We start from the raw sequence: 144,179 nt of genomic DNA, 5'->3' as shown, positions 1-144,179 counted from the left end.
ACATACAGAAGTATAATGATGTACACCTGAAATTTATACAATGTTATAAACCAATGTTACTACAATAAACAAACAAAAGAAGAATGAAAAAGTATATTTTTCTTTCAATATATGTGTATTATCTTTTCAAGTAGCCACTAAATTGTTAGGACATAAATATGTATTAAGTTATGTGGACCTAACTACTTAATAAATGGAAGGTTCAGCTCACATATTTCCATAATGAGATGTACCTGAGGTACACCTGTTCGCCTCACTGTGCCATTGGGTATTTCTTTTGGCTTGGGAGCACCATGAAAAATTACCAAGACCCTGAGGGCCCCGTGAACTGGAAAGTTTGGGAACAACTGGTATAATCCCTTTACATGTATTATCTCTTATAATCCTCACAGCAACCTAAGGAGTCAAGTGCTGTTAATGTTCCCAATTTACAGATAGGGGAACGGAGGACTTGAGCAGTAACAGGACTAGGTTGAGATCACAAAATGTCTAAGTGGTGGCTTCAGGGTTCAAACCCAGCCTGCTGACTTGAAGCCACCACACTTAATCACTATACCACATAGGCCAAATACACAGATAATTTCGTCCTGACAGACCTTTGGGCAAAGATGGCTCCTTCCTCACAGAGCTAACAAAGAACAACCAGCATATGTTTTCCTCCCATCTTGTCACAGGACATATTAGCTCAGGCTCTCAAAACTATTTGCTGAAATACCGTTTTGCTGAAATCGCAGGCTTTAAGGTCCCAAAAACTGTGTGCATGCTCTAGATGACAGTCACCTTGTATCCAAGCAAACAAAGAAAATCAAAGACTGTCTAAAGCGGCAGCTTGAGTTCATCAACTATCAACTTGCTCAACAAATATTACCAAGTACACAAGCCCCTGTCTGAAGGAGTCTCTATGGAAATCCCAGATAAAATAGCAGAATTTCGTAAACTGTTCCAAAAGCAACATGACCCATCCATTTTTGACATGTTTTTACAATCTGAGATACAGTCAAGCCACTGCAAGCTAATGCAGAATGTGATCTATAGCCATAAAAACCCTCTAGGATGCTAACAGCTGAAGCAGGGGTCAGCAAGCTATGGGCATATGATTTGGAATTGGGCTTCTCCCAGTCTCGGGGAGGGCTAAATAGACAGATCCAGATTCAAGGTCTTCTAGTGGTCTTGACATAAAAGGGATCTTTGTTATTCTCCCCGTCTGAGTCCCTGCAGTTACAGGTTATAACTCCCTCGCTTTAGAGGGAACAAGGGTAGTCATAACTCTGAGGAACTGAGCCTCGATCAACCAGTGCCAGCACACTTCTTTCTACCTTCATCACCCACTAACACAGCTTCTATCTCAACTCATCATGCCAAAGTCCTTCTTGGACAGACTCTACCTGCTAATGTGTGCAATGGCCAAGAGTACAACGCAAATATGGCAAATTGTTCTCCAAGTGAAACTGCAAAGCTTCCCAAAGACTTATGATTGGATGAAGCCATTGAAGCTATGTTGGAGAAACAGTCAAGTATTCCATAAGACATTGACAAATAAGGATCTACCAGTTAAACCGGTTAGCAATTGAAGAAGAGAAAATAAACAAGGCTTAAGGTAAGATAAGCTTTCAAAAGAGAACGGGGGTTTGAATATCAAAAGACTGAGAGGCTCTTTGAGAAAATTGGTGATGGTGTAAAGTTTTTTTACCAAAATGTCTGTACTAGTCATTGTGCTGCTAAAGTCAACATAAAGTATGTCATATTTTGTCACATTTAATCATATATATTATGCAAAAAATTCAACACAATATACCCTTTGTCCTAATAGTGCATAGTTGCAATTACATCTAAATTTTGATTATAACTAAATTGATTGATTTTCATAATTTGGGATGAATTTTCTTCAAGGTAAATCCTAATCAAGTTTTTTTTCTTTTTTTAAAACTTTTATATGAAATTTTGGCTCTGTATGAAATGGATCCATTTAAGTGTCATTTTCCCACCGCTAATTACCAGATTTTAACAAGACATCCAGGCAACAGGCCATCTAGTCACTTTGAGACCACTCACCAGGCCCTATAAAAACTTTCTTCCTTTTCTCTCTGAAGCTGTTATGACTATTGTACTTATAGGAGTCTCCAGAGAAACTGAACTAATAGGATGTGTATATACAGTCATGCACTGCATAACGACATTTTAGTCAACGAAAGACAGCATATAGGACAGTGGTCCCATAAGATTAGTACCATATAGCCTAAGTGCCTAGGAGTCTATATCATATAGGTTTGTGTAAGTATACTCTATGATGTTCACACAACGATGAAATCGCCTAACAACACATTTCTCAGAACGTATCCCCATAGTTAAGCGATGCGTGACTGTGTATAAAAAGAGATTTATTTTAAGAAACTGCCTTAAGCAACCGTGGAGGTTTGGCAGTCCAAAGTCTGATGGGGGATATTGGCAGGGTGGAGACTTAGTAGAGTTAAAGTTTGGGTCTAAAAGCGGTCTGCTGTAGAACCTGGAAGGGCAGATGTGGCAGAGGAAGTCTGTAGACAATGTGCTGGAGAATTCCCTCTTGTTCAGGGGAGAGGTCAACCTTTTGTAGAGAAAGCCACGTGTAGCAGGGGTCAATTTCATTAAAAAAAGTCCTCCTTCATTATTTCATTCCCCCTTTTCTGCACTCTTGCTCCCTAGGTTCACATTCCCAACTAAACCACCTTCCCTGTGATTCCTAACCTCAGACTCTGTTCTTGGATCTAAATCAGAGGGTGAAAATCTTTCCTGTGCGTCTGTAAGGAAGGATTTAAGTTAAGCCATATAGTCTATTGCTTACCAAATAACAAGTTGAACATTATTTTATCCCATGCCACAAAAAAAAAACTACAATTGAACAAGGAGTACGTGGAGAAGCTGGCAGAGCTGAAATACGAACAAGTTCAAAAGTCCATGAAAAACAATAAACACATTCCACCTCGTAAGTCTTTCAGTTCTGCTAGTCTGAATAGCTGTTTTAATAGCCTTCACTTCATTGCTAATGTTTACACTGCTACACTTCTTTCCAATATTCCTGAACGACGTTGGCCTCTTCTGGCTTTTTATCTGGCCAAATTGTTCCCTTGATTTAGGAGATTTCCAGGAACCCAATGATGCTCCTAATTATTAATTGGTTGCTACAAGCCATATCAGAAACAGCTTATTCTTTATTTCTACAAATCCCCCAAAAGATGTAATTATGATTATTTATTACAGACCCAGAAAAATAGATTTTAAAACAGATTTTGAAGGCTAGGAAGGTAGAGAACAAATAGCCTAAAATAACAAAACTACTGAGAGAGTTAGAGATTGCCAAATTCATTCATTCATTCAGTATTGCGCCAGCCACTATGCAAGCAGATAGGAAAGGACCTAGGATCCTCCCAGGAACCCAGGAAAAAGTTGAGGGGCCTTCCATTCCAATGTGATTCTTTTGGAACTTCCAATCATAAAACCCTGTTGCCTAACCACAGGGGACAGTAGGTGACCCAGCCGGACCATTCGCCTGGTCAAGGTTCAGAGGCAGGCATGTGACAAGTTGACCAATCAGAGGGTTTTCAGTTGGAAGGTAAAGGAGAGAGGTCTTGAATTTTGTGTCACAGAGTTAGACGAGTATGAGTGGCTTTCTTCTCTGCCACATGGAGAAAATTTGTGTGCAGTAGCAGAACATGAACCGGAACAGAGTTAAGCAGGGATGAGAGATGGACAGAGGCAAATAGTTGTTGTTTTTTAAATATCTGCACCTTCCGTGCCTGAGGCCTGCTTCACTCAATTCATTTCAGTTCTATGAGTTTAACATTCCATTTTATACCTATGCTAAAATTGGTCGTCACTGTCAACTGGAAGGGCCCACGCAGTGTCCTACAGGAAAGATCAGTTGTGAGGAACATCTTCTCTCCGCTTGTCTTCTACGAGGAGGTGTTTTTCCTAAACACTCCTAGCCCTTCTCTGTGTCTTTTACTCACTTCATCTCAGAGGATGTACATCAACTCGCCTGACTGGTAAATGCGAGACGATTGAATGAGGCATGCTCAGCTCAGCTACTTTCTTTTGTCTCCTTGGGGCAAGCTCCCCACACGGAGGAGAATTCTCCGGGCCTCTCTGCTGCAAGTGTTGCCTGAGTAGGCCCTCTGTGGGTGAGGCTGGCCTGGTCCAGGCCTGCTATGACTTTCAGGGAAGCGAGGTAAACTATCCTTAATGCTAGAGTTTAGTAACAGTAGGCCCACTTTCCTACCAAAAGAACCATCATGTCCTCCAATCTACTCTTTGAAATAATAATAATAACAACAGTAGGTAATACTTACACACTGAGGACTATGTGCTGGGCATTTTTTTTTTCCCTCAGCACTTTCTAAAGTCATATATCTATAGCATCTACATCTATATTTATATCTTTATCTATATCTATATCTATTTATCGATATCTGTATAATTCCTCTCAGCAAACTTTTGTGGTAGGTGTACTTTGTTATCCCCATTTTACATTTGAGAATATGAGATGCAGATAGTATTAGTAACTTTCCCTAGATGACACTGCCAGGAAGTGGCAGACATGGGATTCAAATGCAGCACATGTGGTCTGGAGTCCGAGATCCAATCACTGTTCCATATATCACATGTACTCAAGGAGACACATTTGCTGTACTCTTTAGTCTTAATTTGTCCAAAGGATGCTCTTTATAGGGTTTGTTTAAAAATCCCACCAACTCCTCTGAAGGAGAGAGGATGGGCTGAGGGAGGAGATGGGACAAAGCGAGAACCTGAATCTTCCAGTGGTCAGTGTCAGTGGGGGAAGGGAGGGGAGGAGAAGCTCAGACAGCCCTTCCCACAGTGAGTCTAGCACTAGTAGGTAGGTTTAGGCAAAACTTTGTAGTCTTCTTCCCCTTTTATGGCAGATTTTGAAAAAAATGTAAAACAGGGTTTAATTTTCTTTTCTATCAACTTTGAATTTGGAAAATTTGAGCACCTAACCTCTTCAGCACCTTTTTCAATTAAGGGAAAAGAAGTCCACCAAGGGGACTGCAACTCATAGAACTTGAGAATAAAGCCCCTTAATATTAAAAAATAAATAAATAAAACAAAATAAAATTCCCACCCCTGATTTCATCACAGGTACGGGATGATTCCTACATTGAAGCTACACCTAGAGAAAGAGGCACGCCCAGTACTCGAGTTCAGCGAATGCTGACCAGCGTCCGCGTTACACATATGTCCTATTTATAGTCTAGTAAACCTACCCTAGCTGGGAAAATTCAGCTTCACAGGCCACAAATTCTTTTGTCTTCATCAACAAGAAAGTCCACTCTGCAATTTTCTGTAGTGGCTTTAAAATTCTCACTGCTGATTTTTGTGATGCCTGTCATAAAGTTTTGAACACTTCAACACATACAGTGTGATACGATGCATGTACCAGTTAGCTGAGCTGCATTCTGAAGCAGTCAGTTACCCTAATGGAGAACGCACAGTGTACAAGTGGTCAGTTAAGAATATCTGGAAAGGCCAAATTTTGGAGGCAGCTACTGCAAGGGCTGTGGCTAACCCAATCTCCTTCAACACGCCTGGCGTAGATAACTAACATAGCAAATGTCAGAAACAAATGTCACCTAGTGGGAGGAGTGTCCTATTTTCTAGCATAATGAGAGTTAAAAATGGGCTTTTCTTGGTGAAATTAGGGTTATTCAAGATACATCAATTGGCTAAAATAGTTTAAAATGGGATCTAAGAATCTTGCACCAGCCTGTGGCCTCCACTCAGGGATGGACCGTGGGGCTTGATCTATTCACAGCCTTATATCCACCCATTTTCTTAGGAGGATTTCTGGCTGACTGAGGGCAGTGATAAGAGTGCCGCTTCTGGAATGTTGTAGCCACCTTAAATGACCTGCCCATGCACTGTGTGGTTTTGGTGGGGGCACTTAAAAGAACAATGACCTGGAATTTTATCAAGCCTTCAGAACAGGTTTATCAAATGGTTCCTGTCAGCTTGCTAATGAATGTTGACTTAATAAATAGCTGTTAGATGTAGCAAAACGTAGTTGAAGTCTTGCTTTGATTATAACCTATTAGCAAGGTTTGGGGGGCATAGCTAACCTGCACCCATAGCTACCACTATCTACCAAAAAGAACTTAAGAATTGTGTATAATCAAATCAATTTAGGTCAGCTGTAACATAGATAATGGGAGAAAATGGGCATTTTCTTTGGTCCCCAAATGAATCTGAATCCTGTAATCCCTGAAATCACGAACACTAATATGAAGTGGCTGTGGTAGATTTCCCTCCCTCACCCGAGAAGGAGATGCATTGCTCACTATCTTGGTTAGTCTTTCCTTAGTGACTTGACTGGAAACTTGTTGAAGAGAACTGTTTTATCATGTGATCTTTTCCCAAGGCCAGAACCTGAGATATCCCAAAACATCACAAGGACTTCCGCTGAGGGTACAGTTGATAAATTCTCTAATTCAAAGCTGTGTTTAAATGGAATCTTTGTAGATCTGTGACAATATACATCCCACTAGTGCCATCTTCATGCCTCATTCAGTAACAAATACCAGGGGAGGAGGTACATGAGAATCCTAAAAGCATAGCTACTTGAACCTTTGGTCATTCCTTTATCTGCTGCACTGTGAGACAAAAGGAGAGTCATGACATTCCTAAGCAATTTCTTTGAACTAACAGTGTGTGGTAGGCAGAATAATGGCTCCTTCAAAGATGTCCATGACCTAATCCCCAGAATCTGTGACTATGTGAAGTTATATGGCATGACTATGTGAAGTTATATGGCAAAGGGGAAGTAAGGTTCTTAAGCCAATGATCCCTTGCAATGGAGAAAGTCTCCTGGACTACCCAGGTGGATCCAATGTAATCTCAAGGGTCCTTGTAAGTGGAAGATAGAGGTAGAAGAGGGAGAACCAGAGATATGGCAGTGTGAGAAGGACTCAGCTGATATTGCTTGCTTTGAAGACAGAGGAAGGGGTCGTGAGCCAAGGAATACAGGCAGCCTCTAGAAGCTGGAAAAGGCGTGGAAATGGATTCTCCCCTAGAGCCTCCAGGAGGAACGCAGGCTCACCATAATTTTAGCCCTGCGAGACCCATTTCAGAGTTTTGACCTCAAGAACTGTAAGATAATATATTTATGTCGTTCTAAGCCACTAAGTTTGTGATAATTTGTTACAGCAGCAATAGAAAACTCACACACAGGACGAAAAGAAATGAAGAAATATGACCACCCACTTCCAACAGCCATGCCCCACATTTTCTGCACTGTTGTGTGTCCTGGGGTGCTGACCACCATGACTGCATCACCCAGGCTCCCTTGCCTTCTGGGATATCAGTGAGTCGAGAGAGCTGTCAGGATCTTTCTTCCCCCACTCTTTCTACTTCAAAGCGGTGATCCTTGCAGTGACTGCTGCCCCTAAATCTGCAGTGCCTATGGGCAGCGCTCATCCCCAGTGAAACTCAACAGGCTCTGGTTACACTATTTCCTCCCTGTGCCCCTTTGCCTGGTAAGTTTTACCTCAATGATAACTGAAACATACCTGAAGTGATTTGAAGGGTCAGTGACAAATCTGACCGCATAGGTGATCTGAAATTCTGAACTCCTGCCCTATTTCTATCGTTACATAAGATCCTCTCTCAAAAGAAAAATTAAGCGTTTGCTGGAAAATGCTGCAACTTTATATCAATTTGGTGCAGTTCCCAGCTGTCCGATTAGCCTTAGGGCACAGCAACAGTTAATACTAAGTCTTCTCTCATTTCTCCCTTTAAAAAATTAGCTTCGCACTCCCACTAGTAAAACTTCTGGGCCCGCCCCATGGTTTAGCTGTTAAGTGGGTGCGCTCTGCTACTGGCAGCCCGGGGTTCGGATCCCAGGCAAGCACCCACGCACCGCTTCTCTGGCCATGCTGAGGCCGCGTCCCACATACAGCAACTAGAAGGATGTGCAACTATGATATACAACTATCTACTGGGGCTTTGGGGAGAAAAAGGAGGAGGATTAGCAATAGATGTTAGCTCAGAGCCGGTCTTCCTCAGCAAAAAGAGGAAGATTAGCATGGATGTTAGCTCAGGGCTGATCTTCCTCACAAAAAAAAAAAAAAAAAAAAACTTCAGGTGCTACAGAAATAAAAATAAAGAAGGATTATGCCTTCTTTTTTGCCTACAGAATGCCAGGGGAGGTTTTATTTAAGAGCAACTAATGTGAATGTGAGAATTATTATCAAAGAAAACCCTACTGCTCTAAATTTTTTCTCCTCTTTTAAGTATTTTCTAGCTGTTCTGAAAACTTCAAATTTTCTTTTTTGCATAAAATGCAGTGTTTCTGTTAGTTAAACTTCACTACATAAGTGTTCACAATGAAACTAATAGAAAAGGGCACCCAGTTTGTTGTGTATTTTATTAAACCAATTAAAGAATTTACGGAGAGAAGAAATCAAGTTAACTACCATAGGAAAGAAAAAGGAAAACAAAGTCTTTTGCACATGAGCCAACTTCTGCCTCGTTTCACAGGTGCCCCACAAATGTGATGTCATTTTGATGGGGGCAGCCTCTCTCTCCCAAAGACAAAGGAAAGAGCTCCTTTTAATATGACCCTGTACCTCACACAGGTGGTCACCTCTAAAATAAACCTTCAGACTGCACCTCAGAAGCAGTTTTCTAAAGAAACGTTCTTTTAGGGTTGCCCAGAGGGCAAAAAAGTGATGCCAAATGCACTGACTGCTCTATTGAAGAAAAATGAAGAATATTTTTCTGCTTTAATTTGAGTGAAAGGCCTGGTCCTCGACTAGTAGTCTTACAGTCTACCGAACATGAAGAAACCTTTTTGTGACTTCTTTAAAGTTGATTTTTGATGGGTTCTGAGTCTAAAAACTGGCTCATGTCCAGAAGCTGGGCAAGGGGTCATGACTTTTTTGGGTGACTGCCCTCAGCCTCCTGATCGTCCATCCTTGATTTCTTTTGATGGTACAGATTCAGTGATGTCTTTTTGGTTGCCCTTTGATTCAGCCTTTAGGGACACCATGTTCTATTAACCATCTCCAAAACTCTCTGTGGGTCAGGCTCCTGTAGCTGCACATCCAACCTTGCCACTCATTTTACTATATTTGGGTCCACAAAAATATATACCACCTCCCTGCCTCTGTTGTTTTGAGGTCCTACCGTAGCAGATGTGCTTTGGCGGGGCTGGGTTGGGCTTTCTCTTCTCTTCCACTGTGGATGGTGAGCATTGTTTTATGCTACCAAGGAGACCCTCTGGCTTTCACATTTAGCTTTTATTGCCAATTAAATGTTCTCAGCTTTTTGTTATCTTTTTCCAGAGCATCTATTGAGGTTAACAATGGCCATCCAATTCCACTGTCCTTGTAATTACTATTTTCCCATATTTCTCAAATGCTGGAAACATACACAAACTAATGCATTTCCTTCTAGGGGTATACCATTCCAATTCACCTCCAGGGAAAGTTCTAGCAACGGCACTGCTTGCTATCTTATGCCAGGGGCTATCTGTGCTTCACCTACCATCAGTTTTGGAGTCTCTGGGACCAACTGAGTGTGAGTAAATGGCTTCAAAATCCCATCCCCACACTCGCTTTCTTGGGCCACTCTGGTATCATCTGTTACAGGTTGGGTTTCCCAGAAAGCCAATTCTGAGACAGAAATTAGTATGTAGGAGGTTTATTAGGGAGTGCTCTTGCATTCAACATCTCTAGAAGGGAAGGGATGGAAGCAGGATTGTCCAGAGAGAGAAGTCAAGACATGATGTGGTCTCAATGGAAAGCGTGAGCTGACCATGTGAGGAATTCTGAAGATGGATTGACCCTTCAGAGTGTCCTGTGCTGGTCTATCAGTCATTTGTTTTGAGCTGTTCTGGGAAGAGGGTGTGAACTTGGTTGAGGGGGCTCCAGTCTCCCTAAGGGAATTGGAGTTGAAGATTATCTGCAGGTGACACTCCCAGCAGCTGGTGATAAATCCTTTAATCCTAAAGAGGGCTGTGGGTAGCACATCACAATCCTCCTCCTAGTGATTTACAACTTTTATTATTACATAATGACTCTTTAACTCTAGTAATGCTTTTCCCTTAAATTTAAGTTTATTATCTGCTGTAATATAACTATACCAACTTCCTTTTGGTTTGGATTTGATTGGTATATAATTCTCCATTGTTATACTTAAAACTTTTCTGGTCCTTATGTTTTAGATGTGATCTTGTAAATAGCATATAGTTGGATTTTTTTTAATCCAGTCTTGATAATCTATGCCTTTCACTAGAGAGCTCAGAACATTTACAGTTATTATTATTGATATATTCAGATTTACTTCTACCAATTCAGTTGGTTTTTTCCATTGTCTCAATGTTTTGCATTCATTTTTCTGTCCTTTCTTGGCTTTTTGCTTTGCTTTTGTGCCTTTTTTCTAAATTGCATTTTTTCTTCAATTGTTTAGAAGATATATACTCTATTTATATTCACTTAGTTGATACTCATGCAAATTTTATTTATTTATTTATTTATTTATTTAGTAAGAAAGATTAGCTCTGAGCTAACATCCATGCTAATCCTCCTCTTTTTTTTTTGCTGAGGAAGACCGGCTCTGAGCTAACATCTATTGCCAATCCTCCTCGTTTTTTTCCCCCAAAGCCCCAGTAGGTAGTTGTATATCATAGTTGCACATCCTTCTAGTTACTGTATGTGGGATGCGGCCTCAGCATGGCCAGAGAAGTGGTGCGTCGGTGCGCGCCTGGGATCCAAACCCGGGCCACCAGTAGTAGAGCATGCGCACTTAACCGCTAAGCCATGGGGCCAGCCCTACCCACGCAAATTTTAATACACATACTTAGTACAATCTAAATGTAGTAAATAACTTTTCGTTTCTCCCAAATAATACAAGGAGTTTAGTATGTTTAAACTTAAGCACTCCCCCTGGTTTTCATGATTTATTTTCTATAGTATTTTATCTTTCTTGTTTTTTCTTTAACTCCACAAATTAAATCCTAAAATCATTGTTTTATAGAGTCAAGGTAGGTCATTTGTCTTTCATATCTTTTAAGATCTTCATCTCAGATATTATTCAGTTTTCTAAACTATGTCTAGATGAATATGTTATTTTATATTTATTGAATTTGTGGATTCATGTCTTTCATCAATTTTTGAAAATTAGGTGAATTTCTTTGCATATTTTCTCTTAATAATTTTCTCTATTTTCTTTCTGGATACCAGTTAGGTGTATGGCAGATCATCTTCTTCTAACCTCCATATCATTTATTCCATCTACATTTGTACATTTTGGAAATTCTCCATAATTTTTTTTAAAAAGATGATGTTAAATGATGTCAGATACTCCAGCAAGACAGAACCAAAAAATAGCGATCAAATTTGGCAACAAGCAGGTCACTGGTGACCTTGGAGAAAAGAGGAGAATGAGAGAATGAAGCTTTATTGCAAAGGAATTAACAGGAGGAAAGCGAACCCAATGAGTATAGACTTCTCTTTTTCTAGATATCTGGTAGGGAGAAATAAAAGAGAGAAAGTAAAATAGATGGAGGGATTCTTTTAGGATAGGAAAAATCTAGTCATGTGCAGTGGCAAAAAAAAAAAAAATGCCTGATGAAAGAGAGAAATTACAGCTGTAGTCCAGAGGAGGGATAATTGATGGGCAACATCCCAGAGGATCTGTGAGAAGATGAGATCCAGAACTTCCCTCTAGTCTTTTTTCCACAAGGCAATCAGAGTAACCTTCTTGGTTTTGTTTTGGTCTAGTTTAGAATTATTATCCCAAATATATCCGTACTCCATGAACAAAATTTAGAAAAAACAGTAAGAAAAAAATTTTTAAAGCACAGATAATCTCCTTTTCCTATATATCTGCCCAGGCCATTTGCTATATGTTTGCTATGTATATATTAACATATACACAAGCAAACACATAAATGTGATCATATTGTGCAGTCAATTTTTGCAGTCTGATTTTTCTCATTTAATGAATTGTGAACGTCATCCTATATCAATGAGCAGAATGATCTTTCAACAAACAGAAACTAGATTTTATCTCCTCCTCTGCTTAATAAAATATTTCACTGGTTGAATACTGCGTTTAGAAAAAAAAAATCTAATATCATAATCTGACCTGCTGGGCCCTAAATGATCTGGCTCCTGCCTCACCTTGTCCCACTTTGTGCCTCAATCACTTTGCTCCAAACTCTCTTTCGGTTCCTCAAATACACACAACTTTCTTGCATCAGATTCTCTGTTTCTACTCAGATTGTCCTTCCCTAGGATGTTTGCATGGCTGGATCCTCCTGATCCTTTGGGTTTCATCTTACCTCTTCCCTGTATAGTCAAATGAAAGCCAGATTCCCTGAAAGGTAACACTAGGGCCCAACTTGCCTGGCACAGTCCTGGTTTTCACCTGTTGTTCTGACATAATAATTAATAACACCTTTTTCACTCTCAAGATTGCCCTAGTTTACAGGATTAATTATAGGGTTACCCTACTCCTAGCCCCCAGTTCTTTCCCTTCATAGCAGTTATCACAATTCGTAATTATAAATTCGTCTCTTTGTTTACCTGTTTGCTGTGTGTCATCCATTAGCCCATAACCTCAGTGAAAGTAGGAAACAAGTTTGTTCTCCACTATACACATTTAGTCCTTGGCTGTTGACCCTCAGAGTAAACATTTTTTGGTTGAATGAACAAAGAGGAGAAAAGATTATGGGAGATTTTGAGTTCGAAAAAAAAAGAAGATACAAGAAATGTTGACATAGAAAGGTGGAGTGTTAACTAGGGTAGCCTCAATAAAATAGACCCAGAATGGGGGTGGGGATGGGGAAGAGGGTGCCGGGGGTGCAGAAGCTGGGCTGAAGTGGCCCGAGGAAGGTGAAAATGCTTGAGAATTCCCCAGATATGAGAAACAATTGATTTTTATAGTCACGCATGAAGATATCATTTACCCGATTAAAAAAAAAAAAAACGAAGGCAGGAGAATATGTGGCACTCAGATACAAACTGAAATTTGGAAACTATCCAAAGTTCATTGTTCCCTCACAAAGAAGGAGCCTACAATGGGACACTAAGATAATGACAAATCTCCAATACCTAGCCTGCTGACAGCAGGCAGACCAGACTGGGCACCATTATCCTGACATGGCTCGCTCACATACTTGGCAGAGGCAGCTGGAATCCTTAATCCCGAGACATAGCGCCCCCGTTGCGCAGTCGACCACCACCAGTCAGCTCCGGGCTGTCCAAGTGGCGAGCCCAGGTGGCTCCAGCCAATCAGCAGCGCTCACGGGCCTTGTTTCCTAACAGGGGAGAGAAAGGGTGGTCTTTGGCTGTGAAAGGCCTGCCCATGACTTCCCCTACTCTACCTCCTGCCAGGGCCCAGACTCTGACTGGGCTGCATCAGGCTCTCCGCTTGGCAGAACTTCCCTGCTCAGAGCCCAACTTTTGACCTCTTGTCTTGATTATTTTTCTTTAACAATACTATTCTTTAAAATAAAGCGAAATGCAGCTCTCACCCAGCCTCCTCATCCCTATAGCCTTCCTCAGTCTCTTTTGAAGCTGGTTTTTTTTCAGCCTCTATAAAAATCATTAAGTTTGAACATTACTAATATTCTATACAAGAAAGTGACTCAATAAAAGTGTGTAAAATACTAAACAAGTCTTTGAAAGCTCAAGTACTTTTATTAGCATTCATGTTTTAATTTACTTTAGTTTAGGTGTTGGGTTTTTGTTTTTGGTTTTGGTTTAGTTTCAATTATCTACAATTAACTGTGGGGGCTTCATGCAAGGTTTATTATTTAAAACCAAAATTAGCTCAGTGAGATTTGGCTTGCTTTAGTCTGCGATAATAGGAATATAACATTAGTCACAACAACTTGTTTTGTTTTTCTTTTCTTGTGGTCAAAATTTCTCCAAATCCACATGCATCAAAAGGAGTTACAAACCAAGGAAGTATTTCCCCATAAAGAGCTATTATTCTTTAATTCAAATAGTAAGTATTGGAACATCTGAACTAAAAAATGCCCTAAATACTCTAAGGATCTATTAAAGATATAAAGATATTTCTATATTGATATTTTAACAATATTTCACTTAATATTTATATTCTACACAAGTATTCATTTTCTCATGATTCACACTCCATGAGATGAATACTTCTAGATTTTAGTACTGCCAATATTTAGTAATATTTTAGTATTTAGTATAACTTAGTCTAATAGTTTTCTTTTTTTGAATAATCAACTGTAGGCTAGCATTTTAGAAGAAAAGTTTTAAAGACTTTAAACAAAGTCCAGTTCAAAAGGAATCTTGAAATAAAAAGCTTAATCAATGAAAAGGCATTTACTGAGTAGGAGATATGATGTTAGTCCAGTGCCAAGCGATCCGAGGTGCGCAAGGACGCATGTGCGCCGGAACGCATTCCCTCTCTTCCAAATTCTCAGCCTTCTATAGAGAGAAGGACAATGGTTTTAGAATCAGATCCAGGCCCACACCCTGGTTTGGACACTTATTATCTAAATGACTTGAGAAATTTGCGTGATGTCATGTGTAAAATGGATATAATCATCATTACCTTACCAGGGTGAGAAGAGAAGTAAATAAATAGTGTATGTAAAGCCCTGAGCAAATGCCAAATGTTTACTACAAGTTTGTTCTTTTCCCTAAATTAGCTAGCTTTGGGCATCTTTTGTTATCTGACCCCGTCTTCCTTTCCAATGTTATCTCTTGCCACTTTTCTGCATCCATGCTGTTTGCCACATTATGTTACCTACACACAACCTCTGCATGTGCCTTTAGTATTCCCACCCCCAGGCCTTGGTTTATGACTTAAAAAAAAAGAAGTGACATTTATTTATGTGCTAGGACTGCATTACACTGATATGTTAGCTCATTTAATCTTAATAAATAATATATTATTACAAATGAAGGAACTGAGGTTTCAAAAGATTGAGAAACTTTCAATGCATTAGCATCCATCGAATCAGGATGGTACTCTTATTTTTTGCATTTACAGATAAGGAATCTTAAAGAGGTTAAAAGAGGTGATGAGTGATGGTTTCAAACAAATTATGTCAGCCTGCTTCAATAATGATAGAACAATTGTCCTTTAATGTTTAGGGAAAAAAAGTAGAAGATATGGCAATAGTTTATAATGAAACAGACAATTTTGGAGACAAAGAACAAGATGAGGGTCTTATCCTACCAAGTGCCAAGATAGTATAAAGCTATAGTAATTTGGATGACATGGTATTGGCACAGAGATAGAAAATGAGTCAATGGAACAGAATACAGAGCACAGAAAGTGGACCCAGGCATACAGAAGAAGGTATTATATGCTTGATATATATTTGAATCACTAGGGAAAGGGATGGACCTTACAATAAATGGTAAGAGGGGAAAAATGAAATTAAACCCCTACTTCATACTACATGCAAAACGCAAAAATAAATTTCAAGTGGACTGAAGATCTAAATGTGAAACAAAACTCTAAAAATGTATGAAAGAAAATGTATACTATCTTTTGACCTGAGAATAGAAATGATTTAATGCCAAAAAGCACAAACACTTTAGGAAAAAAAGTGATAAATTTGTCCAGATTGGTACCCAAGCCTGCAAAATTACACACTTAAAATAAAATACCAAATATAATGTTTTACGTATCATAAAGTCACTCAAGCATTATTATAGTGGTTTGTGGGAGTTTTCACAAATCATTTAATTTAAATATTATAAAATTTTTATGTTCAATTCTTTTAAATCCATCCTACTTTGTGATAGGTATATTAGGAGCTCATCAATATTTCCTCTCAAATGAAGGAAGATATAGAGTAAGAGGAATAGTAAGATGATTCTTGGATACATATGACCTGGATACCTGTCTCTTTTTTCTGTGAAGTGAACGTGTGAAAGGGCATTTATTTCCAAAAGAGACCATCTCTTTTCATGAAAATCTTCTGAACTCACAGAAGGAGCTGGCAGCCAAAGAATCAGCTGAATACCAAGCCTAAGGCTGGGAAAATAAGTGGTCTTCCTGAATCTCTAGAACCTGTAATGGCTCCTCTTGAATTCCCACCCTTTGGCTCTTTTTTCCCCCTCTTCAGAAGGGCCTTTTTTCCTTATCCACACTAGATGAGATCCACCCTACTCACTGGCTCCTGCTTCCAGCCACCACTATTAACAGTTACAGTGGCTTGCTATCAACTCCTCCCCTATGCCATCTTGGTTTGTAAAATTTTCTTAATAAAATTAAATAGATATTTCTCAACAGAAAAAAATAGATATAAATAACAGAATCTGTGAGATGTCAGGATTTAATCCTTCAAGTCAACTTGGAGTCCTCCCCTGCATCTCTTAAGAAGTGTTGGTCTCAGTCTCACTTCACTCCAGTCGTCTTACCAATGATGTTAAATATTGATTTCATAATATCTAACCAAAACTTTAAAGAAATTTTCTTGGCCTCCAGAATCAAGAAAACATCTTCAGCCTAGAATTAAATGTTCCCCATACTATTATTTGTCTCTGTCTATCACTTTTATTACTTTTCTTGTTCATAGCCTGCCATCTTTATTTCCATATTTTCTATGACGCTTTACCCACTATCTCACATGCACTGATCCTCCATCTTTTCCAACCGCTTTTCACATGTACCATTATCTTCACTCTGTCAGCAGCCATACTTAATTTAACATGTCCTGGACCTTGTGACCTCCATCATAGGTGAAAATTGGCTGGTAAATTTTACCACAGTTATCACAAACAGAAATGCTTAACACCATATGAGTTTAAGTCAAATTAGAGTGGAAGATTCTTAAAAAATGGCAGTTTGGAGACAACTCATTTATACCCACCAAGTCCAATCCGTCTATCTCTTCTGAGTCAGAAGATGGCTTGAAGGATCCATAAGCAGAGAGAGAAGCCAGTCAGAATGGATGGAATTCCCACTCAGGGAAGTGGCTGAAGTGCAGCAAAGATAAACAGAAATTACAAGAGTTCCTTGTGGGAACTTAAACAAGTTCAAATACAGCACAAAGAAACATTTTCTGGACATAAAGAAAATTATCCTGTAAATTACTCAGTGGTTGAAATAAAAGAGAAGTTAGTCACTTTTGAGACCCGAATTAGTGATGTGGAGGAGCATATGGAAAATACATTTAAAGCGTGGCACGAAAATACAAAAAGATGGAAATTGGAAAGAAAAAGAAGAAACGAAGTATAAATCCTGGAGATCTGTACTCTTTTTCTAATTTCTTATGGTGTATATTATTTTTTTTATTTTTCATCTCTTCTAAAATGAAAGCATATAGAGCCATAAAACTTTTTCCAAGTCCATCTTGCACCCTGTCCCATAGAGTTTTTTGTGTAAAGTGTTTTCCTTTGCTTTATAGAAAATTTATAATTTTTTTTTATTGAGGTCATTTGCCTATAACACTGTGCAAATTTCAGGTGTACATTATCGTATTTCAGTTTCTGTAAAGACTGAATCGTGTTCACCACCAATAGTCTAGTTTTTATCCATCACCATACATATGTGCCCCTTTATCCCTTTTGCCCTCCCCCCACCCCCTCCTCTTCTGGTAACCACTAATCTCTCCTCCTTATCTATGTGTTTATCTCCCACATATGAGTGAAATCATATGGTATTTGTCTTTCTCTGTCTGATTTATTTTGCTTAGCTTAATACCCTCAAGGTCCATCTATGTTGTCACAAATGGCACAATTTTGTCTTCTTTTATGGCTGAGTGGTACTCCATTGTATGCATATACCACATCTTCTTTACCCATTCATCTGTCGATGGACACTTGGATTGCTTCCATGTCTTGGCTATTGTGAATAATGCTGCGATGATGCAGCATAAATCTCTTTTATTACTGTATTTGTTGATTATTTCTAGTAGTTTTTTGGTGGATTCTTTAGGGTTTTCTATGTGTAGAATCATGTCATTTGCAAATAGTGAGAGTTTCACTTCTTCCTTTACAATTTTGATACTTTTTATTTCTTTTTATTGTCTAATCGCTCTGGCTAAAACTTCCAGTACTATGTTGAATACAAGTGGCAAGAGTGGGCATCCTTGTCTTGTTCCTATTCTCAGAGGAATGGCTTTCAGTTTTTCTCTGTTGAGTATGATGTTGGCTATGGGTTTGTCATATATGACCTTTATTATGTTGTGGTATTTTCCTTCTATACCCATTTTATTGACAGTTTTTATCATAAATGGATGTTGGATCTTGTCAAATGGTTTCTCTGCATCTATTGAGATGATCATGTGATTTTTAATTCTTCATTTTGTTAATGTGGTGTATCACATTGATTGATTTGCAGATGTTGAACCATCCCTGCATCCCTGGCATAAATCCCACTTGATCGTGGTGTATGATCCTTTTAATGTATTGTTGTATTTGATTTGCTAATATTTTGTTGAGGATTTTTGCATATATGTTCATTAGCGATATTGGCCTGTAATTTTCTTTTTTTGTGTGTTGCCCTTAGCTGGTTTTGGTATCAGGGTAATGTTGGCCTTATAGAATGAGTCAACAATCTTCCCCTCCTCTTCAAATTTTTGGAAGAGTTTGAGAAGGATGGGTATTAAGTCTTCTTTGAATGTTTCTTAGAATGAGCTCGGGAAGCCATCTGGTCCTGGACTTTTGATTTTTGGGATTTTTTTGATTACTATTTCAATCTCTTTGCTTGTGATCGGTCTATTCAGATTCTCTATTTATCTTTGATTCAGTTTTGGGAGGTTGCATGATTCTAAGAATTTATCCATTTATTCTAGGTTATCCAGTTTGTTGGCATATAGCTTTTCATAGTATTCTCTTATAATCCTTTGTATTTAAGTGGTGTTTGCTGTAATTTCTCCTCTTTAATTTCTGAGTTTGTTCATTTGAGTCTTCTCTCTTTTTTTCTTAGTGAGTCTGGCTAAGGGTTTGTCAATTTTGTTTATCTTCTCAAAGAACCAGCTCTTAGTTTCATTGATCCTTTCTATTGTTTTTCTAGTCTCTATTTCATTTATTTCTACTCTGATTTTTATTATTTCCTTCCTTCTACTGACTTTGGCCTTTGTTCTTCTTTTTCTAGTTCTTTTAGGTATAGGGTAAGCTTGTTTATTTGAGATTTTTCTTGTTTGTTGAGGTAGGCCTGTATTGCTATAAATTTCCCTTTTAGGACCACTTTTGCTGCATCCAATAAGTTTTGGTATGTGGTGATTTCATTTTCATTTGTCTCTAGGTATTTTTTGATTTCTTCATTGATCCAGTAGTTGTTCAGTAGCTTGTTGTTTAGTCTTCACATGTCTGTGACTTTCCCAACTTTTTTCTTGTGGTTGATTTCTAGTTTCATAGCTTTGTAGTCAGAAAAGATGCTTGACATGATTTCAATCTTCTTAAATTTATTGAGGCTTGCTTTGTTTCCCAGCATATGGTCTATCTTTCAGAATGTTCCATGTGCACTTGAGAAGAATGTGTGTTCTGCTGTTTTTGGAATGTTCTATGTATATATGTTAAGTCCATCTGTCTAGTATTTCATTTAAGGCCACTGTTTCCTTGTTGACTTTCTGTCTGGATGATCTACCCAATGATGTAAGTGGAGTGTTAAGGTCCCCTATTGTTATTGTGTTGCCATCAATTTCTCCCTTTAGGTCTATTAATAGTTGCTTTATATACTTTGGTGTTCCCATGTTAGGTGCATATATATTAATAAGTGTTTTGTCTTCTTAGTGAAATATCCCTTTTATCATTATATAATGCCCATCTTTGTCTCTTATTATCTTTTTTATCTTGAAGTCTGCTTTTCTGATATAAGTATGGCTACACTCACTTTCTTTTGCTTGCCATTTGCTTAGAGTAGTCTCTTCCATCCCTTCACTCTGAGCCTATATTTGTCTTTAGAGCTGAGATGTGTTTCCTGGAGACAGCATATTGTTGAGTCTTGTTTTTAATCCATCCAACCATTCTGTGTCTTTTGATTGGTGAATTCAATCCATTTACATTTAGAGTGATTATTGATATATGAGGGCTTAATACTGCCATTTTATCTTTTGTTTTCCAGTTGTTCTATATTTCCATTCTTTCTTTTCCCTTGTATTTCTGACTGCCATTTCAGTTTGGTGGTTTCCTGTGATATTTTCTCTTTATCTATGATTCATGACTCTGCTCTGATTTTTTATTTTGTGGTTACCATGAGGTTTGTATAAAAGATCTCATAGATGAGATAGTCCATTTTCTGATAGCCTCTTATCTCCATCAGCTTATGCAGGTTCCATCCCTTTCCTCTTCCTCATCTACGTTTTTGTTGTCACAAATTATTCTTTTGTATGTTGTGAGTTTGTGACCAAATTGAAGTGTTTATAGTTATTTTTGATGCTTTCTTTCTCTTTATTTTTTATGTTACAGTTAGTATTTGCTAACTTTTTCTGATATAGAGCTGCAATTTTCTGATTTTTTATGTCTATTTATATCCTTGCTCAAAGCTTTGTAAACCCTTGCCTTTTTGTTTCAGGTAGGAGTGCTTCCTTCATCATTTCTTGTAGGGCAGGTCTAGTGGTGATGAATTCCCTCAGCTTTTGTTTGTCTGAGAAAGCTTTTATTTCTCCAACATATCTGAAGGATAATTTCACTAGATAGAGTATTCTTGGCTGATAGTTTTTCTCTTTCAGTATTTTGAATATGTCATTCCACTCTTTCCTAGCCTGTAAGGTTTCTGCTGAGAAATCAGCTGAAAGCTTGATGGAGATTCCTTTGTAGGTTATTTTCTTCTCTCTTGCTGCCCTTAATATTTTTTTCTTTGTCATTGATTTTTGACAGTTTTAACATTATATGCCTTGGAGAAGTGCCTTTTTGCATTGATGTAATCAGGAGTTCTATTGGCTTCATGTACTTGTATGTCCAGTTCCTTCCTCCGGTTTGGGAAGTTCTCAGCTATTATTACTTTGAATAAGCTCTCTGCTCTATTCTCTCTCCTCTCTCCCTCTGGGGTACCTATAATCCTTATGTTACTTTTCATAACTGACTCGGATATTTATTGAAGAACTTCTTCATTTTTTTTTAATCTTAGCTCTCTCTTCTCCTCCACCTGAAGCATTTCTAGGTTTCTATCTTCGAGCTCACTAACTTTCTCCTCCATAAGGTCTACTCTATTTTTTATGCTTTCTACATTATTTTTTTGTCTCATTAATTGTGTTCTTCACATCCAGAATTTCTGTCTGGTTTTTTTTTTTAGAGTTTCAATCTCTTTGGTGAAGTATTCCTTCTGTTCATTAATTTTATTACTGAGCTCATTGATCTGTCTTTCTGAGTTTTCTTGTAACTCATTGAGTTTCTTTATGATGGCTATTTTGAATTCTCTTTCAATTAGATTGTAATTTTCTGTGACTTCTGGAGAGTCGTCATTTTCCTTCTGTTCTGCTGTGTTACTGTAGTTCTTCATGGTGTTTTATGAATTGATCCTCTGCTGGCATATTTGTGGTAGTAATCACCTTTTCTTATTTGGGTACGGCTTTGGTGGCTTTGGTTCTAGTCATATAGTTCATATTCCTCCACTGGTTCTCTGTGGGCTCAGATGTCACTGTCCCATGCATCACATGCACTGCTGTTCCCAGGTTGTCTTGGGGTGCTGGTTGCACCACTGCCAGGGGTGCTGGGTTCACGTGTGTCACTGTCACTGGTGGGGGTCCAGGGACCTGGAGACTTGTATGCAGCCCCACTGCTGGTGGAGCTGGTGTCAGGGTTGCTGCCACTGAGGGCTGGGTCACTGATTCTGTTGCTGTGGTTACTGATGCTTCTGATCACAGCTTCCACCTGCCACTGCTAGTAGGGGGCAAGGACTGTTTTTCTGTTCCCACCCCATCTGCTCATAGTTGTGCTGGTCAGGCTGCTCCATGGGTGCATTTGCACAGGTGGGGCATGCACGCATGGGCTGGGCCACTGCCACTCCGCAGATGTACACATGTGGGCCAGGCTGCCCTCACCTCCACTCACAGTTGCACTGCTTGCTGCGTGAGAATCCGTGTCCTGGATTGCTGACTTCAGGGAGGGGAAGGGGGCCACTCCCCTAGTTCCACTGCTCTCAGGGGTCTAATCCACCCACTTTCAGGTGTATAGCTGCATTGATCTCTCAGGCATCCTATTGTGCTGTGTAGAGAATCCTCCATTGGTCAATGGATGTCTGTGAGGTTGTAACTTAGAGGGAAGAGACAAGGAGAACAACTCACTCCACCATCATGCTGACATCACTCCTTGAAAGTTTATAATTTTGATTTAAAAATTGATTCAAAGGTTGTCTGGGAGTGTGCTTCTTATTTTCCAAATAGGTACGTTTTTTATCATACTTAATTATTCATTTTAACTTCGTTAGCTTATGAAGCAAAAATGTAGCTTGTAAAATATTGACTTTTTTTGGAATTTGTAGCCAGGTACACAATTAATGTTTATAAATGTTCAAAGGTTATATTTGTGAAAATGTATTTTATGTTGGAGGTTTGTAAGATTCTTTCTATATATGCACAGTATGGTTTATAGATTGTATTTTAAATTTTTAAACATAAAATTTCTTTATGTCCTCATTCATTTTTAATTTCATTTATCTCCTTATTCATTTTTGTCCAATTTGACTTCTCCTACTATATATAAATCCTTAGTAAAGTATTAACTAATGGTATTCAGCAATATATCAAAAGATTAACATGCTGTGACTAAGAAATTCTTATTTCAGGAAAGCAAGGTATTTTATCAACATAATCTATATATCAACATAATCAGGAATTTTATCAACATAGTCTATTATACAAACAAAATAAAAACAAATCAATAAATGTTGAAAATGCATTTGAAAAAATTCAACAATCATTCCTGATAAAAATCCTCAGTAAAATAAAATGTATTAGAATCAAGACATTAACTCAAAACCAAGAACATTATCCCTAATTGTGAACCACTAAAATAATTTCAATTAAAATCAGCTACCTCCATTATTATTTAGCATTGTTTCAAAAGTTCTAATAAATATAAGAAAATTAAATAATTAGTATAAGCATTAAAACAGAAGAGATAAAAATTGTCTCTTTGGGTTGATAATAGTGCTATTAAATTTTTCCATGAATATCTTAAGTGTTCTAGTCATTTGGTTATAAGACAATTTGGTAGGGTATGGAGTATAATACAAATAATTTTTAAAAACCAATACTTTTTCTCTGATTCAACTATAAATCACCCAAAGAAAGAAAATGATATTCAGAAAAACATTCAAAATAGCAACAAATACTAAATATACTTAGGAATAAATTTAACAAAAAAAGCACAGAATGTATATGAATAAAATTATAAAATTTTGTGAACATATGGAAAGATACACCATATTCATGAATGGGAAAACAACATATTAAAAAGATTAAATTTCCCAAAATTAATAAATAAACTCAATGTCATTCTAACTGGACTTCCAATGGAGGTTGTCATTTTATGTTGGTTGTGGGTAGGGAGGGCAAGACGTAATTGGATAAAGTGATCTTAAAGTTTACAGGAAGGATAAAACATTGGAGACTAGCCAATAAATTTTAATTATTTTTAAAAACAAGAGTATTGATTGATAACAATCAATTTTAAAAATAAAAGTTCAAGATTTTTAAAAATGTCAAACTTTAGGGCAGGTTATGGAGAGGAAGGTCTTCTGCAAAGGAAAACATAAATCATAATTTCTACTCCCTCCGTCTTCTCTCCCTAAACCTGCCCCTCTTTCTGACTTCTCCAGCTTAGTTAAAGATGCCACCATCCACCCAAACAACCCAAACGTAACCCACATCCATGACCTTCTTTCCATCCTGAATACCACCCCCCTAGTGTAAACCATTCTCATCTCCATCCTGGACCATTGCAATAACCTTCTACACATCTTGACGCTTTCACTCCTGCCCACTGCAATCCATTCTCCTCACAGCAGGTATTTCAAAAACCTTGAGTAGTTTCCAACAGCACTTAGATCAGATCAGAACTCTCCACTTCTCCCAAGTCCTACAATGCTTGGTTCCAGCTACATTGCCAAACTTCTCATTTTATACCACTCTCTCTTCTCACCTTCTGTGCACCAGCAGTAATGGCCTTCTTTCAGTTCTTTAAACACACCAAGCTTGTTTCAGCTATAGAAACTTTTGACTTGCTGGTCCCTCTGTCCGCCGTGCCCTTGTCCTGAGCAGTGCGTGGCCGGTGCCTTAAGCATTCCTCCTCAAATAGACATCCCTTGGCCACCTTTCACATCGCCCTATTTTAACTATCTGCATAGCACTGACTATTGGTGGATCTTTCTTTCTTGTATTTATTTGTTCAATGTTTATTCCCACATGAAATATAAGCCCCAAGTGTAAGCAACTTATCTCTCTGATTTCGTCAGCACTAGGTACAGTGCCTGACAAATAGCAGGCACTCGATAAATATTTGTTAAATCAAAGAATAAATGCTTGACCAAAGTTTTATTTCCAAGAGTGTTTTCTTAAGAAAATATTGAACCTCCAGAAACGGGTTTGCTTCAAAAGGTCATTGAAGGGATGTGCTGTACATGTCATATACACAGAGCTTTATTATTTCAAAAGGAGGCGATTTTATAGTCTAATTTCAGGAATATTTTAAAAAAATAAATGAAAACACAAAAGCCTTGCCTTATATTTCAAGTAATCATCATCAACTATAGATTGACTGCCTTCATCTCTCAAATGTCAAAACACTGCTTAGCAGCATCGAACATCTTGACTGCAGGAGACTTTGACGTATATGCTCAGTGGGCTATAATGATTCATATAAATTAGCTGCCATGTATTTTAAAGGAGACATTAATTTCCCACTACATATTTCTAAAATGAACTACTAAATCCTAAATTCACCCTCAATGAGGTGATCAGTCACTCACAAAGCTTGGTGCCAATGAAAAGGCCTCATTTGAAATTAACATGTGTCCTGGCTTGGGGCACATAAGAGAGAAGCAACATGATAAACTGGATGAATGGTTTATCACACTCTGGATACAGTAGTCCCCTTAACCTCCATTTCGCTTTCCGAGGTTTCAGTTACCCATGGTCAGCAGTGGTCCGGAAGCAGATGATCCTTCTTCTGACATATCCCATCCTCAGAAAGTCAATAGTAGCCTAACGCTACATCACAATGGCTTCATCACTCACCTCACTTCGCCCATCACGTAGGCATTGTATCATCTCATATCATCAAAGAAGATGAAGGGTGAGTGCAGTACAATAAGATATTTTGAGAGAGAAAGACCACATTCACATAACTTTTATTACAGTATATTGTTATAATTGTTCTATTTTATAATTAGTTATTGTTGTTAATCTCTTACTGTGCCTAACTTAGAAAATAAATTTTATCATAGGAAAATCATAGAATATATAGGGTATGATACTATCTGCAGTTTCAGGCATCCACTGGGGGGTCTTGGAACATGGGGGGACTACTGTAGTTACCCTGGAATGCTCACCTCCACCAAGATGGTCACCTGTAAGGTTCCTTGTCTTTTTCCTGACTTGTAGGTGCCAGGAATGAGTAAGGATTTCTAATTCAAACAGAATTTCTCTAGCCCTGAAGATTTTCCTGAACCTTCCTGAGGCTGCCTGATCTCAGTTCCCCACCTGAGTAAGATTATCCTCCAGTCTTGGTTTTTCAACACAAGCAAATCCAGTCGTTACTCCTGACCCAGGTTACCAGTGACTGACAAAGCCATGCAGCTATTGGTACAACTGTGAGGGAGTGTTGGCTGTGCAGGTGCTTGTTATGGACCGAACTGTGTCCCCCACAAAATCCATATGTTGAAGCCTTAATCCCCAATGTGACTGTATTTGGAGAGAAACATTTTAAGGAGGTAATTAAAGTTAAATGAGGCCATGAGTGTAGGACTGTAATCCATAGGATTAGTGTCCTTATAAGATGAAAAAGAGACACCAGGAGTGTGTTTGCACAGAGAAAAGGCCACTTAAGGTCACAGTGAGAAGCCATCTGTCTGCAAGCCAGGAAGAGAGGCCTCACCAGAAACCAACCATGCCAGCACCTTGATCTTGGACTTCCAGTCTCCAGACTGTGAGAAAATAAATGTCTGTTGTTTAAGCCATCCAGTCTGTGGTATTGTTACGGCAGCTCTAGAAGACTAACACAGTCCTCCTCATCCACTCTGGTCCCGGAGCTCCAGCTTCCACTCCATCACCCCCCAGATCTCTCTTCTCCTACTCCCTTACTTTGCCTCATACCCAAGGCCCATTTAACTTTGTTAGGACTGCCGTTGCTGGAGGGCATATGCCAGCTCAGGTGGGAGGACACAAGCAGCTTAAATGGAGACTCTTTCTACCATAGTCCCTGAAATGAAACCTAAATGACAGGATATACTCCATAGCTGCACAAATCTGGTTTCTTCCAGTAACATCTGCTTTAGAGCAATGCTGCAGTTTCCATACACACAACTTCAAACAAAAGTTGTAGAATAACTTTCTAGTGCCTTTAGACTAAAAACAAAACCTATTCTAATTAGCTCCTAACAATATACCAAAAAACATTCTCCTTTCTCCAGCTATCAGTGAGAGCTGCTCAAGTTCTTCAAACAATATGATGTATGGACACATGGGGGAGGGGGACCAAGTTTATCTCTGTCTAATAAACCAAACCTGGAGAAAGGAAGAAGCCAAAACAATGGGAGACATTAGCAATGAGTATACAATGAAAGGAAAGTATAAAACCCTAATTTGAAAACAAAGAGCATGTTCTTCCCTTAAATTTAGCTTAAAAATTTGCCTTTGAGGAGAATGTAAAACACTGATCAGTAACCCTGGCAACAGAAAAACATGCTCAACTCATATTTCCTTCTCCATCATGTAACACAACAATAAAACCAAGAAAGAAAATGTATTTACTCTTTTGAGAAATGAGGAAAAAAAGACAATGACAGCTTCCAGTGCTTTGGCATCTTAAGGACCAAGAAAGTGAGATATAAGAAAAAACCATTCTCCAAAGACTAATGGAATCAGAATATCCTCCCAATCTATAATGCCCAGGAATCGAGGAGGCCAGCTATCCAGAGGCTACTATACCCTAGGACTCAGAGTCAGAGTCAGAGTCATCTAGATGTTTGGGGTCTGACCCCTGAGCATCTGCCTGCCTGGAATGAGCTGGGTCTTCCAATGGGTCAGAGAATGCTGCCGTGTCAGCACAGAGGCCCTACTTAAATGATGAGAAAACTTGTAAGAGATTAGACAGTAGGTAGAAGGAGGTACTGTGTCCCACTGCACCACGCCTCTCTTCCAAGTACCTCAGATACTAACTGGTGTCCAGAAAGAGAGGCTGAAAGGCATCAGCAAATCTATTGAAAACTAGTTCTTTTGTTCTTCATGAGGTCAATTTTGATTTCAAAAAGGAAAATCCCTAGCATTGATATTGAAAACCAAACAGAGAAAATAGTATATACACAGCTACTAGATCTGACTGAAAACTCTCTAAAAAGCCAAACAACCTCTCTTATTTTTTGGTTTCTTCTATCTGGTTGATCCTTAATCTACCTGATTCATCTCTACTCTAATCTGAAAGCTGAGAGAAAGCCAATACCATAGAAAGATGAAAAGTCCAGTCATCCAGTTTTGAAAAAGAAAAGCCAGCAGCTCAGTCTCTCTCAGTGACAATCATTTGCTCCAACCTTCTATAACCCTACGGAATAAATGACTCTTCTCTAAATGTTCACCCAGTCGTGCCTGGGTGCTCTCCAACTTGTAAAAAGCTACAAATTATTATTCACAATTAAAGTTTATCGAAGAATCACTTTCCAATTAAGGTTATAAATTATTAAGCAACAGTGCATGGCCACTGGTGTTTTACAAGCCATTAGTAGCACTTTGTCTGCCTCATGAGGTCCACTGATGAAGGTCAAGTGACCCTGGGGATCCTCAACGCACATTAATAACCTGGTCTGATAAATGGCCTTGAGGTCTTCCTGGCATTCATAGCAGGAACATTTTTAACAAAGAGACATTAATGGATTTTAAATTATTTTCTATTAACTATACATTCTTTACTGTGAAATAAGAAATTTTTTAAAAAATGGAAAACAGTATAATGTAGTGTTTAAGAAAAGCACTTACGTGGAAGTCAAGATACTTGTATCCTGCGTTATTTCTGCCCTTCCCACTTATATATGATCTATGTCAAGTCATTTTACTTCTCTGGGCCTCAAACTCCTCAGCTGTTCACTGAGAGGGCTAGACCAGGCGACCTGGGCTTCACCAACCGGGGTCTTCCAAGTGCTTCTCATAATTTACTTTTTCCCTTTGCTAAAATGCTCCAGGTGAGGTCTTTGTGGTTTTCCTCCTCTGTGCTGTTTGTAGGAGAACTACAAATGACAGGGTATACAATAAGGGACAGGATGTACTGATAGAAAGAAGGCTTTTACATGAATAAAGGTAATTTTGGTCATTTTCAGGAAATTTTTATTTTTTAAGAGGTGCTGAGTCCTTTTTACAGCTTGGTTTTTGAAATTCAGAAGTCAAGTCCTATGTTTAAAATGGCCCATTTACCTTCTCTCAATTTTCTCCTTAATTCCCTTCTATACTCTCCTTCCTTCTCTTGCTCCACTCTTGGGAAAACGGGACCATCCTTCTGGGTGATCACGTACGTGAAGGGAGCAACGTGCAGCTTTCGGTCCATCCTCTCTGAACAATTTCTTAAAGACCTCCCAACAGCTTCAAAGGGGTCAGCAAGTGACCAGAACATATTTATTGAGAACCTTATATGTGCTCAGCCCTGAGAACAACACGCAGGAGGATGTGAGAAACGTAATCACTGTTTTAGTATCGTCAACATGCCTGCAATCTAATGGGAGAGATGTAAGTTCCACATGACACCCAAGTCAACAACAGTGTCCAGCATGATACCCAGCAGGGAAAGTGTCCAACAAATGCTTTTGAACTGTCCAGATCTACACAGCTTTTAGGAGGAATAGTAACGTTGTGGTCTGTTCTCCAACTGTGACTAGAGTAGTTTCCTGAGTTTGGGGTATCACTCTTTAAAGAGGTCATTTAAACAAGAGAGAAAGAGTGAGCATCCAGAGGAAGGATACAGGGAGGATGAAGACTCTGGAAATCATAGTTTACAAAGATTAATTGAAGAAACTGGAGCTTTTGAATCTGAAAAAGGGTCTTGGAAATAGAACACAGATAATGTATGCAAATGTTTGAAAGGCTGATTAATACGTTAAAAAAAAATGGGATGGGGATATATTTCCATCATGTATAAAAAGCCAAAACTACACCCAATGTTACAAACAGAAATTAAGGCGGCATCATGGAAGAGTGGAGCAGTGACAAAAGGATATAACTCCACATATCAATACGGCCCCCCACAGTAGCCTAATGAAATATGCTTATTTGCCAGAGGAGAAAAAAATTGTTTCATCTATTGGAAATACCATGTTACTATGTTAAATGAACTGTACAAATTGTGAAACATGGATCATAAATCTGTTTGTTCTGTGACAGTGGGCAAATAACACTTATCACAAAGATAATCTGGAACAACACCTAAATGCACCATTGCGTAGATCACACTTGACTTGTCTCCCCCTTCACACACTCTTGCTTGATTTTAGTTACCCTAAGGCTCTGGGAGAGAAATTATTGATGAGCCACCATTAAAAGAATGTTAAAGCAGAACGTGGGAATGGTATCAATTAAGGTTATGCATCTCTTTTTTAGAGATCTTCTCTCTAAGTCCCAGATCTACCATTTTATCATTGTAAGGGCTGTCTTGCTCTAGGTGATTACAAGAGAAGAAAGGAAGTCAGCAGATTGAAGTCAGGGAAGTCTTCATTTTCTGGGACTTTATGGGTATAAAAAGACTTAGAAAAGAAGGGAGAAATTTTACTTCACTTAAATCAAATGAAACAAGATTGCAAAAGGCACAGCAGTAAAAATAAATATCAAACTGCTGATCACCTGGTGGAGGTGAGTCAACAAAGCTGATCTAATCAGCTATTGTAGGGCAGTTGTCAACGGGCTAGGAGGTAAGGTGAGGCCACATTAGGGAAAAGACAGAAACAGACAAAGATGGCAGAAGTTGAGTTCCAGAAAGTATTCGTATAAATATATAACACAAAGACTTCTATTAATAAATGGGCAAAAGGCATGAAGAGTGAATCTACACAAGGGAAAATACAAATAAGAAGCAAACATATGGAAAAACATTCAACTTTACAACTTGCAATTAAGAAATAAAACTGCAAATGAGAACCAAAATAAAACCGTTAAATTAACCAAAATTTTAAAAAAGAAGAAATCTAATACAGGCAAATTTCAGGAGAAATGATAGGATTCAGACATGGTTTATAACATTGAAAATTTGTGTAAGTCTTTTGGAGGGGAATTTAGTAATACACTCACACACATATATACATAAATTGATCATAACCTTTGGCCCATTAATTTTATGACTTGGAATTTCTCCAAAAGAAATAATTGAAAAGAAAAAAATCATTTGTACAACATCATTCATAGCTGTTACATTAGCAAAATATTGGAAATAGTCCAACTATTTTTCTGTTATTGGACATTTAATTATGGCACATAATCAATGGAACATTATGTGACCATCACAAACAAAATAGGAAAACTGCGGAATAACATGAAACTGTATATAAAATATTAAGGAAAAGTGTAGAACACAAACTAACACACACTTATTATGGCCATATAAAAATATACCATGTGTGGATAAATTAGAACACGAATATTGAGAAAGGAAAGATAACCCTGCTAGGATATTGGTTAAGTGCGGTTTCTTTTTCGTGTTCTTTTTAAATTGTTGTTTTAACACTTTAATAGTATTTTAATAAATTTTTTTTTTTGTTCAGGAATTGGGGATGTTAAAATTTTCTACATAAGGAATAAACATGATGAAAACAGAATTGATTAAAAGATTAAGAGCCTAAAGTCATCAGTCCAAGTAGGAGACTGGTGATGTACTCCAGACTGGAAGTGACAAGCGGTTAGATCAGAGTACAGAGTGAGCATGCAAAATAAAGGACAATTTAAAAAAAAAAAACAGCAACAACAAAGTTGGTTCTGGCAGAAAAATGGGTGACCCCACCTTTTCTAGTCTTGATGACTAATGACTAGCCTCGATGCTACAAGTTTATTCATTTATTCAACAAGAATTTATTAGGCACCTACTATGTACCAAGCTCATAGTTCTAGGCACCAAGGCTTAAAGACAGATTCATGCTCTCGTAGAGCTTACGATCCATTCCAGTGGAGGACGGAAGACCTAAATAAATAGATTCATGATAGATTAGATAGAGAAAGAGACAGACAGACAAAAAATATCATATGATGTTAATTCCTATGCAAAGAATTAAAATAGAAAGATTTGTCTGAGAGTGACTTGATGGTTACTTTAGATCAGGTGGTCAGAGAAAGACTTTTGAGGATGTACCATTTGACACAAGACCTGAATGGCAAGAAGGGGCTGGCTATGCAATCTGGGGAGGAGGAGTGGAAGCAGAGGGATGTTCCCTGGCAGAGATAAAGCCAAGGACACAGGCGTATTTTTAGGTCTAGTGTTTTTGATGAGTCAAAAAAAAAAAAAGAGACCAGAATGACTGGAGCACAGTGGTCCAGAAGGAAAGAGACACAGATTAAGGTAGGACATAAAAATCATGCAGGGTTAAGGAACTTGAATTTTAAGCTAAGTGGGATGGGAAGCAGAAGAGAGCCGTCATTTGATATATACATTTTTTTAAAGATGACTAGTGCCAAGTGAACAATAGATTGCAGGGGCTAAGAGTGGAAGCAGACAATCCAGTTGGGACGCTACAGCAGTGATCCAGGGGAGGAAAAATGGTGTCCTGAATAAGGAAGATGGTAGTGGAAATGGAGATAAGTTAACCAGTCAGCATCTGTACTGAAGACAGAGTCTCTAGGACTTCTGCTGGATGGGCTAGCAGAGCCACTGGAGGGGAATCAGTCCTGGAGAGTAGAGGAAGTGGAAAGAGAAGATTCCAGGATGACTCTAATTGGATGGAAAGCTGCCATAAAGGAAACACTGCCAGAATTAAAGCTACGAGCAAGGATTGATGGCAGTAGGTAAAGGACAGACCAGATCAGGGAGACCTTATTGTTCAGTGTATCTACCCAAGTTAATCATTCCAGAATGCTTTCTCAGTGAGGAAAGAAAGAGCACAATTTTCCACCAGAAAGTGTTGGGTCATGAGTTAATTACAGAGACCTTGAATTATAACCAGGCTACAGCTTCTGAGGAAGGATATGGCTTGGTTTACATAATGTTTAAAGCAACAAGGTCTAGGAATCCATCAGGCTTTTATGCATGACCTCATTGATCCCCACAAAAATCAATCAAGCTTCTAATATCCATATTGACAAACCATAGAAAATAAGTCTTCTTGTGTTTGTTTTTTCTTTATTCCCATGGGAAATGCTCAGACCAAAGGAAAAATACTCAAAGACCACCATCACACTAGTTTTCTCTTATTTCCATTTTTAGAAGGACACAGATTTCACAGTGGCCTGAAATTCTCAGTAAATTTAATTATTTAGAGCTACTCCAGGCTTCATTTGGGAATCTTAGTTCCCTGCACAATAAACTTTTGTTTATGGAGAACAGCACTTGGATGAAATATCTAGATTAAAAGAATCTATCCCTCCTAGCACGTAAAAGGCACTTTAACATAACGTTTTGGCAAATCATACTTAACAACTTCTTGACTCCTATCCTAAAACTTACTTTTAAAAAATGTTCTAAAATATCAGGAGTAAAAAGACACTTTTTGCAAAGTTGCTCTGTAAATTAATTTATATTTTGACACACAATTTGCTGATCAAGACAACCCACATAAGTATTTTTAAGACATTTTTTCAACTTTGAGACTTTAACCAGGCAGATGGATGGATCAAGAGACTGAAAAAAGAACTTTCACCACATAGGTCATTGGTTCAAACCCAAACCAACTCACCCAGAAAGCAATTACCATCTGCTGATCTTTATGAAATGTACTGGTGGGCTAAATTCAATTTCTAACAAGGAAAATAAACAGCTACAATTGTTGGGAGCCTAGACAAGGGGCCAGGGATTAATTTAGTTGTTTCATGTCAGGATTGATACACATCAGAAATGCGACGTTGGGCCGGCCCCGTGGCTTAGCGGTTAAGTGCGTGCGCTCTGCTGCTGGCGGCCCGGGTTCAGATCCTGGGTGCGCACCGACGCACCGCTTCTCCGGCCATGCTGAGGCGGCGTCCCACATACAGCAACTAGAAGGATGTGCAGCTATGACATACAACTATCTACTGGGGCTTTGGGGAAAAAAAGGAGGAGGATTGGCAATAGATGTTAGCTCAGAGCCACTCTTCCTCAGCAAAAAGAGGAGGATTAGCACGGATGTTAGCTCAGGGCTGATCTTCCTCACAAAAAAAATAAAGAAAGAAAGAAAGAAATGCGACGTTGCAGGACTGACTGAGAATCGTCATCAACAATTCACAAGAGTACAAAAAAAATCAAGGAAAATCACGTGCATCTATTTGTGTATATACGTACGTCTGTGTGTGTGTGTATAATGTATATATGGATATATACACATTCTTTTGAAATAACATAGATCTATATTTATAGCAACCTTAAAGATTCATGACCTAAAGTTCTGTAGACCCTTTCCACTCACAGAGAATACATCCCTAGACATTCAAGAATCTCATACTCACCAATGTACCTCTTGCATATAATTTCTCCCTTAAAACATTATGATATAAATGAAAAAATTGAAGCAACCCCATTAGGCCCTCCACAGAAATGCTTGTATGTGCTCCTGGATTTCCCCTCATTCTATTTCCATTAAGGGTCGTGTGTTTCTTATGCTTATCCTCACACCACCAGTTAACTGCCTTTTCCACTTTCACTGGAATTTAATCCCTCCCTTGTTGAACAATTCTTTCGCTGGCTGGAGCACTAGCTGGAGTTGTTTCATGGAATGCTTTTGTCTTGTTGGCCTAGCAAAATTAATAAACTTCATGGACCTTCAGGTCCATAGTCCCTAGCCAAGCCCAGAAAGTGAAATCTGTACAGGTTCCCTGTAATGTACCATTTTGCTAAGTTGGTAACAACTCAGGCACGTTATGTTAGAAGGAGTCCTTTAGCCAGTGAGTGAAACCAGATGATTGCTCAATCTTTTCCCCTCAGTGCAGCTTTTTATTTTCTTTAATTGTCTTCAGTAGCATAAAGTTAAGTTTCGCTGCATTTTATGGGACAAAAATATTTATAGTACTATTTGAGGACCTACAGGTTCTGGAAGTCTTAGGCATCTATCCCTCACAAACGTCAAGGATCCACAGATGCAAGTACATCTTACTCTCCTAACAACTGGCTGGAAGCTGGCTAATAAGATGGCCAGGCCAATGCCTAGATTTCCAAATTGGACTATTGGAAGAGTGAAGACGCTATTACCAAGAAGAGGGAGATTTGTAGGAGGAAATGAAAATTTCAGTTTTAGACTTCTTGATTTTAAGGTCTGTTTTTGACAGCTAGATAAAAGATAGGCACCAAGATGAATCTTGAGAGAAAGGCTTAAAAAAAAGAACTATAAATGTGGATGTCTTCGGGATAGAGGTAGAGGCTGAAGTTGGGGTGAAGGGTGTAGAAAATGGCTCTTCTGAAGTCAGTCAGTCCATGTGAACCCAGCTCTTCATGAACCTCATGTGCATCAAGGGTCAGAATTCACAGGCTCAGTCACAGTTCAAGACGTCAACTTTGCAATCACTGTTCTTTGTGTTACACGCTTTTTCCTGAGGATACTTGAACTGCATTTTCACACACTAACCATTCAATTAAAAAAAATTAGACAAAGAATGCTTTAGTTGGCCATTTTAGCCATCTGAAAGCTAAGTCTGGAGAAGGTCCCTCTGTGAAGGTGCCACAGTTTGTGTCTTCCATTTAGTTAAGTGTCCACATCTCCATTTAGTCGCCACTACATGGGCCTTCATTTTGTTCCAAAGTTGAGCAGAATTTGATTTAACTGCCAAAATACACAAACCAGTTTCTGAAAGCAAAATGTTAATTCGTCGTCATGTCCTGTTTCCTTTTCTTTATGGGAAGGTTTTTCATTACAAATTCAATTTCTTTAAGAGATATATGGCTATTCAGATTTTCTATTCTGTTTTCTTTTTATTAAGGGTAGTAGTATAATGACACCAACTTGAGGAAAAGCTTATATTTTTATAATATCTGACAATAAAGTAGAAAAGGGCTCTTCTTACAAGAAATCTTTTGTTTAAATCTTCCCTTTCTGTTGAAAATTAAGCCACCATGAATGCAAAGCCAAAAAATGTTGGTCTTGGCTTCTAATACAACACAGATGGAGGATGTGCCACTCTGAGGCCATGCAGGGGAGCAGCATTTCAGCACTGCAAAGGCCACATCAGAATTAAGTTGGTTTCAGTAAAATGAAACCAAATGAAAACTTTGTGTCCACCCCCCAAATTCAATTTTTTAAGTTCTGCCATAAAGACACAGTCAGGCATAGAATTGCTACAGTGTTACCTACCACAGGCTCTGCTATTCATAATCTGGAAAGATGCACTGGTTCCCTGCCCAGAAAATTTCATCACTAAGCACCTTTAGTTCTTTCATTAGATACTCTGCCTCACCCTCCAGAAAGTGCTCTGTGAATGTTGACGGAAAAAATTAATGAATTAAATTACTATTATGCTTTTCCTTCTTGCTGATTCTCCAAAAACAAAGATGTAAAGAAGCTTAGTTTCAAAGTTTTAGTAATTAATCAGAGGTCTTTGGTCTGTATCTAATTTAGCATAAAACACATCAGATGTGAACGATCCTTCACACCTGTATTAGGGTTGGGAGCACCAACTTTTGCTGTAAGAAATTGTAGTGGATCTGACCTCATGTTATGGCTGTCACACAAAGGATTTAGAGAAAATTAATTTTGTCCTTGATGTGTTTTGATGTGAAGCAAGGTCATTTATGGAATTTCCATAGGAATTTATCCTTTGTGGAATTTATTTATAAATTCAGCATCTTTTACTTTTATAGGTAAGGAGATAGTAAAACTTTCTATTATTTATCCTAAAATTACCTCTCCCTTTTATGCAATTATTCCATAATTTGTATAAATCCATTCATATTCAGCTTATCTAGACTCTGACTCTGTATTGTCATCAACTGTTACAACAAAAGGGAGAAGACAACATCAGGACCCAGCTCTTCTACTTAGTGGCTGAGGATTCTTGTTTAGTCACTTCCTGGCTCTAAGCCTCAGTTTTCTTACCTGTCAAATAGACCTTATATGACCTACACCTCATAGGGACAATGTGGGGGAGGAGGTTGAAGTACCAATATCAAAAGACTTCATAAACTGTAAAACTCTCCACAAAAAAAACATTATGATTCTGTCTCCATCGGCCAGCTAATCTATCCCCGTCTCATTTGAAAGGTGCCCTCTGCACTTTCCACAGCTCTGGGATGCCCTTCTTGGGTTTTATCTACCAGAACCAGGCACTGGGAGAAACTTAGGATTAGAGGATAACTCCTTGTTTATAGTTCCTGTTTGGTATTAATAATAATAATAATGGCTAATATTTATATCACATTTACTATAGGCTGGAAGTCATTCAAAGCACTTTATAGAAATTGGCTCATTTAAACTTCATAACAAGTTTACAAGGATGTGACAGATAAGGAAACTGAGGGACACAGAGGTTAGCAACTTACTCGAGGTGACATGGAGAGGGGTGGAGCCAGGATGTGAACACAGGCAGGCTGGCTTCAGACACACTAATCAGCACGTTTTACCACAGCCTCATGCTGGACAAACTTAAAGGAATGAATCACATTCTGTTTTCCAAGGTCCATTTCTCAGATCATAACAGTCTATGTTTTAGCCAGTAATTCACATCTCAGAAACCACACTAAAGACACACTCTAAAACATAGACCCCTCTTTAGAGCGAAAGACATTCATTACAATATTAATAATACTGTTGGATACCATATACAAACTACATGTTCAATGAGAAGAGAATAGTTTTTTCAAAAAAAAAAAAGTAAGAACCATTGGCAAAACCTCAGTGGTCAGTTATACCTTCATTTAAAATTATGTTTAAAATAATGTGTGAGAACATATAAACAATTCAGTTGTCATGTTAAGTGAAAAAAAAAACAATATACCAAGTTTATTATTATATTATATAAAATACACCCATACACATAAAACCATAAAAAAGGAATGAGAAAAAATAAAATATTTGTTATGTCTAAGTGATCATTTTAATTCCTTCTACATTTTCTGTCTCCTATTTCAAAAAAAAAGTAAACATATATGGATTTTGTAATGGAAATGTGATAAAATTTATTTTGTAATTTTATGTTGATTTTTCCCTAGAATTGTTATGTTTTTCTGTCCCACTTTAGAACTTATCTGCTATTCTCTACCCACCCCGTCAGTGATTAGAAAGGGCAGACGAAGGAACACTTGGTCCTCAAGTCCAGGCTGACACATGGAGTGAGGAAAAATGCCTGGAAATCCTTTATTCTACGTCAGGCATGCAAGCATATGAGACATAACAATGACTCAAATATTTGAAACTGATGAAGAGAAGGAAGGAAGGGAGGAGAGAAGAGAGGAAAAGAAAAGATAAAGCAATATAGAATTCTTAGCAAAGAGCTAAACTATGACCAAGATGTCTTTGCAAGTCAGGACAGATAAGCAGCAAAAAGTCATGACTAACAGCAATGTAGGGAGGACACTGCTCAAGAAGAAACAAGCAAATCACTTGAGAAGACTTGGGTGGGAAATTCCATAAGAGTATGAATGGGAGGTGGGGGGGGTGGAATCATAAACCAAGTTACTGCAGGGCTGAGGGTCTGTATCAGTTCAGCGTCCAGGCAGGAAAATAGGAACCACGCTAGATTTCAAGCAGAGGGAGTTTAATTGATTCCCAGAATTGATTACCACAGTGTGGAAAGGAAGAGAAGGGCGTAAACGGGAAAGGTAAGGTTATCCAGAGATTAGTAACTACAACCCACAGGGCCAGAGGAGCAAAAGGAAAGGATGATAGCCAGAGCCCTTGATTGCTAGAATAGAGCAAGAACTAGTGCTGTGGCTACTACCATCTTTCAGGGGGTCAGCAGCCCACCACCTCAATGCTGGAGAAGCCCAGGGGCCCAACATTGTCCACTCCTATTGCTGCCACACCTAGAGCCGGAGCCCACAGGCAGTCTACTGCTGAGGCTGCTGGAGCAGCTACCATTGTGGCTGCTGCTCAGATTGCCCAAGTAAGGACCCAGGAGCTCAGATTCTGGCCATTGTCAATGCCAATGCCGGACCCAATGCTGGAAGCAGGGGAAACACGTCTCTCCCTTTCTCCCTGCCTTCTGATCTCCTGCTGCGCCATGCATTGGTAGAACTAACCGAAAGCCAAGTGGCAAAGAAGTCTGAGAAATGTGGTGTGCAAGCTTCCAACCCCTTGTGATACAGAAATGGAGCCAAAGTCAACCAAAATAAGCAGCACAGGTGCTAAGGTCAGACCAGCAATAGCCTCAAGCCTCAGTTGACGCTATCTTGGCAGTTGCTGCCCACGTCCTCACCAGCCTCCCTGCAAAGGGCTATGATGGCTTTCAAAGACTCAGGTAGGCTAAGATGGGATCTTTAGAGCCTCAACGTCAAAGTTAGAAGGATGCAAGGATGGGAGTCCTTATCCAAGGATGTAATCCAGAAAAGATCTGTCATTTAATCTCACTTGGCATTTTACCATTTACAGATGTTAAGTGTCATTTGCAAACCTGAAACTGATTTCACTGTGGACTCCCAACATTCCAGTCCTAATTCAAGTCCAAAACATGAGGCTTTCACCTCTCTTACTATTTAAGACTATTTATGAAGCTATTATAATCTCATCTGGGATGAGCAAGGACGCAGGCTGCCCTTTTTCAGACAGTGAGTGGATCACATGCTTTGTTTGGTTTCTCCTTCACGTTCACAGAGTTATTATTTGTGATTGTTAAACAATAAGTGGGAGAGAGTAGTTTAGATTGGTCTCAACATTTCTAATGTTTACTATGGTGATAGTTAAATTTTTTAAGTAAAGAATTCTATCAGGGTGCAATTATGGACATATAAATAAATGGCTTCGTTTTAAAATTAGTTTTCAGGATGAGATAATGAGAGTTTGAGGAGATAATTATTGAGCCAATTTTTCAGGTGAAAAAGCTATAACACTCACACAATTACAAAAAAATAACTGCATAGGATGGATTTCAACTTTCCTGGAAACCAATGCAGCCACAATTTAGAGTCCAACTCTGTTTCCCGCCTCCTAGAGAGGCTCTTCAGAATGACCCTGGTAGAGAGTCACTATACCTGGAGACAGGGAGAGATTTTACAATGTTTTCATAGACTGGCCAGGCTCGAAGTGCTCTCTGGAGATCACGGTGTGCAGTACTTCCCAGCTGTTTTCTATCTAGGACACACTGGAGGACTTCCTGGATATATTTATCAGAGAAGACTCTGTCCCCACTCCACCCCGCCCAATCCAGACCTATAGCCAGCTAGCCACTGTCCCTCTGAGTCTTTACCACGCCCCTTACTCAAGAGGAACATGAGTTAGTACAGAAAACCACACTAATAGCCAGGAAATTAGCTCAAATTCAGCTCCTGCCTGTAGTGCCTCAAGTTCTCTCACCTATAAAATGGGATAATGGAGGGGCCGGCCCGGTGGCTCAAGCAGTTAAGTGCGTGCTCTCCACTTTGGCGGGCCTGGGTTCGGACTCCAGGTGCGCACCGACGCACCGCTTGTCACACCATGCTGTGGCGGCATCCCATATAAAGTAGAGGAAGATGGGAACAGATGTTAGCTCAGGGACACTCTTCCTCGGCAAAAAAAGAGGAGGATCGGCATCGGATGTTAGCTCAGGGCTAATCTTCCTTACAAAAAAATAAAGGGATAATTGAGAGAAGCCCAACACTCTGTACTTCCCCTGTATTTACGTGCTTCTTTATGCATCTGTATCACACACACACACACACACACACACACACACACTAGGCCGCAAGCTCTTGGAGGGCCACACTGGTGCCTTGTATACTCCCCGGTACATGGCCAACTCTCAGTAAATGTTTGCTGAATAAATAAATGAGAGAAAGCAAAACATGTTAAGTATACTTTGAGAAGTATAACTTCTTACATTTAAGTGGGACTTTACAGTTTATAAAGTATATATATACACACTACTTTAAAATGTAAAGCACAGAATATATATAATATATAATTCCTAATACATATATAAAATATAATTATATGATATATAATATATAATTATTATAATATATAATGCTATATATGTTATATGCATACAACTTTAATTCTCAAAACTAAGCTGGGCAGATATTATTATCCTTATTTTCTCAAATGGAAAATAAAGTTCAAAGGGATTAAGCAATTTGCCTAGGCCCCTGGTGAGTAACCACCTATGCTTCACAAGTGTGAGGGGTTTTCATTTTCTACATGCGAACAACATTTTCCCTTCTCAACTTCCCACCCCACTGGTTTCCAAAGCAAATTGAGGAAATGACGACTCCCTCCCTCACAATTTACAAAGTGCATTTTACCCAGAATTAGAAGTCTTCTACATTAACTCTCTTGCATCCAGGGTTTCTTTCTGAAGCCTGGAATTCCTCGAGTCTGGGAGAGAGAAGGTCCCCCTGCCTTGCTCAAACGGTCCTCTATATGTCTGGGTGGTGTTGACTCCCAGAAGAAAGGCTCCATCACCTCTCACTGACCTCCTAGATAGTTCTTCATAAACTAGAGGTAACATGGCCAAGGGAATAGTGTTTGAAGAAGTGACAATTTAAAGTGCTAATATGTATGGTTTGGACTTAAGGACCACAAATCAGTCACAATTGATGAGTGGAAGACTTTCTGTGCCAGCCTAGCTGTAGGAAGTAAGCTTTGTCATTTACCTGTAGAACAGAGCTCTGGAAATACTGGCAGGGCTACCTTGCAAGCTCCTTTATTAGGCAGAGGCATTGTAAAGACAAACGGGGAAAAACAGGGAGAGAAAGAGCGGGGGAATGACGGAGGGAGGGAGGGACGAGATGGGGAGAAACACATCTCAACAATGTATGACTTCGTAAGTGAATGGAGTTTCTTGCCCACAAGCTTAAAGGTGGCGCATTGAAAGGACAGTTGCTCTATGATCCTGGAAAGGAAGGCAGAGCCCACTGCCAATTATGTGCAGAAGAGACAAGGTCCTTCAAATATAGGATGCAGTGGTCCGGAGCAAAGGTCAGAGAAAATCCATGACTGATCTGGTGGAAATTCTGAGCAAGAGGGGGCCTTTGGGAAATGGCCATTGTGACCCAAATGAGCAAAAGAGATGCCACACCCATCTGCTTAATAATAATTCTAACAGCCATCCTGTATTAAACACTCTTGAGCCATTTTAACAGCAACAGCAAACTCTTATTATGAGCCAGGTTTCTAAGTACTCTGCATCTATTATCTCCTTTATTCCTGACAACAACCCTATGGGGTAGGTACTGTTGTCACCATTTTACAGATGAGCAAGGGAGGCAGGAAGGGATTAGGTGATTTGGCCAAGGTTCCCCAGCATGTAAGTAATAGAGTCAGGACAGAGTCCACATTCCTAACCCTTCACTATCCAGTCTTTCTCTAGTTTTCATTATCTCATTTAATCCTCACAATGATACAGCTAAGAAGATATTATGATTCCTGGTTTACAGATGAGAAAGGTGAGACAGAGAGGGGTTAGGGCCTGCTCAATATCAGACACAAATGGTGGGGCCAGGACTCAGAGCAGGCCTATCGTAACCCACAGCCCAACACATCACCTGCCTAGGAAGAAGTGTCCTTTCCAGAACTATAGATCCCATAAAGGAAATGGCACACTTTTTACATTTGTACATTTCAGGCTTCTCAGAACCAAGTTTGATGCGATTCTTTGGCTGAAAAAAGTGTCTGCATTCCCAAGTCCCCAATCAGAAATTACACATTTTCCATGTAGAATGTCCATCAGGGTTTCCAGGACTAACCAGAAATCCAAAACAACCTAACAATTCCCCCAATTAGAAGGGCTGAGGAGGAGAAGCTAAAGGTCTTCTAGGCAGCTAGGGGAAAAGATCTGTTGGAGAAAAGATGCTGTTTTCCAGAAAGGCAAACAGGGTTGGATTTATTTCAACAGAACAATATTCCCAGAAGTCCCCTTTTTAATATGTTGCAAAACTACTGTTCCCCAAGCTCATTCTTGGATGTTTCCTACCTCGTCTTTCCTTATATCTCAACCCAGGAGAATTTACTTGGAGAATTACAGCAAGAGTAAAATCCAAAAATGAATAAAGACCCACTTGGGAAAAAAATGTCTTTAACGGTACAGGCTTATTTGCCTCAGGACTTGACTTTCTCATCCAGGAAGCACTGACCCCCCATGGTCAGGGCCGGACTAGCCAAAGCTGTAAATTAAGAGAGCTGTTTCCATCCTTCTGTTGTAGCCTCTTCTTCCCCACACCCCCAGTACACACACAGCCTCCTTCCAGCCTCCTCAGATACTGGGTATCCTCTTGCTGCTTGGAGCTCCTGGAGGCTCTATATAGACTGGTAACTCAGATGTCCCTACACACACACACACACACACACATGCACACACACACACACCAACAAAGCAGCACCACACAGATGAGTTGGGAATATACTTTTAATTATATGAGGTCATATGGTACACTGCCTTGGTGATGGACAACAGATCACCTAGTCACCCACTTACACCAAGACCGGCCCTCAGGGCCCACAGATCACAGGTCAATGACTAGCTCCTCCTCTAGCCACCTAGAGAGGTTGGTTCAACTTGACATAGAAGAAGCAGCAAATCTACAGTCTGATTATATAAGGAATCTGACAGTGACCATAACCCAGTCCACCTCCGTCCCATCCTCCCAAAGAAAAAGCTCCCTCCATGTTCACTCCCTCCCGCACCCCCTTGTCTTCAAGTAGCTTTGTCCAAGGACATGACCCTCTGGACCTTGGAGATGAATGAGCAACAAGCTCCCCTTCACCTGTGATCATGCACAGAACAGCAGCAGCCTGTGCTCTCCTATCACAGAAGAGAGCGCTGTGTCACCCTCTTCTACTGTCTGTCTCCCCGTTCAGAGCGGCCCATTAGATCTTTCATGTACGTGACGCAGCAAATGGACAGCGAGGGAAGTCCTGGAGTGATTAATGTTTCCCAATAGATCTCTGTGGATTCATTCACATACAGTAAATCTTCCTGTCCCACTAGCGCTAAGATGTCATCTTGGAAAGCTCAGACTATAACAAGCATGGAAGCCAAGGGTAAGTTCATGTGAAGCAAATGCTTTATTTGACACGGAAACTCTTCAAGCATTATTCCAGAGCACCAAATTCACTGAATAAAAGCCAAAATTGTTCTAATTAGCTCCATCTCATACACAACCGCTGGCTACAGAGAAGATATTTTTGACCTATTTAATTCAAGGGGCTCTGCCTTCATGGGGGAGGATGGTTATTTTAATGCTTTGGGGCTTTTATGGATGTAAATTCAAGAAAATCTTCATTCTCCAATTTCTATTCTGTGTTTAATCTATACCAAACCATGGTCTTAAGGAACATCAGTAAATCTTAATTGTGGACTCTCTTGGTACAAGTCCCTATGAGACCAGAAAGATGGAATGGTGTTTACCTAATGTAAGTAGTCAAGGAAAGAATTCAGGCAAGTGTTGATAACTCTGATCCAAAACAAAAACTTCTAGACAATTGAAGGAAGAGCGGGGAACTGCTTCATGTTAAAAAAAAACGTTCAGATAAAAATGCCAGTTCTATATCTACAAAGCCAAAAGTAAAGTGTTCATTATTCAATGGTTTTGGCCCATGCAGATAATAAATCGAGGCTCCAGGAAACCATACAAGTAGAATGGACCAAAATAAGTAGAAGTGAATGGAAAAGCTGAAAAAATCAGCCCCACCCTATCCACACCCACCTCCCAAACTTAAACACATTCATCAGTCTATTCTTTCCCCTAAAAAACCTCTCTCCTTTTCCCCAATAGTAATATCATAGTGAGACTTATCTAAATAATTATTTTTCCCCCTCATTTAGTGTGGGTGGACAAAGCTAATTAAATAATTAAACTTAAAACCAGCTAGCTAGGCAGTCCCGTGAAGGTGGCGTTCCATGCTTTGCCTGCATTTGTTATGAAGACCTTGTTTTTGTCCTGCAGCCCATCTGTGTATGAAAACTCCTGTCAGACAAGCGGGAACCTCCCATCACTGCTGGAGGGGACCTCTGTTGAAAGCATGCAACACGGGGAGTCAAGAATGTCGACATGCCAACTCCACAAGCCCCAAGGACTTTTGGTGTGAGCTCCTTTTCTATCTGCACTCACTCCCAGATGATCTCATCTAGTTCCATGACTTTTAATAATAAACTATTTGCAAATTTGTATCTCCAGCCAGGGCCACCCCTAGGGCATTTGGGACCTGGGCAAATGTTTTTTGCCAATCCCTATCTCTATAAACAATTTGAGTCACTCCAAATGTGCCTGTCAGCACCATTCTGGTGGCCCAATTTCACACAATCCTGAAAAAGAAAGACCCTGCTGGAGGGTGGAGTAATCGACTTGGGATGCCCCCATCCACAGTGCACTGACACTCCAGCCATCCCAGGCGCCAGAGGGGCATGTAGGAAAGCTGGAGAAGTTCTGTCCAAAGCCCTGGGTCCCTAAGGCACAGGCTGGGCCAGTGGCTTGCTTATCTTGGTCTAAGGGGACACCATCTGCAGCCCAATTTCTGTTCCAAATTTCAAACTTGTTAGAAGTCACCCACTTTCCAGCATACAACCATCTACCAGTCCAACTTATACATTTTCATTCCTCAATGTTGTATATCCATATGTACGTGTCCATTGTTTATCTGTCTGTCTCTGTCCTCTCTCCAGCAGGTTATCAATGCAAAATGCTGTGATGGAGCCCTCATGATGCCCAGACCACCATTATCATGATAGGGAAAAGGGGAGGGCGGGGGTGGCCTACCAAGTGCCACTTGATCAACAATCCCATCTAAAAATGCAAACAATTTTGCCCCAAATTGTTGCTGGAAGGAGGGAGAGAAGCCATGAGCTCAAAAGAAGAATCTAGGTTGTAGAAAGAAAATTTCCTTTCCTTTATGCCCAGCCAGTCCTGGTGGTCTAGCGGTTAAGATTCAGCACTCTCACCGCTGCAGCCTCGGTTCGTTTTCAGGTCTGGGAGCCATACCACCTGTCTGTCGGGTTATCATACTGTGGTGGCTGTCTGTTGTTGTGATGCTGAAATCTAGGCCACCGGGATTTCAAGTACCAGTAGGGTCACTCATGGTGGACAGGTTTCAGGGAAGCTTCCAGACTAAGACAGACTAGGAAGAAGGACATGGACACCCACTTCTGAAAAAATTGTCCGTGAAAACCCTATGAATAGCGGCAGAGCATTGTCTGATATAGCACCAGAAGTGAGAGGATGGTGCAAAAAGACCAGACAGGACTCCGCTCTGCTGAACACAGGGTCGCTAGGAGATGGAATCGACTCCACACCACTAACAACGACAACGCCCAGAATGGGTACATAGCTGATGCTCTCCTGAACTGAACTCAACCCTACCCCATTTACCAGGAAAGCCACGATAGGAATGATTCACCGCTGACAGCTGCCCCTCAGATATCTGGGAGACATGTCTACTGGTTCCCAGCAGTGACAGAAGGTCACCCCAGGGCTAATTGGAGCCTCTCGAGGTGCAGCACGTACCCCAGGGACTGGCATCAAGCTCTTCTAGGAAACTCTGAGGACTTGGAAGCCTCAACAGAGGAAAGCAGCTGCCACAATCAATAGAACCACATAGCACATATTCAGTTAAAACCGCAACTAAAGACCCCTCATGTTTTAATCCCTACAATAAATATTGTGACACTTCCATAGTCTCCAATATTGTACTCCCCCCTTCTGTTTGCTGGACAACAACTAGGCTCCTTTTGTTTTACTAGATAAATGTTATGACCTTTTCCAAATATATATTATCACTTTCCCCTTTCTAATGGCTTTTAAAGTTTGCCAACTTGTGACTCGAAGCCTAGCTTACACACTCCTGTTAAATGTCATGTGTTTGCCCTACCTAAATGTCACAAGGTCCCTCCTCTTCTGCTGACCACAGAACAATTTTGGGGTAGGGAAGCATTCTTAGGTTGTCCACATGTATAGAAACAGCCTGTGATTGGATGTGTGAAGAAGAGAGGGGGGATCACTCAACCAACTTCCTCCCAAGTGCAGATGTTCAGAAACAACCAAAGCCATGGGCAAAATTCTGAGTCTAGGGACTTCTTTTCTGCAGGAAAATCCAGTGGTGTTTTCTTACTTAATGCCAGCTAACATGCACCAAAGATGTTGTTGACTCAACTTGTATTTCTACTATGGATGTATCACAGGCAGAGTTTCCCCCAAATATGCTCACAATAGACCTGCATGACCAGTGCCACAACTGAACACATTTCCGTTGTTTATGCTGCACATCTACATCCCTGTTCACTGATTTTCATATTCATCACAGACAATAGGCCCAGGTTATACCTCACAGAGTTCTTTGCTGCCTTATAGAATTCTGACATTCAGTAAATAAGAACAATATCACTGCTCACGAAACATCAAGTGACCCCAAAAGGTGTCTACCTTCATACTCTCAAAGTCTTTCTCATTAAAGGAAACATACTCAGCAAATTATCACACTATGTGAAGAATTGTGACCTCCTCGTTTATTTCCAAACCAAAATAAGATACTTGATTGACCCATTCTTGGAGGAATAAGAGACAATCTTGGAATTAAATGTTTGACTATCACTTTGGGGTAAGGGCTTATAAACTAGCATCAATCACATTGAACAGTCAATTAAGACAGGCAGTAAAGACCTTCCCCATTCCCTTCCAAATACCCTTGAGAGAGGCATGCAAGGTCACATTGAAGTCCTTACAACTTAAAAGGATGAAGACACTGACAAATTTTGTTCCAGTTTATCAAGAAGTCCAGGACACAGAATGAAAAAGGGTCGGCCTTTGGGAAAATATTCCCAAAGAGGTGGAACATACATATAGATTCTGATTATACAGCAGAAAGAAATCAAGCACCACACCCCTCCCCGTCTGGAGGAAAATGCTGCGGACTGATAGGTCAGTGCAGCCATATTGCTCTCTGTTTTGTGAATCTAATCAGCCAAGCCTTTTCCTCCACAAGGGCATGTTACAACATCTAGTCAGTCTTTGGGCCCCTTCAATACCTTCTCCACAATGCTGCCAGAGTGGTCATTCTAAAACATAAACCTGATCCTGTCATTTCCTTACTTAAAATCCTCCTGGCTTCATAGACACTGTATGAAACTCAAGCACCTTCTTAGCATGGCAAACAAAGTCCTCTCTCCCTGTCCTACACCATCTCTTTCCACTACCCAATTCTTACCCTACATTCCTATCATAATGAATCATTTGCAGTTCCTGGAATGCACCATGTTCTTTCATGCTGCCATGAGTTTGCTCATGATGTTCCTTCTTCCTGGAGTACTATTCCCTCCTGATTGCTTGGACAAATCTCCTGGATAAGCTTATTCCACCCTCAAGGCTGAGCTCACTCTTCTCCAGAAAGTCTTCCTCAGCCTCACCAGCCTGGGCGAGGCTCCCCTCCTCCCTGCTCCTGCAGCATTGGTTCATACTTGTATTATAGACCTTATCACACCATATTGTAATCATCTATTTATGGAAAATGAAATTATACAGAACTTCTTTCATACAGAACTGTATAAAAGGAAATGCTATGTTAAAGTATGTAAAATATTAAAAAGTATATAAATATAAAGCAAAAGACTCTGTAAAGCCCTTTTCCCTTCCCGATAGCTCATGAACCTTTCTTTCCTCTTTTTCCCTGTGGGCTCTTGCAAGACCTCTTGGAACCCTTTGGTTGATTAGATTCACAAAACAGATAGCAAGATGGCTGTCTAGGACCCCCTCTAAGATCACGGACCAGAAGCTACTTGTATCACCTTTGCTCACATCCCGTTGGCCACACCTAGCTGCAAAAGAGGAGAGAAATGTAGTCTCCTGTTACAGGGCCACAGGCCAAGCTAAACTCACATTGAAAACAAGAAGACAAAGAAGAAGGAGGAGGAGGAAGAGAGGAGGAAGAGGACAAAGAAGGGGAGGAAAAGGAGAGGGAGGAGGGAAAAATAGGTACTGGAGGACATCTAGCAGTGAGTAACTTAAACAGTGAGAAAAAGCTAATGGACACAGAGAGCAAATATAGAAGTTTGCAAAAATAGAATTCCAGAAATATTTTGAGCAAAGTTTCCCATCACCTAATATAGGAAGAAGTGACTGGAGAATTCACGGAGAAATGAAAGAAGAGAATAGAATCATCACTTGACTATGTGGAATATACTTTCATTTTATAGGAACTGATAACTTATCTCTCAAATTTAAAACATGAGCTTTAGACATAACAGTCCCTGAGCTTTTTAACCTCTGAGCTATAAATTAGTAGATATGCATCTGCTCTGCTTGTGAAACTTTTCTCTTGGCAGACAGAAGAAGACCTCAGCATATACAAAGTAGTTTTTTGAGGTTTAACATAGTAAAAGTAAAGATTGCAACAAAACCACATACTCTGCCAAAACTTAGGGAATTCACTAATTCCCCAAAGGCTTCTGTACTTGCTCAGTTTCTGAACAGCATGATCCTGAAAGAAGCAAATTATTACTTAAAAATAAGCCTTGATTATCACGCAAAAATATATTTTGCAACAACTGACCTAAACTTTGATTTCTAAAGTCCCTGGGCGTTTGGTTTTTCTCTTGCTGTTGAACATGATATTCATGTCAAGAAGCATTTCCTTTCTTCTCTAGATGCTGGTCACTGACGCGGCTCTGAACTGGGTAGTTGCTGTTCTCCAGGAGCTTGAGGTGGATCATCAGTAGGAACTGAGCTCGGCTCACCTTTAGGAATCACAGAAAAGAGAAAGATCAGGAGAAAGGCTGCTATGGCAGGAATCAGCTTTAAGATCACTAGAAGATTCTGACATCCTGGCTAGGAGCCGCATGTTAACATCCTGAGGTGAAAAAAATAAATGGCCTTGACAAGATGAGAAAGAAAGTCAGTCAGTTATTGGAGAAAACAATGGCTTATCGAAAAGAACAAGAAAGAGAGGTAGAGGCAGAAAGAGAGAGACAGACAGACACACTAATATGCATCTTTGTGGAAAGAACAGATACAGGAAAAGACAGCTAACCTTCCAGAGCAGGGGCATAATCTTGCTCTATTGTCCAACAGAAAGTCATGGGAGTAGCTTTACAAAACTCACAGAACTCAGGAAAACAGTTCACTTACGGTTTACCAGTTTATTATAAAGGGATATGATAAAGGATACAGAAAAACATCCAGATGGAAGAGATGTATAGAGCAGGGTAAGGGGGAAGAGATGTGGAATTTGCACGGCTCCCCCAGTGCGCTGCTCTCCCTTCACCTCCGTGTGTTCACCAACCTGGAAGCTCTCCAAACCCCATACTACTGGGCTTTACGGAGTCTTCACCACTAGGCATGATCAATTATTAATTCCATTTTCAGCCCCTCTCCCCTCTCTGGAGAATGGGGTTGGGGCTGAAAATTCCAAGGTTCTAATTATGGGTTGGTCTTTCTGGTGCCATTCCCCACCCAGGAGCCCAAGAGTCACATCATTAGAATAAAAAACTTCTTATCAGACAAGTCCCAAGGGATTTAGGAGTTCGGTGTCAGGAACTAGAGTCGAAAACCAAATATTAGAACAAAAGATGCGCCTAGTGCTCTTATCACTTGGGGAATTACAAGGGTTTTGGGAGCTCTGTGCCAGGAACCGGGGGCAGAGACCTAAATATATGTATATACACACATCCCACTGGTTCTGTTTCTCTGGAGAACCCTGACTAACACAGTAATAAGTAATATGAATATGAGGTGGTGATAAACAACGAGAGAACAATAACTTACAATAAGGAGGAGGTTGATTGGAGGTAAACGGTTATATGCTTGTTGTAATATTCATGAGAAGTGTAGCTATAATGAGCAACTTTTTTGATTTTATGGCAGAAACCCACGTTAGATTTTTTAAGGTAGCCATTAAAAAGAATAGCACTAGAACGTATAACTTCTAAACTAGCAGAGGTAATCAAGAAAAGTTGATCAATATAAAGGATGGCAGGAAGAAAAGAAACATTGAAAAGGCAAGAAAAAATAGAAAGCAAAAATGATAGAAATAAGTCAAAATCTTTAGGTGATAACTGGGCTAAACTTGCCCATGAAAAACGATTGCTAGATTGGATAAAAAGAGCAAAATTATCCTCCACGCTCTTTAGAATAGATACATTTAAAACATGAGAACAAAGAAATGTTGAAATTAAAGGATGAAGTAAGGTATACTGAGAAAAGACAGATCAAAAGAAAACTGGAATAGCTAAATGAATATCAAACTAAATGGAGTTCAAGGCAAAAAAAAATTGTTAAGGATAAAGACTGTTATTACACTATGACGAAAGGAACAGTGCACCAGGGACCTGTAACGATTCCAAACTTACATGCACAGTGACATAGTTGCAGATTATATAAAGCAATGAAGACCCATACAGATGCCATGTCCACACACAGCTAATAGCTGAAACATTCCAGCGCTGAGATTCTTCAGAGAAAGTGAATAATCTTGCTACAAGAAGACTGAATACAGACACTCGTAGAACCAAAAAGTTTAAGATGGGAACCGTGCAGCTCCACCTATATTGGCCCAAGAGTCACAGCAAGGCAAGCTTCCGCTGGCTCTGTGGAACAGCAAACTTTCCTCTTTATTAGAGTTCTGAGGCAGGAGTTAGAAACTAGAAGCACAAAGGCCTCCCGTCTCCCCAGTCTCTCACTTCTTCCCTGGCAGTCAGTCAGACACAAAAGTAGGCCCCACATTCCTTCAGCAGCAGTCTCAAGATGGTCCCATGAGACACCTAACTCATTATGGGATGTGGCCTCTAGCCAGGGAGACTCTGCTTCAGTCCTTCTTAAGATTAAACGTCGTGTCAAAGATTTGAGACAGGCCCAGATCCATTTCAAAGGAAGCTTCTTGGTTCCTTCCTTCAATTAAGATTATACAACCTGACTTCAGAGGTAGAACATCACGGTGGCCAAAAGCCCAGGCCTGGTAGGTGGTCACGGGTTCAGATTCTACCTGCAACAAATGAGCTATACAATAACGCGGGACTTAAACTCTGTATGACTCAGTTTCTACATCTGTCAAAAAGTGAAATCAAAAGTATGCACGAAAACCCTTGGGACGGTATTTGTCACGGAACAATCATACAGAGCTACTTATGCAAAGATTGATTGTGATGGTAATGACAATGATAACGATGATAGTTTGATGAGTCTCAACCTCACTAAGGTACCCCTTTCCAGTTACTCAGATCCAAATGGACTTCTTTCATCCTTCACAAGCTGGAGACTGAGGCTTCTATCACACTGTCCTCCTTTTACACAACTAGGATGAGTGTTTTATACCAAGTTGCCTCCTACTCTCATGGTCTCTCTGTTCCGCTACTTGGCACTGCCCTTTACCACTGACTGAAGACGAGGAAGGTCATATTGTGATAGTGGAAGTTACCACTGCGTCCCATTGCTGGATCACAGCTTCTGCCCTGCAGACACCAAGGGAGTTCCATGTACTATGCTGCCCCTTTGCCAAGAGCAGTACCTGGAACTTCACCACCTTTATCACCACAATGAGGTCATCCAATAAGAAGAAAATGATCCTCCACTTTTCTCCTTTTCTTTCCTTTGCAGGAAGAACTGGGAAGAACAAGCTGTCCTCGGGGCGTGCTCCTGGTTCTGGTCAGCTTTCTTTGCTTCTATCTCTTGTCAGCAGAGCAAAAAGGGGCTCTTTGAGTGACAACTGCATGGGTACCAAGACTTATTCTGATTCACAGCCTGCCGTAATGGAAACATGGTCAATCGAAAAAGATGGGGACAGGCCATAAAAGCTACAGACACCTTTTAATATCTAACCCCTTGCCACTCCCACTCCCTCCTCCAAGAACAGCCTTCTAGTAGGGGTGGAGGGAAGCGCTTTTCTCCTACGATACCTCAGGGCCTATGATTCCAGCTCTCCCTAGTACATGCAGTCTATTGACTGAGGCAATATGTCAAGCTTCTCCACGCCCTGAGTAGCCTCCAACTTAAATTCCCTGTGAAGAGGCTCTAGTTCAGGGAGGCAAAGGAGAAGATCAAGGATCAACTCTTCCCCTAAGAGAAAAGAACAAACACATTTCTTCTATAGAATCACATCTGGGTGTATTGAAAAATAACATTCATGATATAAGGAGGAAGGAAAATCTATCATGGCGTTAACTGCCTCAAGTCCCTTTGTGGATTTTCAATAAACCTGTGAATTTTTCAGCTCCTGGTTCTTGTCTTTCCTCCCATTACTTTTTGCTTGTTTGTCTGTTTGTTTTCTTCATTTATTATTCAAGATATTTACTTGGTTGACTGGAGAGCAAGTCATACCAGAAACAAAATCAACCACCAGCAATTGATTGGCTTCCTATGAATGCTACTCCCTCTGGCATTTGTAGTAGGATCTGTAAGCACAAAAGTCAATTCTGTCTCTTTCATTCTGATATTTTTTATTCTAGTCTTTAGTAAGATATGAGAACAAGGGAACTTGTTTTCATTTCTTTCCTGCTTGAAGTCACATAAATATATTCTATTTCCATCTATCTTTGGGAAGTGTCTACTTCTACTTGTGTATTTCTGACTTTCTCTTACATGGGCCTGGCCCATGAATCAATGATCACAACCACTGGTTTATTAACAGTTGTTTTGAGGTCCCACAACGAGGACATCTTTCCTGAAGCTGCTGGGGCTTCTCAGATTTTGACATGTAGACAGATAATGGTTTGATTTTTTGCCCAACGGGCTTCAGCTGCCCTCTGTGAGGATAAACAGATGAAAAGACGGAGCAGGCAGTTTTCTTATAGCGCATTGCCTCTCAGATCAGAAAGCAAGGTAATCCATTTGCAGCCCTAACGAGCTGGAACTGAAATGCAGCATACTTCAAATCCCAAAGCAGCAAAGCCAGGTGAAAAGGAAGAATCGCGAGAGCAGCCATCTCGCGCTTTTAGCCCTGTTCACTGTTGGTGTCAATAGTGAAGGCTCTGATGAGCCAGAAGAGAAAGGGCAAGATACAGAGCAACAGGAAGAGCCTGCTGGCTGCTTCAGTCCTCGTGCAGCAGCGCATTATCAGGGCACATGGAGAACTCCCAAGATAAGTGTTCTGCAAAGCTGATCAAAAAGCACGGCTCCTTCCTGCCTGGAAGCCAACAGGTCTGCAACCCTCTGAGGTTGTCCTGACATTTCAAATCTGATTCTCTATTTTGTGGTCAGCCGGACAGCAGGCGAGGTCCAGGGGGCTTTGGCCAATTGCTCTGGCAGAAGCTCCTCAATTCAAGTAGCTGATGCCAAACATTGTACCCCTTCTCAGTGATGGCTGAGCAATCCTCTCAGAACCCACCTCCAAACCTCCCATTGCACAGGCGCTGAAAGGGACAGTGTTGGAATGTGCTGGCCTCCCATTGAGCAGTTCAGAGAGTGGAGGGGCAGAAAGGGCTCCCAGGAGCACCCCTCCTGCTTTCTCCTCTGTCCCATGTGGATGGGAAATGCTAGAGGTGAACCTTGAGAATCTAATGTCCAATAAATCTGAGTTTATCAGGACTATAATAACCAAAATTTTTAATTAAAGAAAAATTAGCCACCTAATCAGCTTCAGAATAGCAAGGCAGCAAATTAATCACTATTTTGGTTAAGTAACATTTGTACAGCACTGTGTCGTTGATAACCTCACACAGTATCTCATTTACCCTTTGCCATACCGCTGAAGTATAACGTTTATTATGCACCCTTGAGGCACCAGAGCCCCAGCTAGAGTAAAGGCCCAAGATCAAACAGTTAATAAAGGGCAAAGCTCAAACCAGAACCCCAGTCTTTGAGCTCCTAGTTCATTATTTTTCTACTTGACCTCAGCTCTGTCACCTGGGAAGTTGTTACATTTCCTTCCAAAGTTCCTCACACATTTTACCCCATTTTACTCTCACACAACTCTGCAATATATGTGCTATTATTATGTTCATTTTTATAGATGAGAAATTTATACACAGAAGGATTAAAGGATTTGCCCCAAATCCTTCAACTAATTAATGGTTATGATCCAGGTCTCCTGAGGTCCCAACCCAGTGTTCTTTGGGCATTATGACAGCAGCTATCAAACTATGATCCCCTAATAGAGATAGGCAATAAAATCAGGCCATGGCTGGAGCCAGGCCATCCAGATAGACCACGATACCATCTTTGGCATCAGCTCACTAGACTTGGAGAGACGGTGTTGACACAGTGTCAGATGCATTTTTCAATTTCCAATGTTTCTTGTGCTTCAGATTAAGCTTATTGGCCTTAAAGCTCCCCTGCTGGAAACTGCCACCCTGCCAGGCCTGGCCCATGGTTCATATTTCACACCTTCTATCCTCCAGCCTATAGACTCAACTCCCCCAAATTTGAGAGTTCTGATGATAGGAAGAGGACACTTTGAGATTCTGCTTCTTGAACCTGGGAGCTGGGCAGAATGATACATTGATTAGGAAGTACAGATTTCCAAGCTCTGTCTGTTTAGTGTATTACATACGTCAAAATAGTGACCACAAGTCTAAAGAATTGATGATAAAGCTTCATTATTTCTAATTGGAAAACTCCTCCAGTGACATATTTAGCATCAGCTCCTCCATGATCAGGAAAAAGAAAGTGGCTTCTTGGCACCAGGCAAGGTCTAACCCCCAAGGACCAAACAAAATGGCAACCAGTTGCTCCAAATCCCCAGTGAACCCAGCTCTGGATGGATAGAAGGTGCAGGTGCAGGTTGAAAACGGAGCCTGCTCACCAGGGACTGGCCGAGAAGAAATCAACCAGGCATCATCTCGTTTCTCTCTCCAGCCTGAGTTATTTCTCTTTCAACAGAACACCTGCGTTGCCTCAGGCCAGCTGCTGAGTTCTCCAAGTCAGCATCCTGTAGTACGAGTGGTCTAAGCACCAGGGACTTGGCCTTGGGAAGGAAATACAGTTCTTTCTTCACTGGGCTTTTTAATATATGATTTTCTGCTGGATGATATCCTAGCTGTTAACTCTAGCTACAGAAATCTGGGTGAGCGACAGGATAATATGAAAAAGATTTGAGGCAGGGGATAGTTTAGAGTAGGCAGTGAAAACTAGCTTCTATTTTAAGACCCTCATGGGCCTCAGGAACTCTCAACTTTGGAAACCACACCCAACCCACACAACAACAAATGTTTTAGAATGCAGCCATGCTTCACATTAAAAGTAATCTGTATATAACAATGAAACAGGTCTCATGGATTTTTAATTCAAGATTTGTTAATTTTTATTTTGAAGGTGTTTGTTTGTATTTCGTAGGCCATAAGAGTTTTTCAGCACTTAATCTTCCTTGTAAGCATGTGAAAATTCCCAAGTCCTCAGCACTGTGCCCCCAGTGCCTGACGGGTGCACAGCTCTGGCTGGGAGAAGGTAGCAGGAGATAGGCCATGGAGGCAGCAGTGGGGATGGGCCCCCAGTGCCTGACGGGTGCACAGCTCTGGCTGGGAGAAGGTAGCAGGAGATAGGCCATGGAGGCAGCAGTGGGGATGGGCCGGCCGGGCAGAGAGCAACAGCAGTGGAGACTCGAGAGGTGGCAGCCACGAAGTCTGACAGTAGCCAACTTATGACACCCACAGAGAAAGATCTGTGAAGTGAGTCTAAGAGTCAGTGGAGTCCTCAGTAAATACAGCTAAGCAGAGCTAGAGGACGGAGTCTTCAATGGAAGGAAAACGAGACCTTAAAAGCGCTCTCCTCTCCTCCACTGTGCATTCCCTCTCTTTTGAAATCGCTTCTCTTTCCTCCTTTCTATGCAGATGGAACAAGCAGAAGGCCTAGGCCTCCTCCCACAGAGGAGAGCCCCTCATCCATCAGAAGACCTAAGAAGTTCAGGAGGAGACTCCAAATTGAGAGGTAGATGTAAACTCGCACTCCATTACCAGCCCATGACTAGGAGATGAGGTTGCACTTCTTTTTTATCCCAAATCACTATGACATAAGTTCCCATGATCCCAGTTCCTGGAATCCAGGCCTAGATCTACTTAACAATTTCCAAGAATGCTCATTAATTTCCACCCTAGCAAAAGTCCCCAGCTTCCTGTACTGGAGCCTCCTTGTCGCCCTGCCGCACTGCTGCCTTTCTCAACCACACCCTCACGGGAGGCTCCTCTGCTGGACTCACTGTCCTTCCCTGGGGCCGCCTGTCAGAAGTTCCATTCTGGTGTTGGGGAGGGGATAATGCTCTCCCTTTTGTTAGTCCTCTCAAACATGGACCAGGACTCCTCAGTCCCCAGAGATCAGCTTATAACTTTTAATAAGACTTTATTAAAAGAAGAATAACTGAGAACAGCTTACAAATCTTGCTACACTTAGTGACTTGCAGAGTCCATAGGCCCAATTTGAACTCAGAGGCTCTTACTGAGCCAGCTCCCTATCTAGCTCCTGTCCTGTCTCCACACACACCAATGTCCATGCCTCAGAGTTGGGGTCCAACCGATCAGTGGCCCTATAAAGAAAACAGCATCATTTTCTCTCCAACCCAAGGCTGTCTCATTTTTATTCCAGAAGTAATCTTTCCCTAGGATGTTTGGCCTTGGGAGTAGCTGTTCCCTTGGGGTTGTATATCTATCCAAACGTTTGTCCTGACACCAAAAACTATGCCAGAAACTCAAGAAGAATCTAGAAGTTGGAGAACACATTTTTCAAAGTGTGGCTTAGTCAAACTGAGGTAAGACTATACGTGGGTCACCAGAAATCCAGCCTGGTGTGTCTTATACCACTTAGTTAAGTTACCTTCTTCTCATCTTTTGGAGGTAAGAAGATCAAGCCTGTGCATCACCTTTGCCATAATCATGTTCTACTTCCAATTTCCTACAAGTAAGTGATTAAACAACATAGACATAAAATGAAATACAAATACACACACGTGCATACCTCCCCCCAAAATACAAATTATAATTTCAAGTATGGGGGGATTACAAATATGTGGGGAAATATATCTAATTTTACAGATATAAAATGTTGCCAATTACGAAACAAAATACTTAACAGCTGAGGAATCTGCTTTGGGTTATATGAAAGCATTCAAGTTTTTCCCCCAAATCAAAAGAAAAGGTATTTGCCTTACATTTGCCTGAGTAAAGGGGTCAACTCAAGTTGATTTGCCTAAATCAAAAGGCCAGCTGCTTCAAAAATAAATTATGATCTCTACTCTAAAAGGCACATATTTCTGTACATTTTTAGATGACATTTTTCTATCTTCCAAGGGAAGAAATCTTGATGTCAATTTTCCATTGGAAACTTCATGATTATAGAGTAGAACAGGAATTTATTTTCTCAGAGTCCTGTAGGCTTGAAGTTCGAGATTAAGGTGTCAGCAGGTGTGGTTTCTTCTAAGCCCCTCTTCTTAGCTTGTAGATGGCTGTCCTCTCCCTGTGTCTTCACATGGTCTTTCCTCTGTACATGTCTCTGTTCAAATTTCCTCTTCTTATAAGGACAAGAGTCATATTGAACTAGAGCCCATCCAAGTGACCTCATTTTAACTTACTTTTTTAAAGACCCTATCTCCAAATACAGTCACATGCTGAGATATTGGGGGCTAGGAATTCAACATGTGAATTTAGGGGGAAGACAATTCAGCCCATAAGAGGGAGTGTGGGAAAGGATTAAACCATGAACTTAGAATGCCTTCTCTACCAACCTTCCTGGTAAGAGGTTTCACACCGTTCCCTAACTCTGAAAGGTGGAGGCCTCTCAGTGAAGTGCATTCCTCGACATCTTAGCCCGGACGCCCTCCAGCGGCAGCCATACACGTCCTTGGAGATTCACAGTTACCTCAGTGATGCTGGCAGAGGACCTTGTGAGAAAATGTTGCTGACAATCTCTCTTCTTGTTCAGGCTCCATCACAACAAAAGCCAAGCTACCTTTGACCTGGAGGGTTCACAGAGGACCGAGATTTCAACAAATGCTGCACTCTCTCCCCAACTCAGAATGAGGCACCTTGACTAGATTATAATTTCTGAGTTTGTTGTCACTTCAGATTGTTACTACTAACGTACCACATAATGAGACCTACTGTAACAGCTTCTGAGTTTTAGTCTGGTCATTTTTGAATAACACTTTCTCAAAGTGGCCCAGAATCTGATCTCAGCATCTTTGATTCTGAGCCGAGTCTTCTATTTCTGAAACAATCTGTAAATTTACAGATTAGATTTACAGAACTGATCTTCTAATACCTTTGCCAGTGCACTCCCATTGACCCAGAGGGCCTCTCCCAAACATGACATGGTAAGACGGACTATGAAGCTCAAATCTTCAACAGAATGAATCCGTTCCAACCAGGAGACAAGGCCTCTGGTTCTCAGCTACATAGTGATATTTCTGCTCCCTGAACAATAAATCTGCAGACCGTGAATCATGCAGTTCACACCATTATACCCATCTCCACTGCCCATACCCTCACCTTGGAGGACGAAGCACTGGAAACTCGCACTCAGCACTCAACAGTCTAGCTTCCAACCTCCCAAAATGGACAGGTCATACCAAATAACTGCAAGTGTTTCTAAACCTCAAGCTCCTCACTGGGACTTTGTAATGCTCACAAACATAAGTCCTGTAGGTAGCAGAGATCCAAGAAGTTCTTATCATTATAATTCCTGCATCTGGTACATCAAAGTGAGGTTTGGCAGTTGTTTCATGGTTGTGAAAAAAAAATCAGCTTCATTTGAAACAAATCATTGCAATTCCACAATAAACTTCAAAAATAAGTGAAACTTTACTTTTCTATTTCTACTAACCACAGATATGAGAAATGTCACTCTAATAAAGCCTTTGAGCTATCTCCATATAAAGTAATGACTACACTAGCACTGTGCAAAATCCAGAGAAAAAGCAAATTTGCACCATTTCTCAACAATTGCAAAATCAGCCCAAATAAGGTTTTAGGTTATTATAGTCTTTCCTCATGGGAGAAAGCAACAGTTGAAATTATTGGAGAAAGAACCAAAGTTGCCTCTAATGAATTTCTGTTCCTCTGGAAGGGTCTTATAAACGCACAGATCATGACTGTGTTCTCCATACCACTAGCAAGCACTTCCAATGGAGAACCAGCCCCACCTCACCACCCATGCTACACTCATCCATATGGAATTTTCCCAAGATCCACGGTCACAAGAGTCACCTGGGCCACAGCTCTGAAGCCACCTGGTCTGCTCCCCTGAATTACTCTGGTTCATGCTCACATACTGGCCTCCTTAGAAGAGGAAGATGGCTTCCTTCCCTGTGTGTCAAGCAGAGGAAGCACAAGTGTACTCCAAGGGACCTGCATTCATTCATTACAACAAGCATTTATCAAGAGTTTACTTCATGCCAGACACTGTCCTTGGCCTGAGGACACAGTGCTGAAAAAGACAAATGTGTCTTCCCTCAAAGGGTTTATAATCTAGGGTAGGAAGTCGATGTTAATCACCAATCATGCAAATAAATGTACCGTTGCCAACAGAGGTAGGCGCTGGGAAGGATAGGTTTATGCTGCCAGGAGATATGTCATAGAGAGGCCTAACCTCAGGCAGGGGCTCCTACAAGGCCCCCCCAAGGAAGTGACATTTATGTCGATTCTGAAGGAGAAATAGGCGAAGCGGTGAGCACGGGCTGATCATTTCTAGAGGAGGGAACACGAGTCTGAATGTGGGGCCCCAGTGGGAGCCCTGAATGAAGCTGTAGGTATATAGTAGGTTCTGGATTGAGGAGATTAGGCCTGGGCACAGCAGGAGGGGAGCCTGAGGGAGAAATGGGGGAGGCAGGTCATAAAATATGAGGCGTGAGGAGGTATCCTTCATCTACAGCAGTGCTGTGCCTCAGACTAGCCCTGCACCCTAGGAAATAACGCGAGGGCAGGGCAAGTGGAGAAACTCCGTCCCCCTCAGGCAACAGCAGACCCTAAGGGCCCTGGACAACATCACAAGCAGCACGGGTGGATGCTGTGGCCCCTTAAACTCTCGCTTGCAGGTCTTTCTGCTGTCTTCCTCCTTCTCTCCGGCAGCCTCCCGCTGTCAGGCCTGCCCTTCCTGCCTTGTCACCTGCAGCCACACAGCCATTCAGGCCAGCTCTGTATCAGGAGGAGAAATGTGATTATCTGATTTAAGCTATGAACTTGGAGGCGTCAATGGCTAATAGGTGTGTTTCTCTTAGAGCTTACAAACTCTAATGAATCTCCTGAAAGAGGGCTAAATTTCTGAGGATAGGAAGCTTCCACATGTGTTTGAAGAACTGGGACCACCAAGTTTTTGTTGACCTTGGGGAAGATTACCTCCCTCACTTCCACATTAATAAACTGGAGACTTCAGGAAACAAAGGGCATGAGGGAGAGACAGAGGGGCCAAAAGTCAGTCCCCAGGAGTGGTCCCTGCCTCTTCCTCCAATGATAGAGTCCAGATGGAGAGTGTGGAAAGGCCTGTGGGTCTCCACGAAGGATCAGAAGCTCTCTCCTAAAGGCAAGCAACTCAGAAGTGCTAGAAAGGAATGAAAAACATACCGCCACTTCTCAGAGCAGGTACTCACATCCTTAAAGTTTTTCCTTCTGTCCTGGTATTAAATCAACACAAGTATATTAAAAAAATAAATAAATAATTGTGTATGTATGTGTGTGTATGTGTGCAGATTTATCCCCAAACTGCTAAATCTTTAGAAAATCACTCAAGATTCCAAAACATTTTATCTAATAAACATCATGTGCCAAAACTATCCTAAGTAAACATCGTATTTGATCCTCAGAAAATTCCATGAGGTAGGTACTATCATTATCCCTCATTTTAGAGGGGAAATTGAGGCACGGTATGTTCAATAACTTCCCCCAAGAATAAAGAGTAGTTAAATATCTAAAGGAAGATTTTGTCCCTTGCTCCAAAAGTTCAAAAACATATTTGTTTGATACATTTTACATGACTGTCTATTTTGTAGAAAATTAGGTGGAATTCAGGACATACATATTAATCCAAACTTACATAATATTTTGAAACCATCAAAAAAGCTACAATTATTTGATTTTTTAAAAATACTAAATAGGACAAGAAAAGAGAAGTGATTGGTGTAAATGCTCTGAGCCTTTACAGGAGCTGCCATTTAGGGCAGGCCCTGCCCTGACCTGGTAGAGGTTAATATTCACAGTGGTGGAGTGATGGTCCATTGGGGGCTGTATTCGTTTGCTAGGGTTGCCATAACGAAGTACCACAGACTGGATGACTTAAACAATGGAAATTTATTTTCTCACAGTCCTAGAGGCTAGAAGTTCAAGATCAGGATATTGGCAGGGTTGGTCTCTTCTGATGCCTCTCTCTTTGGTTCATACGTGGCTGTCTTCTCTGTATGTTCTCACATGGTCTTCCCTCTGCACCTGTGTTCAAATTTTCTCTTCTTACAAGGACACCAGTCATATTGGATTAGGGCCCTCTCTAATGATCTCATTTTAACTTTTTACCTCTTTAAAGACCCTATCTCCAAATACAGTCACGTTTTGAGGTACTAGGGGTCAGGGCTTCAAGATAGGAATTTTGAGGAGATACAATTCAGCCCATAACAGAAGCAATGATTCATAAATGAAGAAGAAACCACTTGAATAGACAGGAACATACCCAAGGAGCTAGGAGAGCAACCTAGTTAGAGACCCATCACTAGATGTGGTCTGTCCCTGAAGAGATTGAGTTCAAAGGATGGGAGCAGCTCAGAATGGTGGCCCAACTTTACTACTCTCCAAATGGGAAAATGCTTCATAGCTACAGCTAGTATATGTTTGAGAGGATAAAATTTGGCTGAAACTCATGCTTCTTCTCCCCAGTTGTGGCCTTAGATGGTTATTTGATCTCCTTGAATTAGGCGAGAGTTCAAAGAGGAAGATATATACAGCGGATTTGATGTTGGAAATTAATGAGCTCAGTTCTACATCTCAACCTTTTAAAGAATATCAGTTGATTATGTGAGCAAGAGCCAATTCTAGTGATATCGCCTGAATCGTTAATATATTTCTCTTCAGAAAGAAATACGGCCTGGTTTGTCCAATAAAAGTAAAATAGGGACTGATCCTGAAAGTCAGAAATCTGTGGATTGCTTTATTTGCTTTTTAAATTAACTAGTCATTTTAACTTTCAATGCTCAGTTTTCCTCTTTAAAAATATTTGCTAATTTACTTTGCATAAAATGTGTTTATTTTAATAACTAAAAAGAAAACTTTTAAACAATTACCATATCCTTCTAAAAATTCCTTTTTTGGAAGAAAATCATTTTTAGCTTTTTTGTTTTAATTTACCCAGTAATTTTTACTTTTGCTAATTAAATAAATATGATACTGAACAGAGTACAATGAATTTTTGGGGTGTGAATCATATATTCCCTTTATAGCTTCAGAGGGGTGTCTATAGGGAAAAGAATTTGAGGGCCACAAGCAATGTGAACTTCTTCCTGCAAATGTCCCTCCTCTTGCCTACTGCAAAGAAACCTGTGGGGAAAAGGAAGACATCCCAACACATACTGGAATCGGCATGAGGCAGGCATCAAAACCCCAAAGCCATCTCACTGAGGAAATTTTACTTTTAAAGAACTGAATTTGTAGTTTTCCATATAATGGGAAAAAAATGTTCGCTGCTCATGTATATATCTGAGAAAATCCTTGTATCCCAATATGTGAAGAACATCTAAAATCAATAATAAAAAGACAACCAATTCAATATAAAAATGAACAAAGCCATCTGTGTATCTTCTTTGGAAAAATGTCTGTTCATATCCTCTGCCCATTTTTTGATTGGGTTGTTCATATTTTTGTTGTTGACTTGTACCAGCACATGAGAAGATATTCAACATCACTAATTATTAGGGAAATGCAAATCAAAACTACCATGAGAGATCACCTCACACCCATCAGAATGGCTACAATTAACAACATAAGAAATAATAAGTGTTGGAGAGGATGTGGAGAAAACCCTTATACACTGCTGGTGGGAATGCAAACTGGTGCAGCCACTATGAAAAACAGTATGGAAATTTTTCAAAAAATTAAAAATAGGACTACCATATGATCCAGCTATCCCACTACTGGATATTTATTCAAAGATTATGAAATCAACAATCAAAGACACTTATGCATCCCTGTATTCACTGCAGCATTATTCACAATAGCCAAGACGTGGAAATAACCCAAGTGCCCGTCAATGGATGAACGGATAAAGAAGATGTGGTATACCTATACAATGGAATACTACTCAGCCATAAAAAAAGACAAAATCATGTGATTTGCGACAGCTTGGCTGGACCTTGAGGGTATTATGCTAAGCAAAATAAGTCAGACAGAGAAAGGCAAATACCATATGATTTCACCCATATGTGGAAGATAAACAAACAAACACATGGATAAAGAGAATAGATTAATGGTTACCAGAGGGGAAGAGGGTGAAGGGAGGACAAAAGGCGTAAAGGGGCACATATAAAAACTGGACTATTGGTGGTAAACATGATGCAGTCTATACATAAATTGAAAGATAATAATGTACACCTGAAATTTACACAATGCTATAAGCCAATATGACCTCAATAAAGTAATTTTTTTAAATAAATATATAAATGAAAAATATTTGTTAAATGAACAAATCCTTGAACAGTCAGTTAACTAAAGAAAATATACAAATGGCTAATAAGCACATAAAAATATGCTTAGTTAACATCATTCATCATGATAAATACAAATTTAAAACCACAATGATTTACCACTTCATGCCCACTGGAATAGCTAAAATTAAAAAGACTGACAACACCTGACAATCAGGATGTGGAAAAACTAGAACTCTCAGACGTGAATGGTGTGAAATGTGTACAACCACTTTGGAAATCTGTTTGGCAGCTTCTCATTAAACTAAATATACAACTACCTTATGAGCCAACAATTCCAATCCTAGGTATTTACCCAGGAGAGACAAAAAATTTTGTCCATAACAGATTTGTACAATAACGTTTCTAGAAGCTTTATTCAATAGCCCCAAACTGGAAGCAGCCCAAAAGTCTAATAAAAGGAGAATGAAGACATAAATTGTGGTATGTTCAAACAATACAGTACTACACAGAATAGTAAAGAATGAACTATTGATAAAAACAACAATTTGGATGTATCCCCAAAACGGTGCACTGTTCAAAAGAAGCCACACACAGAACAGTGCATCCTGCTTGATTCTATTTATGCAAAGCTGAAGAACCAGCAAAACTAAACTACGGAGAGGGAAGTCAGAAGAGCGGTGCCCATGGGGTGAGGTTTGACTGGAAGAGGACAGGAAACTTTCTAGGGTGGTAAATACGCAGATGTATAATTCCTATCAAAATTGATTGAATTGGACACAAAAGATCTGTGATTTTCACAGTATATAAATTTTACTTCCATAAAAATGTTACAAAGAGTTATTAAACAAAACTGACTTTGCAGTTTTCCAATATTTCGTGTATACACCGTTCCACATTTTCATGTGTGACTGGCGTGACTTGCCCACTGGCTGCTCACGGGTTTCCTGCACTTGGTGACACAACCCTTCCAGGGAGGTCAAGCAGGAAGGGCGCCAGCGAGCCCACCCATGGCTGGGGCCTTCCTGTTTCCAAGGCCTTATAGGATACGGCGTGTCACAAGAAATTAAAATCTACAAGACCCTTAGCAAGAGGTAACACGGTGAAGTGGAAAGAAAAGAGACCATGGAGACACTCAGACCGGGGTTTAAGCCCCAGCTCAGGCATTTACCAGCTCTGAGCAGGTTACTTAGCATCTCTGAGTCTCTGTTCCTTCATCTGTAGAACTGATTATTCTACAGGATCCGAGACCATGTTAATAAGCTGTCTATATTAAGGCCTTGCACATAGCGGGCCCTGGATAAAGTACAGCTACCACTGGCCAATCAGCTCCCTGAAAGCAGGAGACCGTGACTGATGGGACATAGAAAGGGTTCAATAAATATTTAAAAAATGAGAAAATAGCCTGAGAAATTTCTATTTTCTTTAATTCCTACAGGAAAATACCAAGGGATGTAATCAAGAAGAAGCAGGATGGGTGATCAAGCAGCAAGTATTTTTGCCGGTATATTATTCTATCTCAGCACACATCCAGACCTGTATCTGAAATCCTCGGGGTCAGATGTTTCAGAATTCAGAATTTTTCTGATTTTGGAAATGTAACATGGTACATACACCATACACAGGCAACCCACCTAGTAGACTGGGGCAGCACTCCACATCAAACACATTAGTATTTCCACAGCAAACCTTACAAATATTCATGTTACATGGAATAAATAAAGGCAAAAATAGCCTCATTTCAGTTCAGGTTCAGTTTTGCCACCAAATAAATTTTTTGAAAAATAGCAAAATAACCATCGTTTGATTTCAAAGCTGCTGGGATTGCAGAATTGTGGGAGAACCTGTAAGAGCTAACATTCAGATAGACCTACAGCGCACCAGGTACTCTAGACCTTTGTATATGTGAACCCATTTACCCTTCAGAACAACTCTATAAGGTAAGTACTATTATTATTATTATTATTATTACTATTCCCATTGTACAAGAAGGGAACTGAGAAACAGATGGGATAAGCAATTTGCACAAGCTCACACACTTAACCCTGAAGTCTGTATTCTTTTGTGTTTTTACTGAGGAAGACTCGCCCTGAGCTGACGTCTTTTGCCAATCTTCCTCTATTTTGTATGTGGGCCGCCACCATAGCATGGCTGCTGATGAGTGGTGTAGGCCCCTGCCTGGGAACTGAATCTGGGCCACCAAAGCAGAGCATGCCAAACTTAACCACTAGGCCACAGGGCTGGCCCCGACACTGAAGTCTGTACTCTTAATCCCTCTTCTAGACTGCCTCCATCTCCCCCTTTGTCAGTATGAGCAATAGTGGGCTTTGAGGAAATACCCACTCTCACTCTCCACCCTCACGCCTCCAAATTAAAAATTACTAAAGAAAGTTGGTACTGGGCTTTCTATCCTTTTAATGTTTTCCCCAATTAGAAAACTCTGAAGCTTGTTGGAAGGAGTGACTTTAAAAGACCTACCCTCCTTGACAGACTCAAACAAGATATTCTCATTTGCCTGAGACAATCAAACTAAACCATAAGCAAGAAACTCAACTTAAAAATAAAATTTTTGATTTCAAATGGATTACTAATAGAAGGGCGCGTTCACAAGAGGTTTAGCCAGCAGTGTGAGTTGCCGAAAAAAGCCAGAAGCCTACAAAACAGAATAACACTCTTTCAGCAGCCACCAGGTCATTAAAAATACATTCAAATTTATGGGTCGCCCAGCCACCTTATCAAAGGAAAACAATATAAAAAGCTCACAACTCTGACGGGAAAGAGTAGAACCTACTGCACAGAAGAGAGGGAAGCTTGTGCATCAATCACAAAGCTGACCCAGTGTTAACAACTTCTAAACAGGGAAGGTGAAAGAACATTTGTTCACCAAAAGGTCACTTTCCCTGTTCAAGGGGGGGAGGATTAGGAGCACATGTTGGAAAGTTTGCCTCCATCTGCGTGTTATTTTACCCCGGGGCACAGTTTGCCTATGAAATAAGGTTGGTGGTGGAGAGCAATTAGTCTGGCAGCTAATCAGTGTCATTGTGCTGAAACTTTTCAGGAAACCATCCCAACCTAAAGGAACGATGCTTCAACCCTGGGTTGGCTTCGCACAGAAAATATCAAGCTCTGAGGATGCACCCTTGGGAGCACACACATCCTCTCAGTCAGTCGGTATTTACAGAGTCTCTGCAGTAATTATGCTATAATACATGCTTGGGAGCACTTGTTAAACCCAGTTTCCTCCCTACAAATAGTTTAAAATCTTAATTGGGGAAATAAAAAAAGTAATTACGTCCGAGACAGAAGATATAGACAAATGCAAGAGTTGGCAAAACATTTTGAGCTGCATTTCTGTTTCTCTTTCTCTATTTTATACACAACTCAAGTTAAAATCTTCATTTCAACCTCGCTGAACTCTCAGAAAATAACTGAACCTACTTAAGTCAAGTATTTCCAAACACTGATGTTTGTCAAAAACAATTTCTCTACTCCTCACACCACCTCAACACATAATCGAGAGCAACTCATACATATAGGGCAGAGAAACGCAGGACTTGCTCAATGAGTTGTTGTTGAATTAAATTGAAATCCTGCCCCATTATAGTCAACCTAGTGGGTTTTGTTCATGAATCTGACTGGGAATGAGTCACTAACCACCACTGACTGTGCGTTTGTGTTTTAGAGAAACATTCTCCTCAACACAACCTACATTCATTCCTGTGGGAAAGCTTTGACTGCACAGCCATAACATCCTAAGTAAACCTTTGAGGTCCACAAAATGCCAAGTTGCGATTGTTAAAGGTAACTTGTTTTTTAGTATTATCCCGGCCCTACATATAACGCCACCCCAAGATTCTCTGTTCTCTCAGACATGGTTTGAAGTGGAGGGTGGAAAGGCAGTGAGACATGAAGAGAAGTAAACCAGTAAGAAATTAAAGGTGAGTTGGGCAGAGGAGGAGGAAGCTGCCAGCCCCTCACCCTCAGCCCTACCTCACGCCAGGAGGGGACAACTTCCACCTTGAGGAGTTCAGGCTCCTTAACAGTTCAGGCTGACTGAAGAAAAGAAAGTTTCCTTATCTTACTCTGAAGTGACCCAGCCTTCCTTAATTGTTTCACAGGCAAAGCCAATCAGGTATGAAGACACTGATATAAATGTCAGGCCAGGAACTTCATGTTCCCACAATGTGGTAGAGTCCCTATTCCGTACAAATAAACAATTTAAAAATAGCAAATATATTTTTTAATCTCCATAAACTATAACCAAATTCCTATCATCTGACCTCTGTCTAACCCAGATACGAGCTGAAGTCAACCAAACCTTTAAGGGGGTAAGTAAAAAGGGCCCAAGACTCCATCCTAAGTCCAGTAAAAAAAATCTAATTCCTCTCACCTCCCTGTTTACCCTTTATAGAGTCTTCTCCCCTCGGGTTCCTCACTTCCCAAAATCCATTACCGTCATAATTCAACAGTCGCTTACAAGGACCCTGTTATGTGTCTGTTGGGTGGTGGGGATGCTGTGTGAACAACACGGATGCACCTGCTCCCACCTTACAGTCCGGTGAAGACAACAGGCTTCAAACAGGGACATTCACACCCTCTGCGGCTCATCTAGCAACAAAAATGAGCTGGCAGAGGCTTAAAATCAGTCCCCATAGGAAAAAGAATGCTATAGTGGATGATTTTTCCCCCAACAGGAATGATGCCACTCACCTGAGAACGTCACAGTGGTTTCCAATAACAAAGAGCGTTGGGCCACATCAAAGGCAGTGTGCCAAGAGCACTGCTCTGGCAGCAGCAGCAAGCAACTGGGTTGTCATCAATGTGAACAAGCCTCCAAATATGAATGACCCTAACTGAGAAGAGCTGCGAGATTATGGTCCCATGGGGCAAAACCTTTTACAGATGAAAGAGACCACTCATTCGTGACCAATGTGTACTATTTTATATAGTATTCTAGCAAGTTTTGTTATCTAGAATTGCTTTCTAACTTTGTTCACAACATGAACCATAGAGATAATGATCATATTGGTAGTGCTCCTTGGGGTCAGCTGGCAAGACTGCACAGAAAGGCAACACCTGAAGGCTCTGGCTACCCAGGACCCTCCTACATGCCCTGAGGATCAACTCCCATCTGTAGTTTACATGCTTCCCACCAGCCCATGCGGCCTGTTTCCTTCAGTGTCCTTTACTGTAGCCAGAGAGTCTTGCAAAGGTAGCCTTTGCAACAACAAGTTGTTTCATTTCTGTTAAAATTTGTAAATACCCTAGTTCCAATGGCATCTAGTGGGTAGAAGCCAAGGATGATGCTGTACATCCTGCGACACACAGGGCAGCCCCTGCTTCTGCTTCTGACCTCGGGTTTAGTTCCCTCCTCCTCACTAAAGGGATTTCTCCCAGCTTATTGCTATGCTTTTGTTTTAATTATAATTAACTCAAATCATGCTCGCTTTAATATGAGAAACCACGAACCAGTGGAGGAGGAGGCTGCTACAGAGAAATTTACCTGCATATTTAGTATATGAGTTCAGAATGACCTGGCATTAGGTGACTGACCTGGCTTAGCTGACTTTTTGTCACCTAAATTGCCTAGTAGCCTTTACAAAGCCTGGGGGGAAGAAGGAACATAGGAGTAGGAAAGAAAGGAATAGGAGAAGGAAGATGAGGGCAGGGATTAAGTATGAGGGACAACTATGCAGTAGGAGATGAAATATCTTTAAAATAGGACAGGGATGACTGGCTGTTAGGGGAGACTACACACTCTTCTAGGGTTACAACTGTCTCCCCAATCACTTTATAGCATTCTGTCAGTTCCTCCAAAACACTTCCCTTCCTCCTTCCCATCTTGGGCCTTGCACATACTGTTCCCTCTGCATGGAACCCTCATGCTTCTTCACCTCCACCGTGGTTCTCACCCGGGTGATCTTGCCCCTCAGGAGACATTTAGCAACATATAGAGACTCTGGTGGGTATCACAGCTGGAGGGGTTGCTACTGGCATCTAGTTGGTAAAGACCAGGGATGCTATTAAACATACGTCCTATAATGCACAGGACAGCCCCACAGCAAAGAATTATCCAGTTCAAACGTCAGGGGTGTGGAGGTTGAGAAACCCTTCCCTACCCTCGGGCTCTCTTCACCTACCACTTGGCAAGTGCTCGCAGAAGCCTTCCCCACTCTCCCAAGATGGACCATTCATGCCAGCCTGGGCTTTTCCTAGTGCGTGTGTCACAAATGTAATGAAAACCCACAGTTAGCTGTTATACCTCTGTTCACTGCTAGACTGAGAGCTTCCTGAGGAGCAGACTCACGTCTGCCTTATTTGTCACCATACATTCGGAGCTCGGCACAGGTTCTAACATTTCTTGGACGAAAGAAAAGAGTCTAGGGATCCCTCCTGGAGAGCAATCTTCAGAACAATTCAAAAACCACAACTGGACCAGTCTCAACACTTACACCCGTATCTCATTTTTCACTAAAAATGGTCCTTCCCAACATAATCGTCCATTTTCTTCACTAGATTACTCTCCAAAAACCTTTGGCTGTTTTAAAGATCAAATACCTTCTCAAAGAACAAAGAGTGGCTGAATTAAGGGCATTCAAGAGATAGGACTCAGGCAGGTAGGCAACATGTTGAACACAGACGACACATCTTCCCACAATGAGCACTTCAAAAGGCGCAACACTCACGCGGACATGCAAGCCTCAACATACTTGCTTAGATGTCAGTTTCATTACTTCTTTGTCATAATATCATTCTTTGTCTTTACCTTAAGGGAATGCACAAAAATAGGATACCAGACAATTTTGTGAATGGAAAGAATAGGAAACGAAAGGATGTGAAATAAAAGAAATATTTTAGAGGTTTCCATAGTGTACTGAAAATGCATAAACTTTGGAAATCAGGTAGAGCTGAGTTCAAATCCTGGCTCTGTCTCTTACTAAATGTGTGACCTTAGGCAATTTTCTTAAATTATCTGAAAGCAAGTTTACTATCTAAAATGGAAATGAAAAACATCCACCTCTCGAAATCACTGTGAGGGTTAGTGAAACAATACATTTAAAGTACTAGCTTACGATGACATGATTTTATATATAGAAAACCCTAAAGAATCCACCAGAAAACTTTTAGAAGTAATACACGGATATGGTCAAGTTGCAGGATACAAAATCAACATACAAAAATCAGTTGCATTTCTATACACTAACAACGAAGTAGCAGAAAGAGAAATTAAGAATACCATCCCATTTACAATTGCAACAAAAAGAATAAAATACCTAGGAATAAACTTAACCAAAGAGGTGAAAGAGCTGTACACCGAAAACTATAAAACATTGCTGAAAGAAATTGAAGAAGACACAAAGAAATGGAAAGATATTCCGTGCTCTTGGATTGGAAGAATTAACATAGTTAAGATGTCCATACTTCCTAAAGCAATCTATAGATTCAATGCAATCCCTATCAAAGTTCCAACAACATTTTTCACAGAAATAGAACAAAGAATCCTAAAATTTATTTGGAATGACAAAAGACCCCGAATAGCTAAAGGAATCCTGAGAAAAAAGAACAAAGCTGGAGGTATCACACTCCCTGATTTCAAAATATACTACAAAGCTATAGTAACCAAAACAGCACAAAAACACAAACACAAAAACTGGCACTGGTACTGGCACAAAAACAGACACACAGATCAATGGAATAGAATCGAAAGCCCAGAAATAAACCCACACATCTATGGACAGCTAATCTTTGACAAAGGAGCCAAGAACATACAATGGAGAAAAGAAAGTCTCTTCAACAAATGGTGCTGGGAAAACTGGATAGCCACATGCAAAAAAATGAAAGTAGACCCTTACCTTGCACCATACACAAAAATTAACTCCAAATGGATTAAAGACTTGAATGTAAGACCTGAAACTATGAAACTTCTAGAAGAAAACATAGGCAGTACACTCTTCGACATCGGTCTTAGCAACATATTTTCAACCACCATGTCTGAACGGGCAAGAAAAACAATAGAGAAAATAAACAAATGGGACTACATCAAACTAAAAAGCTTCTGCACAGCAAAGGAAACCATCAACAAAACCAAAAGACAACCTAACAATTGGGAGAAGATATTTGCAAACCATACATCTGATAAGGGCTTAATCGCCAAAATATACAAAGAACTGATGCATCTCAACAACAAAAAAACTACCAACCCAATTAAAAAATGGGCAAAAGACCTGAACAGACATTTCTCCAAAGAAGATATACAGATGGCCAACAGGCACATGAAAAGATGTTCAAAATCATTAACTATCAGGGAAATGCAAATCAAAACTACAATGAGATATCACCTCACGCCCATCAGAATGGCTATAATTAACAAGACAAGAAACAACATGTGTTGGAGAGGATGTGGAGAGAAGGGAACTCTCATACACTGCTGGTGGGAGTGCAAACTGGTGCAGCCACTATGGAAAACGGTATGGAGATTCCTCAAAAAATCAAGGATAGAACTACCATATGATCCAGCTATTCCACTGCTGGGTATTTATCCAAAGAACTTGAAAACACCAATGTATAAAGATACATGCACCCCTGTGTTCATTGCAGCATTATTCACAATAGCCAAGACTTGGAAGCAACCTAAGTGCCCATCAAGGGACGAATGGATAAAGAAGATGTGGTATATATACACAATGGAATACTACTCAGCCATAAGAAACGATGAAATCCAGCCATTTGTGACAACATGGATGGATATTGAGGGTATTATGCAAAGTGAAATAAGTCAGAGGGAGAAGGTCAAATACCGTATAATTTCCTTCATTAAGTAGTAGATAACAACAATAAACAAACACATAGAGACAGAGATTGGATTGGTGGTTACCAGAGGGGAAGGGGGGAGGGAGGAGGGCGAAAGGGATAATTCGGCACGTGTGTGCTGATGGGTTGTAATTAGTATTTGGGTGGTGAACATGATGTAATCTATGCAGAAATAGAAGTATAATGATGTACACCTGAAATTTATACAATGTTATAAACCAATGTTAATGCAATAAACAAAAAATAAAAAAAAAAAGTACTAGCTTAATACTTAAAACTCTATACTCAGAAGAAGCTGTATATAATAAAGGTCTAATTCCCATAAAAGAATTAGAACACATTCTAGCCCCAAGAATGATGAAAACTGAGGAGGCAGGATGAGAATATTCCTCCATTCATTCAGCAAATATTTACTGAGCACTGGGTCCTCTAGGAGGGGTACAACAGTGGGCGAGAGTGAGGATCTTTCCATAATGGAAGTGCTCAAAATATTTTTTGCTCGTTGATCCCTGTAGGAGGTAGAATAGTATAATAGCAGGTCCAAGAAATACTGTATTTCAGACTCACAGCACAGTTTCTTGCCTTGAAAAATTGGCCTTAATCATATTCATATAATTAATAACTTTTACATTCTTTGGTTGCAAGAAACAGAACCCAACTCTGAGTAATTTGAGCCAAGGATAATTCATTTCAAGATGTGGTGTGGCTCAGAGAACCGAAGGCGTGAAGAAGCAGGCTCAGGAAGGGGGCCAGCGCCACCCTGAGCATTCCCGTGTCCACAGAGCTGCCGAGAGGATGAATCTCTCCAGCCATTGGCGTTAGTTTAGTCTCCATTCTTGCATCTTTCCTCTCAGGCACCAAAGTCCCAGGAGAGAGACTCTACTAGCCTATGTTAGCACACACAATGACCCCTCAGCTAAGGAAGGTCAAATCATCTTAAATTACAATCCCAACAAGATTACCCACAATAGCAGAGAGGTCATGTGTCAAAAGAAAATTGGGCTAGTGTTACCAAAAGAAAAAGATTGGATGATGGTGGCTAAAATACAACAACAATAAATAATAATAATAATAACAGGACCTAGCTTTTAGTGAGCACTTACTATGTATTAGGTACTATGTTAAGCACCTTATTGAACTATTACCACAATCCTACAAGGTAGTAGGTATTATTACTTCCATCTTAAAGATTAACAAATTGAGTTCAGATATGTTAAATAATATACTCTGTGTCACAGGTCAGAAACATGATCTGATAACAAAAATGGGCTTAAGCACTATGCTTTCTGCTTCTTTTATTAACTTTGGGCAGTAAATAACCAAATGCTCAACACTCCAAATTTCAACATTAAAAAGAAAACCCCAAAAACTCCTATACTGTGATAAGTATATTTGGTGTTGGCCACAGCAAATGATAAGCTAGTTATAGAAGAGCAGGTAGCAGCACAGAGCTAATAAACAAAACATAGAAACACAGAATAAAGTTTTTCAAAAAGGGAGGAATGGTAATTTATTGACTACCAATGCTTTCCTCAGCTCTCTGTAGCTTAGAAACTGTTAACCTTGGCAGTGAACAAGTGACTTTCTGCAAACTGGAGTCCAAACACCAGCATGAGCAGGTTTTCAATCAAACGTCTACAGATTTGTCAAGCTCAATAAAAAAAGGAGAATATACAAATATCATCTATCATTAGTTTAGTTGTACCCTTAAAATGAATTCTCTGCTGCTGAATTGATAGGAAAGAAGTTGAGATTTCCTCTATCCACCTGCAACATTTGGAATGAACTAATAAATATTTCTAACTATGTTGTACTTTTCAAAATTTTGAATAATCTCATACATAACTTCAATAGCGCTAATAAATAACAGTCAATGTGCAGACTGGAGGAACCAACCACCCCTCCCCAAGTGCCCATCCATCAAGGGCATGCCCACTTGTCTCATCAGCCAGGCACAGACCCAACCCTGGATTTGGAATGTGTGGTGGGGCAGAGCCTCGGCATAGGAGGGACCGCCTCCGTGTGAGTCTCAGTGCACACTGTGTGACTTCCCTGCTCAGGGCTGGGTGCCTCATCTAGGAGTGGCTATCTCCAGGACTTGCTCTGAGGACGAAATAGACAATGCTGTAAATTGCTTGGAACCAGGTCGTCTTAGGATGGGTTCCCTAGGAGCAGAGCCTGAGGTGGAGCTTCTTGTGAACGTGATTTTTTGAGAGAGTAAGAGAAGCAGAACAGGACAGGGGAAGAAAGCTGAGCAAGGATGTGGTCTCCACAGAGACTCGCTCCAGCCTGAGCCCATGGGGAGTTCTGGGGCAGGGACTGTACTACGGAGTTGGTCCCATCTTGAGGCAGCAGGTGTGCTTTTGTATTCTGTAGTCGGTTGGTCATTGGCCACTGGTTAGGGGTTTGGGGAAAGGGAGGGATGGAAGGGCCAACTGGTAATTCTGTGGAGAATATGGTAGCCATGGGCATTGACTATCAGTACTCCAGCAGGTAAGGGGATCTGAGGGGACCCACAGCATCTAATACACACGCTGGGTGGTGCCTCGTAAGTGCTTGATAAATATTAGCTCTTTATTTTACCCTCTCCTAGCCATATTTACTGAGCCCAGGACTCTTGCTAGGCAATGAAGATATAAAGATGAATAAGGACATAGTTCCTGCCCTGGACGCATTCACAATCCAGCTGGAAAGACAAGTGTCCATTCGACTGAAAATGCCATGGGAAATAAGAGAGATTGTCTTTGGCACCGCTCATCTCACGTCCCCCTTCCTGTGAATGCCCTTGTTTCATCCAGTCCAGGGGCTCAGGGTCTTTTCTGTGCTGACCATCCCTCCTCTGGCAACACTCACTGTCCAGATCTATATTTCAGAATTCTTTTTATTCTTTTCAACACCCAGCACAGATAGAGGTGTGATCATGGCAATGGGTTAATCAATAAACAAAACCAATGTTTTTCAGACTGCATTAATGAGTTACGAAATCAGTAAAGTGGGTCCTAACAACCTGTATTTTTAAAAATAGAAATAGAATAGAATGGAAGAAAGAAAAAAAGAGTGCATCACAGTAGTAAGTAAGGCTACAGGTAGGTGTGAGTATGGTTTCTGTATATATACATCTGTATATATGTATTCTGTATATATATATACATACGTACATGTATACACACACACACACACACATTTATTTTTCTGATTTCAGGGTAAATATTTTTCTTAAAATGAATCATCACCAAAAACACTTGAGAAACACTAACCAAATTAAATCTGGCAGTGTTCACTTGTCAACGTGTTATTCCACTCAGATAACATATGGTCCCAAATAGGTCACAATATCACTACAAAATGAAAGTATGAAGTCTGAGGTAGCAATTTCAGGTAACTTTGCAGAACAAAAGGGCGAATATTTTGGTTAGTTGTGTCTTTCAGCCTCCCTCAAGTTGATAAACCCGCTTTGTCAATAAGGTTTTTAAATGTCTTACCAAGTTCAGGGCTGTGTGTTGAGAATATAATAAATAACATAGGCCTTTTAGGAGTTTATAATTTCACAAGGCCACCCACACAAGGAGATAATTTCAGTCAAGTGTGGTAAATGGTATAATAGAAGCACGCGAGTGCTGGGCATGAATTTTAAATCTACTCTGGGGCCGGCCCTGTGGCTTAGTGGTTAAGTGAGCGCGCTCCACTGCTGGCGACCCGGGTTCGGATCCCGGGCTCGCACCGACGCGCTGCTTCTCCGGCCATGCTGAGGCCGCGTCCCACATACAGCAACTAGAAGGATGTGCAACTATGACACACAACTATCTACTGGGGCTTTGGGGGGAAAAAATAAATAAATAAAATCTTTAAATCTACTCTGTACAAGGTGTCTTTTCTGGTTGGCCTGAGGGACACCTGGTGCCTGCCCTCAGGGACTTTACAACCTCATTTGGGAGATAAAATGTATGCAAAGAGATAAAAATGAAATACACAAGCATTTTCCTTGGAGGCGGGGGAGGGGATTAGGATTTTGCTTGTTTATTTTTTTAACTCCAGGAAGACAATTGAGCAGTGGAAAACCAGGAAACTAGTTTGACTTAGGAAAGCAAGCCTAGGCCATGGATTAAGGAACTAGGGCCAGAGAGATGCAATAAACACCTGTATTGGTGTTTAGGCTGGCACACAGTAGGCATTTAATAACTATTGAATGAATGAACACAAGCAAGTATCTGGTCATTGAGGAGCGGGTTGGGCCTCTGGCTATTCCTAGTAAGCAGGAGGATTAGCAGTCTACAAGGATCCACCTCATCCTAGGTTTTCCCTAATCTCTCTCAGACAAATACGAAGATGATGAGACCTGGAAAGCTCATTCCCTGAGAACTGCACTGGGTAGTGAAATCAGGGATATGATACCATCTTAGTCTGTTTGGATTACTCTGACAAAAATACCATAGAATGGGTGGCTCAATCAACAAACATTTATTTCTCACAATTCTGGGAAGTCCAAAATCAAGGTGCCAGCAGATTCAGTGTCTGGTGAGAACCCATTTCCTGGACCATCTTATCCTCGCTGAGTCCTCATGTGATGAAAGGGATGAGGGAGCTCTCTGGGATCTCTTTTACAAGGGCACTAATCCCTTTCGTGAGGGCTCCACCTTCATGACCTAGTCACCTCCCAAAGACCACATCCCCAAATACCACCACATTGGAGAGTAGGTTTCAACATATGAATTTGGGGGGGACACACCCAATCTCCTGCATTTTCCCCTTGGTGCCCCTACAAATCCACGTCCTTCTCACATGCAAAATACTTTCATTACATCCCAAAAGCCCCAAAAGTTTTAACTTGTTCCAGAATCAACTTTAGAGTCTAAGTCCAAAGTCTTACTTAAATATCATCTAAATCAGATATGGGTGAGACTTGAGTTATAATTCATCCTGAGGCAAATTCCTCTCCAGCTGTGCACCTGTGAAACCAAACATGTTATGTGCTTCCACATACAATGGTACGGCAGGGATGGGATAGACATTCCCATTCCAAAAGGGAGAAATAGGAAAGCAGGAAGGAGTGACAGGTCCCAGGTAAGTCCAAAACTTACTGGGGCAAACATTAAACCTTAAAGCTCGAGAATAATCCCCTTTGGCTCAACGTTCTGCCCTCCTGGCCCACTGGGTGGCAACATCATGCCCATTGCTCAGTGGGGATGCCTCCACTTCCCATACTGCCATTCTCCTGGGCCGGGATTGTGTGCAGTGGCTCCAGGCAACTCTGTCCTTTGAAATCAAGGTGGAGACAACCATTCCCCCAGGGTTGTGGACTCTGCATGCTGATGGAGACAGCTCCATGTGGGTGCTGCCAAAGTTTCCTGCCTGCACCTTCCGAAGGGATGTCCATCATGGCCGAGCTCTACTGGTCCCTGGGATGGCGGAGGGGCTCTGTGCCAGAGTGCAAAGAGTGGAGCCTATGATGGAGGCAGCATGGCGCAGCACACACCGAGGTTCCAAAGGCTCAGCAGCCCCTCCGTTGAGACCACTCTGCCCACCCCTCAAAGCCCCTGTCCTTACACTCTGGGCCTGTAACGGGAGTGGCAGCTCTGATTACCTCTGAATTGCCTTCTGGGTCATTCTTCCATTGCCTTGGAGAATAGCTCCTGGCTCCTCTTGAGATGGCTGATCTGTACTAATCTCCTTATCAAGCCATCGCTTGGCCACACCCTTCAAGTTGTCCTTGTTTGAAACATGAATACTACGTTAAGAATTTTCCAAGTTTTTTATCCTGCTTTCTTTTTGCTTAACAAATCTTTAAGTCATTTCTCTCTTCTTAAATTTTACTATAAGCCGTTGGGAGGGGTCAAGCCACACTTTCAACACTTTGCTTAGAAATTTCTTGGGTTAGGGGCCAGCCCCATAGCTTGGCGGTTAAGTGTGGGCCCTCCGCTACTGGCGGCCCAGGTTTCGATCCCCGGCGAGCACCGACACACCACTTCTCTGGCCATGCTGAGGCGGTGTCCCACATACAGCAACTAGAAGGATGTGCAACTGTGACATACAACTATCTACTGGGGCTTTGGGGAAAAAAAGGAGGAGGATTGGCAATAGATGTTAGCTCAGAGCCACTCTTCCTCAGCAAAAAGAGGAGGATTAGTATGGTTGTTAGCTCAGGGCTGATCTTCCTCACACACAGACGCACAAAAAAGAAATTTCTTCGGTTAAATTTCACTAAAGATTCAATTTCATCACAAACAAGTTCTACCTTCCACAAAACACTAGACCATGAATACAATTTAGCCATATTTGCTCTTTGTAACAAGGATGGCCTTCCTCTGTTGTCCAATGAGATCTTCCTCTTTGGGATCTCCATCTGAGACCTCATCAGAACAGCTTTCCTATCCGTATTTTTACCAACATTCTGTTCAGGGTCACTTAGGTATTCTCTAAGAAGATTGAGGCTTTCTCTATAGCTCTCTTTTCTTTTTGAATCCTCACTAGAATAGCCTTAAAAGGCCCATTCATGTCAATGTAGGCTCTTTCTAGCATGCTCCTCAAAACTCTTCCAGCCTCACTCATTATTCAGTTCCAAAGCTGCTTCCACAGTTTTAGGTATTTGTTACAGCAGCACCCTAACTTCTTGGTACCAATTTCTGTCTTTTTACAAGTCACTCAGTCTATGGTATTCTGTTATAGCAGCTCAAACTAAGACAATATATAAGTTGCAAAAGAAAGAAGATAATTTGGAGTGGTTTGGAGGATAATAATGTTAAGATGTTTAGGAAAATCTCAGATTTGGATAACTTTTACTTAGCACTGTGTTTCTTTTCAATCAGTTTTATTGAGGTGTTATTTACACACAACAAAATTCACCAGTTTTTAAGCATATAATCTGATGAGTTTTGACAAATGTGTGTAGTACTGCAACCATCAACACCATCAACACATAAGACATGCTCAATCACATCAAAAAGTTCCATATGCCCCTTTTTACTTAGCATTATGTTTGAAAGCAAGGCCCGAGTTTGACAAATTTAGCCACTGATATTAAAACCAAGTAAGCGAGAGAGAACCTCTGTTATACCTAAATGTCATCTCCTAAATTAATCCCTCAGTAAATGTATCAAGATGAATGATGAAAAATCAAGAGAGACACTTAATAACAGAAGCATAGACTACAAACTTCCTCCAGAAAAAGCAAGCTAATAGCTAACTTATATGACTTCTATCTGTGTCAGTTTGATCAGAGTGCCCATACAATGATAATATCTCTGGAGACAATGGATATTTCTGGAGGGACAAACTTTCTGATCCCCAAGGTAATCTCTTCGAACAGGTACCAACCAGAGATACCAAAGAAGAAAATGACCTGAATGTTCTCGCAGCATCTAAAGAGTTACATGGACTTGCAGCTAATTTCATCTGAGTTCTATATAAGGAGTTATCATGGACTCCAGTTCCACACAAGAAGAGAAACATTACTCCAAATAACCAAGTGGTCATGAGGATGACTATATAAGTTTCAGACAGATGTTTTTAAAAAAAGAAAGAAAGAAAGAAGCCAGATGGGAGTATTAAAGGCAGGAACCAAAGTAAGCCCAAGATTACCCAGAAAGATAAGAAGATGACTAGGAGAGTAAGAGATAGTGCTGACCGGAGCCGGAGCCCCGCCGGCCGGCCCGTGCAGACGGACGTGGCTCAGACCTGGCTCAAACCCAAAACAAGCACAATGGACCCATATCCAGAGCAGCCAGCAAATGAACTGTGTGCTAAGCAACGGAATCATGACATGTTACAATAACATCCACAGTCCATTCTGAGGAAGAATGTTTCAAGAATAAAAAGAAATCTCATATTGTTGGGCAGGATGAATCCCACATACTCTTTCCCAGAGGCAAGAGGCAAGCCAACAATGAATAAAATACAACTTTGACACACATCCCGGACTGTTTTCAATCAAATTTCAAAGAAAGTAAAATATGTAAAGAAAACACACATTTAAATTTTCACCCCTCAAAAAAACTAGATCAAAGGGTTCCTATTTTATAGTCTCAAAAATGTTAGTCCCACTTAAACATTTTCTGGCCTGCATGAACCTTTCCCACAATAATCAGCGTCCTAGCGGTCAAGGCTCTGATGTCTCTGCGCATGGGCTACCCAAACCCTTCGGCTGCGAATTTGAATTGAGTTTGTTTACAGCTTGTTTTCTCTGGGGGCTGAGACCTAAGAAAAGTGCTAATTTACCTAATTGACCTACTTGCTGTATGCACTGCATAAAAACACCACAAAATGCCACAGATCTTGCTCAACACTCACATGTCTGACTTGGACCAATATCTGACATATTCCTCAGCGGTGAACTAGGGAGGACCCAGCTGGAAAGGTCGTCAGGTCCCAGCTAGCTGCTCTCACTGTGAGGGCCCATTATCACTCTTACCAGCTCACCCGCCATCCTGCAAGACCTCAGGGTCGCCAGGACCTCCTTCCTTTGATTATGACTCTAGTTAAACCTGAAAAAGTTATGATTAGTATCCTCCCGAATGTCAGCGAAAAGATTCAAGCCCCCAAGAGGAAGAAGGAGGGAGAAGAGATGGTGGTGGGAAGCTACTTACTGGCTCTGAATGTATTGCTTGAATTAGAGCAACTAGATGAATTTTAGAAAAAATAGGATTATGATCAATGTTCGAAGAAAAAAATTAACACAATGTATGTGTATTATGCAACTGTGTAAAATATATCTTCATTTGGACAAGAACTGGGAGAAAATATGTAAACATAAAATAATTACATTAACAAATGAAAAAATAAACAGGCAGATTTCAGTCTTGTAAATGTACCTATTTTTCTCATAAGAAATCTTTCAGACCTATCTACCACTGAATATTCCTGGTATTTTCTTTCTTTGGTTTTTAGGTGTTTAGTTTCACTAACCTGCACTATTTTTTAACTAAATACATGGCCCACACCACCTATTCCCTAAAGGTAAGCACTTCTAACCATATGACTTTATTTCCTCTATCTTTTTTTTAACTTATGAAAGACAAACATTTATCTCACTTATTTCATCCCTTCCCATCCGCCTTATTTGTTGTTGCTGTCGTTATCATCATTATTAATTACTTGTCACATCTAAAATTTTAAATATTTTTAAATATCTATTCCTTATTCCGTCAACTGTGACACGATCCAGTGACTTCGCACCGTGTCAGGTGATGAAGAGACTGGCATCCCTACCTTTACTTGATTTTTCTCTCCTCCTTTTTTCTTCTAAATTCTGTTATCTAAATGTTAAATTTTACAATTTATATTCTGTACTATACCATACTGACTTTAATGTTTTGTGTATAAATTGATTCTAAAAATTAAAAACCAATCAACAGAGTTTGTGTCATTGTGACTATCTAAATATTATGTCCTGCAAAGCTGGTTTTACCTTCACTGAAAACACGCTGGTTTACCTTCACTTCTCGACAGGTGCATGTCGCCATGCTGGGGGACTCCAAGGACAGCACTCCTGCATCACAGTCGAGTGGATTCTTTTATCACGTGGCCTCGATTGTTCCAAATCCTGTCACATTTCTGTTTGCTTTATATTTGGACCATAGCTTTCATGTACTTTTGTATTTGATTTGGTTTGGAGGATAGAGGGGAAGAGATGTTTAATTCTCTTGTTTTCCCCTTGTAAATAGAAGAAATATAAGCTTCTACCATACCTTGAAACTTACTCTCAACTCTATAGCAAAATCTACTTTTTCCAAGAGGCCCTCCTCCTATAGCCCTAGGCCTCCCTCTCCCATGTAGCTCCATCCTGGGCTTTCCCATTGCACATCTGGCTGAGACACCACGTCTTCTTTCTTGCTTCTCTCTCTCATTTGCTACCACTGAGAAATGTCTTCATAAAGGATACACGGGAGGCAAACTTTCTGAGCCCTTGCATGTCTGAAAATGTCTTCATTCTATCCTAACACTTGATTCATAGATTGGTTATGAAACTTTTGTGTCAAAACATCTTTTTCTCAGAATTTTGGAAGCATTAGTCTATTATATTCAAACATGCCATGTGACTGAAGAGATGTCTGGTACCAGTCTGATTCTCTGTCCTTTTTAGGGAAACTTTTTCTTTCTCAAAACTTCTTGGGATCTTATCTGCATACCGAATGCTGTGAAATGTCACCAGAATGCATCTGTGTGGGTATTCTTAGTCAGCCTTTACGGAGCTTGATGGATTCTCCTAATCTCATGTTCAGCTCCGGGAAATTTTCTTCTAAAATTTCGTTACTTTCTTCTCCTGTCTTTTCTCTGCTTTCCCTTTCTGGAATTCCAATTAATTTGATTTTGGAACTTCCAGATTTCTCATACTTTGTCTTTCATATTTTGATGGTTTTGTCTGTTTTCGCTTGATGCTCTCGGAGTTTTACTTTTCAGCAATCATTTGTAATTTAGGAATCATTTCTCATTTTGCTTATTCTTTTTTCATGGAACCCTGCTTTTGTTTTACGGACGTAATATCTTCTCAAATCTAAATGCCAATTCTAATAGAATAGAATTTTTTAAAGTTCTCTTCTGTTCCCTAAGATGCCTCTATTTTCTCCAGGATCAACATATATTTTTATATATTTGCTTATCTTGATTTGTTTTTCAATACTGCTACTTTTCCTCCACTCTCTGGCATCTTGGATGTCCATTCGTATTTAAGAATGAAGGTCTGGGTCTATTATTCTAGATAGCTGGTAGGGGTTTCCTCAGTACTGTTTTTAGGCAGGCCCCTTCCTGAGAGGGAGGAATGACCACGAATTGTGTTCACAGGCAGGGACCGTGGGCTGGGAGGTTTCCAAATGTTGAGTGGGTAGGATGGGAACCGGCTGCCAGAGTGAAGACAGTGGTTCTCTAGAAGTTTAAGTTTTCCCCAGAGAGTCTAAGTTCTTCAGAGCACTGCTTGCCAAACTCCTTCACACCATCCAATATATCAGAAGAGATATTTTTTATTGGGGAATGTGGACTGCTCCCAGCCAGAGAAGATCCATCAGCAGTTCTAGCCATTCCAGGCCCCTCAGGGCTCCTAGCAGTTCTCATATGGAGATAGAGAAGGATGCCCCAACCACGCTGTGTTGCCCAATCTTCAAACTATCACTTCAGTTTCCTGCACTCCATGTCTGCCAACTTGAGCCCGATCACCTTCCATTCCATTTTCCATATGCTCACCAGCCAGCTTCTCCCTCTATTCTGTCTCCTTCCTCACATTTCTCTGTAACCTATCTTCCAGAAATTGTTAAACTCTCATCTTCTTATGACCTCTGCCTCCCTTTTCCTGATTGTTATGAATTTTTAGCTCAACTACTCTACTGTGACTTTGAGGGGATTAGAGATGGAGGGCAAGAAAATAAAGACGCTAGGTCTGCCATCTTGAAATCTTGGACTTGAATGTGCTATGTTGCAGGCAACCAAAATAACTCTTCCTGTTCTTTCTCCATGTTTTATTTAATTTTAAGAAAGATGTTATCTTTTAGTTAACAAAGTCTGAAATCATGAAATTATCCTTAATTCTCCCTTAGCCTTGATGCCCACATCTTGTCAGTCATTGAATGCTATCTAGTATACTCTGGCAAAGATTTTAAAATCTCTTTCCTGTTTAACGTTCCCATTGCCCATGTGGAATGTGTAGACTGAGGGAAGGCTAATTAAGAGCTCAGTAGTAACTATGTGATGTGATAGATGTGTTAACTAGGCTTATTGTGGTAAGAATTTCACAATACATACATGTATCAAATCAGTTTAAACTTATACAGTGTTATATGGCAATTATATTTCAATAAAACTGGGGGAACAAAAAGAATTTAATAGTTCTGACCCTCATAGACCCACCTGCACTATTGAGACAGCTCCCAAATGACCACTTCCCCCTTTCTATTTCATCCCATCCACTGTTCTCCTTCCCTATTAATCCCCCCAAAGTACGTTTCTTATCGTTCACCATGTGTGTATCAATCACCAGGATATGAACCCCTGGAGGGGCTTATGAGAACTTCAGGGGAGGTCTTTTTTAAGACTCACCCTCTCCCCAACCATTCTTGGTTGAGATATAAAAAAGGCTATTAATGAAGTTGCTACGTATGTAAATAGTATGGAAGTACAGAAAACAAAGCCAGGCAAACATGGGGAATTCCTGGAAAGGATAAAGTGCAAGCTTCTTAGCTCAGCCTTAAAACCCCTCCCTGTCGAGGCCTCATCTTACATTTCTGCCCTTACCTCCTACTCCTCTTCCTTGTGCTCCTTGGATTCTAGCCAAGCTAAACCACTTCCCAGATCTTTAATTTGTTCTGCAATTTCCTACTCCTGTGGCCTTGGTTTTCCTATTTGAAAAGCACGTCCCCCTCATGGAGAGAAGGTATTGTCAAAATTTCCTCCATCTTTCAAGGACTAGCTGAAATGCCTGTTTTTTTCCTGAAGCATTCCTTAATTCTCCCAGCTGGAATTTCTCTTCCTCCTGTTTTACCTTTATACTTGGTTAACACTTCTCTTACTTCTCACTCCTGTCATAGTCTGACTTATTCAACAGTCATTTGTGCACACATATTTTCTCCTATATAGTAGACTGTAAACTCCTTGAGGGCAGAAGTCATAATTGTTAACTTTTTTACTTCCTTATGAAGCTGGGTACCTGAGGGTTACTGTAAATATTCAATAACATGGTTACCCTTTGACCTTGTTTTCAACACAGATGGAGATGAAAAGAAGTTAATCTTGTTAATTTGCTGTTTTCTTGTTTAACCTGAGGGGTGACTCAGGTGTCACAAGGATTTAGGAGTTTGTTTTGCAGTTTTGCCTTTCCAGAAGTTACAAGCACCAGATAACCAGCCCCCAGCTGCTGCTGGCACCAAGAAGTCTGGTTGCCCAAGGGCTTATCTGGAGTGAAAGAAATATGGACTTCTCCTTTGCTTCTCCAAAACTCCATCTCCCAAGCCCCTTAGCTCTATAAAAAACCCCTGCTTTCTTCTTTTGTTTTGAGAGAACCTATCCTCCTGCCTTCTCATTTTGGCCAGTTCAAATAAATCTTTCTCCATCTCCAAGCATTGATGTCTCAGTAATTGGCTTCTTGCACATCAGGCACACAAACTTGAGATTAAGAGGTTCAGTATCACAACACTTAACACAGTGCCTCTTAAAAAATAGCTGATGTTCAATAAATGTACTGTGAGTGGAGGTAGACAAACCTCTGATGAGAAATGACCATGGTAAATCTCAAGAACTTTCCATTGTTCAAATGTATTACCTTAACATTTAAAGTTCTCCACAATTTAGCCCCAATTTACCTTCCTACTCTCGTTCTACAGGAATCTTGATTCATGCTAAAAGATTCTGTTCACAAACTAACAAACCAGTCAGCATGCTGTGTCCATCCTCTCCACCTGACCACATTTATGATCTGTGTGAATTGGTCCAAAGTGCTTCCCTATAAAGCCTTTTGACATGATTCAACCTACAATACTCTTTCCATCTGCTGACCTCATTTGGAAATGTTTGCCTCAACTGTAATTTTTTCTTGTTACTTAAATTTAATTATCATTAAATACCTTCCCTAGGAAAATTATGTTTCTTTTTATTTGCCACAATACTTTGCACATGACAGGACTTAGGAAAGCTTTGATTTATCGAATATTTTATCATTCATTCAAATTAAATATATCCAACAACATTAATTACATGATTGTAAAATATGATTTAGTATTTTCAGCTACAATTATTAACATCAACTATATTAATGAAGAACAATACATAAATATATATGTATAAAGAACAATACATAAATGATTATTTAAGCGTATTTAAAAATAAGTCTTTTAAATAGGTTAAACTATATGTCATCATGTTTATATTATACACGTGCTTTGCATATATGCCATAATTTATTCCAAATGTATCTAAATTATCATCCAATTCAAATTAATAGGCTCTGATGTAATTAAAGCTTGTTGTAAAATAAATAATAGAGAACAATCTCTTCTCTTCTCAATACATTTCTATAGATTTTTCTGGGGATAATTTTAATGCTAACCTGAATTCATTCTAACAGAAAGATTTCATACAGAGGAACAAAACTTTACTACAAAATTAAGATATGTCATGTGTACTTTCAATATACTCAGGAGTCTTGTCACCTCGTCAAAAACAAGCTACTTTTCTTTGCTTATTTATTTTCCAGGATTTTATTTCCATCTTACAAATGTATTCCTACCTTGTCTTAGTTATCTTTCTTTCACAACCTCCTATCATATTTTATTTTCTATTTGTAATTTGACAGCTTGCCCTGGACTTATTCTGTTTCATAGTGAACTTTGTTTCTGCCTATATTGAATCTAAAACCTATTGATTTTTTCACTTAACCACGCCTTTGAATGGGGCACTACATCCATGGTCAAGTCCTCAAGGCTTAGTGGGAAAATAGACTCACACAATCACTTAAATTATAATATTATAAAGCATCATGTTATTAAATACTGATTGAGTGTCATGATTAAGCAGAGAACACGATTAAGATCTCCAGGTTGAAATTATCAGAAAAAGGTAGGTGGATACACTAGAACTTGACTTTTAGTTATATAGAACTTAAGATAAAGAGGCAGCATGAATAGCAGAAATGCTCTGCATTTGATGCTGGACAGAACTGAGTTTTGTCACACAGCTCTTCCACTAACTAGCTGTGTGGTCTTAAGCAAATGTCTTCACCTTTCTAAACATTAGTTTTCTATAAAATAAAAATCTATCAAATAGAGGTGCTGATTCTTACTTCATAGCATTGTTGGAAGGATGGAAAGAATGCAAAAAGCACTGAGCACAGTACTTGACACACTGAACACTCAATAGATTGCTTTTTAAAGAATAGGGCAATCCAGGTGGAGTCATCGGCAGGGGAAAAGGAATGTGCTGGCACGTTCAAGGGACATTGCAATCTATGCTCTAGCAGAGGAGGCGATTAGTGTGAAGTCTATAATGCTCAATGGGCAAGTCTTGAAGGGTTTTCAATTATTTTAGAATTAATTGTGTTGACCATGATGAGTCATGGTAAGCCTGGCTCTGAACATGGAGCCAGGTTTGGAAGAAGATTCCCTTTGGCAGCAATGTTCAGGATGGGTTACCTCTCTATCAAAGTAAAGATAGAGAAAGAGAAAGGCACCATGGTTTTAGCAAGAGTACTGCACGGGGCCTGGCTCAGCATCTAACTCTGCACACGATCACACATGTTTGCAGTAGACTTTTGGAGATATCATTCCAGCTCGTGGCCTTCCTTCCCTGAGAACGCCTACCCACAAAAGTGGCACCCTGCAGCCATGTTTGTTCCATGTGACACGGTAGTTGATTGGCTCAGGGGTGCACACCCAACTCCAACTGGCCCAACAAGACTATAAGAATTTTGAGTTTGTATCCAATTGAGTCTATTCAGACTCTTAACCTTTCAACTGAGAAAATAGGGCGTCTTGCAGCAATCATGTTTGGCTCAATTGTACAGGGAAGCGGAAAAAAAAAAGATCTATGGGCAGAGAAGGACATAGGAGTTCAGAGGAAAACAGCAATATGAGACAATGGGCAGAGCATTCTCGGCTCCCAATCCTGTGTGGCAGACATGGAGATGTGTCACTCAGATCCCCCTGCCCAGAAGAACTTGCTGCCCAGCTTCAAAGAGTGTGGTTAGCTGACAGACCCCAACCGTCAGCTCCCTCAGCATGCCCCCACTGTGCCACCTGAGACCACACTCCTCTTGTGGCCAGTGATCAGTGGTGGGAAACGAGATCACATTCCTCTTGGAATAGCCCAACAAATGACTCAGCAAGGGGGTGGTACAAGGGCTTAGCCACGTTCAACTGACATAGGATTCCTCCGGCAGGCAACTTGTGCTCCAGAATTCCCACTGGGCTGGTAGACACATGGTTCATATCTGCATCATGGTTCGATGGCTCCCCCTGCCCAATCCTGCTACCCAGATGTTCTAAGGTTGATAAACACTGCTCTCTCTGTGTCTCTTCCATGCCATTAAATGATCTCTTAAGTCTGAAATCCTTTCAAAAATTATTTGAGCTATAAGAAAAGATAAATACGCAAATGATTACTAATACAAAGACAAAAAAAGCTATTACGTAGTAGGGAGACAGTTTTGTAGATTTGGTAAATGTACCTTTGGTAAATGTACCAGAAAATCTATGCTAAAGATACGTTACCACCAAGCCCCAAAGGTAGCTCTCACCGGCCAGGCCAGAAAGAAAAAACACTATGTGTTATGTGGTTCTCATCAGTGATACAAGTTTTTCATAAAAGTGTTATGTTCTCAGTGAGTCCTGAGAGAATGGTGGCATCTCATAAGAAAAAATCTGAAATAGAATTTGTTTGTGAAGGTTAATGGCAGGGTCATTTCAGACAAGTCACTTGCGAATGAATGCCAAGCAGAAGCACACAGTATGGGAAATCTCTGGACGTTATGAGATTTACAGTATTTTGTTTTCACCTCATTGTTTTTCAGTGTGTATGTGACTCTCTGACATCTTCACAGGGAGAATGTAAGAGACCAGTCCCTGAACAGAGGGTCCCAGATGTTTCTGAGCTTGAGATTTCTATTAGAAAAATTGGGAGCTAAAATTAAATTGTCATAAATCTTTTTCTTACACACACATGTAGCCCAATTATGCTACAAAAATAGAGGGTTTCTGAACAGCGTAACAGCCCTTCCACAGTCCACATTCTCTGTTGCAACAAGTAGCACAGAAAAACGACAGAAAGATGCCCAGGGCCCTGCTTATCAAGTCAGCCACTGTCCCAGCATCACTGAGAGGGGAACATCTACCTGTGGCCCCTCTGGGTGGTAGGGGGCACTGCTTTCCAACCGAAATCCCCCCATCCTCTCCTACTCCCCTTCCCACTCCCAAAAGGAGAGCTGCCTTCAGTCAATTATAAACTCAGAATCTAATTCATAGGTCAGATAATTTGGCCAAATTTTTCCTTTGGGAAAAAAAAAAAATGAAGGAGGCAGAAAGAAAAATATAGTTCTGCTGCTGCCCCAGACAATGTTCTCAGGCAAAGAAACTGACTCACAGCTGGAAAACTTCCAGAAAGGAAATTTTCCACAAGACAGCAGTGATGCCACAGAATCGAAAAAATGAGATCAAGTTATGACCTGGGGTTCTATAACTATCTTTCTACTTCGTAACATTTCTGTGAACCTAATGACTCATGGTTTTACTGTCAGATCTAGTGTTTTAATCACTTCATGAAGGAGCACGTGGAGGGTGGGGCCTGGCCCAAAATGATGACTTCCTAAAGCTTCACCAGAACATAACCAATGTTGTCAAGGCCTTGACTGCCTCAGCCCATTCCATGCGAACAGATGGCTTGTCCACACGGTCTTGGGGTGAGGACAATCTATGGAGGGGAGGTCACTGTGTTGGGTTCTCGCATCCAGCACAAGCAGCATCTCATAAATATCAATGCTGAAGTCACATTAGTGCAGACTGAGAAGAAACAAGAAGAAATAGCCAAAAACGACCCCAAAACATCAGTACTGATAAATGGAGGAGATAATAAGAAAACACACGACAGGCTTGCAAGCACAATTAGACAGCATCAGTTAGGTTGAAAGGCTCCAGCTGGAAAAGGTCAGAGGTTAAGAGCCCTCAATTTAGTGAGCATCGGGGGTGTGGGAGCAAAGGGATCTGCCAAGAGGAGGGGGTCACTGCTTGGCTTGGCAACCACAGGAGCTTGGAGGAAGCCATCAGGGAGACCAAGGTGGTATTCGGGGAAGGAGACCTGGCCTGGGAGTGACCACACACTCAGAGCCAGGAGGACAGGAATGAGACCCGGCCTGGAAGCCTTGGAGGAAGCCAAAGTGAGGCAAAGTCTAGAGCATAAAGTGGATGAGGTGAGAAGAGGAGCCGCCACTGAAGAAGAAAAGAATTTCAAAGATAAATGTGGTCAGAGAGGCAGATAACTTTTATAAGAGCATTCCAGAATGAGCAGATGAGAAAGGCAGTTCAAGCAAGGAGGGAAATATCTGTTTATTTTCATGGGCAATTGTAGGCTTAAAAGGCAATCTTGGACATTTTTAGCCTTAAATAGACAAACGGTATACTATTTTCTAGTCAACCACCAAATATAAGCTGGTATCTGGAGTACAATTTAACATGCAATTCCCAGAATAAATTATGTCGACCCAGCTATATATTTCCAACCTCGTGAAAGGCTGTGTGTGTTTTTTCCTCTCCCAGAAGTGCACCAAAAGTTTTACTAACTCACAGCCTCCCGCTCTCCCTTGCTGCCCAGTGTCACAACGTCTCTGGTAGTCCCCAACATGGATCCCAAAGCTCCAGCACTGGGATCCTCGCCCTGCTCCCACCCCGAGGCCGTGTTCCCACAGGCAGGATGCCTTCAGGTCTGGCTCTCGTCCTGGGGAGACAAGGGTGCGTGGCTAGTTTTCTTAGCACCTAACGGAAACTAAACCATCCCCAAAGACAAACACGAGTGCGTAGGAATCACCTGTGCAGGCTTTACACACTTTACACATAGTAAACACAGAAAACATCTCCCAATTTCACAGTCTTCATTGTTTCATGCCATTATATACCCTAATTCTATTTGAAGAAAACATGTTAATAAAAAATTTCCTACTTCAAAAACCAACAAATTACTTTGATGCTACTTCAAACTCCGTGTTTTCAGTTCTCCCACATTTTTGTCTTGATCCCCGGATAAGAAACCAATATATCAGAGTGAATACCTTGTTTGTGTTTATCATTGTTATCTTTATGAGAAGGCATTAACCTTTGCCCTTTGAGATAGCAGAATCAGTGTCCTCAGATCAAACAAACTGTACTAAGGAACGTCTGAGACACGGGAAGTCCGGGAAGTTCATCCCTGCAGTGTTGATTTTCAGTGGCCCTCTCCAGCTTTGCAAAACTCACCGCCCCACCGAAGGCATTCAGAAATAATTTTATTTGCTCTTATTCATCAGCAAAGGAAAAGTAGCAACCCTCTGAGCCAATGACTATTCATCCCACCCTGTGATAACCCTGACCCTAGTAAAGCCAACATCTGTCTTGTGTTTGGAGTGGCTGACAGCCAACTGGGGATCAGAAAACAACGATTTCCCTGGTCAGATGTAAACCTTGCCCAGCATGTTGACTTTATGAACCACCCCATAAGCTCAGTAAATTTAATTGGTAGATGGGGCTGTCTTTCCTTGGCTCATTTCCCACCGATTAATATTACCGCCATGAGCATCCATGTGATCAGACACATACTAACAGGGCTCTGTCTAGACAGGCAGAGAAGGTTTTTACTCTTTTTTTTCCCCAGAATTAGGCATTAATATGCTACTTGCGAGTGGGACGAATGTTTACATAAATCATACTGGGAAAATAAATACTGTTCTCAAATACTTCCAGTGGAGACACTTCAGACAGGATTAGTTAGGTATAGGAGCTACCATGTCAGTTTGTTCTGTGTGTACTTCAAAGTTGTACGAGCCAACAGGAGGCAGGGCAGCAGCGCCTAAGAAATGTGAGTAGCAGGACTGCAAATCAGTGCTCTTGACAGGTTGATTCCATCTAGCTTTGCTTCAACCAACATTCGACTTAATTTATGGTGGTGAGGAGGGATCAGGCAGGGTTAGGAGTGTTCAAAATGACATTGGCCATTCCTACAACAAGATATGAAAAATTATAAAAGGCACTTTTAAAAATTACTTTGAAAATCTCAAGTGAGGTATACCATGTAGGAAAATCTGTTATTCGAAATCTAAGATTCTTATTGTCTTCTAAAGAGAATTTTTAAAAAGCACCACTTCGGAAAAAAAAAAAACTTTAATAAGTCCTAACATATAAATAAAACTGCAAACTAACTTTCCCCTAACCACTCAGCTCACTCGCAACCTCACCCAATCCCTTTTTAACATTTTCTTACACTGAGCAAATTATAAAACTAAATCTGCTAAAGACCAAATTCATAAGATTTCCCATAAGCAACCATCATTATTATTAATACTATGAATCCATCCATTATCACAAGGAATCAAACCAAGTCAATATGTAGCACATGTTCAAACCTCTCCTAAACAAGAGCAGAGGATACAGAAGTATTATAAAATATAATCCCTGTCTGCAAGGAGTTTCTAATCAGATTATCCATACCAGTTTAATTTTTAAGATTACTATTCTAGAAAACTGACGCCCAACAGATAATTTTGAGAGTTTTCAGGTTGAAAAGAAAGATTTTCATCAGTAGAATGGACAGTAGCAACATTTCCCTTTTGAAGAGAGGAACTTCTGCCTGACTCTAAACATGACATTCTGGTTGAGGCTACCAATTACAGTATCTATTCCCTCCAAACCATAAGGCGTGGGGGAGTGGGGGGACCCACATGGGCATGTGACACAAACCAAGTCAGCCACAGTCCCACCCTGGGATGGTTTTTATATGGAACTAAGGGGGAGCTGCTTCTTCTCAGGTGGAAAGCTTTAGGAAGCATGAGACTGGAGCTGTCAGTGGCTATCGTTGCTGCTTACAGAGGAAGCCAGACTGAGTGAACAGAGCCAACACACTGAGAGAAGCGGAGAGAAGGGAGAGACCGAACAGCACTGCAGGCTCTGCTTCCAGGGCCCTGAGGTCAGCCCTGTCGCTACCCTTCCTGTAGCTTGGTTATGTTTGCCATTAAATTCCCTCCTTCTTGGTAAGCTGGTGGAGTTGGGCTTCTGTCATTTGCAAACAAAACGTGTCTTAACTACTCCATCCGTTGTTCTCCAGCTCCGGAGCACCTAAAAGAGAAATGGTCTTAGGCTTCACCAAGAGTTGCAGGATGAATATGACTATTATTTGATATATAAATTTTGACACTAAAGGAGCTCAAACCCTCAACTTGCTATAAAGTATGCATATGGAACCTATTCCTCATCTTCAAATTATCTAGGACAACTGTCTTGAATAACTTAGCACACAGAAACAGGGCCTAGACTGGATGAGTAATTCTCAAACTATTTATTCTACAAATTTTGGACCTGTTGTAATGACCCAAAGACCACCTACCCTGTTCAGCAGTGCAACTTCCTAGTCCCGCCTTCTGATTTCAAATGCCCTCCACTTGCTGTCATCCTGCTCCTTCTGCACCTCCACACATACCAACACATTCCAGTGTCACTCACACATTCTCTGCCTTTTCACTGCAGCCTAGTTAAACCCCCTTTTCCCTCCTAGCCCTCTGGGCAGCCACATCAGCTGCACCTCCAGCCCTTCCCAACTCACAGACTACCTGGTGTCACCATAAAGACCACATTTTGAGAGCCATTAGACAAGAAGACTTCCGATATTCCCATCAACCCTGTTATCTCTGCTTAATAGCACAATTTTTTCTTTCTCTGCACATTCTGTATCTTTTTTGGCAATTAAAGAGGCAGATTTTGGAAGTTGTCTCCCCTTCCTATCCTTTAGTTACATAAAACAAAAAATGGGCAGTACATGAACATCAACCAAGAATATTGTTTTTCCAGCTGCTTTTCCTTAACCTTGGAATTCCTGAATTGAAATGGGGGGAGGGAGAATAATTAGATATGATGCTTGAGAAATTGATTCCTAATAGCTTGTGAGGTTGAGAGTATCCGTCATTTCACCCACTAGTCAAGTGTTTCTTCATGGTCTGCAAGAGACGGGTTCTTGGGAGGCAAATCTGTTTGAAATTATTCAGCTCAAATACTGATACTGTGAAATTAGAAAGAAAGAGGTGAAATAACATTATGGCAGAGTATCCGTGGATTTCCAGAGTAAAGTGTGCTCCAGCATCGTGTAGAGGTTTTAAGATGGCCGTAGACACTGAAGAGACAAAAAGAATTTAAAAAAATAAACAGAAGGATTTTCCTTACAGTAGAAAAGATCCAAATCCCACCCATACCATTTCTCTTCTTTTTTTTGCCTTGACCCTCAGCTGCTAACACGATGTCAAAATTACTGCAGACACAGTGGAGTTTGGAATCTCCATTAATATTTACATAGCTTGCCACCCAGACTACGACCCACCCTGCTGCTACAGAATGATAAATTCATCTGCCTCCACTGAGGCCTAAGAGTCTTATTTCACTGGGGAACAAGCATAATTTCTGCCATACACATGATGTGATTATTACGTCTGGTTTATTAGTCTGCCTATCTCTCGAGGCTATTTCATGGTAAAAATGTATTCAATAAAACTTTGGAATGACCAGGATTATATAGCTTTCTCCAAAAGTCTTATTTCTCTAGTAGCCGTTAATATCACTAAAGTGCAAGTAGGCATGAAGCCAACAGGGAACAAGAGGTAACCGTTCTACAAAGATTCTATGAAACATCGGGCCCCCTTGAATGAGGAACGCACTCAGTAGCAGCTAGGTGCACAAATGCATTTCCTCCCAGTATTTCTCCATTCTAACAGTAAGTTTATTTTGTCCAACGTTGGAAAAAAATGAATCGAGAACATTTGTTGTTTTGATTGTTTTGTTTAAAAATAAACAAATTAGAATCCAACTTGGTTTTAAGAACAAAAGTCTGTGAAGAAGTTAAGCCATATAATTTCTAAGGTCTCTTCCAGATCTAAAATTCAAAATAACATGCAATGAAATGATAAACCTCCATGTGGTATAGGTGAGTGCAGTAGGAATTCAGAAAAGGAAAGAAACGTGTGGTGAGGTGTCATCAAACGTGGTAGACATGGGCACATGATAGGCCTGTGTGTTCCCTCTCCCTGAAGTTAGGCGTGGCCGGCTGGCCAGTTCTGACCAGAATGTCTTCAGCACATGTGACATAAGTTACTTCTGGGCTACAGCATTTAATTGCCAGCATTTACTTTGCCGTTTCTGTGCCATCTTCCCCTGACACCACAACCAGCAACGTTCCATAGAGATGAACCGCTGCCATCCCGCATCCTGGAGCGATGATGCTGGCAGTGGAGCCCCCCAACCAATGGAGATGTACATGCAGTGCCGGAAGAAACACACCTTTGTTCTTTTAAGTCACTGAGACCTGGGAGTTGGTACTGCAGCATGACCCCAGCTCTCCTAACTGAGAAATCAAAGACAGCTTCGTAGAGAAGGTGAGACTTGATTATATAGTGGAGAGAAGAGAGAAGGAAGGAGTTGAGAGATTCCAGAAACAGGAGCTGGTCCAGAGATTCTCAACACTGTAAGATTAAGTCAATAAGACTCTCCAGGGGTGGAGCTCAGGCATCAGGAAGTTTCAAAAGCTGCTCAGGTGATTCTAAAGTGCACCCGGGGTCGAGAACTACTGGTCTAAATGGTAGGGAGGAGAGTAGAATAAGAGTGAATAAATAAGATATGAATAAGGCACAAAGAGCTTTTGCAATTCCACATGTTTCAAAAGTCCAGATAACTTCAACAAAAATAGAAAACATACTTTTCAAAATTTTGTACAATTGAAAGAAAAAAATTACCTGGTGTTCAGTTAATAGGCTACGTTTGTCATTTCTCTTTTAACACTTACGTTGTATGATATAAAACAAGTATCAGTTTTTTAAAAAAACAATACTTTTCTTTCAAAGAAAAAAGAAGATTTAAAATCCCACACAAATGTCACCTCTAAATGACTCAAATGTCAATTTTTCAAGGTTCACTTGTCCGTTTATTATCCATGGTACTAACAAAACTATTACTAATAATGTGAGTAACTAGTATTTATTGAGCGTTAACTTTGAACAAGGCACTGTGCTAAGTAGTTGGCAATCAAAACCTTATTTAGTCACCACAATAACCCTGTCAGATAGTTACTATAATTATCCACATTTTGCAGAGGAGGAAATCAAAGCTTAGAGAGAGAAAGTCAATTTACCAAGAATATGCAATATTAAAGGAATAGATCTTGGACAGGAACTCAGATTTTTTTTAGTCCAAAATCTACTATTTTGACTACTACACCAAACTGACTCACTAAAATTTCTTTCCACTCCATCATTTTGCTAAATAACTATAACAGAATAAAGAACAAGTTTTAATTTGAAACAGAACGTATTTGATGGTGAAAACAAATCTAGTTATCAAGAAATGCTATTTCTTCGTGGGAAATAAATAGCATGTCCAAAGCACCACCATTATTAGAAAAAGAATTTGCAGAAAGGGAAAGAGATTTTTCTCTCCCTACCCCCTACAGTGACAACATAGTAATTTGAATTAGTTCACAATTAGCCTAACTCAGAGTCAACTGTTGTTCACAACTTAGTGTCACAGGAGTCAGTTTACAGTCAATATTAACCAGTTCTTCTGCAGTGCAAAAGTAACTTCCAAATTGAAAATTTTACAGTCAGGTAATATATAGATTTTTGGAATTAAATAAAATTTGGAAATTCTTGATTCAAGGTGGCCTGTCTCTTTGGGAGGTAAATTGCCAAATAGCCCTTATATTAAAAGAAGACTTGATAAAATATAACACATAACCAATATGCCTATAGAGTTGTGCACTTCTTGACTGATCAATAAAGCTTGTAAGAAATCAGAATGTTGCCACTGGTCCTGCTGTGCAGAACTCCATAGAGACATCGAAATTGATATGTCAGGAAAAACCACATTACCATTTCCAAGGAGTGAATATGGACGGTCGTAAAGAACATAGACCTAGAAGATGAGTGAGACTGCTCACAAACAAGTCAGTTGTAGTACTAATTCAACTCAAACCCCTCACAAACCTGCCACCAAATTTTAATCAATATGTGTATAACCCATAAAATCCAGTGGACTCATTAACTTATGTTAATCCAAGCTTAGAGTAATATTACATTCAAGAAAATAAAGTCCAAATACCAAAAGTAATTTTAAAAGTAATTCAAATAATTTACTTGCATTTCTGGAAGACTCCATTCATAATCTGCACCAATAAATTTTAAATCTTATTTCTTCTCTTTCCAAATTCTCTAGAGCCCAGGACTATTCCCAGAAACGAGGAATCACTAAATTTCCAAAATTTTCTATTGAAACACAGCTATGAATGGTAGCTTGTATTATTGATACACTTTCTCCTTTCTGATTCTTTCTCTGTGGGAAGAGTATATTTCCCCATCCCATTAATATTGGCCTTGGCCATATGACTTGCTCTGACCAATGGAATGAAAGCAGACGTAATGTATTCCACAAGCCACAACCAAGCAGAGGCTTTAAATGTACTTGAATGGTTTGACCTGGTCTTTTTGCTCACTTCTGCCTGCCTTCTGCCATGAGAAGAGGAAGCCCCAAGTAGTCAGGAAATGAGAGACACACGGAGCAGACAAGAACTTGACCCAGAACCTGGAACAAAGCCACCAGAGCAGACCACAAACCTGTGAGTGAGAAATCAACATTTGGTTTTGTAGGACGCTGAGATTCGGTGTTGTTTGTTACACAGCATATTGAAGCAAAAGCTGATACACAATGTGACTTTTCCCCTTTCCTTCTGTTTCCTCTCTTTCCATCCCCAGCCAGTGAGCACTCTGCCTCTTTAAGAAGGAAGAAGAGAGGGAACTTGGAATAGGCAATACAAGATTAATTCAGCTAGGAGAAGCAAAAGGTATTACCTAGGTAATGGCTAGGAAAATGACATCATGCAACCTCAAAGAAGGCAGCTTCTAAGACTGAGACATAAAATCAACGTGGCCATCAGTGATCCCTGCCATCAGCAAAGAGAGGAGCAGAGCCAGTATCACCTAATGTCCAATTGGAGGACTATAGTCATCTCAAATAAAAATATAAGCCACTTTAGCTGACTTGCTTGAAAGGAAGAGAGGGCATTTGGGGCCTGGTATGAGGAATTATACTGGTAAGAATGTAGCCAGCATACCTCTGACTACTGTCTATACCTACTTGATTGTACTCTAGACTGCACTGGTCTGAGAATCCTATGTGGCCCATGGTCACAGCCCTAAAAATAATGTTGATATTATCTCTTGTATGAAACTAAATACATAATTTAGAGATTTTTTTAATTAATTAAGCCAATACAGTTGTCACACCAATTGTCTTTGTACTTCCATCCTGCCCTGTGGCAGACCAAGGATTGGGTATTAATATAGGCTTTGCCCCATGACTGGGCTAGCCCTCAACACATGTGATTCCTCTGGTAAACAGTATTTGATGTTGGTAGTTATGTCTTCAACTGAATTATCAATTGGGATACTCTTAGAAATGACTGGAAGCTGGAAGCCTCTCTGCCTCCAGACAGATTAAGGATCAGAAACCTTGATGAGCAAAGTAGCCACCTGAAGGCCCACCGCATCCTCACAATTCGAGAGTCAAGATGAGTTCTGAGAAGAGACTCACCCTTCAATCAGATCCAACGATAAGGAGCCTGAATTTCTCTCAGGTTCCTAAAGGTCAAAGTCAATACGGGCCCAGGGTAAAGAAGCCTTCACTGTTGGTGCTTAAATTGATCTGTCTCAGAAAAGTATAGAATCCTTGAGAGCCTTCTCTTTGCTACTTTTCACCATACTAAATGCCACCAAAGAACTCAAAGCCATAAAAAAATTAAACCATGTGCCATTTTTCAAGCACCGTGTCCCCCTGCTGCTGTCTCAAGGAGCCCCCCGTGAATGCTTTTGCTTTGTTTTTTTCTTAGTCCTTTCTTCTTCAAAATACCATGTTTTTTTAAACAAATTAATACAGTGAGTCATTTTTCACCCACTTAAAATTATCAATATAGGACAGCCCTTTGTAAAGAGCTGATGAGGCAATTGCAAGGGATGAGGGATGAATTCTAACATTTCTGCCCAGCCAGAATGACTAAGATTTATAAGTGTAATTCTGCAAATCTCCGGCTGATGTATGCAAATGTGGGGCCAATTAGTGACTCACCTGCAACTGCTAATTAAAAGCCTGGGAGTGATGGATCGCCACGAAGTGGGAAGACTGCGGCCCGGCTATCGAGCATCATTGATTCCCACACAAAGGACAGCCCAAGGAGAGAATATCTGAAAATTAGCTCCCTAAAGAGCCATCAGAATTTTATATCTACTAATTTGGAAGAAAAAAAATAAGTCGTGTGGGAAAATATAATTATAATGCAGCTAGAAAATAAAAACAGGCAAAGCAAACCAAGCATTGTTGCATCATTAAAGGAGAAAATGACCCTTCTGGGTAATTTTCCCATGGAATTCAGAACAACAACAAAAAAAATTGGAAAAAGGTTTGGAAGAAACCACATGTGATTCTTTCCCCTCCAATTACAACAAATTTCCACAGTTTTCAACTCAGCAAAATGCCTGAACCAAAGCCTGGCAAATAGCAGAGAATAAAGTTGTTAATAAAATAAAAAATTCGAGTCCAAGCCTTCCAGACAGCACAGTTGAATGGGTTCTCATATTACTTAAACTAAGTTTGGAGATACTGATTTAATTTCTGACTTCCAGGTTCAGCTGAAACAATCTGATTGAAATTCAGATTAAAAAAAAAAAACCACTCTGCTGCTCGAGTTCACAAGAAGCAGCATCTACAGACCTCCAGTCCCTCCTATATAAATGCAAGGATCTCTCTTCCTTTGTCAGCCCCTTTGGCTCAGTCGCAGACACACATTACCAAACCATTGCTGCGGCCTCAGCACTGTGTGATCTACTGGCCCTCAAACCCACACCTCTTCGTGATTCTCATGCCTCAACCCAAAGCACGACCACGGCATCAGCCACTTGGACCAAGGGCGAGGCCTGTGGCCACCCGGAGCTCGCCTTCAAAGGGCTGCTAAATGCAGGGTCTTGTCTGGTCAGGCACGTTCCTCCCAGGCAGCCCTAGTGTGTTTGGGAAGTACCAGGTTCCTGCTGAATGGCTTCCTGCGTATGGCATCCTGGAGGGGCTGAGCACCTAATGAGGTGTCATATAAAAATACTCCTGGATGCAGTGACCTCAGAGGAGAAACAAGAGGTGGACAACGCCAGTGCGCTACTGGCAGGAAAATCTAGTAGATGCTCGTTAGGTTTATCTCATCAGTAAATATCGTTGCTTTGGAGAAAGAAGAAATAAATAACCCTTAGCCAAGGAATGTCGAAATCCTGGACTTTGAGCTTCACAGCTACACCACCCTAACTCTCCTGTTTGCTTGGCTTTATTTACAGTCCCTTATGTTCAACTTGTATGTTAGTTAGGTTTACCCTCATTAAGTACTTGTATTTACAGTAAAAATATACCATATGTTCCTAGATTAAATGTATTTAAATATTTGCTGATTGCCGACTATGTGTCAGGTGTTCCTTGCTGCATTATCTCTGTGAATCTTTGCACCAACCAGACAAGGTGGTGACTTGCTCTAGTCATTAAATCAAGTAGTAGAACTGACATTCAAGCTCCAAACTCAGCTCTTTCCATTCCATTGAAGATGCCACCCACTGTTTGGGGACCCATTTTCTCCCCTGGCCTGGTCTTCTAGTATTTTTTATTTGAATGTGTTTTTGATTTTTTTTTGAAATCATTTTTTTCTTGCTTTTACCCATTTATCCCTGCTTTCCTCATGCTTCTCTTTTCTCTATTTTCCCCATGTCTCTACACTTCTTTCTTTAAACTCTTGATTCTTTACCCTTCCCCTTCCAATCACTTTCCCCTTGACATTGGGAACCCCAAATCCTCACATTACCAATAATATCAGGTAAAGACACATGGACTGCCCCTACTGTCTACTATCCTTACCTACACTGAAAGAACGGAGTATGGGAGAAGTCAGCCAACAACTCCAAAGACCCACTGCTAGGAGGGAGTCAGACTCAGTCTAGAAACTAATTCGTGCTTTAGTGCTATTTCTACCTCTGAACTTTCCTCTCATGCACCTGGACCACAACCACACACTTCAAGCCCACTTGTCATCACTGAATAGATTTCCTGTATATCTCCAACCCCATCTGTGCTGTCCTGTCCAACCGTTTTCCGCACAGGTGCCCCAGTCTTGAGTCCCTGAGGCCAGAGACCTTGTCTTTGTATCTCCTGCACTTGGCACTGAGTTGGAGCTCCATAGGTGATTACTGAATGAATGATGGATACTGCTGTTTGTTCTGGATTTCTTCACAGGTCCCAGCACACACCTTCCCCATTCCTACCTATGTTATCTTAGATCCTCCCTGACTGGAATGCTTCCCCCCGAACCCACCATTCCTAGGGTTTATTTCACCTGCATTCAAAGGACAAGCTCAAATCTCTTCTCTTCCACGGAGCATTCACTAACCACTTCGACTTACCTGGATTTTTCTCATCCCTGGTCTCCTAGAGTAATGACCATCTATACAACCCAATTTAGAATTTGATTATTTGCCACTATACTTCATTTGTGTTAGTTTTGTCATAAGATCTTTGGGAATAAGTGCCAATTCTTATGTGAAAATAACATCTGCATTTAACCAGAGCTTTGTAGCTCACAAGTACTTTTCTCATACAATGTGATCTCCTTTAATCCTCTCGGCAACCCCAGGAGGGAGGGAGGTCTGCATCTACCTTGTTTTGTGAGCCTCAGAGCCAATGCTCTTCCTCATCTTGCTGCCACTCTGCCACTAATACACATGTCACTGGACTGAAGAACTGACATATACATTCCGGAGCCGTTCACATGTTCTCTTTAACCATATGCTTTTTGAAGTGTAGCAGAATATGCCACTCCAAAATATGCCTCTTTGGCATAAGGTTTATTTTGAGCTGCAGACACAGGAGAAGCTCTGAAAACAGAGCAGAAGTTACCCTTTTGTAAGGGAAATTTATACTAGAAAGGGGACCTATCCCAGGAAGAGAGCTACTGCCAGAGGTCACTTTTTCACCTGAGAGACTTACTTGCATGAAAGGGCAACCTTGGTTTTTGTTTTTATTTTTATTTTTGTTTTTACTGAGATATAATTGACATATAACATTATATTGGTTTCAGGTGTACCACATAACGATTCAATATTTGTATATATTGCGAAATGATCACCACAATAAGTCTGGTTAACATAGATCACCTCACATAGTTACAAATTGTGTGTGTGTGTGTGTGTGTGTGTGTGTGTGTGTGAGTGTGTGATAAGAATTTTTAAGATCTACCAGGGCAGCCGCTGATCAACAAAAATTTCCTCTTCTCACCTTCCCAGGAATGGCCTTTCCGCCTTTGAAGCCCAGACCCCTATCCTTTTCCCTACCTTAGAATAGTACACAAGCCTCAATTTTCTGGCTGTCTTTTGAGTCTCATCTTTGTGTATGTATGAATGTAATTCAAATTGTTTTTTGTCCTCCTGTTAATCTTTTTTTTTTACAGGGGGTCCTCAGCGAAGAAAAATGAAGGATAGAGGGAAAATTATATTTTCTCCCTCACGCTTTTGATATTTATGTCCCATCACTTTCCCGATCTACATATTTCTATCCTTCATTTAATCTTAATCCTCTATTTCCCCTTTATCCTTGTCACAACAAATTAAGAACATAATGAGGGGTCTGGATTTCTTTAACTTGGCCTTTAGGTCATAAATTCATTAGACAGAACTGTAGAGTGAATAAGGCCATTACCACGTATTTGCTGTCAAGTGGACTTAGCATTTGGTCACTTAGGTTGCCTTAGATTATCCTAGCGCCACTTGAGGAAAGTAAAGGTACTCGTGGTACTTGTTCCATCATAAACATAAGCTAATATGAATCAGGTTGATTGAAACTCATTCCCAGGTGAGTATGTTTTCTAAGTTTTGAAAGAGCTTGGATGACAGAAGTTCAAAAGGAATTTGAAGGAGGTTCTCATAAAAGAGTTTTTGAAGACCTGTTATCTGTTGGCCTCTTCTCAGAATCAATGCCCAGCAATGGTCTTGAATTTAAGGAGCCCACTACTCGGGTCAACTAAATACACACCCACATCCTCATTCTGTCAGTGGATTTTATTGGTTGGGGTAATAGCTTTACATTTCAAAATTCTTTTCCTCCTTATCCATTAAGTATATGTCCTGACAAAATATTTTGGCCTAACTGTACTTTTTATAACATGCACTTCTACACATACTGTAACATGCAATCACCATGACTACTGTTTGGTTTGGGGACAGGTTGAGGCAGCCTAAAAGAACAAAAGTTATGTAAGAATTTAGAATTTTAAAAATGAAATCCTGAAACTATTCTGTATGATACTACAAGAGTGGATACATGTCATTATACATTTGTCAAAATCCATGGAATGTACAACACCAAAAATGAACCCTAATGTAAACTATGGACATTGGGTGATAATGGTGTATCAGTGTAGGTTCATCAATTGTAACAAATGCATCACTCTGAGGCAGGATGTTGATAGTGGGGGGGCTGTGTGTATATGGGGGTAGAGGGTGTATAAGAAATCTTTGTAGTTTCCATTCAATTTAGCTGTGACCCTAAAACTTCTCTAAAAAGTAAAGTCTCAAAAAAATAAAATCCAACTTCTAGTAATATACATACACATACATGTTCTAGGAAAGTTATTTTTTTTGTTTGATAAGATGTCAGAAATATTCATGCACCTTGATTGCAAATTGTTTTTACTTTGACATCATGATATTTCAATAAAAAAGAAACAGTGAAAAGTGGGCTCTAGTAAAGATGCCAAGAAATCAGAAGAATTAAGTCTGATTCCCAATAACTGTGGGAAAACCTCAACAGAAATTCAGCCAGCGTGCAGTCAGTTTTAAATTTAACAAATATATCTTCAAGATTTACTAGCTCAAAGAGATGAGTTGTAGGAATTGATACTTGCACAGCCTTTTCCAATCTTCGGCTATAACCATCCCTTAGGAAAGAATGTTTTCTTTTATTTTCTGCCTTTGATCCATACGGGCCCAGGCTTACAACCTGTCAACAACCTCTTCCATGCAACCGGCAAGCGAAAACCTTCTGTCAATAAACAGCTCACACACTTGTCTAGGGCATCAGAGCGGCTTCTCTCCCAGGTTCTCCACAGGCACAAAGGGCCAGGCTTTATCTTGGGCAGTTCCAATAAAGTAGCTACAGCGATTTATCAGAAAATAGCTAGAGAGCAATCTAGACAGAGCCATTTCCCTGCTCTTATTATATCTACTCCTCCCTCAGCATTGGCTTCCTGAAGACCCCAATGGTCTAATTTTTCAAGTCATTTGTCCACTTCCAACTAACCTTGGTAGAAGGTTCTAGTGATAAATATATAATGACTGAACCAGATCTTCCCTAGCTTATTCATTCACACTGAATTAATTTTTAATTTTCCAAACTTGTTCTTCTTGGGGCCCCATTACTTATTCTTTCAACTCCAAATGATCAAGAGCTCACATCTGAATTATCTTTGGAATTACAACCACAGATATGGAAAGTCGAATGGCTGGAAAGCAGAGAGAAGGAAACCTGCCATTCTTTGAAAAAGGTCAGAGACCATCTCTTATCCAAATCTCCGAAGACAGTGAAAGAAAAAAAGAAAAAGAAAAAACGTACATAGGCCACAACCCATCAGTATAAGTACAATTATCATAAGAAGGCCCAAACTCGCTTCTTTTTTCTAAAGAAATTTCTTTGCCCATCACATAAGAGTCAAGATTCTTATCTGGTTGTGGTGGTGACAAGCCTTGCTCTTAGGATGAAAGATCATTTAGAATTTTCACTCAGAAATTGTCCTGATATTTTGCTCCTGTATATCTAAACAAAAAGATAAAGCCTGAAGGATAAGAAGTATTTTGACGGCAGAGTATTGAGCCCCTTTGATAGGAACCCTGAAACCCTTCTCCTTTCTTTCCTTTCCATCACCGGCTCTTCATTTTAGGAGGAGTAGGAGATAAAAAATTTTGGGATTAATCAGAATACAGGTCCCATGTAATGTATTTCATGTGTCTTTGAATGATTCCTCCGAAATCCTGATATGTTAGGGAAAGTGGCCACACCTTGTGTGACTTCAGTCTGTCAAAAACCTTTCTCCCGGGACTTGGTGAATTTGGCTTTTTTTCTAGACCATATTCAACATTTACCCAATTAACCAAGTCTTCAAAACTCCCCTACCCCCAGAGGGAAGTGAATGGGCGTATAAATGAAACAAGATTGGCCATAAGTTAATAATTGTTGAATCTGAGTGATGAGTACACAAGAGTTTATTATGCTATTCTACTTTTATATATGTTTGAAATTTTCCCTAATAAATTTTGCCTAATAAAAAGTTTAACCCTCCATCATCTCAATCAAGTGTGGTATTTCAAACGATAAGTTCTGAAAACTATCTCCCAGAAAACACTATAGTGTCACAGTTATTCTAAATTCTGTCCCTAAGCAATACAGCAGAGTCTTTCCTCAGTCCTCACAGCATGCAATTCAGTTTGCACAACACACCCTTTCCTCACCTCCACTCTCCTCTACTCTCACACTTAGAAAACATAATCAATTGTTTTGACTGCCATGGTGAGAATTATTAGTTCTATGCCTCCCAATATTGTGTGCATTTTGAAAGAGGCTAGGAAAGGCAAACCCTAAAAGAAAAGGCTTGCCAACTGACAGTTAGTTGGGGAGATCATTTGTGGGCAGGTCTTCTGTAACCCATATGTAGTAGATGCTGTTGGTGCGCTGCCCAGATCCCCTTCACTAACCAGGGCACCATCCCTTAGCTGCCAAGAGTGTTGGCCAGAGGTGTGCTGGTAAAAGTTTAAGGACTGGTTCTCAGTGGGGGTGTAAAAGCCCCCAATTTGTAGCTTTTGTTGATTTTCATGATGCAAATGGAAAATCCTGGCCAATTTCAAGCTACTGGGATGAGGACACTGAATGGGGAGCTGGGAAGCAATGCGCACAGGCAGCACTTATGAGCTGTATGAGCTGACTCCAGCACACCACTGGCTGCACACACTCACAGCGGCTCCTTTCTCTGGGGAGTTCCACCCCTCTTCTCCCCTGCCCCCACTCCCACTAAAGAGTCATCTCTCAGGCTTCACTCAGGGAGAGCCTGCAGACAATGACTAACGGACACGGAGGTACAAAACCCCAACCCCCTTGTCTCAAGGGGGTTCAATTCTGTGATGTGATTTATTCATCACCCCCATAAATCAGATCATATTTCTTGAGACCACATCATTGTTCAGCTCTTTTCTATCCTGTTTCCTATCCTGTTTCCCTCACTTATTAGCAGATTTTTTCCCTTAAAGAACATGCCCTCAGTAAATTGCATGCAGCTGAATGCTCGCCTCAGGCTCTGCTTCTAGGGAAACCAGCCCAAGACACGTTCAAAACGTACACCAAGGGCTAAGCTTTCCCAAACTTTCCCTCCAATGCACCCTTAATGAAATGAAGAAATAATTCTAGTCCCAGGAGATCTAGAAGTCTAACCCAAAGCACCCAACTACAAATCTTACATTTTTTTATCTTTTATTTCACAATAAAAATATATGTAAAATTTCAAACCATGTTTCATAATATCTACAATTCACATAAAAAATGTCTTTCTTTTCTCCAGAAAGCCATGGCCCCATGGCTGTCCCATCCTGGAGGTATGCATGGTCCAGTCTGGGAATCCTGAACAAAGGAGCGGGGGAGGGCTACACTCACACTCTGGGCACTCAGCTGCCAGCCCTACCATGTGCAGCGGGCTCTGCCAATCCTTTAGAGACTGTCTCTTCAGCACTACACGCTCATAACAGACCTACCCCAAACACAGTGTCAGTGAATCCCAGTTTCTCCTTTAGTTTAATCAGTAAGGAAGGGAGGGAGAGAGAGAGAGAGGAGAAAGGAAGGAATTCAATCACTAATAGAACTCAAAGTGATCTTCAAGTATTCCTTCAGTCTTCCATTTTACAGATGAGAAAAACTGAGATTTGGGGCATGAAAGTAATTTGCTGAAGGTCAAGACATCAATTCACGCTGGAACCAAATTTGTCATGGATTCCCAGGCCAGAAGTCTCTCTGCTCGTCCATGTGGCCTGCCCAGCTTTCGAGGACAACAGTGATATCAGTATAGAGCAGAAAGCTCTGCAGTCTGTGGTCACTCAGTAAAATGTCCCTGCTGATACCTGAGGGTTGGGTGGTTGTTTATTTAGCAAGGAAGCCTTCAGGCTCTAAGTGTTTCCAAATGTGAGTTAGAAACTGTCTCTTCATCCAAAAGGAGACCCAAGGGAGAATTGTCAGTACCTCCCAGCTGCGGTCCCTTGATAATAGATGGTCTGAGAATGCCCTCTGGTGACTTTCTGCTGTGTGTTCAGGCAGTTACAGACAGGAGGTGACTGGAAAAAGGAGGAAGAGATGCTGGACTCCTGGAGATGGTTTTCTCTCTCAACAAATGTGGCGTGGGTGTTCTGTCAGCAAACTGGCAGGAACCAACCAGGAAGTAGGATAAACACATCATACGTGGTTATGCCTCTGGTGCATTTGTCTTTTGTTCTCTAACAATGACTATAATTCTTTTTAATTGGACAATTATTTCAATACTTACTGAACTCATATTAATACAAGGCATAGAAACAATAACAAATTGGTAGGCACAAAAATTTCTAACACAATTTTAATTTAGGCATATCCTTCTCTGGTTTACTGCATAATATGATCACCATTTCCCAAGAAAATAAGCAAAAGCATGCCCCTAGGTCCTCAGAGTGGAGCCCATCTTCTCAAGGCCACTGCCACTTCATTTTTGGTGCCATATCTTTGAGAAAAAGAAGATTGACACTTGTGCCCCAAAATATACCCCTGACGAAGCTGAACGGAGCATTGAGTAGAAGCAGTGGGAAGAAGGAAGACCCAAATGCAAGCAAAGATGTTCTGGGCTATGACCTAGATATGTTTGTCCCTTTTAAGCCTTAAATGGGTTAGAAATATAGAATGTTAGCTTTGGAAAGGAGAACATCTATTTCAACACTCCCTAGCATCAGGACTAGTAATAGCAAAAACTGTCATTTGTGGAGTATTTACAAGGCGCCAGGTAAGGCGCTAAGAACTTCATACAAATTATTTAATTCAAGTTCTCACAACAACCACAGGAGAAAGGAACTGTTATCATATAGATGAGAAACCTGAGGCATGGAGATATTAAATAAATTGCCCACGTTCACACGGCCACTAATGAAACCAGAACTCAAGCATCACCAGCTCATGAACCCCAAGCCCTTGCCTTTAACCATCCTGATACACGGCCTCCACAACTTCCCTAAACACCATCCTGTCCCTTCTCCTTGAGTTAATCCAATAATGAGCACATCATTCTGTCGTCTACCAGTTCTCATTGCTTACAGAATTCCTGTTGCCCCATGTTTTCTGCCCTTTGGTCCTGTTCTGTCTGCTAGAACTATGCAGAAGTTTATTCCCTGTTCTACTTTACGTTCCTTTAAACTTTTGAAACAAGGTATCAGGTCACCAGCCTCGTCTCCCAGCCTCTTTTCTCCAAACTAAACGGGCCTAAGTCCTCCAATTCTTTCTTGTCTAAGTAGTTTTCCAGGCTTTTCACTATCAGGGTTCACTCCAGCTTGTTATCACCTCTCCCCACAAAATCAAAATGCAATGTCTAGTGCTGAACCATACTCTAAATAGCCTGACGATAGCAGCTCATAGTGGGACTACACTTCCTTGCCATCAAAACTGTATTTCTACCTAAAAGGCAGCTGAGGATAACCTTAATTCTCACAGCAGCTGCTACATCACACTGATATCCCGGTGGAGCTCACAGTTAACACGAATCCTCAGCCTTTCTCACACAGAAAGTGAGACCTCCCCCAGCCTACAAATGCACACTACAAGTTTAACTGAAATGAAGAATTTATTTTAAACTTCATATTCTTATTTGTTCTTAATTTTTCTTCTCTATTGAGCTCAATCATCCAAACCTCAGGTCAAGATGTTGAAAAGGTGGGGTCCACAATGGAACCCTGAAGCCTCCCTCCCCAGTGCCCTTTTCATATCACCTGCCAACTGGCCATGAATGCTTCTAGTTTAACTATCACCCAGCTCCTAGATCTTCGTCTTTCCCACAAGGACGTCACAAGAGACCCTATCAAACGTCTTCCTGAAATCCAGACACGTTTTGTCTGTGGCATTTCCCCTCCCCACCAGTCTCTCCACTCTATCAAAAAAGGAAATGAGGTTAGTTGGGCATATCTTGTTTTTAAGCAAACCTACATTTAGTGAATCCATATTTATATGTACCAACAGACTCAGTGGGATGTTTATTTCAGAAAATGGAAAGTTCCTGCAAGAAACCTAATTTTGACAGATTATAAAGAATCGACATTTTAGCTAGTATTTTTCACTTTTAAGAAGCACTTGACAGTAGTATATTTTCAAGGTGATCAAAATCACCATGGAGCCCAGCATCTATGACAGTGCAAATACCACTGAAATACTACATTTGCAAACTATAGTTAAACTTTGACTGAAACAACATTAACCAGGATTGGAATGTTTTCTGCATCACACTGTCACCAGAGAGATAAATTTCACCAAAACAATTTGATATCTGGGATGAATTCTGTATTCAGTACACATTAAGTTCCACTTTCTAGAACTTTCAGAGCTGCCATTCTGGACAACAGAAGTTGAGCTGGCACTGAAGGATTTCTATATCATAGATTCCATTGTGTAAGCATTCCATACATACTAAAACCAAAAAATCGGATAAAGACTCTTTAAAAAGATATTATTTATCAAAAGTAACATAGCACTGGGCCAGCCCCGGTGGCCTAATGGTTAAGTTGAGCTCGCTCTGCTTCAGCGTCCTGGACTCAGTTCCCAGGCGAGGACCTACACTGTTCATCTATCGGTGGCCATGCTGTGGTGGTGGCCCACATATAAAAAGAGGAAGATTGGCAACAGATGTTAGCTCAGGGCGAATCTTCCTCAGCAAAAAAAAAAAAAAAAAAAAGTAATATAGCATTTAGAATATGTCAGGCATGTTCCGAAAGCTTTACAAATGTTAACTCATTTAATCCCCACAACAACCCTTTGTGATAGCTACTTTTATTTTCTTCATTTTAATGGCCTTCTGACGATGAAGACACAGAGAGGTTAAGTAACTTGCCCAAGGACACACAGCTAGGAAGTAGCATGGAGTCTTCACAGTGAAAATTAAAAGTTTTATGCTTAAAACTCCAACAAAAAAATTCAGAGACATTCCATTACCTTCCTGGACATTCCCAAAAAGGTCCTAAAAACTTTTATATTTCTCCTCACATCAATTGGCAATGTTATGCTCATCTTCATAAAAGAATAGCATAAAAATGTAGAGATTAAGAAAAACTAAGCAACGTTCAGGGTCATGCATGGCTGGTTTTAGTTGAAAATTCTTGGATTATTCCATTTCAATTCACTGACTTCATTTCAACTCCTGATCATTATGGCAGCCCCCATATCTATTATAGAGCCTGGTCCTTAGTAGGTACTGAATACGTCTTTATTGAATTCAATTAAATTGATTTGTTTTTGAGACATTTTCAAGCTGCCACATATAAAGGTGGTAATAACAGCCCCAACATTTATCTCAAAATACTTTCCAAGCCCTGTTAGCTTACTGTCTCACTTACAAAAGATTTAGACTCATATTTCTAAAAGTAGGATTTAGGATACTTGGCCCCACAAATTAGATTATGCTTTAAAAAATTATAAGAGTTATCACACATAAACCCCAATAGAATATCCTTGTGTGGTCATGTTATGCAAATTTCCAATAGTGTGATATTAAAAAATTAATAAAATCTCTTCATGCTCAAAATCTGAAGTAATATAAATCCCCCAAATTTAAGTTCTTTTCCAGAATCACATAATTTCAAAACTGGCAGGCCAAATGAATTGTAATACTGAGTTGAGGCTATTGCCTAAATGATGCAAGTTTTAAATTGTGCAAAGTCTTCATGGCCACATCCTTTTCTTAAAATGCTGCCAGCCTCCACACACCACCAGGGGACAACACAAGGGAAGGTCTGCTTTGTGCTTGTTGGCTGAAGCCTGGAGCCAAACAGGATCAGAAGCCTCAAGCCAGAATGCTGTCCTCCACTCCTCAGAAACGTACGGGACTACAGAGAACAATGCCGGGACACACGATGCAAAGGAGAAAGTGAAACCGAGGAGGCCCACAACCGACTTCACCCAGACATCGCAGTGTCAGTGGTGATGGCCCTAAGACAGCAGGGCCTGGGAGCTCAGGGAACCAGTCATCCACCAAACTCTCCAGCCCTTATAGGATCGTAAGCTCTCAGACTTCATCCAGACGAGAAACCACAGCTCTCTCAGAAGCCACATCACCTAAGGGTCAGAAATGTTGACAGATAAACAAATTACTAAATAACAAAGTGACCTTAGTCTGCTGAGCACCTCAGCAACGGCTGGAAATGTTCATGACCAGTTCCACACAGCCAGGCAAACACTCACTTGAGAGAGAGAGGAGAATAGCAGTCTCTATCATTTCCACTCCTCCATCACATGCTCCCTGAAATTGTCCCTGGTCCCTGTGCCCTGGAGTCATTAGACAGCAAGAACAGAACAAAAACGTAAGAAAAGAAAGGAACTGGGGGCAAAGATTGGGTGTGACAATGAAGCTAATAGGGCTGGAAGCCTTTTTACAAGCATGTATGAATCTGAAATAATCCATTGCTTCTTTTCTTGGGTTGTATCCTTCCAGTGGCCTTCCTAATTAGGGAAAAACTAAAGCCAGTCACTTTTGGTGCCTGTATCAACCTTGTAGGACACACTCAATTCCCCTGGTAATGCATAACTGTCAGCCCCCTCACTCATCTGGAGTGATTTTTCCAATTAGCCGTGACAGGCATTTCACTCAACCCCCTATTCCAGCTCAGAGGCTGGGTCCTGAAGAATGAGACTTCAGGCGGCTGCTGACACTTCTTTTGTCATACAAGCTGCTCTAGACAAACAATATTGACTAGAAATTTGTCAGGACTTTCTGTGGCCATCAATCATTGCTGCCCTTTCGCCTGCTTGTGTGTCCCCGAATTTCCTCTCACTCTGATCCTTAAAACAAAACGAAATAAAGCAAAACATTAAAATCCCTCAAAGTTTGAATCAGTACACGTCCTGGAGTGTCTGGGATTTGAAGATTCATTTGCTACAACTAATGTGCCCCTTATCACGGAAATTAAAAGCTATGAAATGATACACCGCCTCAGAGAAGCAAGCGCTACAGTTTCAGGTCAGAATGCTTTGGGTTCGGTATTTTTCACTTACACAAGATCTCAGAAAGCGCAAGGCAGGCAAAGGTTTAATCCACAGATCCCAAACCCCAACACCTCCATGACCAGCATTATAAATTATAAAAATCCTGGGTGTGAGAAAACAGGGACATGCGGAAAACCGGGGCGTGCGTCCCCGCGCAGTTTTTCCAGCCACTGCCACCCAAACGAAGCATATCTGAGGGCCAAATTCACGGCCTGGGCTGCCGGTTTGCAAGCCTTGGTCTAGTACACACACCAAGTACTAGACCTCGTTCTTTCTCTCCTCTGGGCACATGTGTATATTTTTGCAGACGAAGCCAGATTGAAGGAGAGAACACAGAGAAAAGAATACAGACTCGCAGCTAATACATTGTCTCTACAGGCAGGATTCGGAGGCCTCAGCTTCTGCTGAAAGAAAAACACCTCCTGCACTCATATTCCTTGCTAATCGATCAGGATTCCTACAGAGGCAAAAACTTTTAACTCTGCCCCCGTCTCTCCTCTGCGGGCGCTGAAGCAATGCCAGCGCCCAGAACCTCGACTCTCCGCAGCCGATCCTTGAGCGCCCAGAGCTGTAGCCGCGCACGCTCAGCAGAGGCTCTGACCGCTCCCCAGGCCCTTCTGCTGAGCCCTGTAGGGGGAAGAGGGAGAATCTCCCTCTGCCCTTTTCCTTAAGGTTCTTCTGGCTGGCCAAATAATCAACAAGACAGGTTAGCAGGAGAAAATAATACCAAGTTTAATAACATGTATACATGGGAGAAACTCAGAAATGAGCAACTCTTCCCTCTGTCTAAGCTGCTTGCTTAAGTATTGCAGCTAAAGGCGAAGGAACGTGTTGGGGGTGGGTAGTGGCCTGGGACTTCAGAGGGCAGAAGGACAATTCTTTTCGGGGTCATCTATTGATAATTTGGTCAGGGAGAGATAGAGTTTTTTGATAAAAGGGGCTTGGTGCCCCTCCCATTGCAACATCTATTTTACATTACCTTTATAGCCATCATGATAGAAGATCTGTTTCAGGAATGAGCCACCATGCCAGATTCTCTAGGCAGTTAGTGGGGGAGGTCAAATATCCTTATTGTCTTCAGCTCGAAATAATCCGCATACCAGAGTGGTGCTTCCTGGGGCAGCTTGCCCTGAGCACCATCAGTCCCAATCAGGACCAGCGCCCCCACTCTGGGGGGTTCTAAGGCGGGCTGGTCCGTGTCTTCTGACAAAATGGCTGATACCAGAGCTTCCTCCAAGTTACCGTTTCTTTCTTTTGACCCTTGAATGAGAAGAAATTCGTTTTCTTAACTAAAATTTAAAGTTTTCTTCTTTCTCCAAGGTCCCCTCAGCCAACATGCCGGTTATCTGTCAGCTCGGATGAAAGAGATCGACAGGAACGGGCACAGGCATCCCCTCCCCTCCCTCTCCTCCTGCACCTCTGCCACTTGTAGGCACAACCCGTTCTCAGGGGAGGGAATATCAGCGGCTTTCTCAGCGTGTTCGCGAGGTACCTAGGAAATTCTGATGCTGTTTGCAGGTTTGGTTCCCAAAAAGCTCAAGTCAAAATGATCAACCTTTTAAAGCAGAAATTTCAAAGCACATCTAGTTAACATGAAGCTAATTTTCCTTTTTTCTTTTTCCTGTTTTATGAAAACTACTAGCCGCAGGCTGCTGTCGATCCAAATCAGGGCAGAGGTGGGGGACGGCTGGCAGGATCTGGCCTTTTTGGAGCCGGAGTGTGAACCACAAGGAGAAAGGATCTGGCCTGAAGCTGGTGGTAGAATCATCATAACAGACAATACAACCAATTTGTTTAATGGAGAAGGAGTTAGGCAACCTACTGAAAACCACAGGCCTGATCTGCATTTTTTAAACTTACGACCATGTCTAGAAAAATTGCTTACCTCTCCTGTGCTCTGTTCTCTCAACTCCCAGGGTTCCATGAGGCTCGATCTCTGCCCCTCCTCTACTTTAGATACGAGTGATGGTGCCCAGAGCTGCACAACTACCAGAATACCCTGGAAAGAGCCTTTTTAAAGAAATGTAGATTCCCTGCCCTCATCCCAGCTCTCACCCTTGGCCTCCTAAATCAGAAATCTGCAGCGTGAGGCAGTTTTACAAGTTATCCAGATACATCTAATGATCAACGAGATTTAGGAGTCACTGGGCTAGAGCAAAAAGGGCAAACATGTGGCACAGGAGTCACTTCTCCTACTCCTTTGTCCATGGCAGACATACCAGCACTGTTACCCAATGAACCCAGCCAAAGCTCTGAATCCTTCACTTGGAGCTCCAGGCAGCCACCACCAGTCAGTGAGAGCTGGATCACAGCTGAAACCTGTCTGCCATCCCTGAGTGAGAGTCAAGCAGCCCACCAACGCTGTGTGCTTGGTTGTACCTTTAGCTCAGCAACTAGAATAATCCTTTTAGGTTTACAAAATCTTTTCAGATACCTGATCTCCTTTGAGCCTCCCAAAAACCTTGTGAGGTGAGAAGGGCAGGTGCTATTACAGATTTGACAGGTGAGGAAACTGGAAGTCACGGAAACTTTGTCTTGCCCAGGGTCAGAGCTCATGATGAGTAAAGAGGGAAAATCATCCTGATCTCCTGCCTCCCAGACCAGCATCCTCCCTTCCAGATCGAGCTGGGCGTGGAGTGTTAAGGGCAACATTACTACCTGAGCCTAGCAGGAGACAGAGACAATAGGGCAAACAGTGCAGAAAGGGATTCGTAGACACGAGAATTTTAGTAAGTTGACCAAGGTCACAAAGCCGGAGAGCAGAGCTCTCAACGGGTCTGACTCTGAGTTCTGTTCTTTCTGCTTGGATTTCAGGGCCTCTCACCCCAGGACAGACTAGGAAAGGCCTTTCCTCTCCTCTCCGCCATCCACTCTCAGTCCCTGCTCCTGCCCCGCTCTGAGCCATTTCCCTTCCTTCCACTAGTGTCATCCCCTCAGCCAGACGTACCTCCCCACCACCCGCCCCTCTTCTTGCCCCCGCAACTCCCTTCCAAACGCAGAAGGAAACCGCCCAGCTTACTCAGAGCAGCCCCAGCCAACTGACTTAAGACAGACAGGCACCTTGGCAGTGAGATGTGAATTTAAAATTGCAAACAGCTTTTGAAGTCGCAGATCCATAATCTCCTAAGCCAAAGGAGAGGGGTTTGCGTCTTCTCCCCCTCGTCTAAATCAACACTCCGGAGGACTGAAATGAGTCCAGCCAGCCTTCGGATGTGATCTCACAAGCCTGCCTGCCACACACATGCATTTCCAGCCTATCGCCTGAGCGAAACCCCCACGCGGCTTGTCACCGCTTGATACAGGGGACGTGTTTCTGCTGAAATCAAAGCGAAGGGACATGCTTTGCTGCCCTTTCATGTGCTCAAATATGTCCTGACTGATGTGGCCGAGCCCTTATCTCTTTAAGAAACTGAGCACTTTCAAGTTTAGGAGAAGGAAGCTGAGGGGTTCAGAACAGACGGGCTGGTCAGAATCCTACCTACCACTTACCAGTGTGGAACCTTGGCCAACTTACCTCATATCTCTCTTCTCAATTTCTCCATCCTTAAAATGGAAATCTAATGATAGTACTTTCATTATAAGGTTTTTGTAAGTATTAAAATAGTTAATCCATGTAAAGAATTTAGTACAGTGGCTGGTACAGAGTAAGCAGTAAGTATTAACCATCACTGTTCATTTTAAAACAGAAACAGAAGAGTCAGGACACATATCTCATAACCTTTGGACTTTAGATGGCAACTTAACAGATCCCCATAGTATTTTAGGCTTAAAGTAAATAGGTTTAGATGGTCAAGCATAAAACTCTAATGTTTACATTAACATTACTTTCAGTGAAATGATTACATGCATGAAAATTAGTAAGAATTAATAAAATTTCTTTTAGAACTGTCAGCTTAAAATAAGTGCTGATATTATACATGAATTTTTTACCTTTTTACATTTCTATACTTTTTTTACTTACATTTCTATACTTTCCAAATTTTCTATAAAAAGCATGTATTATTTTATGGTCATAAAAATTAAAACCAAAAATATATATATAAAATTAAGCAAAATATCTCTTATAGTATATAAACACAGATATCTACAGGAAACAGCAATCAAAGAATAAATAAGTACACTATGATTGCATCACAGCTTCCTCTCCTGGCCCAACCAGACATTTCTTTTGGAAAGTTTGAGAGCCCTAAGTCTCCAAGTCCAAATGGAAATGGGCCCCAGATATTGCTCAGATAATATTGGCAGTGCTCTGAGCCCAGAGAAAGGCAAAACAAAGAATTTTTTGCAATAGAGGCCACCAGTGAGCTAGTCTCATTTGTGTACACGTAAAGCCTCAGCCACACGGGGCCTGGTGATCTGCTGTCTGCACAGAGATAGACAGACAGACAGACAGACAGGCACACACACACACACCATCCCACGTGCAGACCAAACCCTGAGTTTGATCCCTGCTGCTGTTCCTGTGGAGCGCTGACTGGACTGATATTGGCAGACCCTCTTTCACTTTTTCCTTGGTGCACTCTGGGAATTTCAGCCTTTTTTTTCCCACTTTAAATAATTAGAAATATCTCCAATTAGGGTACTTTTTCGACTGGTAAAATATTAATTCTCCTAAGCCAGAAAGTGCTAGCGTCCTATAAGCATGCAGAGCAAAGTTTAAACACTAATATCAAAAGCCCCACTTTGAAGCGCTCATATAAGAAAGATCAGGAACTGCAGCGAATCTAATCTGTTCTTTGGATCTATAAGCAGAGGGTCGAGCTGGGTCATTTGGCACGGAACAAAAGCCCAGGGGACCTCAAAGGTTGGCTGCGGTTTGGTGGTAAATTCAGGGCCTTGCAGAGCCTGAGAGAATCTGAGCCAATTCCAAATTTGGAAACTTAATGAATATATGAAAAAAATGAATAAATGCCAAAACACTGTTATAAGAATTATGATGTTTCTCATATGTTTACATTTAGCAAATGAATGCTTCTGACCCAAGAATAATTTTAATAACCATATGTATACCTTCTTCTGGAGATAGCTTCAGAAGTCAAATTTTGAGGCCCATCATTAACGTCAGGCTGAAGCCCAATGGCCCCCTATCCCCACCCTGTGATGGACTGAGTAAATTTGAGCAGAAGACAGGGTGAGGACAGCGTTCCTTCAAATGCTGATCCGAACTCAACTTCATCACACTCAGTCCTGGCTACTCCAGTCCGAAGGCCAGGATGAGAGACCTCAAACCAAGGGCTGTCCAGGCCTTATGCAGCCCTGGAGCCCCTCTCTCTAACACTTGGACTGACATATGATATCCAAAACAAGAAATATCCTGAAATAACTTTCTCTCCTCTTGGGTTATCAAGCTGCCTATGGCCTCATTCTCTTCTCCCATCCCCCTCTGGAGTTTGTCATTTTAACTCAAGACAGGTTTGCTCTAAGGCCCCATTATTCAAAGGCAAGAAAGAGGGGAATTGGTTCCTCAAAGATGACGATGAATAGTCTTAACACCTGTGTCTCCAAAGCCCCTCTGGGGTAGGAAAAAATAAGATGATGATAGCAACCTACGTAAACGTGTGTCCACAGGATGCAGATATAATTACACACCCCACGCTTTATTGAGCATCCGTGTGATGACCGCCCAACACAAGGTCCCCTGAAGCACAGAAGCAGAGAGACAAGGAAAAGGCCTCCAGGATTTCTAAGTCGTGCTCGTAATGAAAGGGAGAAGTGGAGACTGATGCATGGGCCTTCCATGAGTGGTCACATGACTACCTCGTCACTTTCTCTGTTCAGGGATGTAAAGATGTTAACTTGGCAAACACTGAACTCAGGTTTCCACCTTCCCCATGATGCCTGGTACATAGTGCATGCGGTAAATGTCAACCTACGTTATACTTTGAAAATAAGGTAGAGGGGCTGGCCTGGTGGCGCAAGCAGTTCAGTGCACGCGCTCCGCTGCTGGCGGCCCGGGGTTTGCCGGTTCCGATCCTGGGCTCGCACTGACGCACTGCTTGGCAAGCCATGCTGTGGCGGCGTCCCATATAAAGTGGAGGAAGATGGGCATGGATGTTAGCCCAGGGCCAGCCTTCCTCAGCAAAAAAAAAAAAAAAAAAAGAGGAGGATTGGCAGATGTTAGCACAAGGCTGATCTTCCTCACAAAAAAAAAAAGAAAGAAAAAGAAAAGAAGGTAGAGCTTAGGTTCAGAAATCCCTTTTAATTCTTGGTTGGTGAGATTCCCACTTAGGTCTTCATGTGTGTTCAGTTATTTAATAGCTTGGTCCACGTGATGTTAGAACGTGCTGGTTGTGTTTACCCACTGTTCACCTCTCTCTTCCTCCCCCATGCACACATGGACACACACACTCATGCACACACATCTTCCCAGTTGTAAGAACACTATTTCCTGTTATTTCACTTTGTGGTTTGGAGGTTTGAAAAATAATAGTATTTTTCCCAAGAAGAGTATCAGAGGAAAGAAAATACAGAATGACGAATCTATTTAATTTAGGAAAGAATAAAAATGATTCTTCAAGGATAAAGGAGAGTCTGGCATTAATAGAAGTCCATGCCCACCTAAAAGTAAAAAGCCAAATGGATTAGTTCACTATAAATATATGTGTGTTTTTACACAAGACCCAAAGAAGAGATGAAATTTCTTCTCCCTACTCTCACATGAAGAGAACTGAGTACAAATGCTATTTGGGTCAGAAATAAAAGTCCACACTACATTGTAGGAAACTATCCTCAACAGAAGAGACAGCCTACTGAGAATACTGACCAGGGAGGGGGTGAGCTTCCAGCCCACCTCTCTGCTCAAAAGTCAGAGTTTGTTCTCTCCCTTCTGTATGTACACACTTTCAAATCTCAGACACTCACCTAATTGTCTGTTTTTAAGCAAGTCTCCAAAAGAAAGATAGGTTGCTGAGAGATGGCCATATTCCTTGAAAAATTGCAGAGGTGAAGAACATATGCACTTTATAGCGTTTCTTCAGTAGAGAATTGTCTGTGTTCCAGCAGTACTGATCCCGGAGTTGCAGGATATCCATTGTGAAAACGTGGGCAGCCCCACTGGTTGCTTGTCTCCCTTGAAACAGATGAGAGGTCACTCCTGCGGAATGAGTTACACCAGCAGGACCTGTTCAGATTGTTGTTCACACATTCTATCCTATAACCCCGTGGTCAGTGCCTTTTAAAGCAGCTGTGAGCAAATAAAAAATGTATCCAAGTCATCAAGGTGAGTTATCAGGAAGACTAGTGTTCCCCAATAAAAACAATAATAATAGCAACAACAACAAGAGATGGTTGCTTTCAAACAAGCTGAGAAAAAGAATTTTACTTTTCTAGAAGTTTTTTTTCTTGGTCCTGAAGTACTTTGTACTTCCCCATTCATCATGCATTTTGTAACTGCCTCTACACATCTGTCTCTCTCACTGGCTGTTGGACTCCATAAAAGCCCTGCCCCATTCTTCTTCATCTTTATATTCATAGAGCCTTCAGGGTAAGTGGAAAGTAATAGACTCTCAATAAATGTTTGATGGATAGATAAATGTATGAAAAATTAATGTGTACCAGAGTGCATCAGGAAATAATATCCAGAATTCTTGAGATAAAAATGAGAGAGATCATCAAAGTAAAATTTCCCACAGCGAATCACCCAAACTTAAGAGAAGACTTCATTGTTCCCCAGATTTCATCAGTGATTCATGACAAATAATTGCATGAGTATTCTAAGTAATGGAATGTTGAAATGTACACTTGTCATCACCGACACTATCAAGAATGTCAGTCACGCCCAGAATAGCCACAGTTTGTGTGACTAGGAAGAGAGTCACGCTAAGGACTCCAGAGGTGATAGTGTCAATGTCCCTGGGAGGTCTGGAAGTCATCGTCTTCAACAGGAGGGCTTAAGGAAGTGAGGGCAGTTTGTTCTCTTGACCCCGGGGGTTAGCACTTACTGAGGGGCAGGAAGTTGGGAGAGGACCCAGGGTCAGACCTCGGCAATGGTGCGAAGTGGATGAAATCTGTCTGCACCTCTTCTTTTACTGCCCTGCTCATTGTCTCCCCACTGACCCTGACCCATCCTTAGTAATCACACTGTGGAAATTCCAACAGAGTAAATCAGGCTAAGATATAAAAAACTTACAATGATTGTATAAATTAGTCCCCCATGGGCATTTGTCTTTTTAACAGGGAGCAGTGCTGTTGCTTGAAGAAATAATAGTGAAACAGTGGAATTTCTACCATCAATATCACAAAGGATATATTTGAGCGATGGTGGCAGTGCCAGCTAGGAGTTGGTTAGGTAGTTTCCCACTGAAGTTAATCTTTGGAAACAAGATTCAGGCCTTGGATCTCCTGTGACTGTGTAACTATTCCTGTTTGTGAAATAAACACTTCCACCTCCTAGAGTGGTTGATAACCAAGAAGTTATGAGGCTGCAGACATTCATCAGTGATTCTCTAGAGACCCCACGTGGTCAGAATAGGAACTCATTTTTGTAATGAACAGAAAGAAGCAAGATGAAGGGATGTTAGTGGGGCAAAATTACAACCTACAATTCTGTGATCTCTATTAGGGAAACATTTGGCCCTTTCAATAATGGACAGTTTGAGTCATTTACTTTTCCACCTACATTTGTTTCTCTTTTCTTTCTCTTCTTCATCTGCATGATAATCCCATTTGCCTTAAGTGCTTTTGAGGGCACTTGTACTTACTGGAATCTTTTTGTCCATTTTTATTGCTTTCCCTGGGCTGTCCACACAACAAAGACCACCTGTCCTTCGAAGGATCTAATCAAGAGTCTATTTCTCTCATGCATTCCATGGGTTCTTATATCACTTGGTCTTTTTTACTTAATTCTCATACCAGCACATACTCTAGGATAAGTACGAGAATACACCATTGCTGCCTTTGATTGTCACTCTTCTGCCAGAAGACTGTTTCTTCAGGGGCGGCGGATGGACTATCCCAGAGGATTAAATTTTAAGTGCTGGATTCTACTTAATGCTAGTTTGTCAGTTCATTGTGAAGCTCAGGAAACAGACAGCCAAATTATATATATATATGTATATATAAAAGAGGAAGAGTCAAAAAGCATAGTGTAAGTAATGCCAAACTTTACAGGAAATTCAGAAATGACCCTTCCCAACAAATAAAAATCATTTCCACAGATTTGCAGTAGAAGCAATATAAGTGTCTATTTTAACCTGAAGCTTTATTATGTATACTTTATAGTTGGCAATTTTGTTTTCCTCTCCCAAATTTTCTTATCTGACTACTAAAATTATATAGATATATTTCATATATTAAAATACACACTCACCAATATATACTAGAAGGACATTTCTCTTGAATTAGATTGTAATTCTTCCTGGCTTTGAACTAATCACATCTCAGTCATAGAAAGAAGCTGAGCTCCTGATTTGCCTTGAAATTTTATTCCAAGACCATCAATAGGTTTCTCTAATTCACAAACAAACAAACAAAAAAAATCCCCACTTCAGATGAAGCCCTTTCTACTTAATTCTGAGTTCTGGATTTGAAACTGATTGTGAGTCAGGCCAATGATAGAAGCAGCAGACCCAAAAGGAACTACCCAATCTGGATCCATATTTGGGCAGTTTTGTCTCATTCACAGAAGCATAGGATTTCCCAGAAAACCTATCAAATGCATGGTTGGTCCATAAAATAAACATATACATAGTTATAAGTGGCTGATTAATGGGGAGTTGTGTCCTAGAAGTTTATGATTCAGAGACTTTTTTAATCAAAGGTTAAGGGGAGGGGAAAAAAGAAGCAGACAGACTTTTCCTTTGGCTTGCCTCCTTAGTTTAGCCCACCTTGTAAATAGCAGAGACCGCTGAACAACACTTGACAATATCTTTCTTGTGTTATCAAAATCCAGGACCATAATCTGGGCGTAAAAGCAGGCTAGTTTCTCCATCAGTGCTACAGACTGAATTTTGTTCCCCCAAAATTTGTATGTTGAAACCCTGACCCCCAATATGACGGCATTTGGAGATGGGCCTTTGGGAGATGATTAGGTTTAGATGAGGTCATGAGGATGGGGCCCTCATGATGGGATTAGTGCCCTTATATGAAGAGACATCAGAGAACTTTCTCTCTCCCTCTCCACTATGTGAAAACACAACAAGAAGACAGCTATCTGCAAGTCAGGAAGACAGCTCTCACCAGAAACTGACCATGCTGGCACCTTTATCCTGGACTTCCAGCCTCCAGAACTGTGAGAAAATAAATTTCTGTTGTTTAATCCACTCGGTCTATGGTATTTTGTTATGACAGTAAAAGCAGACTAAGACAGATTTGGGTACTGAGAAGTGGGGTGCTGCTGTAACAAATACTCAAACACGTGGAAGTAGTTTTGGAACTTGGAAATGGGTAGAGGCTGGATGAGTTTTGAGATGCAGACTAGAAATACAGATATTAAAGGTGATTCTGGTGAGGTCTCAGACAAAAATAAGGAAGATGTTAACTGGAAACTGGAGGAAAGGTGATCCTTGTTACAAAGTGGCAAAGAACTTGGCTGAATGATGTTCTAGTGTTTTGTGGAAGGTAGAACTTGCAAGCAATGAATTGGATATTTAGGTGAGCAGGTTTCTAAGCAAATTGTTGAAGGAAAGGCTTGGTTCCTCCTGACTGCTTATAGTAAAATGCAAAAGGAGAGAGAGAAATTAAAGAAGGGATTGTTAAGCAAAAAGGAACTAGAGCTTGAAGATTTAGAAAATGCTCAGCCTATTCATATTGCAAAAAAATGAGAAAGCATGTTCTGAAGTGAACATCAAGGATGTTGCTGGACTGTCACTGAATAAAGAGCTTATGAGATTCTATGAGCAGAAACCTTATCAGTTGAACTGAAGGGGGATGGAGATAAGATGAAATGAAGAAGCCTGTCTGGTTTCTTGCATTTGATGGTACTGGACAATAGAGCTATTCAAGGTGTGCAATTCTTCAAGAAGAGAGGAACATGACCCCATAGGTGATTCAGAGATCAGAGCCACTTCCTCATTTTCAACAAGCCAGATGGCCTCCACCTGGAGCCTTAGGGGGCGCCGCCACAGAGCCCCAGGGGTAGGAACCCAGCCTGACAGAGCTGCAGGGGTTGGACCCTGGCCTAGCAGAGCCACCAAGGCAGGACCCCTGCCTAGAAACTTGGGGTGATGCTGCCACCCTCTTGGGCCTGGAAGGCACGACATTGAGCCAAAGAGGATTATTCTCGACCCTTAAGATCTAACGGAATTTGCCTTGCTAGGTTTAAGACATGCTTGGGACCCATCATCCCTTTATTCCTTCCAATTTCTGCTTTTGGGAATAGGAATATCTATCATATGCCTGCCCCACCATTGTATTTTGGAAGCAATTGCATTCTGTCTGGCTTCACAGATTCGCAGCTGGATAGGAATTTTGCCACTGGAATGAATTGTACCTTAAGTCTCACCAATATCTGATTTAGATTATATATAGGTGAGACTTTGGACTTTAGACTTTAGAGTTGATGGTGGAATGAGTTAAGACTTTTGGGCTGCTAGAATGGATTGAAAGTATTTTGCAGGCTAGAAGGACATGAATTTTGGTGGACCAGAGGCACAATGCTGTGGACTAAACTGTATCCTCCTAAACTTCATATGTGGAAGCCCCAACCTCCAATGTGATAGCATTTGGAGACAGGGCCTTTGACAGGTAATTAGGTTTAGACAAAGTCATAAGGGTGAGGCCCTCATGATGGGATTAGTGCCCTTGTAAGGAGAGACACCAGAGGCCTTGCACTCTTTCTCTCTGCTTCATGTGAGGACATAGCAAGAAGGTGACTGTCTGCGAGTCAGGAAGAGTTTTCACCAGAAACTGGCCATGTTGGCACCCTGATATCAGACTTCAGCCTCCAGGACTGTGAGAAAGTTAATTTCTGTTGTTTAAGCCTGCCAGTCTATGGTATTTTGTTATGGCAGCCCAGGGAGACTAACACAGCCAGTTTCATATACAATGTGTATACCACCAGTCTAGAAGTTAACCCCATCAAGTGATTCTCACTCACCAGAGGCACTGATCTAGATCCCTCCTCCCTCTAGAGACCTTCTCCCCATGGGGTAGTTTCCCTTGCTCTTAAAACTTAAGTAAGCTAGTCCTTCAAATCTCCTTTATATACATGCATTTTAATTTTTCAAGATAAGATCTGATGTCCTTACCTTTTGTCCAAAGAGCCTATAGCTCGTGCCCACTCAGCCCCAGCTGCCACACTTGAAGATTCTGAGAAGTCAGGAAAGAGTCTGGACAAAATCCTCATTTCCTAGCAAGAGCTTCTGTGTTAAACCCCTAATCTGATTTCCCAATCCACTGAGCTCGGTTTTCTCTTTCTTCCCTAAAATCTAGGATGAAGCCAAGCAAAGCAGTCTGCTCTGAAGGTCCATGTCCTGGGAACCCTCCCAACCCTACGACTTCAGAAGGGAGACGGGAGAGCTGTCACATTAATTCAATACAAAAGCCAACCATTTGTTAACTCTCAGAATATTTATCGAGTGTCTAATATATGGAGGCCATCACACTGAGTTTGCAAAAGTCTTGGTTTTATTTTTCTTCTATTTTCCAAAATCATAAGAGTGTGCTTATGTGTAGAAAAAAAATATATATATATATATATTTTAATACTACCTGAAGAATTGGTACAATCATCGCTCTTAGAGAAGAAACGATTTTTCTTTTGGATTGTCTGCTGTGGTAGAAGATGGTCCCTGAAGGTTGGCGAGTCATCAGGAACAAAAGCAACAAAGCAGACAGCTAAACTGTCCTGCTAGTGCCCCACAGGAGCACCTGAGAGGGATCTGGTGCAGCTCCAGACTGAGAGGGGAACAGAGGAGAGATGAAGAGCCAAACAAATGACGAGGTGTGAGGATGGGCAATGTGTAAGGCAGAGGAGCCAGTGAAGAAGCCACTCTGGTGAGCTGACAAAGAATGGTTAAAAACAAGAATGGTAAAAAGTAAGAACTGATTTAAAAACAAGACTGAGCAGTCAGAAATGCTTTGTATTTCTGCCGTGAATCCTCCTCTAATTCACCACCCATTTACCCATAGCAGTTGAAGTCCATCAGTGGCGCCCCCTAAAGGCTCTCAGTGCCACCTGCAGGGCTGTTCCCAAGACCATTGTTTCCAACTCCTCAGAGCCCTTTCAGGCCCTGCCAACCCACCCATGCCAATTGCTTGAGTCTTTACAAATCCGTAAAAGTAATTTGGTAAATTAGTAAATTCATCAAATTGGTCATTCAACAATGGGCAAACTGGTTTTTGGCAAATTGGACCAATTGTCTTAGTGGTAGGAGAACGAAATCATTCCCAGGCTTTGGCAAGTCTGCACACCATTACTTTCACAACAGTGCTTTGATGTCCCCTCCCATTCCCCACTTTCCCCCAGTAAACGTCAAAGTGTCTGAAACTCAAGAACCAGCCCTCATTCTCCGAGAGAGGATCAACGGTTTAGACTTAGGCCCAGAGAGATCACCTCTGACAAAAGCTCATATATACAGGCCTCTTTTAAGCAAAAGCTAAGAGAAAATGGTTAACTAGGTTTGCCTATAAGAAGAAATATCCATAAAGGAGAGAGGCTCCTATCAACCTGGGTAAGAAGATTACCTCAGAAGTGGGGCACAGACCAGTGGTGAGAATGCATGACACTTTGAGGTTAGAAGTATGACCTGGGGCGTGATTGCAAAGAGGACATGTGTGCAGGTCAGAGGAGGGCCTGACAGCCAGCTCCACCTCTCACCTTATACTGGGGAAGGAAAGGGAGGCAGTTGGGACCACAGAAGGATCCAGCTGATGAACGTTCCCTTTTTCCCCTGTACTTCTCTCATTGCATAATTAGGAAGTCAGCCCCAGATGCCACGAAGGAGGCACGACTCAGACCCCTTTACTGTGAAGGCAGAACCCTTCAGACAGACCATCCCATACTCTGCCACTGAATGGGAAACCACACTGCCCTTCGGGGACTCTCTTCTCTCAAGGTCCAGGGCTGAGCTCTGAAACAGATCCTGGGTGTGGCTGGTTCATAGGGTTGGACTGCTCACAGCAGAGCTGGGTCCTGCCAGGAAAAACAGGGCAGAAGGAATGTTGATGATGGGGGAGAAAGTAAGAGAGCATCTTCTCTTACCTTATTCAGTCCCCTTATAACCATCTCTCTCCGGCACCAAGACAGACAGAAGAAAGCTAAACATATACTGAGGAGAGGTCTTATTGCAATGAGCAGGAAAACTCCAGCTGGGAATATTAAAGTCATACAAAAACACACAGAACACATGACATCTCCTCTGGCAGCCCCCAGCACTGGACCAGCCAACACACTGCATCTTGAGAGCCAAAGACGCATCTGCAGAAATGCACACCACCCAGCAGCCACAGTCGAGTCCCAAGCTGGGGAAGAGGGCAGAGGTACGGGCGTGCCTCTCCCTCCTCACTCCATCCACGTCCCAAGGGCTTGCCTGGCACCAAGCTGAGGAGAGGCTCTCAGCCTGTGTTCGTCCAGGTGGGAGACAGCAGATGACCGATGTACCCAACATCAAACCTGGGATCCTCCTGCAATGGGCCACCCGAGCAGTGGAACAGTTGCCTTAAGGCTGGCCTCTGAACACAGAGTGGAGTGATGTGAATGAGGGCCCAGTAGCTCTGTCCTAAAGGTTAGAACGGGGTGTGATGGTGAAGAAACAGAGGCTCTCTGGGTCCCTCTAATCAGATTTGGGGAGAGGGTAGATTTGTACAACTGAACAAACACATAACTTAAAGCAGAGGCCAGAAGACTAGCGCATGGCTAGCTCTCCCCAGCGATCCTTGGAGAGACACAACCTATTATTAATAATACTCCTTCGTTTGCTCGGGAATGGGGCGAGCATGCAGGCTGCAGGATCAAATGCTCAGCCTGTAGCTGTATAGACCCCCGGGCATCATCTGCAGCTGCATGAGCACTTTTCGGAAACCACCAAATTCAATACCCCAAACAACCAAGGCTGAATCCTCAGGGAGAGGCCGACTGGCCTGCGGTCGTTCATGTTTGATGAGTTGCTCTGATTTTGAAAGGAGGTCTGACATCCCTGACACTGAGCGGGTTGGGGTCAGCCTGACAGGGGTCAGCAGAGAAAGTCCTATGGTCCTGTGGGAAGCCAGCACAAGCCTTCCAGAAACAGCTTGCTCCACTGTTTCCCTAGACCTCAGCTCATTCCACTTCCTGGTCTTAGACGAGAACAAGGCAAGGAAACACGACCGGTTCATATTTCATCCTCCAGCCCCTGAGCTACAAAAGCCCTCAGTCATGCAGCTTCCTCCCCAAGTGCACAGAGTGTAGCGGCCCCCACATGGGCATGAATCACCCCTCTGTCGTCCCTGGCCAGGCCCTGGTGTGGTGCGCAGTGAGGGTTCACACTGTCACCCTTGTTGTGTAGACAGCCCCAGCACAGAGTGCTTCTGTCTGGATGGCACATTCAATTTCAATGGTTTCAAGTCAAGTCACAAAAGCTGAATATGACCTCTTCCCCAGGAAATAAGAGTGTGAGTTTGAGAGGGAATCTGGCTGTCCACAGGGCCTCATCACTGTGCACTGGAAGAGACTTTTAAATGTCTTCTAACAAGGTCACCAGCAAACTTTTCTCAGGGTTCCCTCCTCCATCACCACAGCCCAAATGTCCTTGCTATTCACCTGAGGATCCCCTAGGGTCCTGCCCCCAAGCACTAAGAAAGCTCCGGGGAGTAACGCTACAGAGTTTGTAGGGGAAAGGAGAGTAACTGTGGCATTCAGAGTTCCAGAATGCCCTCACCTCTCCAATAGGCACTGCCCACAGAGCCTGAAAGACCAAAACCATGGAAAGGACACACAGCCAGCTTGCAGGTAACCAGCTGTTGCTCTCCCCATGGCTGGGCGGGCAGCAGAAAGGGCAGGAGAGTGGGGAGGTCAAGAAGGAAGAGAGCTCCTCTCAAATCACCCTTCTTCTCTTGGCCAAACAATGTCAGGCAGGGGCCAGGACTGAGGAGCCGGGCTCCTTCCACAGGAAGGTAAGTGCTTATGGTGCCAATAACTCAACCCTTGAATCTACTCGTATTTGTTGATCACCTCTGGTGCCCCTCACTGTGTTAAGCCCAGTGAAGAAGACGGAAGCACGGTGTATGGTCCTCCATGGGACGGCATCCATCAGCAACACAGCACAGGTGAGGCAGGCTGGAGTAAAGGTGAGTGCATGGACTCCAGATCCGGTCGGCCTGGGTTTAAATCCAGATTCCACCACTCATCAGCCAGAATTTAGGGCAGGTTGTTTATGTCACCATCTTCTCATTTGTAAAATAAAGATAGCAATGGGGTCAACCTTATAAGAATTGTTGAGAGAATTAAATGAGCTAACGTACATAAGGCACTAACTTATATAAATGTTGACTATTAATGGGATAAGAAAAAAATATCAAATATAAAGCCAAAAAGGAGATACTATGACAGGCATGAAACTTAGTCCACAAACCTAGGTGGTAAGAGGGAACACTTCTATTTTCTTTAAATCAACTTGAGTCCAACTCAAGTAAATGTAACACAGTCGCTGTTGGGGCTCCCTACTACCCAGGGCAGAGCTGTCATAGCTCTAGGAAATCAAGGGGCCTTCTTCATCCGGCACTTGCCTTGCTCTGGTGCTTTCGTTTCTGCCCAGGAGCCTGATGTCCCGGCCCACATGATCCCTTCAGGGCCAGCAGCTCTGCCACCTCCTTGCCTCTCGTGGGGATCAGGAGCCTTTAAGTCCCGAGACCCTGTGAAAGTGTCCAGCCTCCCTCGACACACCACGCGGCCACCTCTGAGGTCTTTCTGCTGGGCCAAGAGCCTGCCCATATTTACCATCCTCTCTCCCATCTCCCCTTTTGGGAGTCCTGCTTTTCTCTTTCTGTTTGTTCACGAAGGTACCTTCACATCCCCATCCCTTTCTCTCCATCCCACCCAGGGCACCTCACATGATCACCAGACGAAAGGCAGGAAGACTTCACTCTAAGCAGTTTCTACTTCCCCCCAGAGGCAATGATTCCAAAGGGCCTGTCAGCCATCTGATTAAAAGAGGAATGGGGGGCCGGCCCGGTGGCGCAAGCAGTTAAGTGCGCGCGCTCCGCTGCTGCGGCCCAGGGTTTGCCAGTTCAGATCCCAGGCGCGCGCCGACGCACCACTTGGCAAGCCATGCTGTGGCGGCGTCCCATATAATGTAGAGAAAGATGGGCATGGATGTTAGCTCAGGGCCAGTCTTTCTCAGCAAAAAAGAGGAGGATTGGCAGATGTTAGCTCAGGGCTGGTCTTCCTCACAAAAAATAAATAAATAAATAAAAAGGGAATGGGAACACACAGCAAGCAAAGCACAAATTAATATCCCAAGATAATATTCTGCTGCAATAACATAATCAGGAAACAAATGTTAAATTGTGCCAGGCTGATGACAGTGTCATCAAGAACCAGGACATTTTAGATGTGATTGTGTTCTTTATCATCTCACCTCCTGCAAGCTTGGGACAGGGTAGTGTCGCTGCCTGGTCACCTCATCAGATATGGGGAGTCAGAGAGGCTCCAATCCCAGCTTGGGGTTGTGTGGCTTCCCATAGGGGAATGACTCCTTAACTGAGCTCTAACACAGCAGGGGAGTAATCCTGGAGGAGGGCAAGAGGGAAGACATTTGAGACAGAAGCTCAAGCGAGGGCAACAGGATGAAGGTCACAGTCATGGGAGGGCAGGGAGGGGGAGACACAAAGGCAGCTGGGTATTTCTGGAACCCCAGGACCAGGCAAACGAATCCCCAGAGACAAGGGCAAGTCACTAAAAGACGGTGTAACCCATGCTAAGCAGCTTGACCATTAATATTTGTGTCTGCCTTCTAAGACTAGGGAATGGGTGCCCCAGGTGGTGTGGTAGGACTAGGCAAAGCCTCAGAGTATAGAGATGCATCTAAAGATAAGTAATTTAGAACATTGCACATATGATAAGACAAACGTAGGTTTATTAGTAATGCAAAATTTGAGTAAATTGTAAAGATAAAATAGGAAAATTTTTTCACTTATAAAGAGGATCTCCCCACGTTCCCCGGGGACTGCATTCATCCTCCTCAGTTCCTAAGAGTATTTCTGTAGCAAATTTTGAGACGTTCTTCAGATAATAGCTTTCATTTTTGTCAACTCAGAATCCCAGTTAAAAAGAAAAAAGAAAGGGAGCTGACCCCGTGGCTTAGTGGTTAAGTTCAGCATGCTCTGCTTCAGTGGCCGAGGTTTGGTTCCCAGGAGTGGACCTACACCACTAGTCAGTGGCTATGCTGTGGTGCCGACCCACATATAAAATAGAGGAAGACTGGCACAGGTGTTAGCTCGGGGCGAATCTTCCTCAACAAAAAAAAAAGAAAAAAGAAGTATATTTTTCATAGTCACCCAGTCACACACACACAAACCATCACACACGATTCCAACAAAAGTTTTGCAAACATTACTTACCATCACTATGGGGGAATCATTCTGTTTTCTAGTCTGTTCTATTCTAATCTATCCTATTTAAGTTTCTTTAAAACTCTGATCACAAGTGACTAAACTGATTTCATAACCCATGGACGGGTCTCCACCCACGGTATGAAAATGGCTGCTGTAGTTGTTGTGGAGCTGTTGAATAGAGATCAACAAGGAAGCAGCCTGGTTAGGTTTGTGTTTTTAAGAAATCGCGGTCTGGGCTGTGTGGAGTTTGACTTTGAAGAGGACAACTGAAAGGAGGCCAATCAGGCAGGAGGTTCTTTTGATTCTCGAGGTGGTCCGCAATGAGGGCACTGCAGGAAAGCAGAAATCATGGGGATGAAGGGGACGTGAAGAGCACAACGATTTTGGAGCTAGAATCAGTAGGACTTGATACGGAGTGGGATATGGAACTGAAAGAGTGGGAAAAGTCTCAAATGGCTCCCAAGTTTCTGCCTCAGCACTGGGTCCACCATTAACTAAAAGAGGGTGAGGTGCACAGGGCTAGGTGGGCAACATCTTATCACCTTGAATTTGAGGATCTTGAAGCATGTAGTATGGAGATGCCCAGGGGGCATTTGTATACACAAGTCTGAAAAATCAGAACCATAGGTTAATATTGTGGAATCATCAGTATACGGGTAGCAATTGAAACTAGAAGAGTGGGTGTGACCCCCAGGGAGAGTCCTGTAGGTCTGGCACACAGAAGATCGTTTCACTCTGTCATTGTGTATGTGATTACATGTATATAGTATTTTACATACAGAGTTAATCAATTGCTGTCATATTTTACCTCCCTCCACCACACACACACCCTGAAAACAAAATTAGCAAGACAACCCCTCAGCTCGCAGTGGAATCTGGAGTGGGAAGACACGAAGACAGTCATCTGGCCTTTTAAAGCAATGCACATCCCGCCTTTGGTATGCGGCTGTAGCCAGGAGGCTGGGGACACGTCTGTTGGCTTATTGTTGCAGGCACACATCCAATCCTGCGCTCAGTAGAGAGCCTGCACATAGTAGGCACTCAGGAGGAATTACGGAATGAATGAAGCAAGTTGTCTCACCTTCACATTTAACCACATGGATACATCGATATACTGTGAGGTCAGGATTTATGCATGGCTGATAAAAGGGAGATCTTTTTATAATAGGAAAAAAATGCTCAGAGTATGAATAAATAACATGGATTGCTTGGAAATGTGGCCAATATTTTTGGCAAGATATGACAGAAATCAGTTCTGTATCTAAAATCACAATATATAATGACAGAATAAAAGAATCTTCCACTATGAGAATATAATTACCATATTCCTAACAAATGTAAGAGTCACGCTTGAATGAGTTAGATGAAATTCCCTGCTGTGACTAAAATGCATTTCCTTATACAAATACATGATTTCACAAAGGTGCCACATTATATAATTTTAAAAACTATCAAAATGATTTATTCAAAAATATTTTAAGACTTTAAAAAGTATCTGTGTTTATGTAGTGACTAATGAACTGATTACATAAATAATTTCATTTTTAAGAGTATTATTTCCATTTTTCATTTAAAATAAGCACATTAAAACCAGCAGAGGCCTGGGATCATTTCATAGATTGTTTGATGTTAAGATAAAAGAGCCATGCAAAACTTCCTAACCTGGGTTCAAAATTGCTTTAGTTTGACATTTTAGTCCCTTATACACCTATAGAAGGAGCCTAATCACATCTTTATCAATGGAATCATAGAAACTATCAGCTCTCAATGCTGTGTTATAGTGCCTAATTTATTCTAAAATACTTGCACACAAACTGGAGGGTATATTTGTATGTGAACATTAAGTAACCTGAACTCCCCGGGGGTGATTAGCTAGCATTTAAAAGACCCCAATCAGGCATTCTCTGAGAAGCCTATTGCAAGCAGCTTTTAATATTGCTTTCCAGATGTGCACCAGAAGATGTAATTTGCATAAAGATGTTGGATAAATTTTCATTGGTGAAATAAGAGGTGTTCTAGATGTCAGGTGGAAATTGTATGCAGGCATCTCACCTTTGCATGAACAAAGTATAAAAATTTGCCACGTTCACCTTCAATGTGAGACTCTAGGTCTGGCCCAGTCTTCCACCACTTGACAGATGACTTTGATGCCTGTTCAAACTAGAAGGCTTTTTTCCTTCCAAGAATACTTTTCTATCTGCCTTGAAGTGAATGTTCATGCAAAGTGTTCCGCCCAAGTGCCTAAAAGGGAAGACCTCCTCGAGCCAATTGCATGATTGCTTGCTAATAAGTGTTAGATTATAGTAGAATTCTGCCTGAGACTTGCTTTTACTGATTCCTAACACCTGGTGGCTAGAGTGTGGGGAATGAGGTACCTGGTTCCCACTTCTGTTGGACGTTACGAGTAATCACTAAAAGAAGCTAACGCTGTCATTGGCTGAATTGGCTTACATGAATTCTCAAAACTGTAGTAGAGAGACCAGTAGGGACAGCCAGAAATAGACTGCCTGTGTCCCTCTCCCAAATAACCTGAAGCCAAATCATTTCTAAAGTCTGACTATCCTCAGAAAAAGTGACCTCTAAAATGAAAAGTATAGAATGATTGAACTATTCTAACCCTCCCATTACAGAGGTGAGAACTTCAACCCACAGAAAAGAGACCAGAACCTTGCAGCAAGCGAGTGATGGCAGTGCCTCAACACAAGGACAAGCCAATCAGCAGAGAAGTTCATTCTGTCTTGAGTGTAGGACACTTCCCTCCCCAGGGAGATTGGAGGGTGGTGGAAAGACTTCCATTCAAAACCATTTCCCCATGGGCCGCCACTAGTTGGTGTATTTTCTGCTGTGCATTTGAGGTTTGAATGTGTGAAGCCACTAGACAAAATACAGAAAGACAAGGATGTTTGTTGAGATTAGGTCAACAGCTGAAATTTCATGGTCGGGGGCTCAGCCTTTTAAATTTAGCATGACTCTCGTATACAGAGATACTACGTTTATTCAGCAAACATGATTTGATCACTGACTATATGCCAGGCACTGTACTAGACACAAGGAACACAGAAATGAAAGAGACACAATCTCTGCTTCAACTTGTCACCAGCCCTGGGGGAGTAGTATGTTCTCAATAACAACTTAATAGGACTTAATTTATCTCATGTTTTCCTAGATGACTGGAAGAACCTGGGAGGGTTTCCCAGCAGAGATTAGTAAGGGAAAGAGTTAAAGGAAAATGCCAAAAAGCAACAAGAAGGGAAGAGACACTGAAAGAGGTTCCTTCTAGTGGCAGCCTTCTCTGCATCACCACATCGCCCTAGGACCAACCCTAACCGTAATCGAGGTAACTGAGGTTATTAGTGAGGTGAGGGTCATAAGACTTGGTAAAACGCAGATCGGTAGCAGGGTAGATCTCATCTTGGAAAGAATAGAAATGTTATACTTCTCCTCTGAGCATTTATGCTTTTTAATATGTTTACCCCAAATCCTTGCAATGAAGAGAGGCTTCTTCCTTTCCGTTTCCATTGACCAGATGAACTCAGAATCATCTGGTGTTTGCGTTGCACAATGTCTCCAATGAAGCAGAGGTAGATGAAAGTAAAATACATCCTCTACCTCCTGCCAAGTTAGAAAACAGGCCCAGATCGGGGCCAGATGTGTAAATCATGCCATATCGTATTTTAGCCTTCCAGAGTTCCACTCCTCTGAGACACACAGAAATGGAGCAGGTAGATGCTGACTGCTAAGGCACTTTTCCCTTAGATGGAAGCGAGGATTTTAGACTCAAAGGGAAAAACTGAATTTTCTGGTGCTGGGCATTAGGTTTGCCCTTGGCAAAGCACTTAGAACTAGTTGGAAAAAGTCAAAAGACTTGTTAGACATCAAAAACACAGAACAACGCTTTAATGATTTAAGTGTAAATGAATCTTTGACACATATGGATTAAATTTCCCTTACGAGGCACAGGCTAAAACATCGAAAAAAAATGTTTCTGACAAGTCACATGTTCAGTTTACCAAATGAATACAAACTATGTGATAGATCATCCATGAGGCCCAATTGTGTGCCATCCCACGGGACACAGGCTGCCCACAAGTGGACGCATCTCAGAGTGCTGGGAAATGGTGCTGGGAAAACTGGATGTCCACACGCAAAAAAGTGAAATTGGACCCTTATCTTACACCATACACAAATACACAAAACCAACTCAAAATGGATTAAAAATTTAAATGTAAGACCTAAAACCATAAAACTCCCAGAAGAAAGTATAGGGGAAAAGCTCCTTGACATTGGTCTTGGCAATGGTTTTCTGGATTTGACACCAAAAGCACAAGCAACAAAAGAAAAAATAAACAAGTGGGACTACATTGAACTAAGTATCTTCTGCACAACAAAGGAAATAATCAACAACATACAAAAGCAACCTACAGAATGGGAGAAAATATTTGCAAATCATATATCTGATAAGGGATTAATATCCAAAATATAAGGAACTCATACAACTCAATAGCAAAAAATATAAATAATCTGATTAAAAAATGGGCAAAGGACCTGAACAGATATTTTTCCAAAGAAGACATACAAATGCCCAACGGGTGTATGAAAACGTGCTCAACATCCCTAATCATCAGGGAAATGCAAATCAAAACCACAATTAGATCCCAACTCATACCTGTTAGAATGGCTATTATCAAAAAGTCAAAAGATAAATTTTGGCAAAGATGTGGGGAAGAGGAACCCTTTTACACTGTCTGTGGGAATGTAAATTGGTACAGCCTTTATAAAAAACAGTATGGAGGTTCCTCAAAAATTTAAAAGTTACCATATGATCCAGCTATCCCACTTCGGGGTATATATCCAAAGGAAATAAAATCACTGTCTCAAAGAGATATCTGCACACCTAGGTTCACTGCAGCATTATTTACAGTAGCCAAGGTATGGCAACAACCTAAGTGTCTGTTGACAGATGAGTGGATAAAGGAAATGTGATATATATATGTGTATATATATATACACACACACACACAAAATGTAATATTATTCAGCCTTAAAAAAGGAAAGAAATCCTACCATTTCCAACAACATAGGTGAACTTGAGGACACTATGCTAAGTGAAATAAGCCAGACAGAGAAAAACAAATACGGCATGGTATATCACTTATATGTGGAATCTAAAAAAGCTGAACAGAATTTTTTATCTGTTATCACAGGCTGGGCGGTGGGGAAATGAGGAGATGTCGGTTAAAGAGTACAAAGATTCAGTTATAAGATGAATAAGTTTGGAGACCTACTGTACAGTATGGTGACTATAGTTAATAATAATGTATCATACACTTGAAATTTGCTAAGAGAATAGATCTTAAGTATTCTTGCATCACAAAAAAAATTAATGAGGAGATGGATATGTTAGCTTGATTATAGTAATCGTTTCACAACATATATGTATATAAAATCATCATATTGTACTTTAAATATATACAATTTTTATTTGTCATTCATACCTCAATAAAGTTGGAAAAATAGGGATCTAAGAAGGTAAAAAATGAAATTATTAAAAAAACAAAACTATGGTCTATGAACCATAGACTTCTTAATCCTCCTTTTGGTTTAGTGGGTCCTAGGATGATCTCCCTGACAAGAGAAAATGCAACATTTTGAAAGCTGATCAGTCTAGGTTCAGCCTGGGACAAAAGCTGTCTGTCTTATTATAAAAATACAGATATATCCTAAAGGCTGCCACATAAGTGTAAAATCCATAACTTTGTGACATCCTAATTTGTGTACACAAGAGACGGTCTGCCAGAAATATCTGAGTCCAAAAGACCAATAGGGAACAAAATTATTCTGGGAAAAAATAACTAAGTTTTAGATTTGTATGGATTCACAGTAATCCACAGTAGACAAGACAGTCAACTTTAGAAAGTAAGAAACTAAGGTTTCTTTAGAAAGTAGTAATAAGGCTGACTCAAACATGGATGAGTGACTAGATTCATTGATTTAAATCTAAATATGGGCAAGAGTGTGAATTGTGGTGCCTTGAGGTTTATAGACTATGGAGGAGCAAGAATAGCTGTGGAATTGTCCTGACCATTATTCTCCAAATTTAATGTCCATAACGCTTCTCCAACGACATATAAAAGCTGTGAAAATGCAATAAGAAAAAAAAAAGTCAGCAATCATTACATATTAAATGAGTTTTCTGTAGGGGGCCGGCCCCGTGGCTTAGCGGTTAAGTGCGCGTGCTCTGCTACTGGCGGCCGGGGTTCACACTGATGCACTGCTTCCCCGGCCATGCTGAGGCAGCGTCCCACATACAGCAACTAGAGGGATGTGCAACTATGACATACAACTATCTACTGGGGCTTTGGGGAGAAAAGCGGGAAAAAAAAGGAGGGAGATTGGCAATAGATAGCTCAGGGCCGATCTTCCTCAGCAAAAAGAGGAGGATTGGCATGGATGTTAGCTCAGGGCTGATCTTCCTCACAAAAAATAAAAACAAAAATAAATGAGTTTGCTGCCTCATTTTTGGATTCAGCTGACTTTTATTTTTACATTTTACATCTTCTAGAAAAGGTAATTGTAACTATTACTAATCCCTAACAGCCTGACCTAAGAATTTCTATGATAGTTTATGTGCAAAAGGACAGGAAGGAAGGAAAGAAGGAAGGGAGGGAGGGAGGGAGAAGGAAGGAGGGAAGGAACCACAGGAGGGAGGGAGGGAGGGAGAAAGGAAGGGGGGGGAAGGAGGAGGGAAGGACTAGTAATGTACCAGATTTGGAGCATTTGAGGAATTATAATTGATTGGATTGGACATAGGGCTTTATCATTAGACTGTGTACTTGAAAATCAGAAGTAAGATGAAAAATATAGGGGAAAGCTGAGTAAAGACACATAAAAGGCAAATAAGAATGATTTATTTCAGGATACAAATGGAAGAAAAGGTAGGAAGATCCCAGCTAATTAATTTTTTTTAACTTTACTATTTCCACACTAAATTTCAAACATATTTTAAGCTGCCCACACTATTCCCAAACTATTTGATTTCATGTTTCATCATTTGGTGAGTTTAATCAGTTCCATAAAGGAAGCAACAAATGATGGCCAAATGAAAATATAAACTTCAAGAGCTCGGGAATCATTAAGTAAGAGTGTTGCTTCTTCCCAGGAAGCTTGCTCAGCTGTGGGCTCCGGATAGAATGAGAATGTCTTCTGAACTTACATAACCTTAAGTCAAAGAATGAAAAGTGGCTAATAGGAGAGAGTCAGATTAAAAAGGACGAGCTCTCTCACTAATTACTCAGCCAAAGTTTTTATAGGAAGTAGCAATAAGGGTTTCATGTATTTCACACTTTTCCCTAGAATAGATTTTACCAAATTTTAGTAAAGACACATGGAACAATTTCTCTGGGGGCATTAACTTAAATCTCATTTTCAGTTCTTATTTTTAGACTCTGTGTCCTGCGGTTGGCATTACAGCAGTGTTTCTGGATGGTGGCCATGTTGCCAACGATTTTTACTGGATGCCAAAGAAGAAAAAACATTCTAACTTAGAAGGAATAATTCAGGCCAGAGAAGAAAGCACAAGGCAGTCTAAATGCAAACCATCTACGTTAAACAAATGCAGCCATGCCGAAACAACACAGTTTGTGCTCCAAACAAAAAATATTTTTACTCTTATGGGTTACAGAGAATTATATAAGAAATATCATGGAAATGATTCTTTTTGGTACTGGGGAAAATCAGAGCATTTGCCTCAAACATTGTGCTGTGCGTAGAGACCCATTCCTAGACCAAAAGCCTTCTTTCCTTGCCAAACTAAAGCAAATATGTGAGCAACAGCAGGTTGAGAACTAGGCCCTGGACACTTATGCAGGTGGGCAGAGATGGGATGAAGTAATGGGAATATCACACAAGGAAGTCCAAAGAGCAGGGATCTAGTTCCATATCCGCCATTGGCTAGATATGAACCATGAGTAGGTACCCATGTGAGCCTCCATTTCCCATTAATAAAAATGAGATGATAATTCTTGTTTTCTCATAGTCGTTAGGAGGATCAAGTACCATATCAATTGCAAGATGATAGTAACTTTGGGGAGTAATGGTAAGCCTTTATAAATTGAATCTCTTAAGAAGGAAACATGTCTTTCAGGCTTAAAGAAGCAAGATGGAGATTCAGCTTTCCAACAAATTGTAGTAGAACAAGTGAAAGGGATCAGAGAGTATCAACTGATGTTTAAGAACTGCAAGATAGTAAGAGTGAAATTTTAATTTGATTGTTGGACAGAGTTAATGAAAGTTTCTTTGGTGCCCAAGGCACTGACAGGTAGCCAATTCAGCATTTAGGCCTGCTCACAGGCACTTTTAGTCTCATATAGCACCACTCAATGCCATGTCACAGATGATATAGGGAATCTCGCTAGACTCACTCAACCTGAGTCTTTCTCAGACTCCATCCTCCTCAGTCTCACTTGGACAAAGATCTCAAAAAAAAGTTCAGCTTATCTGACTCCAACAGGGTGTTGAGTTTCTTGTGTCAGAGCTCTAGAAATAAGACACTATTCTTAGCTAGGTTTACTTGGGAAATATTTAGCAGTGGTTTTTAGCTATTCTAGGAATGACACTGAATTTGGATGAGATCAGGTTGGCGCCTCCACTAAAGGAATGTCTGTTCTGGCGAGGGAAGGGAGCATGGGGACTGTAACTTCAATTTGAATGTTTTAAATTATCTTGTGGGTAAATAGAAGTTCTTGCAACCCAATTCCTCAACGTAATTCACCTATGACTCTGAGTTTTCTCATGAAAAGTAAGGGGTACTTCTAGACAGCATGACCCTAACCATCATGTTAATTGGTTAAATTCACTACTCTTCCATTGATGCAAGACAGAAGCTTTAGATGCAAGGAGAGTCATTGGGCACCTTCCCAAAACACACCCCAAATATCTTCCTAAACAGCTTACCATAATTCCTGGTACCCAATACTGGCATCAGTGCATGGCCTACTCCAGTGTCTTAGAATTCACAGGTAGATAAACTCAATCAGGAAACCAGAATGAGAAACCAAACCACTTTACGAAGCGCAAAACAGCCTTAAGGCTCAGTTGACATCTGAAGGCAGAATAACATGTAGGCGAATTTTGCCTAGTTGACAAATTTACATAGACTGGGCTCTGGACATGTAAAATAGTATATCACAGTCCATTTCTACGCTTTCATATGTTCACAGCACATATCCAACCTCTTGCATTCCCTCTGTCCAAGAAGACATCAATCTAAGTTCTTCATAAATGCACTTCCAATCATGGGGTCATGTAATCTAAGTGAATATAGGAGTTAATATCCGTAACGCGCTTAGAAAAATCCCTGCAACATAGTATTCTCTATATAAATATTTGTTAAATTAAAATTTTAAGAATTTAGTACATCCATTTTTAAACAAGTCAATATAATTATAAACTCCTTGGAGATTTTAAAAAATTCCCAACAGTTCTATCAGAGATCTGGGAACATACTAGATATGTAATAAACACTACTTTCTAATTGATTCATTTCAAATATTTATTGAACACCTGTAGGGTTATTCAACTTGAATTGAACACTTGTAAAATTTATTGTTCAGTAGCTAAGTTGAATATGAACATGCAGTCAAACCAAATTTGGTAAATAAGCCATCACAGTTATTTCTTTACTTTCACAGATGCTCATTATGCATGCTGCATGTCACCTGGCAGGCCTCAATCCTACGTCTAATTCATCCCAGACCCTGTGCAGCACCACACCATCAATGGTGGAAATGGCAGCCTTGATGTGGTCCTTCGTATCCTCAGATCTGAGAAAATGAAGTGGTCAGAATACCAGGTTCTTGATGTACTCCCAAAAGAAGAAGTCATTTGGTGTGCTGTCTTGGGGTGAGGAGGTCATTGCTCCGAGATAGGAAGGGGCAGGGCTCTATAATCAGGACCACACGCTGGATTTCTTGATCTCTGGCAGTGTTATCTATTATATGGTCTAAAATAGCCTTCCTCTTTAAGGAACTTTTCTCTGAGTCTTAAAAGTTACTACTCTTTCTCCTCCTCAGCATACTCACCCTATTTAAAGTATAATTCCTCCTGGAAAAAAAAAATATATATATATATAATAGATTGATGTAGATAATGAGTTCCTTATGCTCACATTTTCACATTTAATTCTTTTACTTACTTATATCTTTCAAACATTTCTCACTTTCCCCATCTGAATTGCTCATTTCTGGAACTTCTCTCTGTCCATCTGCTTTTCTTGAGAATCAAAGTTCGGATTGAAAGAGTCACTTTCCCAGTACGTATGGTTTACCATTCAGTGTCCATATGAGCATCAGCTTTGTGTCCAGTTCATGAAATTTTAGCCTGTCTGCCCTGTTCCTCACATGAACCACACTTTTCAGAAGTCACCTCCTGAGCTTCAGACTCTGCAGTCTCCCTGTGCTCACTGGCACTGGAAGGCTCTCCTAACACGCCTCTTGACCCAGTATCAGTCAAGTGTTATTGACTTCTTCAGCAAAATATTTCCAGAGATATTCAATAAGCCTGCGCCTCACAACTTCTTCGGTGCCTGGGACATCTCTCCACGATGGGGAAGACATCTATATAGTCTCACCCCTTGATTCTCGTTGTCTGTTTCCACCCATGCGTCAGAAAACCCATACAGTCCAGCGCATCTATAACTTGCTTAATAGGTCATATTTCATCAAATCCTAAAAAGAAAGCTGCACTAAAATCTAGTCAAATAATCTATCATTACTCTCTTTAGACCCCTAACAAATCTGTTGTATCAAGGACAGTACTCAGCATGTCCAGATGAATTGTTCGTTTAGAAACACAATTATGTGCAAAATTATTATCCACTCCATTAGTGGCAAGCCCGAGAAATTCCAGAGATGAGAGAGGGGTTAGCACACAAATTCTTTTCAGAAAAGTGACTTCCTTTGTTTCGTTGGCCTCAAGGCATCTCTTTCACTCCTCATTTCATTCCATAAAGATCTCAGAGGAGACGCATTTTTTAGGCAAGGGAAGAAATGGAAAGACCTCAAAACAAAAAACGACCTCAGAGGTGTTTTTCTGCAGTTTGTATTTCCAAGGCTAGTGCTGACTTTCTTTCAATTCACTGAAAGACAAGGAGATTCAAACTTAGCTTTTCCTTAACCTGAGCGTAATCCTCACCTTCCTAGTAGCACTCACACACGTACAGCTACCCTCACTCTCCAACAAAAATAAGCCCATTCCTACCATGCGTCTCCCACGGGCAGCTACCTGCTCTTCCTCTGACATTCCAGCCACGCCCCTTTGCCAGCCCTCTGCTCTCCAGGGTCAAGGGAATGAGCGAGGAGTGGGAAGACTATCACCTTCATCACCCTGTCTTCCACTGGGATTACAGATCCCGTAATATAATTGAATGGTTCTTAGATTCACGGAATGTGAGAATTCTAAAGGTAACTGGAGATTAGATGTTCAATAAATGTTACTTATTATTCAACCAGCCTCTAAGCAAGGCCTGTATCTGAACTTTCTCATCAATGACTCTCAGCATCTACCAGAGTATCTGGCACATAGTAGGTTGTCAATATCTGTTTGTCAAGTAAATGAACAAATAAATGAGTAAAGGAATGAATGAATTAATGTGACATCACTTATTCCAAATGTTTATTTTAAGAATGACAACTGCTGTATAGCATTAATAATAGACACTTCATATTTGCTTTCTGTCTTATAGCATTTGCAGTCTTAAATAATATAAAACTAATTTAAATGACTTGCCCAGTTTCTCACACTTCTAATACCAACTTTTTAGTGTTCCTAAGCTCAAAAAAACGCTGCATTTGGGAAATCAGCTCCGGCAAGAAGTTATTAAAAATAATAATAGGGTCATGTGACTCTATATGAGCTGATAGGCAAAGAGCCTGATATCAAAAGTATGTGTGATATATTAATAAATATATGAATATTAATAAAGTATGTGCTATAATTTAATATACACAGTATAATTTAGATGCTATTATGCTACTCAGATGGTTGATAATCGCTGACTGCATAATCAATGTCACTTTTACTTTAGTAAGAGAATGCCAAGCTGGTGACAGTTTTGCTGGTTGGTCAATGTTTGCCTAGTGATCATTTGTTTCAAATTAGCTATAAAAGCAATACGTCCTAAGGGAAAAATGCAAATTATGGGGTGATTAACAACAGAAATAAGGTGTTTTTATATCAGAAAGTGAAATACATATCTGTATTTCAAAATTGCAGGTTTGAGTTCTACATTCACTAAAGATAACAAGTGGAGAATTTCAGCAATTCTCCAGATATTTCAAAATGGAAAATATATTTTGCTTATTTCACTAGATATCGCCTACAAAACTAAGGGCTGGTTTTGTTTCATATGATGTGGGAAGCAGCCTCAGTTTTCTCCCAAAAAGTTGGTAGTTACATGTAATGAGTAATCCTTATTCCATGGGAAAACTTAGTTCTAGTGTGAGTCACTGGTCAACTATACGTTACATTTATTACAAACTGGGTTACAGTTACATTTATTATATTACTAATTAAAAATAAAAGACCATATAAAATGAATACATTGATCTAGAGAGAGGGAGGAAATAGCATTGTTTATTCACCTAAATATTACATAATAAATATTTCTTTGACACTAAATACAAATGAATCTGACTAGATACAAAATGCCTTACTCCACTCTCTGCTGTCACACGGATTTGGAGAAGTCCACCATCTGCATCGTGGGAGATAAGGCCCACTTCATCCTGCTCTGAATTAAGCACCAGCTGATGGAAAAGCAATGAATCATTAACCTAGTTTTCTCTGAATAAGGAAGAAACAGATTGTGTGTGTTAATCCATCTATTTAAAAGGGAAATATTTTGAAGATTTGTAAAAGGAACACTGGATCCCAAACACAAATAAAGGCAGATTTGGGGGAATCGTTTATAGGAAGACTGGGTGTGTCTACATT

This window comes from Diceros bicornis, chromosome 1, assembly GCF_020826845.1.
Source record: "Diceros bicornis minor isolate mBicDic1 chromosome 1, mDicBic1.mat.cur, whole genome shotgun sequence".
In the NCBI taxonomy this organism is placed as follows: domain Eukaryota; kingdom Metazoa; phylum Chordata; class Mammalia; order Perissodactyla; family Rhinocerotidae; genus Diceros; species Diceros bicornis.
This window is presented reverse-complemented; position numbering follows the sequence as displayed.